Source organism: Temnothorax americanus, unplaced genomic scaffold, assembly GCF_048541705.1.
Source record: "Temnothorax americanus isolate GAGA-0224 unplaced genomic scaffold, ASM4854170v1 Scaffold64, whole genome shotgun sequence".
Classification (NCBI taxonomy): Eukaryota; Metazoa; Arthropoda; class Insecta; order Hymenoptera; family Formicidae; genus Temnothorax; species Temnothorax americanus.
In genome coordinates, this window is record NW_027509786.1 from 149,076 (window position 1) to 293,254 (window position 144,179).

The window sequence follows — 144,179 nt, forward strand, 5'->3', positions numbered from 1 at the left end:
ATATGTATACATATAAAGAACTAAAATATTTTTATGAAAGACAAATAATCCGATTGTCCTGATGTCGTTCAAGGAAAACTTTCTTCCTTTTTAATATGTCATCAAGAAAATTCTCCAAGTATGAGTGGATTCTTCTTCTTCTTCTTTTTTATAATATTGTCAAAGATTGATTTACCATATTAAATCAATCTTTGAAATTATTGAATTAACCATAAAACATTATATATCTAAGCCAATATCAATATCTATCGATGAGAAACACACGCGCAATTTGTCATATATTTTATTTTAGTTCTTTGCAATTTCAGGTTATTTAGATAAATTCCGCTATTGTCGAAAAATGATTATTGCACCAAAATAATCTTTATGTATATCTAATGCATTAAAAAGCAATATAGCATAAGCGACATGGATATTATATATTATAGATATTTACAGCATCGAAAGTTGACTTGATCAAAATATATCGATATCGAGCCTTACATTTCGAAGCCTTAATTCTTTCTCACTGTCTTCTCATTTTTTAAATTCAGTAGATTTTAATGCTTAGCTTGGCTGGCAAAGTGAACAGATGGACGCGTATTTGTGCGTCAGAGCAGCTAAGGAGAATCAAGTGAGTAAGATAGAGTGAGAGTTTGAAAGTAGGCCTTCGCTGCTCAGTCAGTTGTCGACTACGTGCCCGAACGATTGGTTGGCATAATGGTGAGTTTTCGAATATTGTTAACCGAATGACGCATTTTCTGTCACTGAAAAGATATAAAGTATTATTAAGCTCTGTACGCAAATACATGTTACATGTTGTTGCATGTGCTACCCGAATTGTTGTCCAACGTCACGTGCATCAATACATTATGTGCAAAAACTGTCCAAAGTGTTCAAAGTGATTTATGTTGTAGAATTATTTCAAGTTAAAGCGCAATTTTTCACGCACTAAAGTAAATGTCTTTTCTTGAAATTTAAATCTTCGATGATGCAGTTATTACTTTGCGACTTGTCGGTCTGTTAAACAGGATAATACGATTCAACAACATTTGAATACTTTGGAATATTATGCGGAAATAGATATTTTACAACAAAAAAAGGACCTACATTTCCGTAGATAATTGTTGCATCTCCTTCCGCCGATGCGATAAAATATCGCCAAGTAATATCACTCTAAAATTTCATTAGAAGTTTTATCTTCTTATGAAGAAGAAAGCTATATTGCGATAGCCGTTGGACTATTACCGCTATTATTCCAATACTTTAAACGTTATTTAGATAAATATTAAATTATTAGAATCAATAATACGCTAGCATAAATGTTTGAAATTACTTTTTATTCTCCGAAAAACCAAACACTACTAAGGCCCAGTTTCACAAGTCTCGATTAACTTTTAATCTTAGATTAACTCACTCTTCGTCTTTTTCTAAGGGGGACGTTAAAAGGAGACGAAGAGTGAGTTAATCTAAGATTAAAAATTAACCGACACTTGGTGAAACTGGACCTAAATAGTTTAATTGTCCAATAATTTCTTGATAAAAGAAATTACATAGATAAAATAAAACATATGCATTAACCATATCATTCTATTGTGTATGTTAACATCTATTTCTAAGTTTATTAATAAAGATTATGATCTTTTACAGCAAAAACCGGTAAACATTCTTTAACATCGCGCGACATCAGATTGTGAAAGTTAACTCTTTCCGACTATGTTTTTGCTATACACTCGTTAAGCATATTTTTCGTCTCCATATAATGATCACTATACTGTATTTCTCAAAAGCTATATATACAACCACGATGGTTGCATTTATTGTTTGTTGTGAGTGTGTATATATATGTGTTCTGATTCTTTAAATCTTTATAGTACTACATATTACATGAAATTATAAATAAAATTTTATTCTAATTTTTTACATAAATTACAAATAATCTAAAGTAAACTTTAGAAAAAAAAATTACGTTTCACGATGAACTAGAATGAGTAGTTTCATTATATCGTTATTACAATCCATATATTTCTACAGAAAAGACTGTTACATTTATAAATCTAGTATTTTAGAGAAAATCTGAAAAAAAAAACACATCGAGAAAAGATTTATGTTCTTACATCAATCACAAATTTCACTACTTCGCATATATCTGAAAGAATGAAGTGGATCGCGAGTATAATGTAGATGTTACGAAAGGATCAGGATTGTGAGAATTAACCAAGTTACTCTTTGACATCAATAATCTAGTCAAGGCTCCTTTTGCAACATTTGCTCATGAATATGAAAAACAACTTCGACATACATCTTGAACTTATTCTTCTTTACGTAATTGAGCAAGCAACGCTTATACATTATTGGAGTAAATGTTTTGCGCTTAAAATGAATAACATCTATAAAATAATTTCTTTGCGCATATTTAATTAATTTTTAGATCTGTAAGCATATTAAAAACACTCGCAAAATGATGTTATATTTATTGAAATTAAATAAAAATTATTTTTATAATTATGTTAACAACTCGTAAAATGTACATCAAGTTTCTAATAATTTGTTGTATATTTATAAAAAATTATGTATACTATGTTATGTTTATATCAAATATGATTTAGATATCTAAAAGTTAACGAAATTGTATACTTCTTAAAAATAATGATATATTTATCTTACTGATAAATGTAATTATAAAGATAACAATTTAAGCATATAAAATAAAAATATCAAATAAGTATCTAATTATGAAGATAATAGTACCAAAATATTTTGAAATAAATTTTTTAAATACATTTAATACGTATAGTGTATTTAATATCAATTAATTTGTAAGACAAAAGAATAAATGTACTTATATTAATAAATAGATATATAAACTTATTATTAAGAAATATGTGATTTAAAACGTTTAATTAATTTTAATTTAATTTTTTTTAACAAACTAAGTAATTTATTTACAAGCCAATATGTAGATACTTTTCTTGGTAATTAATCATACATATATATCTTCTGAGATTTTTTAATCTTTTTTTCTTATTAGAAAATTAACAACTTTTTCATTTATTTAATTTGTATAGCAGTTAAAATAAAAATTTAGTCTCTCTCTCTCTCTCTCTCTCTCTTGATGTTTTTTGTTTATAATTTGTATAATTATTGTACAATTGTTTTTATAGATTGTGCTATTCTGTATGCTGATCGTCATCGGCTTATGTCATTGCAATGATCTTCCGTCAAGGACTGAAGTCGAGAGCTCAATCAACCGAACGATCGAGGAAGTCGAAAAATTGATTCATCAAAACGCCACTTTGCCACATCTTACTAGAAAAGAGATTATTGATATTCTTTTTAACATTACGTCAAAAGATCTCGAGACATACAAAAACAAAACGACAATCGAGGAAGCAAGAAATATCTACCAAAAAGCTTTGATGGTAGTCCTGCCTTATAAGGCAGAAGACGCAAGAGAAAGCATGAAAGATTTATATACCAAACCGCCGATAGTTGAATTAATTGCGGATCCTACAATCAATCCAGAAAACTTGGAAAAGTGGAGAAACAAGAAACTACAGGCAAACGCACTTATAAAAGAAAGACAGCATGATAAACAATCTCTTGAAAATTTTATAGTGACATATGCTCCCCCCCCAGAGAAAAACTTGCCGGATGGAAACCCACTTGCGGAAACGCAATATAAGAATCATAAAGAAACGTATTCGGAAGCACATTCAAACATATCTGTGAAAGAGACATTAAAGTTTGATTCACCAATGAAATTTAGCTTCAACTTGGAAAATCTACAAAAAGAACCAATCTTTACCGAAGAACCAGCAACTACCACTAGGCGACCAGTGTTTCAAGAGTCTTCATTAACCAAAAACGAAGAAGTCTATATAGTATATAGTACGAGTGCAACAACTATCCCCCCTGAAACAGTAAAGATGAAGAAAAATGTTTCAATGCTTAATTTGGGACCAGAAATCACACACACGTCCCGTCCTTTAATATATAATGAAAATATTTTATCTGTTGGCGAATGGCGGTATAATCCGCCAACGACACAAAGTACCACAACGTTAACAAAACTTCCAGATATGTTGTTTAAAAGAATTCACGACAAGCAATCGCCTTTTTCGACTACTACCTCACTAGAAAATATAGCTCCGTCTGCGCCGATTAGCAAAATTAATTACATTCCAGAGATAATTACAACATCCGAAAAGATACCAATCGTTAATGCTGAACAACCAGTTTCTATTTACGTAACACCAATGCCCTTCTCCTTTTCTTCTTCTTCTTCTCCTTCTTCTTCTGAGAAATTAAAATATAATTCCACTTACATTCTAAACTCCGGAGGTTTTCGCAGAATCACAACGAGAGAGAGAGAAAGAGAGACAACAACAACAACAACAACAACAATGCGTTCGGAAGTAATGGAACTACTTGCCTCGATTGGACTTCGACCGGAAAATGCTACAAATGTGGAAGACATATTTAAAAAGAACAAAGAAAGTCTGAAGATGAAATCTGAAATTTCTAATAGTAGTGGTTTAGTCTATACAACTTCTGGTCTGTCAGCTGTTGTGCCTCATTCATCATCGATAACCGCTCAAAACACTTTCGAGAGTCCTGTCTCAGAGATCAAGAAAGGCATGAACAATTTAACACCTGACGTACAATTGTTCTTTCAACGATTTGGTTTGCAAACATCCAATCTAGTAACGACCACAATGTCCACGCTAAAGTCAACTATTAATACAAATTCATATACCAATTTCAAGCCTTTACCAACATCTAAGATAAAAAACGAGGATATGAAAGAATTTTTAGCAAAATTTGGGCTTGGAGTCAGCGATGGCAGACAGAAAAAGGCTATGTCGGCATCAACGGAACGGCCGTCGTTGATCGAGGCTGTTCCAGATAACATGAGGCAGATCCTGGAAAACATAGGCCTCATATCCCGCAAGACATCGAGAACGACACCAAAGATGGAGGATATAGAACCAACAAAGACGACCAAGATTCACATATTCAAGCCTCACGAGGTCTATGTCAAGGACGAAGGGCAAAGAATGAAAATTAATCAACTTTTAGACAAAATCAGATTGGTCCAGGAAGGAAAAGCAAACGCAAAGGACGTGCAAAAAATAGCCGATGATCTGCTTACTACCACAAAAACTCTAAAGGATGGACCGGATCCGTTGAGTCTAGAAGAGATAATTAGAATTTACAACGAAGAGAGAAATGTAAAAAATGAAGTAAAAAGACAACAAAATCCGGAAGAAATTGTTGAAATCACCACCAATGGCGATCGAGCTCTCGCGAATGCCACGACGATGACGAAGACGGCGACGACAACGCCGAGCGGTACTTATAAAAAAATTTATGATATCCATTTTGGGCACTTCGGAATTCTGGGTTGGACGGATTATTCAGGGTCTGGCGAGGATCAGACATGTTAACTAATATGGGAGAAAAGATTATGCAACCTCCCGATTAAATTGATTTATTCTAAAAGACGTCATTACTAAATACATTTTTATATACATTCACTTGGCATAATTTTCTCTGGCTATATCTTCTTTCGCTTTTACTATACCTACTTCTCGCTTTGTATTCCATAACTGTCTGCGAATCCAAATCTAGATTACAAGGATAAGCGTAAAAGAAATCAATAAGTATTAAAATGGCATATATTAATTAACTAATTATTTAGTATAATAATATATTATTGTTTTATGAATTAATCAGGAACACCGCGCCGTAGAAAATATAAGGTAAATTAGCAATTTTTGCAATTAAATTAATAATAAACCACATGCAATAGATAATCATGCAGGTTATATCATTGTTTGTATTCTAAATTAAACAAAGAATCGTGCATTAACAGCGAATCTGGAATAACTTGAATACTTGCAATTTCAATTACGCAATATTTAATTAATACATGTTGATAATTAAGTATATATTAATATATAAGATTTTAAGATGTATAATAAATTACATAAAAGAAGATTTTAAATCAATTATTACGGCTTCATTCGCGTCGAATAATATAATGGTAAATATTATTTACGTAATCCGAACAAAATAAAATTGCGAAATCTCAGCTTTTACATCTAAAACTGCAGACTAACACAACATGATAAATTTTGATATGTTTTGGCATGCAATTTATCTAAGCAATATTTCTCAAACAGGATTTTTGCACGCAGACTTTTCCTTACGCGCATACGTTACTGTCAACTAGATATACAACTTTCATCCTGCGTGCTTGTCTCCGAAACAGTGCGCGTTGCATGTGATGTTGCATGTGAATGCTGGGTGCATGTGCTCGCACGCGAACCGGTTCGTAGCTCGATGTCATCATCATTCCTACCAATCACGCGATGGATAAGCGAATGAAATGTATAATCTACTTTACTCTTCTTCTGAATGATAAAGATGGAATTCAAAGATGTTCTACGAATATATGGATACACTACATGGAAAAAAAAATGAAGTTGTTTCAATTAAACGTCAATGTCACGGGCTGCCACAAGCATTAAATAGTTTATTCAATTGGATATTATTTATATATTGGACCAAATATTTAAATTATTAAAACAATTATCTGACGTGTTTCTTGTTCATTGTGTGTGTGTGTGTGTGTGTGTGTGTGCGTGCGTGCGTGCGTGCGTGCGTGCGTGCGTGCGTGCGTGCGTGCGTGCGTGCGTGCGTGCGTGCGTGCGTGCGTGCGTGCGTGCGTGCGTGCGTGCGTGCGTGCGTGCGTGCGTGCGTGCGTGCGTGCGTGCGTGCGTGCGTGCGTGCGTGCGTGCGTGCGTGCGTGCGTGCGTGCGTGCGTGCGTGCGTGCGTGCGTGCGTGCGTGCGCGCGTGTATGAAATACCCTTTATATTAGCTCTTACTTCATTCTTTTTATCTTTGTCCAAATTTAATTTCTTGTATGTTTAACTTTTTTAAAATTATTTTAGTTTATATCTCAAGTTTGCATCAATAGTTGCGGAATTTATTGTCATTTTATAATATTTACCACTGTTTTTTTAATCACTGTGTGATCGTCGCATTTGTTACTAAAGTACATGAAAATTTTATTTACGAATATATATAACATAAATAATAAATAAAAATAAAATTGAACACCAATTCACTAAAGATCTTGTCGGCAGAATCTGTAGACGTTTCTTCAACAACGACAACGACTACAACCATGATCCCAGTAACTTCAGATTCCACGAAAGACGGTTCAAACTTCCGGGATTCGTTGACATCAGCTCCGGAGTCATCGACATCTGCAAGCACAAATCTAATGGCGCTGGAAGAATCCTTTGGTGGTACCACTCGTGCACCGGATCCTGTTCTACCAACTAAACGAAGAAACGGTCTATATTTTTTCGTAGACTGGAATACTTTTCTTGAGGTCGGCGATGAAGATAGCGAGAAAGTAAACCTCAGATTTCAGCCAAAAGTTGGCGATAGAACGAGATTTCTGCCAGTCAGCGTGCCGTAATTTACAAAAATATACCAATTTTAATACAAAATTATTTTTGAAAAAAGTCAATTTAATCCACATATTCTAATATATTTATCAATTTTACACATTAAAAATATTATACGTATGTGACATTATCTATATATACCTATATTGTATATACGAAAGACGTTTAATAAGTAATGCAACACATTACACATTTTTTTTCTCATTCAAGGTTTGTTTTGTTGCAGTTTTAACTACATCATATATTTTTCCCCAATTATTTGGCTACAAAAATCCATTTTTCGAGATAATTTCCATTTAATTCTATAATTTTATACGCCACCTAGATATGAGGGCCTGTATGTCTTTACGATACCACTCTGATGGGTGAGGAACGACAATTCAGCCTACAGCTTGGATTTTTTATCCTTTTGCCTCTTATCTCTTTGGTCCTCTAAAAGATGCAATCCACGAGAAGATATATGGCAATGACAAGGAAGTTATAGTTAAAGTAAAAAAGTGGCTGACAATGGCTGCGTTCGAACAGCGCGCTATTAGCATAATGCTATACCTATATATAACGTTTTTTTATTTCTTTATTTTACACTAAAATTATTATAATGTAAATAATTATATTAGCTGATATAATTTAATTTCTTCTCATAGCTTCATGTTTAATTCAATTTTCTAAAAAATAAATCGGTTAAAACCGAATGTAATTGTCAAATGCATGTTATAGTACGATTATTAGAAAATATGGCATCATTTGTAACATGCACGTAGTAATTTGTGTGTAACTTGACGGCATCGACCTGCGACATACATGAAAATATTTTTGCAGAGAAATTGGTAAATTGAAAAATGCAATTAATTTAATTATAATAATGTATAATAAAACAGTTGTTTATATATTTTAACTTTAATAAAAATATAATGAATAAGAAATATAATATATACGGCAAATACAATGTAAATAAACAAATCATGTAAATAAAAAAATAACACAAATGTAATTAAATATGAAATTTGAATAAATAGTTATAAAAAACATGATCTCCTTATATTAATTTCGCACAGAGGATATAACATGTTCAACATAACAAACATTTATTCTGTTTTTTAACAAAAATAAAAATAAAACATAAAAGTATAAGAGATAAATTATTACATCTTAATTAAAATAAACATAATTAATATTGACATATATTAACATAAATTATCTTATAATTAATATTAACATATTGTAATAAAAAAATTAATTACTATGTTTATATTTTACATTATTATATTATTATTAATTATTAATCTTGAACAATAAAAAGTGATGATATTATGTTAAATATAAACTTTGTATTTATACGTAGATATTATTTAGTTATAAAATAGATAACATAAAAATTAAGAAAATTGCTATATTTTATTAATAAATTTCTTAACAATATTATAAAAAAAGATGGCAAATAATATTGTTATTAATTTAAACACGAAATTTCAGTCTTCAGCCGTTAATTTGGAGAAATTTATAAGTTAGATGTTGGCGCACATCAATCAATGGCCCAATGTCAGCCTAACGAAAATCAAAATATTGTGAGTCGTACAATGTACAAATATTTACGCGACACACTGGTCATGAGAATTTCACGCGTCACGAGAATTTCAGTTCAGTCTCAGTCTATGTTCAGAATGTTACCGAGTAAAGATCTTGCTATATGTTTCCTTATTTTATGGATTTTCGTAAATAACGCAAAATGCCAGGATTTAAAAGAAATGTCTAAAACATTGGACGAAATGCTCGTCAATGGTAGATCATTTCGAAGACCCCGAGACTACGAAGATACATCAGTAATTTGGCAAAAGTATGAATTCGGTGCTGAAGCTGGAAATCGAGAAGGTAAGTTATTTTCAAATAAATAAATTAAATTAAACTTGAAAAAAATTTAATATTGATGAATGCAAAAGTTAAGCACAATTCCTTTCTAATTTCTCTAAATCTTGTATAATAAAAGAGAAAAATTCGATTTGAACATAATTAAATCAGAATTGATCAAAATGTAATCAATACAGTTACTTTACTAATTAACTTTAATTAACTTTATTATAGCGAAAAAATTCTAAATTTATTTTGTATGCGTTTTTGTGTTTTTGTGCGTATAACTCTCGTAATATATAAAACACTTTAGTACAAAGAAAAAATCACGTGTCCTATTTCGTTATTCGAGTAAATCTTTCGTATAGTAAATTTTTTATATTGGCTATATATATATATTTCTTGAATAATATGAAATAATTTAGAATAATCTGAGAGAGTGTTTCGATTTTCAGAAGTTGTTGTGACAAATATTTCATTGCATACACTTGCTGATATAACTGAAAAGATTGACATATCAATAAACAATTGGCAATTTTTGCAAACAGAAACAAGTTATTTTATTAATGCCGAAAATTCGACATTGCTTTTCTACAAGATTAATTTAGATGATTGGTCAATCGAACGTATTATAAGTATATCGACTGAGGGACACATATTACAGTTTAAAGTTCTCCATTTCAATGTCGAAGCAACGTTTAATGAAAATCACGCAAGCAATTTAATGGCAATTCTACTTGTTGAATCCCAGTACGGTTATTTTCTATATTGGTATAAAATTGTTGGCAATACATATGTGTTGTATTCAACATTGCCCGTACGGAAGCAAATTCAAGACATGGAATTCGTGCGAGAAGAAAATCAATATGAATTATTGCTACTCGACAATGACGATGCATATTTCAAAGGACAATCACTGATCGATGTTTATGGTTTCGATATTGATTATAATAATAATCGTATCGATATATGGTAATTCCTTTTACTCAATGCATGTTGCTTGCTTCACTCTTTGTAAAATATCATATTATATACATAAAATGCACACTTTATAATTTTTAATCAAATTTTGCAAGGTTTTTATACAAGATTTATTAACGAGTTCTTTCATAAAAAAGAAAGACATTAAGGAACAAAGAAAATTTACAACAGCAAGCACTAATTATATTATATATTAAATTATTAAATAACATTTGTCACGTGTTAATACCTTTTTAACTTTTATGCTTGCAGTTTTGATATCCCAAGTTTTCCAAGAAACCTTAGAAAAAGGTTCTAGCATTTCTGGTCTTTTTTTCCAAAAGAATTAAAAAACTCTTTTTTTTTATTACAATTTTCAAGATAACGTTGAGATAAATCTGCATTTCGATAGTAAGGCGATAAGACGATAATTTTTGGCACAAACATAAAACAAACAGAGATAAACAATTTATTTTACAGAAACAACCGAAATTTTATGGATAGTCACGATACCACTAAATACATATAGGGATGAAACTTTGTTACTAGTTCAATTTAAAAATTTAACCGTAACCGCTTTGGCTTGGCACGGATCAAAGTTTAAGGTCGTGCCTTTATCTAATCAGATTTTAAATAACTTTGATCTGTCAAAAATTATCGTTATTCCAAAAGTCGGATTCGTGCATACAAACACGCTTGTACGTATAGACGTGACCTTAAAAGAATCAGCGCATCCTATTCATCATGAGATGGAAAACGTGTTAAAAACACGAGTTTTGTTGGAAGTACGTTTGCACATTTCACTCACTTCTTGTGTATAACATTGCAAATGATAATATGTACATTATCTAATAAGATTTTAATATACGTTTAAATGTATAAAGTAAAACATTTCGTATATGTTTTGTATATTGTTTCATTTATACATATACATATATAAACAAAAAAAATTATATATATTATATATATATATATTATTATTATTATTATTATTATTAATATTATTATATGTAATGCATCAAAATAAATATACAAAATATAGGTATAGTAGAAGGTATAATATAAAATATAGTTTATGCATGTCTGAAAGTATTTTTATAAAATTTTACATTACAAAATGAGGTATAAATTTTCAGGAAGTTTTTCGAAAACAGGAAGCCATCTTTGATGAGACTGAAGCACAGTTTAATCAAAGTTACTTTGAGAATCCTATGACAACAGGATTTTGGAATCTTTCGAAAGTAAATGTATCGAACGCTACAATCAAAAGACATGTAAATTATGGCGCTGTCAAAGTCGGCTCGATCAATTTAGAAATGGAAGATATATCGATAAACGTGACATCAAATTTAAAGAAAATAGAAGAATTAGAAACGGAGCTCGATCAAATTTTACCAAACTTGAAGAACGTGACTAATACGACAAGAATTACCTTACCGTCAGATATCGAATTAACTGGAGATTTTTTGGTGAATGGTACTCTATATGTGAAAAATATAGCTGCCGCTTTTATTAATAATGCATCAACTTCAATCATAGCGAACAGTATTACAAATCGCGTCATTATCAACGGCCAGAAATCTTTTCCTTCAATCGACACCAATAATTCAACGATTCTCTCTTTAAATGGCATACCATTGGAAAAAATTGCGTTCGACTTTTTAATTAAAAATTACAGCGATGTAAACTTTTCGAAGTTAAAGCAATTAAAGATTGACGGACACTTGAATTTTTCCGAAATAAATAGTATTAAGTGGAAAGAGCTGATGCAAAGTATAATTTGGAAAGATGACTCGACAATTATTTCTGGAGAGACAATTGTGGAAGGGGTAAGGCAATATAATCACAGAAAATTATAGTACAGACCACCCAATAAATCTTAATAACAAAACACATTTTCTTTTATAAGAAAATAGAAAGTAATATTATAATATATTCATGATTGCGCAAAGTTTTCGAAAATATGGCCTTGTGCGCGAAATTAGGATGCCTCTAATGCAATAATAAAAAAGAGTTTGTATTTTCTACTTCTTTTTTCTTTTACGGAAAATTGCCAGTTGTATCATTTTTATTTGACGTTTTACTTTTATTTGACGTCTGTACTAAAAACTCATTATCTGCATAATGTTTTTTTGTTGATAAAAAATAATATTTTTTCAACAGCTTGTCGCCGAAGAAGCTAATGTTAAAAATCTTAATGGTTTGCAATATCCAGAGAATTATGTTCTATTAAGTGAGCAATTTTCTATCAACATTACGGGTAAGAAGTACTTTGGCAATCTGTCTACGGCACATTTGCTGGACATCGAGGCAATAAACAAAATAGATATTGACGATTTCATTATTCTCAGCAGACACGAAGTTATTAATAAAAAAATTACTTTTGAAAATCTGGAAATTGATGGAATCTTTCAGGTAAGATTTTTAAACGTACATATAAATATACATATTACAATTGGGTAAGCGTAAAAGATTGTTCCGTTACAATTTCAGATTGATGGAAATATAACGGGTATTAACATGAGCAACGTAGAGAACCTGCTTAACGAAACCGATAGTCTTGTATCAGATGTTATTTTTGAAAGTCTGACCGTTGTGGGAAATATTGTACTCAAAGATTCAATTAGTGCTAAAGTATGGTCGGATCTCGACGATTTCTTATTAAAAACTGAAAAAGATGCAGTAATTATTGGAAATAAAATATTCTGGAATGACGTCAACATAAAGTCTTACCCAATAATTAAATCTAGACGAATTAATGATCACTTTTTCTCGGAATTCGTAACAACATTAAGCACCAATCAACAGTTTCCTCGTAAGTATAATAATCAAAACTTATTAAAGCTTCTAAACATTATTCAATTGTAAATTGTCAAAATTAAATATTAAATGTTTTATCTATAATATATAATAAAGATATCTATTATGAAAGACAAACTAAAGAATCGATTTTTTAAGAACACTTTTTGTTTTCTTTTTGGCTGCGTTTATCTTGACGCTTTCAGCGCTGAAAGCATCGCTCTATCTTCGTTTGATGTTCGATGTGCAACGAAGATAGAATGGTGCTTACAGCGCTGAAAGCGTCAAGACGAACGCAGCCTTTGTATGTAATATCGAAATAGAATTAAAAAGTAAAAAAATATTATAATGTAATTGACAGCATATTTGAATCTTTTTGAAAATAATTTTGAAAAATAATTATACGTAATAATTATGAAATAGCCCTATTTTGCGTCATAACAATTTTATTTCAAGGATACCGATTTCAGATTTGACAAAGATATCAGCAAATGTCATGTTTGGTAATGTAACTCTTGGCACCATGAAAAAGTTAGAGGATTATGTAACGCACGAACAGGCTATCGCTTCTGGTTGCTTAAACAAAATACTATTGTTTATTAAATCATCTGTTATCGACAATTTGTCTTTTGATACCATAAAGCAAACTATTTCGCAAACTACTTTCTTCGACAAAATAAATAAAACTTTTCAACAAGTGTATTTCGAGAATTTGACAATCTCGACATTACTGACCGATGAGGTCTTGCCGAACACAATTAATGGAATCTACTACACTGATTTGGCTAAACGCGTGTTAACACTCTCTACGCGGCAGAATTTGACAGGCGCTTTAAAAGTTGACAATTTGGAAACTGACATTTTAGATGCAGAAATTATCAACGGAATACCATTAAATACATGGAATCTATTATTCACGCACGCGAAATCACTTTACGATCACGTTTTCGACGGAAAGTCATCAATAACATCTTTACGAGTGACAGGAATAATAACGGCATCTACGATTAATAACAATGACATTATTGACATTTACAAAGAAGATAATATGGCAACTGTTACTTTCAATAAAAACGTATCAATAAAAAATTTGAGAATAACTGGCTTCGTAAACAATTTAAACTTGTCTGAATTTATCGTTGATACAGTACAGAAAGCCGATAGAAATATTACATTTATAGATCGCAAAATATTCAAAAATATCACATGCGAATTTTTAGAAGCGCAATTTATAAATGGACATTTTGTAAACGATAGCTTGGATCCAAATGAAAAACAGACACTAAGAGGACCAATTGTTATAAATGGTATGTTGTCTATATGTATATGTATGTATGTATAACAAAGTTGTGAAATTCTTTTATGTATTTCCTCAATTCATCTTTTTACCTTTATATTATTATATTAATGACACTTGGAAATAAAATACAGTTATATTTTTTACGTGTGTGTGTGTGTGTGTGTGTGTGTGTGTGTGTGTGTGTGTGTGTGTGTGTGTGTGTGTGTGTGTGTGTGTGTGTGTGTGTGTGTGTGTGTGTGTGTGTGTGTGTGTGTGTGTGTGTGTGTGTGTGTGTGTGTGTGTGTGTGTGTGTGTGTGTGTGTGTGTATGTGTGTTCTTTATATTATTGATATCGTGATTTATTACATCATTAAAATAGTTAAATCTAATTGTAAGTTTATTATATACCAGCTGATTATAATTATCTATATTTTCTAATATTTTACCTATAATATTGTTTACTTATATGTTTCTCTTTCTAATATTTTTATATTTACTTTTTTATTTTTATTGTTAGTAATAGAAATTAATTTTTTTCTTTTTCTTTTAGGTTTGGTCACGGTTTTCAAAAATTTCAATACAACTGGCAAGATTGGAAATTCTGTATTCTTAAACGATTTTACAAATAGATTTAAGACACTTGAGGATAGCTCTTATGTTCTTCGCGGTAATTTTTACTTTCCTGAAACTGCCTCCGTAACAAAACTGAACGTAAGTGGATCAATTCAAGGATCAATGTTGGACAGTTTCCTCGAGACAACCATCTTTAAGAATGACGCAAATGTTACAATATCTGGATTGAAATTATTTAAAAATTCAGTCAAATTTAATGGTGCATTTAATGTTGATGGCAGCTTGAACGATTTAGATTTACATAGATTTCACGAAAATGTTGTTTGTATCGATAAACCTTTTTCAATTAATACTAAAGTCATGTTCCGAGAAGATGTTCATCTACAAAAAAGTCTCGTAGTAAAGACAAAATTACAAGCAATCACCATTATGGGAGTTGATATAAAAGATTTGCAGGAGAATGTTATCGACCTTAATAAGCCCAAATATTTTCCAGGTAATTATCTTTTATTCTTTACGGATAATGGAAGAAATGTATATGTATATAGGGAAACCCGGGACATAAAGCTAATGTTTAAACAAGTTTAAAACATATTAACAATAAATAAATAAACTTGATGTTGCACTAAAATATTCTTTGAAATATCCACTATAAGAAAAACACAAGATTTACTGTGAAAGAATAATTTAAGGGACAAAATTATTGTTTTATTGAAAGCGTGAGTTTTATTATGCATTTTATGCGAGGTATAATGGGATATCTCACAAAAGTTATTTATTAATGTTTAAAACTTCTTAAAAGTAATTTATTAGAACACGCAATTGTTTATTAATAACACTTTTCTTATTACAGTATACACATTTTTCTTATTAAAATATAAATAAAAATCAAAATTTGATATAATAATCTTTGGCATCAATTTTGCATAACATAGGTATTTACTGACAGCGTATGGAATAAAATAAAACATTTTAAAAACACGAGACATTATGCTCCGTTATAGCCCGAAATGTAATAAATTTACTTTGGATAATATAAATCATCACGGATAATCGATATTTACACAAATACTTTACTAAATTAACAAGAAAAGACTGAAGTTTAGTAACGTAAATGTACTTGTAGTAATGTAGTAATATATAAAACGTAGAATTTTATCATTGTTTACTTATGCAAATGTATATCAAAGAAACTGCAACTCATTGTCAGTCGCAGAGAGCACAGCAAACGCATTAAACAATTTGCATCTTTTAGCTAAAAATCACATGAAAACTTATAACAGCACGCGGTTAGAGACATCTTAGAATAATAATTTCCAAACACTTTCATTACATGGCAGCATCTCTGTAAAAAGGTATCGACCATATTCCGCATTATGCCCTGGGTTCCCCTAAAACAGGTTCTACATTGGTTGTGTCGTAGCATAAATCGTAAGAAATTTACCAATCACAGTTGATTATTCTTCTCAAATTCGACTGTAATTGGTCAATTTCTTACGAATTATGCTACGATACGACCAATGTATAACCGGGGTAAGATAGATAATAACGGGGCTTCTTAAGAATTCATAAGTAGTACACATAGAATATACATATTGACTATTTTTATAACAATTATACAATTTTGTCGCGTAATAAAGAATATTTTTTATTTCAGCACGATGGACATTCGACAATGTGACTTTCCAGACAAGCATAAAAATTATGCAGGTCAATGACTTACAAATGGATCTGTTGATTTTGTTAAATACGCAACAGTTTATCACGGCTGATAAACTTAATTGTACTAATATTATTGTTCGAAACATTCAGATATTAGGACGTATTAACACTTACTATATAAAAGATATCTATGCAGACACTTTTATGGTATAATAAAAGTAGAATTAAAATAAAACTTTTATTGTTTAGAGGATGCGTTCTTAGCTAATAAATAATGTTGATGATGGTGAAGATATTCCGATATATGTATTATAAAGTAACATAGATTATTTAGCTGTACTTCAGTCTTTTTTCTTCAACAATTATTATATTATATATATAATTACGATTTTCTGTTCTATTCTATTTATTCAAACGCATAATTCATGTCAAAATTATAATAGTGCACAATTAAAGTTTTAAAATTAATAGTATTTAATTTTGTAGGTATATGGTAATCAGAATATTACGGGGTGCATAAAAATACGAGGAAATGTTTATGCATATCATGACTTTAACGCTCATCTGATCAATAATTTTAACCCTACGAAAATTGTTTCTTTAACTGCAAACGATACTCTAACGGGTAAGAAATTAATAAAAGTATATACATTACCGCTCAAAAGTATTTGCCACCTTAAAGAAATTTGATTAGAAATAAGTTTATTCATTTTAATGAAAAAGTCAATAATTTGCTACATGTCTTTATTACATAATTAGTTACATGCTATTTAAACAATGTTAAACAATGAAAAAAAAATTAGAATTTTTCTATTTTTTTTAGGATAGCGAATACTTTTCGGGCGATAGTGTAAATGAGACAGAATGAGTTTTAAACAATATATTAAAAAATTTTCACGTGCCATATATTTAAGCATTTAGTATAATATATGTATACAATACATTGCATCTTTCTTAATTATATAATGCATATCGCCCGCGCGATTTTTCGCTCAAAACGAGAATACGCTATTATCCCTCATTCAAATAAGCACTCTATATATATATATATATATATATATATAACAATGACAATTAATTTAAATAATATACTCGCATAATTTTTGTTTAGGAAACTTTATGTTGAAAACTCCAGTTGTTCTCAATAAAAGTCTTAGAATTTTGGGTCTTCTGAACAGAATAAGTCCAATTAATTGGCAAGGAGTAGCAATAAAGACAACAAATGAAGCAAAACAAATTATATCTGGAAAGTGGAGAGTGTATGGAAATGTCCACTTTGAAGCACACGTCGATGGAAATGAGTTTTTGAATAAAGTTAATGTCACCGACATATCATTGACTTCAGCAAGAGAACATCCTGAAATAGATCACGTTATCGAGGAAGCATACGTAAGAAAATTGTAGTACTTAATAGTGTAATAGTTAATAAAATAAATATATATTGATTTTCTTGCAATTATAATAACACCTTCTTTACTTGTGAGTATGCTTTGTATAAAAAAAACCACTGCTCTCGCTTGCTCTTATGTTACAAATATAACTTTATTCTTTGCAGGAGGATTTAAATAACGTGTGTGCATTACACTTAGATATGCTCAAATGCAATGCTGTAAACCAGATATATAAATTCCATGCGTTTGATTATCTAAAAATCCAAGAATTCGAAGGAGATATTCATGATATCCGTAATGTCGAAGTAAATGATGTGGATTATATATTAGTAAATTATAACATTTGCCATACAACACTTCTAACGTATACTCAAACTGATTTTCAAGTGATCGATAAAGTGTCCAATTTTGGATTAATTGATCAATGGATGTTTTTTAAATCGAATCACGTTTTATATTTGCTTACCATCGCAAAACGCTCCTGCGGTAGAAGCCTTAACAATATATGGAAATTGGAAAATAATAGATTAATGGTATGTTGATTGTAATTCATAGGCACACACGTAAACGGAAAGTGATGCACGTTAAAATTTATATATTTATAAATAAAAAATTCAAAGTTTTGTTTTTCTCAATTAAACAAACATATAAAAAAACATTTATAACATAAGTAGTTTTCGCTTAAAACAAGTTCGGCTAATTTTGTTTCATTATTATCTTTTCTTTTACAGCATGTATTAGAACTTGGTAATGCCACAGACATGAATTTGTATCAAGATGAATTTGTAGCAATAATTCGAGAAAACTTTGAAGCAAAATCTGAAAATGTTACACAGCCGGATGTATTAAAAACTCTCATCTCGTCGAAAAATGAGGAATTAAATTTTGTTTCAAATAGCAATTTTATTGTGCTAGCCAACCAATCCTTAACTTATGAACTGCAAGAAAGATCTTTAAACGGCACTCGTATAAAAAATTGTCTCGGTTGTGGCAGCCTATTGACTTTCAAAGTAGGTATTTATGGAAAAGAAGAGTACATCCACTACGATGAAGAAATCAGCCAAGATTATATATATGTGAGTTGAAAATAATTTTTATTTATGTCTTATTACTTATTATTACGTGGCTATAGTTTTATAACTCGACACACAATTGCTATTTATTACAAAAGAATAACGTTACAAAAAAATACGTATTTCCTTTCCACGAAACATAAACTTGTGCTATTCTGTGTAGTGTGTTGTGATATAATCATGTCATAATATGTTAATCATTTTATTTTACCTAGCTATGCAAAAATGATATTTCACAAACAAGGATCTTGCAGACTATAAAAGCACGTCGACCAAAATCACTTTTAATTCTAAATTTTGGTGGATCTGTCGAAACATTGCTTGTTTTCGTAGAAAATAATGATATTATTCAGGTTTACGAATATACAGGTAAATTTATATTACAGAATTAACAGAAACCAAAAGAGATTAAAAAGAAAAGATATTTATTGTAATTATAAATAATATGTTACATTTTACAAAATTATTTTTAAGGTATCGAGGGTTTTGTGCATCGAAATATGATACAAATAAAAATTGATAAGTTATACAACTTTAAAGTAAGGAAATACAACAATTTAGAAAAAAGACACTGTTTGGCTGTAGTTCACAAAAATCGATTAACAATTTTAGAGGCAAAAATGTATGGCGAAAAATTAGATTTGAGAACATTAGATATGGATTCTTGTTATACGAAAAAAAATGCGTGCTAAATATATTAAAAATATAAGTATATATATATATATATATATATATATATATATATATATATATTCTACTGTATAACATATAAAAAATTTCTATTGTTAAGAATTGATAAAAATTGGCACATAGCATAGAGAAATGTAGTTTAATATATTAAACCATATTAAAAGGGGCTTCCCTAGTGTGACAGGGTTTAAAAATAAATGATTTTTAAAAGATAAACAACAAAGCTAATTAATGAACAACTTTTCCCACATATTTTACTAGATTTCAAGAGTGCATACAAATTTTTTCAAAATTTTATATTTGTTATTAAGCCCGTGCCAGCTATTTTTTTGGAGCGCCGCGAAAAAACGGTGATCACGATTGCAACCGTTGTAGTTATCTGAAACAAAAAAGCAAAAAGATTTTTAATCTACTTGAGTGTGGCTATTGTCTGAACTAGAATCATGAAAAAATATCGAAAATTTAAAAAATTATAGCGATTATAATTATTTTCGTCTTTTTTAGCAGACGTTTTTTAGCTATAATTTTTAAATTTTCAATTTTTTTTCATGATTCTAGTTTAGACGATAGCCACACTCAAGTAGATTAAGAATCTTTTTGCTTTTCTGTTTCAGATAACTACAACGGCTGCAATCGTAGCCACTGTTTTTTCGCGGCGCTCCAAAAAAATGGTTGGTACGGGCTTTAATGACAGATATAAAATTCTGAAAAAATTTGTATGCACTCTTGAAATATAGTAAAATATGTGGAAAAAGTTGTTCATTAATTGGCTTTGTCGTTTTCTTTTTAAAAATCATTCATTTTTAGGCCCTGTCACACTAGGGAAGCCCCTTAAATTGTTATGTTGATTAATGTATGAATTTTGGCTGTATATACATATATTTCTTCATATAAGTATGAAGAATTGTTGCATATTTGAATCGTTATATATTATTCTAAATTATTATAAATGTTTATAATTATATGAAAAGACCATTGTGCTAAACACACATTCCTACTGCTTACAATAAATAATTATTATACTTGTTAAAAAAATTTTTAATTTATTATGTAATTTGATTTAAATTATTAAAATAATAATTTCATTGAAAGCTGTATTATATTGTACATAAAGAGCGAACTTCTTTATGTTAATAATAAAAACATTAATTAAGTATGGCGCCTAGTGTCATCAATTTCCCATTAATTGCAACGTATTGATTTTTTGGTGCCTGCTAATCAGTTTTAATTACAATATATGTTATCCATACATTCCATTTTATAAATCTCAATAATGTCTATTTTCATCTATTTTCAATAAATGAAGTGATGAATATTCCAAATGCTTGTTAGTAGTAAAATTGTATACCCTTCTTTACATTTTTATTTATATCTCATATTTTGTTGATCTTGGACTTATTCCACTTCAACAAAAATAACGCGCGCGCAAACATTTCTTAATGCCTGATGACAATCAAACATATTGTATATCGCCAATAACAAATTTAAACAAATGTGGAATTATTTATTATATCATAAAGAATAATCAAAAGACATTATATTTAATAACACGATTGTTCTTGTTACACATAATTTATACTTAACAATTTATATACGATAAGATAAAAATTGTTTTATAAGTAATAGACTTTTTGCAAGAAACATTCTTAGCCCACAAATTGATTTCAATTTGATGACAAATTTGTTAACAAATAAAAGCTATACATATAATAATAGGTCCATAAATTAATCTACTGCATAATGCGCGGGTATACATACATATACCTGTATATACCCCCCTATATTTAAAGATATTCGGTAAAGAAAACTTTTTTATACAGCATTTATGTAAGGAATGTGACTCGCGACCTGCTGACCTAGAGACACTACGACTTGCTCCATGTATAATGTAGGCTTAGGTTAATGTGCTTCCTTTCTCGGATTCAAAATAGTGCCAATGGTATACGTTATAGGTATCGCACACACTGATATTCGCACAAAATTAATAACGTTAACAAAAAAGAAGGGGTATTCTAAAATTTACATTAAAAAGTACATTATATATATATATATATATATATATATATATATATATATATATAATATACGTATATACGTATTATAATATACGTATTTCGTCTGTTTGATTCGAGAAATCGAATCAGCAAGCTGCGAGCTACGAGCTATACTAGAGTCCCTGAAATACAGAGACACACACAGACATCAGATATCAGGCATCAGACTCTGCATTCTAGGGACTCTACGAGCTACGAGCTACGAGGCCTACGAGCACACGAGAGAGATTCCGTTCCGGCGCGGCGCGCGCCGTCGCGCGTCGCCTTGACGATGATGACGACGTCGACGTCGACGTCGACGTCGTTTTGACGTCGGCGCAGTGCGTCGTCGCGTAACCAGAGCCGCTGCGTCGCGTCGGGTCGACGATCTATCCGATGGCAAGCCAGTGTTCCGACTTTTCTCGGCTTTTGCATCGCGTGTGCCGCTTCTGTCCCGACGCCGACGCCGTCGCTGTCGCCGCCGTCGTCGTCGTCGTCGTCGCGTCATCATTCTCACGATCCCATCCGATCGTTAATATCAGTATTGCCTGATCGCGTAAGTCTTGCGTACAGCAGCAGAGTTTGTCGTGTCAAATTTATACGTTAACCAAACGTTGCTCCAAAACGCACCGTTCGGACCGTTCAGCTCGCTGACGACGCGCGACGTCGTCGGGCGACACCCAGAGATGCCCAATGTTGATCTTATGAACGCCATGGCATAAGAAGCCACAGGGACATGTGCCTTTTCGCTTCCTATTGATCGGCGCGTTTCAACCGGCGCGACCATATTTCGCGGGCTGCAAAAGATCTGGTAAGGGCTCTACGATCCCTATTCTTTCTCAGTTCTTTCCGAAACAGCAGTTTATTTCGCCGACAGGTATTGCCTACTGTGTGGAATTTAATATTTTATAAAAATAAATTAATGTCGACTTCTCTAAAGTGTACTATATGAGAACAAAATCTCTCTTTTATATTTACACACACACACACACACACACACACACACACACACACACACACACACACACACACACACACACACACACACACACACACACACACACACACACACACACACACACACACACACACACACACACACACACACACACACACACACACACACACACACACACACACACACACACACACACACACACACACACACACACACACACACACACACACACACACACACACACACACACACACACACACACACACACACACCCACACACACACACGCACGCATACATATATTTACATTACTATTATCTTTACTTTAGTAAGGTGCTTAATAAGGTATGTTTTATTCAGCGAGAAAATATTGATGATAATTATTGTTGTTTATTTAAAAATATGCATAAAATGCAATATATATTGGTATCATAATTTAGAAGTACTTACTCTAATTTTAATTATTAGTAGCAGCTCTTATTATAATATGCCTTATTTTTTATACTATAATAATGATGCTTGCTATTATTACAGCAATAATATTTACAATAAAATTTTATTTTAAAATTTTATTTATATATATAAATATATATTATTTATACACTAACTTAATGTGCAAGAAATATATATATATAATCTATTATATTATATATATATTATATATTATATATATACATATATATATATATATATATATATATATAAAATGTAGAAAATTACCAGGTATCTTAGCGAGTATTGATGCGCAGTATCAACATAGTAGGTATATGCCGGTAGCCACGCTGCATATGCATCTGCAAAAGAGATAAGGCCAGCAGGAGAGAAATACGCGCTTTTCCGTTTATTATAATTTTTACCGTCGTATTTCTACGAGATCACGCTGACACAGTCAAATACAAATATCAAATGCGGCAGTATTACGCATTTAACAATACTGTTGTGAGATATTCAACACATGCATATTACTTTTCACAAAAATAACGTAACATGCGTGAAACAATAAGCGCGGGCATCTATTACTTTCCTCGTGGACAGCTGCTGTTTCCAGAAATGATAACCTGAATACAAGGAGAAAATCATGTAGTAGTCTATGTACATAATACAGCTGCTACTATCATAGTTTGTAGTCGTAACGAGTTTAACGAATAGTCATTGTACGATATGTATTCGCAATCAAGAGCTTTATAATCTGTTGATTTACAAAAAAAATATACGTTACTATGTCATCAGCATACTAAATATTTAGAAACGATCTTTATACAGAATGCCGTATAAACTTTCCAGTGGTCCTGTCTGTCTAGTCTCTTATTCTCGCTTTTACGCGAACTATTTTTGGCATCGCGTATACCGATGCAGCGATACATCGCAAGGCTAAACTCACATTTTATCACGTTGTCTTACTCGATATAGATCTTATTCTTTTTTGTCATCGTATATATAAATGTATTTTGTCGCGAATATCTCTTTTAGAAACACATTCACACACAAAAGAGAGACAGTGAGAGAGAGGGAGTTTACAAACAGCAAATATTATTTCATTATGTACGTTGTATACCTACCTATATAATGTACATACAATAAATCCCAATTTTCTAGAAAACTGTATCCGGACAGTTAAAAGAATTATTCACCGACTGAACTATTTATTGTTTGCAGAGAAGATGATAAAGAATAGCATAGAGATTATAAGGAATAGATTGTCAGAAGTAAAAATTATTTATTTTCAACGTAGCTATAATATTTCCTTACAGATTATTATCATCATTACACATTAACAAAGACAATTATATATAATTATTAAAAATTCAACTATTTATTCCATCTTAGCCTAGATAAATTAAAATGAAAAATTCAAGATTTTTTTTTCTATATTTTTGGCGTGAATATAACGTATATATATAACATACGTAAAATATATAATACCTAATATATATAAAACCTCTTACCGCGAGAAGCTGTAAAAAATAAAAGAGAGACAAAGAATGATTTAAGCAGAGAACCTTAAATTAAGAAATATGATTGTTATGTAAATGTCCACGATAAAAAGAAAAGACAAATCTGTTTTTTCCATTTCTTGTTTCCGAAAAAAATCACATGATATAATTTCGGCCGTCCGCATAATCGTAATCCTCCTTAATCAGAATTTTTATCGCGATATAGGATAATGATGACTGAAAACGCAAGCTGACAAACATTATTTATAAGGCATAATCGCTTAAATATATTTTGATGACTGCGATAAGAATCCGAACTTTTTCTTAAACGATCCGCTAGCAGGAACAAGAATGAGTCAATAGCCATTGGAGCAATAAAGCACTGCCTTCTAATCAATGTCCGTTAATGAAATGGCACGATAAAATCGATAGCTCTGCATCTGCATTCACATCAACGAGAGCAAAGAGAGCCATGTGGGTTATCGACCACAGCTGTCAGCTCCCTGTACCCATACAGTGTACACCCTTAAAGCTCCCCTCACACGAGATCTCGCCGGTTGAGAACAATTGGTACAGTCACTGACAATCCCCATGAGGCATTTCTCTAGTGTAAATAACTGTACAATTTTTTCGCAAATAAATACATATACATGCACGTAGTGCCAGATAAATGATATTAATTATTTAAAAATGGGCTGATACAGAGATTAAGATTTACTGACAAGATATAAAATATATGGCAACAATGCTTTGATACAATAGTACACTGAGAAAGAAGATATTTAGATCCAAAAAAATATTTATTTAGATATATTGTGGCCAAAAGATTATTTACTTAATATAATACACATATTTTTTTTTTTTTTTTTTATTTAGAATTAAATATTTTATAGTTATACATTGTAATTTTTTAAATGATAAAATGTAATAAAAACTGTAAATATAATTGTTTAAAAAATTATAAAATATTTCGATGTTTATTATATATAGGTATTATACCAAATATAGAAAAACAATGGACGCACTTTTAGCATAGATCACAGTAATATTAATACATACTACATAGAAGTTGACTTTAGTATTCTATTGAAAGGTTAAGGTCGACGTTATTTAGGTTCGTGATTCATTCATAGTAGTATCGATTGCAGCCTATTCGCGTGACTGAAGTCTCGTATATGATTTCCTTACATAAACCCTGTGTGTACGAGCCCTAAGGACAAATCTTAACACAATGCTTTAAGTGTTTCATTTATAAATGAGTCAGAGAAGAGTGGTGTCTATCAAAAGATTTGTACAACACTCATGGCATGTGCAATAGAAACTTATAGGTCGTGGACGACATAAAAACGGCATATTAACGTCATTCCTTTAAAAAAAGAATGATATACATTTTAAAATAAATCAAGCATGTAATTTTAACCTTTTCTCGGTCATAATTATTACGAACACAACGAGACGAAAGAAAGTACCAAAGTGATCATGTATGACAGATTCGTGCATATCGGTTGATATATGGCTAAAACCATTTTTCAACGCATTATTACAGAAATGTTCAACTCTTATAAAAGCTTTTGTTTAGACTTTAAAACAAAACTTTTATTCAAGAGTTAATTATAAAGATATTTAAAGTATGATTTTAAATAATTGCAAAGTTATGTAATTAAGTGTTACTGACAGAAAGTTAATTCTAAATGTATATATTTTGTTGCAAGGTAGTAAGACGAATAATGTCAGTGGTAGGGTCCTTGGACAGATGTTTAGTCCACGGCGAAAGGGTCCAGTCCCCCTATGGAGAGTTATGCCGAGAACTACCCTCCACTGATGATTACGGCATATGAGTGCTGCATCGGCAGTACCCACGACAATAGTCCCACTATTGCTACCTCTAGCCCTTCTGAGCAGGACACGTGACATGTGCTCGCTTAGGAACAAACGCGCACACGCGCGCACGCACACACACACACACACACACACACACACACACACACACACGCACGCACGCACGCACGCGCGCGCGCGCTTAATGCACGTGCCATGTTTTAAGCAAAATTTGTCAGACTCCCTTAGGCTGTCTCAGTGTTCGGTTTATTACATGGACGCCTCAAGTGAATGAAAATTTATAGAAATATGTAAAAAATGAATACTGCACCAGTTGCCAAGCTGTGTTAAAATTCGTGTATGTAATTTTATTCATAAAGCATAATCTTGTGTCACCAGAAGTAATTCCACGTAATAAGTAAAATTAGTAATGAGTGTTATTAAAATAATAAATGTTATGTTTGTGACATGCAGATTCGGACTCACATATTCAAGTTATCGGAAATTGTTGAATTAAACACAATTTACTGCTTACGGACGGTACGTGTTAATTCAGTTGTAAAACAAATTGTGACTTTATTTTTGTGCAATGTTTGCATCCGTATAAAAATATACAAAGTATAACGAGATGGATACTCAAAGGTATAATTTGTTATTAAAGATATAGTAGTGCTATAATTATCTGATTATTTAAGAAGTTTATATATAAAGGTTTAAATATAAATATTCTGATAAGGTCAAAAATGTTAATAAACTGATAAAGAGCGCTTATGAAAAAATATGTATTGCTTAAAATTTTATGTTCAACAATATATTTCAAAGAGAATCCTATCAGTTTCGAACAGTTGTGATATGTCTCTTGTGAGAAATGCTCAACCTTTAAAGCTTGGACATTTCAAAAAAACAGACAATGCATAAATTTAATGATGCAATGTGGGTGCAACGCAATGCTAAGAGAGATTCTTTACATTGAGATATGAATAAAATGTTAAGAGAGAGAGAGAGAGAGAGAGAGAGAGAGAGAGAGAGAGAGAGAGAGAGACAGACAGACAGACAGACAGACAGACAGACAGACAGACAGACTACCATAGAGACTATAGTACTACCATAGAGACCGCAGAAGTGCAACATTTAATGCATATGTGCGAACAGTTTAAGTGTCATTTTCTAATGTATAAACGAATATACTTATTATCGTTATGTAATGGGCAATTGTGAAGCGGAAGTAGCCAATGGTTTCATTGTCGACGCGTGAAATCTGCGATACAGACATTGGATTTATTTTATTACTAAATATATTTATAACTGCCATATTATATCATATAGTTATTTATTAATATTATACTATTCCACTGTACATCTATATATCACTACAAAATCAAAGAAATAAGAAGTAAATTTTTATCTCTAAATTTTATACTTTATTTACTATATTTTAATTGGTACTTATCATTATTAAAATATCTCATACTATTAATTAGTAACCTACACACTATACGTGTAACAACTAATTAATTTAAGTTTATTAAAGGGCAAGACCACCTTTTGGGCGCCTGAAAATCATATAGGTATCTTTTGCAATTTTTGGGGAAAAAATTATAAAAGAAATCAAAAATTTGTTTTAAGAAACTTATTCTACATGTTTTGAAGAGTACACAAAAATTTAAAATTTTTTTCCATCAAAATGGCGACGCTGGAGCTGTCTCACATTCGGTGTTTTTTAGGCGAGCGTCCAATCGGCGTCCAAAATTCCTCCTAAACGGTTTGACCTGGAACAAAATAACAATAATTTTTGTTTTCTACATAAGATTTACTGGGAAAGTACATAGGATTATTTATAAATATTGATTTTAGTGGAAATGGTGCACATCTGAAAAAAAGTTCCGATTTTGACCGTGAAAATTTTGTTGAAAAATTATCTGTAGAATAAAAAGTTTATAACAGCGCAAAATCCGTATGTATTTCCCTAGATAATTATAAAAAAAAGATTCTCTGAAAGTTTCAAGCAAACCGGATAAAAATTGTAGAAGTAACGTTGCACGCCGATTGGACTCTCGCCTAAAAAACACCGAACGTGAGACGGCTCAAATATAAAAATTAAAAAAATTTTTTTTTAATTTTTGTGTACTCTTCAAAACATGTAGAATAAGTTCTAATTTCTTTAGATACTCATGTACTGCATTACATAATTGGCGATTATATAACTACCATATTTTCTAATCGCAAAACACGTACGTTCTTCCACGTCTGTAGGCTTTCCGCGTCAGGGAATATTTATTGCGGCGGAAACTTATTTCCGTAATATATACATATAATTATCAGCGCATCGTAATGCACTAACGATGATGTTGACACGCATGCACGTGCCGCACGATACAGGATTTACCATTGATAAAAGCCTTTTCGTCATCTACTCCAGATACAATACTGTAACGCTCGAAAAGTGATGCTCATGTAATACTATAAAAAATAGAAGAAGATGATACATCGCAAAACAATTAAAATAAAATGTGTGTATTGTTTTTTAACAATCAACAGATTTGAAAAGAAAAACAGCCGATATCGATTGCATTACAATAATTATTTATAATTGCAATGCATAGGTATGCAGACTTTAGTTTCTCAATGCTTTTCTTTTTCTTCTTTTAATGCAAACTCAGAATGTAAATTAAAGCAAACAACGTATAACCGGGTTTTCTCTGATTCTCTCTCCTTTTTCATCGCAATTTTAGCCGACCTCGATCTTAGAAAATCTGACGAATAACGGAGTAAGTCGCGAGCACATAAACAAATAACAGAAAATGAACGAAATAGTCACGATTCATGCAACAGATATCAAATGTTTGAATACATGCCAACAGTTTTGGGTCGTACTGTCAGAGCAAATGTAAAATTTACGCGAAAAGCAACAAAATTATTTGATTTTGCTTTATAATTGATAGCAGTATACATGGAAAAATCCAAATTATATATATATATATATACATATATATAGGTATACATATATGTATATGTAGACGTAACACAAATGGGTTTTTTTCGGACTGAAGTTAACTAGTCTATAAGTGCAATAATTAGATACGGTGATGCGAATGATTTAGTCGCGTATTTGATTCAAAAGAAGAATCCGCAAAATCTTTAGGTGTGGCACGAGTGCATTCATGCATGTTTCTCATCTTCTGAATCCATATATTAGGTTAGTAGGACCGACATTTTTATGGATTGTCGCGTCGTTTCGCCAACCCGAATGGGCAATTTTTCTGGCGTTTTTGTTGCATTCCGTTTGCGATTTGATTGTGGAAACTTGATGCATGAAAGCGTGCTGCTACTTGCGAGAACTCATAGTCTTTTTTTTTTTAAACCGCATCACCCGGTGGGAAGCGACGATAGGTCGCAATGGCGAATTAGAAAGGATGTTGATAAGCGAGTGGCCGCGAATTTGACGCGGTCATGCGAGTTGCGGTGTTATCCTTATTAGCGATAACACTGTCACGACTGATAACAAATCGTATCTTGCCCACGTACCACTCTAAGTCGCGAATGTGGAACTCGTTCATTGCACTTAGAAGCGCTTTTGGCATACTTGTACGGCACTAACAAAACTACACACAGTTATACGCATGCGTATGTAAATCCGAAAGAAATAAACTCTCGTCGATCGAATTGTGCAACAGATCTAGGTAATGGGAGAAGTGTTACGAGAGTTGTTATCGCTGGTTTACTTTTACAAAGAAATTGGAAATTTAATAGAAAATATGTAAATTGCATTTGCAATAAGTGCAATTTAATTCCCGCAAAAAGGTCAAAGTGATAAAAAGCAATTAATTTTATATATGTATATATATATATATATAAATATATATATATATATAAAGGGTGAGTTTTATTTCGTGTGCCATTTATCTCTGCTAATTATCTCAGAACTAGTTTATTGGAAAAATGTTTCAGATAAAAGTTGCAGGGTTTAAAGGAGACCAATAGACAATCTTATTAGATTTTGAGTCTGGGGCCTGTGTTGAGCCCAGTATAGGAACCCCGGTAGGACCCCATGTATACATCTCCTAGAAGCTTTCATGTTCATACACAAATATTTTAAAAAATTGGAGCACTATTGTAACAGTATCATCTTGAAACCAAATCAGATCAGAAAGTCCTGTACCGTTTTTTCCTCCGACAAACAATTATCGAGATATCTCGTAAGCTATAAATATTAAAAAAATTTAATTGTGTTTTTCTTGGATATCTCGAAAAGTGGGCAAATAAAAAAATGTTTCAGACAAAAGTTGTTCAAATTGATTAGTAAAAAAAGATGATACAATAAAAATGGGGATTTCTATTGAAAAAATTTAACTTAGACCTTACTGACAATGAGACCTAAAATTTAATAATCGTTTATTGGCTAGCCCTCTCTGAATTCTCCAATTTTTCCAATAAACCAATACTTGCTGAGATAATTAGCGGAAATAATTGACATACGAAATAAAACACACTCTGTATTATATGTATATAATATGTACTTAAATAATATGTACTTAAATAATTATATTATATATATTAAAAGCACAATAATATCAGATAAGAACTGTTTTACAAGATTGACAGAAAAAAAATTATGTAACATATATTAATTCCGTTAAGTCTCTGTCTCTTTATGTAGATATCTTGACAAACTTTGAAACAAATATATTGAAAATGGCGCAAAATATCCATGATAAATGTTCATTTACGTGCCAAGAAACCACAACTGGTCTTCATTAAACTTCTTTAAATGCTCGCGCACGCAATCATACGTCAAGTCTTCTTTCGCAACTACTGATTTAAAATGCGTCTCTCATATCGCAGCACCGTTAACGTTAACGTGTGTGCTGGCAGACCATCTACTAAATTTATTCTAAAACGCACCTCGGGTCAGTATGCCACGATTTGTGTTGAGCAGCAGGTGTAGCAGGTCGAGGCGTGCTGATTTCTGGGAATATCACTCGTGCCTCATTTGACAGATAGTTTTTTTTTTTCACTGAAATATTAATAATAAATAAATTATTAATTATCCAAAAAGGACTCTAAATGAAGGCACGTATACGATATTTATGTATTTTAAATATCATAATTTATAATTTAGAAATTTTATTGCCATTTTACACTTAAAAAGAAAAAAGTTTTTGTTAATATGTAAAGGCTTCACTTAATGCACAAATCTATCATAAAATTCATCGACAAAAATTATCAAAATATATGTAGGTATATTAAAGAAATACTCGCATTGAAAAAGAGTAAAAGCAGTCTCAACATTTTACATGTAATTCCTTTAGTAATCTAAATTATTTAAATTGCTTTTATTAGTAATAGCAATAGCTGTCAAGAGTGATGTGTTCAGTGATGTGTGATATAGAATACTGTCAATTATTAAATGTTCGATAAGCGTATTATTCAGTTTTATAGCTAGCAACCAACACTTTTTCCATAATGGCTACTAAATGGATAGCTCCCGTTTTTACAAGAGAATAAAAAAACTATATGTACTATACGTTTAACGATATGTTAACATACATACATACTATATGTTCAAACTTCAACAATTGCCCATGTATGTATCTTTGTTTAACACTAGCGTTTACTAAATATGATCACAAATATGACCACAATCGAAAAGAGCGATATATATCGAAAAGTATATCTATATTATAATTAATCTAAAGTATTATATAACAAAAAGACCCCTTGGAGGATGGCGACACATTTTGTTATAATTGTTAACTGTTAACTGTTGTAACCGAAATGAGAATGACAAGATAGTCCTAAATGAACTTACGTGTAACTGCAAACGCACTGTGCCTACACTGTCTACACTGAATATATGTATATATATTAGACGAGTCATCGTATAGCCGGATTCTATCTATACTATCTATAGCGAAGTATAGTAAACACACAATGACTACAACGGGACATAAAACATTAGCGACAATACATCAGAGAAACGACACTTGTGAATATCTAAACGATTTTCCTCAACGTTGTACGAATAGGAATGAGTTAAATCCTAGAAAGTTGCATAGTAAAATCTAAAGAAATACTATATAAAATCCTTAAGTCACACACGAGCGGGCCTTTGGTAGAAGATTCATGAAAAGATACATAAAAGGTTTGCGATTAATTTATTAATGTTATTTATTAATTTTTAATTATATAAATATATATAATTATTATACATTATTGCATTATTGCATTTTTGCATTTTTGTTAACAGCATTTCATTAAACGTTTAATACAATGTTTAATTTATCAATCAATGATCAAAAGTGGATTAATTGAAATTGACGGTACATCCGGAAATTGTTAGGTACATCCATCACAAAATAGTTTATGCCTATACTAATATATTCCGTCGATTTAAACGTCACAATGCCAGAGACTACATTTAACGTACGTGTAGTCGGCGTACCTACTAAACGTCGAAAGCGAGACGGAGAACATGAGAATACCATTGCGGCGGAAGGGAAAGGAAGATTATCACATAACGGGTCTTCTCTTCAGTAGGTCGATACGTGCAATAGTTGACACCGATTAGGATATGCCATGGAAAATGCACTTATACGTATATATGTCCATGGTATTTTCACTATTTTCCAATAATGCATGTCCGGTGTTACTTTTTAGTATAGATGATCTCCTATGTATATTATAGCGAGAAGATGACTCGAAGAGTGGAAAAAAGAAAGGGAATTTTAATGCACCTATTACAAGTGTTTATCACAACTACTTTAATCAAAACGTCACAAATCGTTCACAAACAGCTTCTTTGGCATTACAAGCGGCGTATTTTGTGCTTTTGCCTGTTTACTAACAGTTTATCGTTGTATATTAATGGCAATATCGATGCAAAGGTTAAACTCACAAATTATCAACAAGATCGTCGTGAACAGATAAACTTGCAATAGATTATTATCTGGCCGAATCTAACGGATGGGACTTAAAGACTCGTAAAATTCCATCCTAAAAATTCTTTTAAAAAATGGCCTTGCGTGTTTCCGCAGAAATGCGAAAAGTTTCTTCCTTGTTTTTACCAACAATTGTATAATATGTTAAAAAATGTTATAATTTATAAAACAGTTCTTATATCTTCGGGTTTCTGTAGTCAGGCTTATAAAATTGTAGAGCAATTGATTTTTTATTTTATATTATACGAAATTATATTTAAAAAATGATATATATAATATTAAAGCTTTAAACATCTTAAAGGACGTTCTCAATTATATGTATATTTACAAAATTCTTAATCTGATGTCGAATAAAAGTAAAAGTTTTATTTTCTAAAATATCCCCGCGCGCATAAAAATGACGCTGAATTTCTCATAAAGAACTCGATTTGTTGTATATATAATACATACAAGTTACTACGTTAGTTTGTTCTGTTAACTTACATATACTCATCAGCTGATATAATTCAATTCGATCACGCGGAGCCGCGGTTATTATAACAACCTTAAAGGTGCGATCCTTATACAATGAGGATTATTCTCAAGATAGACAGTCTGGTAAAAGACAGAGCATGGCAATAAAATCTCCTTCTCCTTCATCTTTTCTCAGTTATGCAGGAGAAAAGCATAAAAGTGCATGCACAGGAAAGGAAAAAATATTCTGACGGTCGTATGCTTTATTTTTTCTCCTGAAAAACCAGTCGTCGCGCATCGGCTACTAAGAGACGAGAGTGCATTCCGCTCGGCAAGACTGCCACCGCAGGGCGAGAAATGACGAACGTTTTCTATCGTGCGTCAGATCAACGACGCGGCGACGACACGACGGATCATGACGAGCAAGAAATAAGAAACACGATTTGGGGTCCGACAGGACGCGACGCGACGATCTAATTGTAATACACTCTTACGAGTTTACTCCACGTGAACAGTATAATGGCATATACATACGGCATACATACCAGCTCTGATACCAGCTCTGACACTTTTTTACCCTGTTTGTTCATTTTTAAGCACGTTAATCGACAATAATCGATTTACTTGGATATTCTGGTAATTATCAAACTTACACGCGGATGATAAACTGCACATATAAATTCTGTCTCACAACTCGTAATCTTTATTTTAATAATTAGATTCTCCATTTGTCTATTCAAATGCTATTATAAATTATAAAAATAATTTTATTAAAAATTTTATATAGTACAAATTTTTGATAATTTTTAAAAAATTTTATAAAATGGTTATTCCATTTTTTTGAAGAAACATTTTCAAAGAAAGCGCGCAGTGATACATAATAATAAATAAATAAAATCAACGTAAGAAATACAGAAGAGGTATATATAGAGAGTAAGCATTAAGTATAGGAAAGAACAGACGTTTTTGTTTTTCAAAATAAAAATATATATTTGTTGTAAAAATATTGTGTAAAAATGCTCGAATGAGACGATATTTTTGCGAGCAATTTTTTGTGACTTTTGATTCAGCTTTCCCTCGTATTAGCTCACCAGATAACAATTCATATTTATTATACTGATTGGGTGCAAATTCGATTTTTACGCGATATGAATTACAAATAATATTCCCGGATTTTATATCAGGTCAGTACCGACCGAAGTATTCGTGGCAAAGAGATCCTAGCGCGCAAGTAGGCCCCCCTTCTTTCCTCCAGAGCCCGGTCGGGGGGCCCCTATGTGCACCTGTGCAAGTTGAGAGATGTTGTGTTTTCACCTGGCAGTTCAACCTACAATCGCGAGCAAGAACGTTCCGCGAGCGAGATCATCCGCTGTCTTGATCGAAACGAACAGAAAAGTCGGGTCACAATATTCATAATCATCGAATTTTCATCGATCATCATTGTTCTTTTTATAATAAATTGTCGGACATTCCAATAATTATATAAGTGTGAAATACTTTGACGAGTGAAAGACTTTGCGTTTGCAACATTGTGATGTTAAACATTCGATTCTGTCCAAGAATCGAATTGAATTATCAGAAATGAATAAAGAGAAGATATGTAAATGAAAGACTTTCCTCAAAAGATTCCAAAAGATACTCCAATAGATCTTTTTGAAGGGCACAAGACGAAGACAGTGAATTGAATGAAAAAAAGACAAATCTTTTGTAACACACAAAAGCTAAAATTTGAATAATAGATTACAGAAAATGATTAATCAGTCGAAGATGAAAAGTAGAAGACAATGGTAGATTTTGTTACAAATTTTATTATTAACTTTTATTGGAATCCCTTTCGATAGCGAAAAAAACACAACCTTGAAATATATTTTTATAAAATAATCTAACAACAAAAACTAAAGAATACATATAAGCAAATATAGGTATAATGTGTAAAATGATTTGAAGTTATAAAAATCAAGTAATGTGATCAAAAAGGAAATTATTGTAATAATAATTCGTTCACAATTAATCCAACTTTATTGTTACAAAACTACCAATCTTAGTTAAAGACTACTATAAACTGAAATTATGAGAATCCATTTTGAAATATTATTAAACACGTAATGTTTTAGATATTGCTGAAAGTAATAAGAAAAAATATTTTAGTGCAAAATTTAACAAAGACTTCTTTCTAAATCATAAAAATTATATAACTAAATGATTAGTTAAACATTTTAAATGTCAAATTTTTTATAAATATATAAACATCAAATTGCGGACAAAATCACAATGAAAGAACTTGCAAGAACTTGACTCAACATCTTCAATTTGTTACTAGCTATTTTCTAAAGCAAAATTTAAAGCACAACATATATTGACTGCGAGTATTAAAGAAGAACTCAAGAACCATAAGTATCCCTTACTAATCCGCTTACAAGGACTATTCCAAGAGCAGAAAGAAGGCTTCGTGAAACAATGCCGCGTGTAACTTCCGCGATCTACAAGCGAAGCCTAATAGCAAAGCAATCGAATTTCATCTTTGCTATCTCAAAACAAGATGAAGTCTAAATTAGAATGTTCTAAATGTTAAATTTAAACTCTGCAGACGCAATATAATTCGATGATGAGATCGTCGACAAATTGTTGGTAATCTTCGCATACGAAGCAAGCAACTTTCGAACGGATATCCGACAGAAGACTTGGTTCTCGGTTCAGAAGAAAATAAACGTTTACTTTGAAGAAGAAATTGATGAAATTCAAAATGGACACCATGTTGGAGAAAATGGGAAAACTAAATCTGGTAACGTGTATAGCTTAAATAATGAACACACTATTATAAGAACTATTATAACATGCTGTTATAGAATATTATTGGCCTGAATAATAAATGCCGCTATCGTATGTTGCAAATCGCGGTTACAATTTCCCAATTACATTTGCAACAAAAGTAATAATCGTGCAATTGTCATGCAATTGAAAAAATAGACAAAGTACTGTATAATATTTATAATAATAAGAATAGCTTATGGACGATTTAACTACATTTTACTACATACCGACAAACTTTGCACGAATTCAAATTTTTATATACACTTACTTACATATCTTTATTGTATTTATTTTAAATAAATACGATTAAAATACCATTTTTCACATTATATTTGAATAAGAAATAGACAAACTAAATCCCAACAATTTAAATAAAAAACGCGAAAACCGTGCAACTTATCTTATTTTAAGAAAATTATGTTTTAGCAGAGTTTTAATTTAAGCCTAGAATTAACCGTAAATATATTCAATTTTGAAAAAAATTTGGAAATTGCGATAAATATATACAGTAACTTTAATTTTTCTCAATAATTTTGTTTTAAAAAGTCAACTGCATATGATAAGTAAAGAGTAATGAAAAAGCTAATAATAGAGTAATAAATTTGTAGTTAAATTTATTCTTTGTCCAATTTTAAAATTCGATGGCTATAATTTTAAATTAATTCATTAATGTATTATATAATGCGTGAAAATAATGCTATGTGACTGAAAGCATATAATGTATATTGGATTGCTAAAATCTTATTAACTTTCTAATACGTGATTATTCATTTATGATGAGCATATGATGAAATGTCCGTAACGCTTTTTTTGTAACCGTTCCGAAGAAAGTAATTACATTATGAGTCACTATTAAAAATGTATGGGTAAAAATTTATAATAATATGCGTGCACCGTCTTTAAATCAGAACGCATATCATTATTGCTTTTTCTCTTCTACACTTTTTCCATTTTCACAAATATTCAAAATATCTTAATCGACCGTTATTTAAAAATCTAATATAAATATTAATTATATAATTATTAACAAATTATAATAAATAAAATAATTTACAAAATAAATACAACATATATATATATATATATGTGTATTTGTTGTATATATGATGTGTATACATATATATATATGGTAACTTTTATATATATATATATATATATATATATATATATATATATATATATACATATATATATATATAAGTTACCGTTGACACGGTTGTGCTTATTTATACCGACCATAACAATTTATCAGACATCTATTCGCATATGGCTAAATTAGCGTAAACACAATTACTATGAATATTGCACATCAATACCGATCATACTATGTCGCTGGATTCAGCAGCAATGTCGATATCCATATTATGATCGAAAGATCTGCACGCTTTCTGCGCTTTTACTCATTTCACGGAAAGTACATCGAATAATTTATGCTGTTTTAGATATTTTCGAAAGTACAATATCACATGAATATAGAACATAATTGTTAATGATTATCCTATTTCATTTATGATTCCTCTTTTCCATGATTGAATAATACAACTTTCAAAGGACCAGTATTTAATAATCCACTTTGTTTACTTTGAAACATATTAAAATTTATAGTGTAATATAAATAGTGTAGAATAAATTAATTAAGAAATGTTGAAAACTAATTTAAAAGCTACGTCTCCACTGAAGCAACAACGAGCAACTTTTTGTTACTCATTGTTGCTAAATGTTTCGAAATAATTCGACATATGTCGCATATAGATAAATATAATGTATCTAATAGAAATAATAAAATAAAAATAATTATAGGTACTGCATGCAATTGTGTGATACACATAAACTGTGTTTTTTTCGCAAAAATACACAGCAAATCTAAGCGTTTTATTTAATACACTTCTGTAACTTTTTAAACGTTTAAAAACGTATTCAATATAAAAACACATAAAGCGTTTTCAAGCGTTACACACAAAATATAAAACACTAAAACCGAGTTAAAATAAAACACTTATTAATTGAAAAAGCTTTTAAAGTAACAAACACTTATAGAAAATACACTTTAAGGACGTTCTCCAGTCCTTATACTAGAGAAAATCGATTTTCTTGAAACTGTGAATATACGTTAATTTAGGTGTACTTTATGCGTGGTATAAATTTCAGTATCTCTTTCGGGATAAAAAATAAAGTTACTGAACCTCAAAAGTTTCAACTTTTACTAATGAAAAGGTTTTCCAGGCCAAACGGTAAGAGATACGAGGTTGGCTAAAAGGACCAAAGTTGCTCCTCTCGTCGAGTTCTATAAGGGAAAAATGCCAAAACTAACAAAAATTAAATTTTAAATTTTGTTTTGAAACTTTGAGGCTCAGATCTTTATTTTTTATTCCGGAAGAGGTACTGAAATTTATACCACGCATAAAGCACACCTAAATTAACGTAGGGGAGACCGGGGCTAAGCCGATAACGGGGCAAACTTGACACTAGGCTTGTTGCCAATTTAAATCTATCGTAGAAACTTGCCTTTTTTATTATAAATGCGTCTTTATATGCCAGTATTATCAACGGAATTTGGTAACATTCTAAGTTATAGTGTAATTTTTAACGCGACATAAGCGTTTTTGATAGTAAAAAGTAATTTTTCTGATCTCTCGAAAATGTCTACTCTTTCATCGAGCTTTTTCTTGCGAATCTACCGGTGAGTGATTTTGATAGGAAATTCGATGCTTTATACGAATCCGATAATAATTTTTGCATATTTTCAAAATTTTTATATTTTTGGAGTAACAAAAGTAAAAAACGACGATTGGGGCAAAGTCGACAGGGGCTAAGTCGACACGCTGTTTTATTGGTTCTCAATAATAAACGATGCTTGTAATGCAGCATATGGCCCATGACAAATGTGTGCGCACGTGTAATCGCGAATTTACTTGCATAAATTGTTTTTCAGACATGAGTTCAGATGAAAATAATTGAATGTTGAACAATTTTTGTTCTCATTATTTCCAATAATTGTTTTACTTAATTCTAAATTTTTGTACTTTCTAAATACACGATAAACAAATGTATATTTAGTTTCAAACAATAAAAAATAAGTTCCAGATCAAATTGTGTCGATCAGGCAAAGTGTCGAGTTTACCCCGTCATTTTTTAATTTGAAAATTTGTCTTCGCGTCACTTTTCCTTTCCTGGCGGCAAAACAAAGCGACGTACAGCAAAACTTCCTGAATCAATTTTGTACCTGAAGAAACACTCTTTAAATATATACCATTGAAAAAATTTGCCTAAAAATTTTAATTAAATATTAAAAATTGCCTTTGAAAAAATAGTGTCGGCTTAGCCCCGGTCTCTCCTATATTCACAGTTTCATGAAAATTCTAAGAAAATCGATTTTCTCTAGTATAAGGACCGGAGAACGTCCTTAAGCGTTTTATTCAACTTATATACGTCACTTTATTTTGAAAATTTGGTAACACGTTACAATTTTTATAAAGATTTAATTTATCCAAGAAAACACCGCTCCTGATTAATTAATGGAATAAGCCTTGTATTTCTAATTTTAAAATTAGAAAGATGGTGAGGAAATATAAAATTATTGACATTAACAATATTTTGTCGATTGTTTGAAAAAAAGCACTTTATGTGTTTTTATATTTTTTGAATACGTTTCTAAAGTGACTACAAAAAAGTGTATTAAATAAAATATACTTAGATTTGCAGTGTATCTACATAATAAATCGATATTGGATTAAGAATTATTTATAAGACACTACTTATAAAAAGATCTAAACCGATAAAAATTCAGATATACATTGATATTGTGCCTGCCTTTTGTACAGATATGATTACAATAAACTACTTATAAATATTTGACTGAGCCAGTGTGACCGAATTGATAAGAAATCTGTTTTGACGCTTTTCTTATCTTTCTGATTTAATATTACATAATGAATGTTTAAATTAATCAGCAATAAAATTGCTATATTTTTCAAAATGCCACAATTTTCACATGTTTACAATTGTCTTAGGCTGATGGCAGAGAACGAAATGTAGGCTCTTACGTATTATAAACGTAAAGCAAGGCAGAGAAAACTGTATACGTAACCACAGTACGTAACTACGTTCGTATCGTCACGTATCGACACGATAGCTTTTTCATGACTTTACGTTTACGTATTATAGTTACGTATACGGTTTTCTCTGCCTTGCTTCATGTCTATAACTGCGATAGACGTAAGAGCCATATAAGTATGAAGCATATATAGTACATGTAACGTGCACTATAGAAATTTCAAGAACACAGCTAGGAAGGCATTAATAACGTCTTCTGTACGTGATAGATCAACGTATCTCTCTTTTTTTAAGTAATTTCAAGAATCGTGAAGCTTTGGAAAGTATATTTTGTGATTTGTAAACCTGTGATTTGTTGAATGGTGTAATATTTTAGCTTCCGGCGAATACCACGGTCAAAAACTTGCACTGAAAGTATTATAATAACTTTTGTTATTGTTCCAAGATTAAAATATGAATATTTATTTAAAATGAAATACATTGTATTGAAAGAATTACTTTAGATTTTGGGATACTAATTTTTTACAGAACTTTTACTGATTTTTTTACCGCTTCTCTAAATAAATGCAAATACAGTAAAATAAATAGACTGAAAAGAAGAAAAAAAAATGAATGAATAAAATGAATAAATTAATAGTACTATCAAGTATCACATTTTCCAAAAAAGTTACTTTTACTCGATGAAAGATTGGCTGATTCCACCGAGGACATCATAATAATATGCATAGTCGCGCGATAACTGACGTTGTTCTGTTTCTTCTAGCGCGATAAGAATTTCAATGTGCGAGATAAGAGAGTTTCTAGCCTATGAAATTGTGGTTGACTCGAATTGTCGAGTGTTTACCTGCATGCGAGCGAAGCGGTTTCATCTCTAAAGTGTGCAAAAAGTGAAAATCGCAATTAATTGTGAAAACGACTACAATCAAAATCGTACCGGTGCTCCGAGCGCCTCTTTCACTCGATTATAGCTTACAAAAAAGTGATCCTACTGATATTGACATGTCCTCCAACGGTGAGGATCGAGATATCGTGTCTTGTTCGGAGCCTAGAACTGAAACGTGGCGTTTTTTTCACGTAGGTTATAATCAAATCACAAAGGAATTTTTATTGTTAGTCAAGCACTTTCGCTACGTTGACTTAGAATTGATTACTATTGTATAATATTGCATCGCTGCCAATTTGCTCATTGCACTGTGTTTGAGAAAAGAAGTTGAGAATAGAATTTCAAGTAAAAATTATGTAATTTTTTGTTACCAAGATATAATATAATTTCTTATTCTCATATATTTACACATATTTTTTATTCACGTAAATTTATATGTATTTGCAATGATGGCTGCATATGATAAAGATTAAACTCTATTTTACGTATGTATTTTGATATAGATATAGATATGTGTCTCTCTTTTTTTGTGCAAAACTTTATTATTAAAATTCAAAATTATAATGTTTTATTATATTTTTCTAATTATTTGATATAATAAAATATTGGTTTTTAATTCTAACAATTACTGTGTTTTAAGTCCGACAAATAATCGGCGCGCAGTTTGTTGGGAAAATTATATGTATATATATAGACATATATATGTATACCAGAAACTAATATAAGGCTGTCAAAGACCTAAGCTTGGATCGCATAGCTTTTGATTCTAATTGATTGTATATCGTTACGATCCTATATCTCTTATTATAAAATATTGAGTTTTCTAAAAAAAGCAATATTTTGCGTAATGATAATGCGAGACACAGTCTTGTATTCAAGTACAAAATTTTATTAATTAAGTTTTTCTCTTTATAATTTACTTTTCTTTTATATGTGTATATACAGGGTGTTTCAGAATTGCACGGCAGTATTTTAGGAAAATATTTTCTAGGTCAAAATAAACAAAAAAGTTTATATAAACATATGTCCCAAACTTATTTGTTGATAAGATATTAAAAAGTAAAGATTATGTTTAATATTAAAACATTTAACGTATGTTTTCGAAGTGGCCGCCGTTTTGTTGAATGCAGCGTTCAGCACAAAGTATCCTGCATGTTTCTCTAGCATGTCTCATAGCACGCAAGAAGATTTAAGAAATCGCATAATGAAAGCTGCACCAAATATCAGGAATAATCCTGATGACTTCACCCAACCCCATAGAAAATAATCTAACGCCATTAAACTATATTCTATGGGGTTGGATGAAATCTTTAGTTTATTGTAGACTTATTGGCACGCAAAAAGAATTCAACAAAACGGCGGCCACTTTGAAAACATACTTTAAATGTTTCACTGTTAAATGTAATCTTTACTGTTTAATATATATCTTACTAATAAATAAGTTTGGGTCATGTGTTTATGCATATAAACTTTTTTGTTCATTTTGACCTAGAAAATATTTCCCTAAAATAGTGCCGTGCAATTCTAAAACACCCTGTATACTTATACATTATAAGTGTCTAAATGCTTATATTAGAGTGTAACGGCTAGACGTAAAAGTTCCACTTCTTTGTAATGTAAAATAAAACGACGAGTATTACAAAATTGACATGCAATACAATGTTATTATTATGTTATTATTATGCCCGTAAAACTGTTTACTCCCATTTTTTGATGCTTCAATGTATAATATTATGCGGTGTATATAACATATTATGTTAGATTTTATAAAGAAAGAGGGGGGGTGCGCAAAATTTCTAATACAATACACTTCTAATTTTGTCTCTCTTTTAACTGCTTTCACCATGGTGGCATTAAATATTTTTTTATGAGATCTCAAGATAAAACACTGTTAATTATCGATGTTATAATACTATGCATTATAAAAAGTAATACATGAAATTTCTTATAATTTCTAGAGGATTCCAAACTGTCCTGTGAAAAGTTCACAGCCTCTGAAGGAATTTGTTGGTCACTGTCAAACTATGCCATCACGAGTGAAAAAATCGTTTTGTGGCTGCCTCCAGGTAAGATTTAAAAAAAGTTTATTGATTAAAAACGAATTCCAGTGCAAAGAACTGCGGCAATGGTGAGCCGCGGTTGTTGATCACGATGCTATCTGTTTCCCCGAAACTCTACATATAACTATTAAACATATATTTCAATTTAATAAATAAAGTTGCAAAAATGTATTTGCGATAATTTTATCTTTTTGTTAAAATTAATATACTGCTAATATATTACGTTAGGTACTTTTATATATCAACACATAGCATTACATTTTTAAATACTCTTTAAAATGTTTTCTTCCATTACATAATACAAACATCAATTTATTTGAACTGGTATTGCATTTACAACACACACAAGCAATATAGTTATTTATAAATACACGTGTTCCACACGCACAAAATAGAAAGCGAGAAAATTCTTGTTGATAACTCAACGCATAGAATTTAAGCAAGAAGACTACTATTTTGTATATTTTTCATATTTATTGATGTAATATTACTTGAATAAAATTTGTAATACATATCATGCATGACAAGATACTGAACTAATCGAGTTGCTCTTCACAGGATGACGAGCCACCGGAAATCACGTATTGCGTTGTGGAGCATACGGGTACGCTCACGTTACAAGCAATGACGCCGACCTTGCCAATGCCAGCTGAAGAAGAGTTGAATAAAATGTTTCTCGAGCTTGTCGACGAGCTCGATCTGACCCAAACCAATCGACAAGCAGTTTTGGCACTTCCAGCTAATAAAAAGTGGCAGATATATTGTTCCAGAAAAGGTAACGGTACATTGGACAACGGAGGCTTGCGCACCACTGACCTTAGCGGCGATCCCGAGGACTATATCAATAGATTAAAGACGATAGCGAATGTAAGTGAATGAAATTGCATAATGAAATCTATTATCTATGATTGCTAATGACAGAATTATTGACCGTTAATGATTCGACGTTCTTTTCCTTTTTTTTAAATAAAAAATAATTTTGACGTTTGCATTAAACATTATTATAGAAAAATATTATTAATAAAGTTTACTTATTGAAATTAAAAAGGCTGTATAAAAAAAGATGAGACAAACTAAAATTATGAGATAGATAAGACAGGCTCGTAAGAAAATTGGAAACTTGTAAAATAATTGCTTTATTATAGGATATATTGACGTTATAATTTTAAGAATGTTGTATTTTTATATCGTGCGTATAGATTTACGATAATAAGATTGCTTGGAATTTCTCGGAATTTTGCTGGAAGACAGAATTTATTGAACTGCGAAATATTGTCGTATTATTTTCGATTTTATCTCTGATACATGTGAGTATGTGCATATTGGATGTTGTATGCAGAATCCTTTCCCAGAAGAAGATGAGGAAATATCGAATCAAATGCGTCAAGCGGAAGCTCTAAAGACTGCCCTAAGAACGCAGCCGCACAGCTTCGTTCTCAGATTTATAGAACTAAATGGTTTAAACGCTTTATTACAAGTACTAGGAACTATGGATACAGAGGCAGCTAACAGTAATCTCCACACTAGCGTTATAGGATGTCTGAAGGCTTTAATGAATAATTCGGTGAGTTCCGTCAAGCGTTTAAAAGTGTTAAAAAATATTTATTAACAATATTTTGTCAAATAAGCAGTTTATTACCTAATTTTTCCATATTTTCGGGAGAAAATAAGAATGTGTGAATCACTGTTTAACGATGTATACCCCTAATTTCGCTAAGAGATCTTACACGTATCACTGTTTTTTCCTCATTATTTCAATTAATATCTCTTTCTTTCTAGAATGGTAGAGCGCACGTGCTGGCACATCCAACGGCAATTAACACGATATCACAGTCGCTCGCATCTGAGAATATAAAGACGAAAATCTCTGTACTAGAGATTCTCGGTGCAGTTTGTCTGGTGCCAGGCGGTCACCGCAAAGTTCTAGAGGCCATGTTGCACTTCCAGCAGTATCATTCCGAGAGAACGCGCTTCCAGTGTATAATTAATGATCTTGACAAAAACTTCGGCATCTATAAAGACAATTTATCTTTGAAAACGGCGATCATGTCGTTTATCAACGCCGTGTTAAACTACGGGCCTGGCCAGGTGACGCTGGAGTTTAGGCTACACCTAAGATATGAGCTACTAATGCTCGGCATCCAACCTATTATCGAGAAACTGAGAAAATACGAGAATGAGACGCTCGATAGGCATCTCGATTTTTTTGAGATGGTACGAAATGAAGACGAGAAGGAACTCGCCAGGAAGTTCGAAAAGGAACATGTGGACACTAAGAGTGCTAGCGCCATGTTCGATCTTTTGCGACGGAAACTCAGCCACACTGCTGCTTATCCTCATCTTCTTAGCTTACTTGAACATTGTCTTTTATTACCGCGTGAGTTTTTAGATTGAAAGATCTTATTTTCGTCAGAAACATGTCGTAATGCAAATTAATTTTATTTTTCTTTTTTTTTAGTGGATTATGGTTCGCATCCTCAACATTGGCTGTTGTTTGATCGAATCGTTCAGCAGATCGTTTTACAATCCGAAAGCAACGAAACGGGATTAGTAAGAAACCCCGATGTGGCCCCAATTGAAATAAATGTAAAAGAGATTGTTCACTTTCTCGCAAAAGAAGAGGAACTTGTGGCAGCAAAAAAGAAAGCCGAAGAGATGGAACGCGAAAATTTGGACATGTCTACGAGATTGGCTAAAAAGGAGCAAGAACTAGATTTGAGGTCTCAAGAAAAGGTATTATAAAAAAATTCAATATCCTATTTATCAATCACAACAAACTTCTCATAATAATCTCTCATAATATAGCAAAATTTGATTTATGAATTATAAAAGATATTCACTTACACACATACACGTATCCTATATGTTTTTATGCAGAAGAATTTTATTTTCTTAGTTTAATTTGTTTTCCGAAGCTACACGCATATTCGAAAAACGTTTGAAATTTATTATTAGGATCGATAAATGTGTCCCTTTTGATAATATCAAAATGAAAAAAACACATTATTCAGGTATCAACGTGCTTTTTCAAAATATATATTAAACGCATTTCAAATATAAGGCTAATCAGCGATATGAAAATCCTGAGAGTAATATTTCTTTTCTTTTTCTATAAATTCATTTAATTTTGAGTAAATTGTATTATTCTTATATTTTAGATACGATGCGAATCGTCATTTACTGCTTAGTGCGTTGTCTGTTTTTCTGCTGCAAATAGTCATAATTTGTGATTATCTATTTGTAGGAAGATATGGAAGCAAGTTTAGCAAGGATCAAAGAACGTCTTGAAAAAGAGATATCGATGCACATAGAGACAAAACAAAAAATTTCAGAATTGCAAGATAACCTCGAGACGTTATCGCGACAAATTAACAACGAGAAATCTGAAAGGAAACGTCTAGAGCAACTAGTGGCTTCAGGAAGTTTGCCAGACGACGCAAAAGCCACTTTAAAAATTGTGGAAGATGACGTACTCGAGAAGCTTGAGACTAAATCTACCCCGCCGCCACCACCACCTCCTCCATTAGCACCCCCGCCACCTCCTTGTTTAATGCCGACTGCTCCTCCACCCATGAAGGTTATTACTATATATTAAAAATTTTAAGTAATATATATATAAAACTATTATATGTAATAATAATATTAATATAACAGCGTGATGGTAATTTGATTAATATTTAGTAATATATTATAGTTGAAGAAACATTAGTAACATTTCCTAAAGTTACACGCAATCAGCTAGAATAATTTACTAATTAGTGACTTTCCACAGTAGGAAATAACTTAATTTACATAAATCGTTCATTAAATATCGTAGGTGGAGATAATAAAGAATGTTCCACAACCGAGTAATCCTTTAAAATCGTTCAACTGGTCCAAGATACCTGAGCAGAAATTGCAGGGCACAATATGGTCAGAGCTGGACGATACGAAGCTCTACAACGTAATGGATCTCGAGTCTATCGATAAGATCTTTTGCGCTTATCAAAAGAATGGCGTTCCCACGGAAGGTTCGATAGAGGACTTGAGAACATTAGGAAAGAATAAGAAGACGATGTCGGTAATCGATTCAAGAAGAGCGCAGAATTGCACTATACTATTGTCGAAATTGAAGATGTCCGATAATGAGATTACCAGAACGATATTGTCGATGGATCAACAGAATATTTTGCACATCGATATGGTGGAGCAGTTGCTAAAGTACATACCATCTTCGGAAGAGGCTGCCTCGTTAGATATCCATCAAAAGGAATTGCAAAACAGGGCTGACTGTTTCTTGTATCAAATATCAAAGTGCGTTCTATTTTAGACATTATCAGCTTCTTTTAGACTTTCCTTCTGAGATTATGATAATTGCTTTAATTAGCGATTAATTAGCTTTCAAGCGATTTAGAGAAATTCCAATTTCTCTTTATATAGGATTACAAAACAGACCAACGAAACATTGAACAAACGACATATCAATTCTTCTGTGTTCTTTAGGGTGCCGCATTATGAACAAAGATTGCGTTCTCTTCATTACAAAAAAAAATTCGCAGCTAGCATTGCGGAACTGACGCCAAGGATGCGAGCAGTTTTAGAAGCGAGCCGACAAGTGGCCAGATCAAGGAGACTCAGAAAACTTTTGGAATTAGTTTTAGCATTGGGAAATTACGTGAATCGTGGGAACGCGCGGGGTAACGCGTGCGGCTTTCGATTAGCTTCTTTGAATCGTCTAGTCGATACCAAGTCTTCTTGCTCCAAGGGTACGACTTTACTACATTATCTTGTGCAGATTCTCGAAGCCAGATTCAGAGAAGTCTTAGAAATCGAAGAGGATATGCCGCATGTTAAAACAGCTGCTAAAGTTAGTATGGCCGATTTGCAGAAGGAAGTGGCCAACTTAAAAAATGGACTGCAGGATGTTCAAAGAGAAATAGGTAATAACCAATTATACTATAGTGGACCTTTAAACAAACTTGCATAAAAAGTGGAATTAAATACAGCTGAAAAAGAAGAAAACTTAAAAGTTTCTGATTTTTTTTAAGTGATTATATTAACTACACACTTTGTTGATTCCTTTTTTTCTCTACTTTTTCTATGGGAATGATAATAATGATCATCTAAAAAAGTATTTAAGAATAAAGAATAGGTAAATTACTATTGCATTGTCTGTGCTATTCCCGTTCTATTCATTTTTTAGAATTTCATCGAGGTCAATCTCAGGTACTTCAGGGTGACATGTTTTTACCGGCGATGAGGGACTTCCAGGCGCAAGCCACATGTAGATTAGCAGAGGCGGAAGACTTATTCCAAGACATGAAAACTAGGGTAAAAATAAGTTATTTATGTTATAAGTGTAACTGTGTGACAAATATGTATAATTATGGTTTTGTCAAAACAGTTTGATCGAGCAGTGAGACTGTTCGGTGAAGATTCGGCTGGCGTTCAACCGGATGAATTCTTTGGCATTTTTGAAAACTTTTTACAAGCCCTAGCTGAAGCAAGACAAGATGTAGAAAACATGAGGAAAAAAATCGAAGAAGAAGAACGTAGAGCGAAACAAGAACAGGAAGTAAGCGATATATTATCATATGTCATATAAACACGTAATATGATAAGATATAAATAATGTAATGTACTATAATTTATTACAGCTCCGGAAAAGAACAATAGAGAGAAAAAATTCGCGGGAGGGTATATTAAACAGTATATCGCTAAGTAAGAAGAATGAAGCAAACAGTAACGGACAACAGAATGATAACAAAGGCGAATTCGACGACTTGATATCTGCTCTTCGAACTGGTGATGTGTTCGGCGAGGATATCGCTAAATTCAAAAGGTCAAAACGACGACCTGTTACACCTAGCGGTCAAGAATCACGCAGACATAGCACTCACAAGGAAGATTCTCGAGAACGTCATTAGAACCTTAAATTTGGATCCGTCGACAGATCAATAATTTTCCAGCACACAAATTTTTCACATAAAAAATAAACATTTGTTTATGAAAAATTTATCGCGTTTAAAAACATATTATAAATAATTTAATTACAAATACATTTTATGAAAGCTAATTATATAAGTAACATTCCATAAAAATATATTTATAGGCGTTTCGCAGAGGATTTGACATTACACACACGAAAGTCATATTAATTTAACAATGCATTTCTATATATCTGCATCTATCTATGAAACGTAAAATGTTTGTTTAAATCCAACTCAAAAACATTTATACTTATGTCAAATATAAATCTTTTAATGCTCAAAGAATGCTTTTCGTAAAAATTTTCTATGAGAAAATTTCCTCTGTTGAATCTTGTTAGATTTTCTTGCAGAAATTTATACTATTAATATATTATTAATATTAATATTCTTTGCAAAATTTTTTATATATAACCATATTTTATATATATTTTGTAAAAAAGGGTGCAAATTACAAACTTGCACATTGCTTCCTCATTATTACAGGAAGCTTATATTATTTAATGTATAAATTTAATGTATATGAGGAAGCTTTTATTTTATTTAATGCATAATTATTAGTATTTATTTTTTTGGCTTCCTCATAGAGGAAGCTTTGTGAGCAAAGCGTTCTACTTGCACACTTAAAAATTATAAAGAAGCCCGATATCTCAATATTTGCGGAAGTTAGAGCAAATTTACCGAAATTTTTATAACTCCAGAACTAATCAACCAAATCTTAACGAATTATATATGAAATAGGGGTAAAAAAGACTGAAAAATATAATAAAATTAGAAATAGATCGATATCTCCAAATTTGCGGAAATTAAAGCATAAACAAACATTTCTGCAAATTCAAAATTTTATTAAAAAAGAACCCCTTGATTATTAGCAATTTTTATTAATTCTATTATATTCTTCAGTTTTTTGTACCTCTATTTCATATATAATTTGTTAAGATTTGGTTGATTAGTTTTGGAGTTATAGAAATTTCGGTAAATTTGGCACATACACACACACACATACATACATACAGACATTTTTTTAAATTGCAATTTTTTGACATTTTAGACCATTCTGAACACATTCAGAAAAACAAAAAAAATTTTTTTTTACGAAAACGAAGTTTCCTCTATGAGGAAGCAATATGGTTATATAAAAAATTTGGTAATTGTTTAGATGGGGGGGACCACCTTGGATGACGTTGATATTTTAGTATGTTGTCAAGGTCACCCTCCTGAGTGACCTTCAGAAGGTTTTAGCCCGCGCTCGTTATTCGTTAAAAAGTTATTAACAAAAAATGTTTTGAAAATATAGCAACTATTTTGAGTATTGGAAGACATAAATGACTAATATATACATTGAAATAGTTCACGCATACACTTTCCACGCGAAACAAGGTGCCATATGGGTTCGTGGCGCGCTTTACACCTACTTTTGTACTGTTCAACGCGAGCCATTGACTTACGTAGGTTAGTTGACGCGCTTTAACACTCAGTAATGTTGAAGGCGAGCCACTGAATCACGCGAGTAAGCTTTAAGTACGCACTCGATACTGTTCGAGGCGAGCCATTGACCCACGTAGGTTAGTTGACGCGCTTTAAACACTTAAATACTTTATAGCGCGTCATTAACCTTTGTAAATTAGGGTAATTGTTTAGATAAGAAGGACCACAACTTCTATAAAGCAGGGCAACACACGTGTATGTGTGTGCCCTGCTTTAACGAAAATCACAACTTCTATAAAGCAGAACATACACACATGTATGTGTGCTCTGCTTTATAGAAGTTGTGATTTTTTTAAAAGCAGAACATACACACATGTGTGTGTGCTCTGCTTTATAGAAGTTGTGATTTTTTTTAAAGCAGGGCACACACACGTATATATTAGTTATTTATGCCTTCCAATACTCAAAATAGCTGCTATATTTTCAAAACATTTTTTGTTAATAACTTTTTAACGAATAACGAGCGCGGGCTAAAACCTTCAAAAGGTCACTCAGGAGAGTGACCTTTACAACATACTAAAATATCAAGGTCATCCAAGGTGATCCCCCCCATCTAAACAATTACCAAAAATTTTGTTAATATAATATATATATATAATTATATAAAAAATTTTTAGCAAACCAAAAGAAATTTTAGATTTCCATACACCTTCAATGAAATGTTGTACGAAAGGCTAACCACTTTGATGGAAACAAATTAATCGAATGTAAAGTTAATGTCAACATTTTTGCAGTAATTTTTTACGGCGAATTGAATATAATTCTCTAAATGTCAGATTTTATTAAAATTAATCAAGTACTATGCAATATATCGCAATTTAATACAAATAACTTAATATGTTTTTAGACAGAAAAAATTTAACATTTTTTAAAAGCATAGAAAAATATAGGAAATCGCATTATATTTTCTGCAAAATTTATAATATATTTCGATAAAATAACAGTCAAGAATACCCGCAAAACTGCAATTAAACGCAGTATGACATAAAACAGTTTTCAGATAATTGTTTGACATTTTTCTTATAACAAAATAGCATGAAATAATAAATTTTTAAAAATAAAATTAGATAAATAGAAATAGCTACGTAATCGAATAATGCGCATATTGTGTATGCGCAATCTATCTCGCGATCTTCTTATCTCAAGGAAATAATTATCTATTCTTTGCAAAAGGCATATCAAATTTCTCCTATATTTTTTAATTAAAAGTTACAAATTTTAATATAGGGATGTAAATTTTAACTTACGAATAGAACATTTGTAGATGAATGCGAAGTTAAATATGTATTCTTTTTATTCAAGTGAACATACACTTAAACATATAACTTCAACAATCACTCATGCACACGGAACGTTTTTAAGTAATAAAAAAGATAATAATAAATATATTTGCATGTAATATAAATTAAATATTATAGGCTCCATATATATAAAAGAATTTTGTATAGAACTGCTGATCAATTACGTTAATTAAAATTGACCGCAATTAAGCATAATTGACTTGACAACAGCAATTTCCATTAATTCGACATCAACTGAAGACAAGACACTTACAAAATTATATTGCGTATCAAAATCTGTGGTGTCAAAATCAAAATAATGTAGCATAAATCATTTTCGTCTATACAATATATATTTAAAAATATATTTATTATTTATAAAAATTAATGACGATTGTGATTACATCTCTGATTATGTATGATTAAATAATTTTATCTTGTGCAAATGTGATAAGAATTTCATAAAGACCTCATATAATACGCAAATCTAACTCGTAGAATATTCAAATATAAATATGAATGATATTGATCAGAAGAAATGATTCTTCAACCAATAAAATATATAATATCAGCAAAAAATAATAAACATTTAAAAGGCCTAGACAAGCAGTAACCGCCAGTTAACTGCTTCCGAAATACTAAAAGTCTGATTTCTTAATTGTAACGAAACAATACGAGTCAAATACAGTTTAGATAGTTAGAAAACTATGTTACACTAGCTTTGCGTCGTTAAAGCTATTTCCGATTGTAGAAGTAAAAAGTTATTAAAAATATGGTTAGAAAAGTTTACCGTATAGTAGTCGACGTTTTGTAAACTTTTGTACTTTTGTAAATATTTAGTATTGATGTTCTTGTTTCTCGGAACATAGCTACTTTGCAGGAATCAATGTCCAATTAATATATCGATATAACGTGTTGATATCACACACACATGTATATTAATATATATATATATATATATATATATATATATATATATATATATATGAAGAAATAAATCAAATAAATATAAGATCTTCATGATTTTGAGCAATCTTGTTTGTTCCACATTTCTTAAAACAAATAACGCACAAAAAGTACTAATATAATTAATTACTTTTAAAATCTTATATAGGGTGTATCATGACGATACAGAGCGGTACGGCGGGTTGCCCATTCGAGCAGGCGCGCATGGTTGTTCACAATTGCGTTGACTTCGGTGCATCACCTATAATCACTCGCATATCTTTTTTACAATAAAATAGACTTTGTAGCGCCCGAAGTTGCAATACAATTGTGACGGATTTGCGTAGCAGTAACGTTAAAACAGAAGTCGAGATGACAATACAGGTTATGAAATAAATTTTATTAAGAAAACGAAAGACATTTTCTCTCTTACGAAAAAAGCTCGTACCATAGTCCATCATAATCATTATATATTATAATTTTATTACTTAAATTATTTTTTGCACACAATGTTTATGTACAGGATAAAAGTCAGCAATTAGTATATGTGTGCAAATTTAAATTATAAGTCTGCGAATAAATTTCATTCAATGTAAGTTTAAATAATGGCAGAAATCACCATTAACAAATCTTATAATATTCATTTTGTTTAATTAATAAATAATTTATCATTAAATTGATAATCAATTTAATATATCAATAATAATGAGCATTATATAATTTTTTATATAAATGATGCTGCTGCATCTTAAAAATCTTAATCTTAAACTCATAAACAAGAGGTTTATTAGTATAAAATATGATACATTTTAAATATGATGCTAATAAATAGTTTATATAAGCAAATTATTATAATATTTAATGAATACTTTTTAGTAATAAATTCCTTGTAGATTTAAATAAGATTCAGTAGCATTATTTACATAAAGATGCTTATTAGCATCAGTATATTGAATTAATTATTAATGTTAACGATGAAATATTAATAATCTGAAATAAATGTTGTTAGACATAAGATCCGCTGATAATCGTTTTTATCGTTATAAATAACGATGGAAACTGTTATCAACGGATCTCGTACCTAATAACACTTATTTCGGATTATTAATATATAGATATATTAGGGAGAAGGAGAGAAGAATGATAGGCCTCTCCGGCAGTTCTCTCGCACCCCCGACACTCCACTAACCGAATTTTATTGTTGGGCGCCAGACACGTGAATTCGCGTCCGCGAAATCGCGAAAAACTAAAAAGAGAGACGCAAGGCAAAATAAGTCGGTGTGCGAGGAATCGGCTAGCTCGACCTAATAACAGAACGTGCCCTCAGAAAAGATTTCTAATAACGATTCAAAAAAATATTTTTGACATGTTTAATCTTATCTCTCACAACCTGAAGTAATATAAAAATAAAACAATATTGAGATTAAAAATCAATAATACTTATTCTCTTCTATTATAAAAAAAAAGATTGTTTTTTGAGTTTTTTTTTATTTTTTTTACCCCCCCCCCCCCTATGCCATATATAATTCTTTAAGATTTGGTTGATTAGTTTTTTAGTTATATAAAAAACACAGTGTAGTGTTAAATGAATATGAAATCGATGTTTTAACTTTGCGAAGCTGACCGAGTTTCGAGCGTTTATTTTATAAATGACTGTATAAGTTACTGATTTTATTTAACAGTAGTACTTCATGGATGACGAAGAAATCTATTATGATTTTACAAACGTCGGTTAACTTTAAAAAAAAAACCTTAGTTTACTCACTATTTATCTCTTTCTAAGGGGGACAGTTAGAACATCTCAAGTCTCAATAATTGAGACTTCAAAAAAATGATGTTTTAAAATAATAAAAAAGTGTGCAAGTAGAAACTTGCACATTGTTTCCTCATACTTTTTAAGTGTGCAAGTAGAAATTTGCACATTACTTTCTCATAGTTTTTATTCTATATTATTTGTTAGTTTAATACTCTACTATTATTATCTGCGTGACTGCTATGATTTCGAAGTATTTGTGCGTTTAGTTTTCTACCAGTATTATCTTGCTCATCAACGACGCTTTCCGCGCGTTTACTAAATTAACGTAATTCTCCGCTTATTTCTGGCGTCCGCGTTACTGCCATTCTTATTGTTCAAAACTTGACGCCCGTGTTATCAGCTATTTATTTGCTTTTTCTGATTAATGAAAGCCGAAATGGCCGCATTGTTTTCCGAAAGTTATTCTACAATAAATGTTCCTTTTCATTTGTTAGCTGACTGAGTTAATGATTTGCGTGTCACTCCGCCGAACATCGCGTTGCCCTTAATCAACCCCGCCACCCTCAGAAAAGATTTCTAGATACAACGCCATTACTCTTAAATCCATCATAAAATAGGATCGAAATAGGGCCAATTATATTTAGTATTGAAACAACAATATTTTAATCTTAAATAGAAAATTTCTTAAGGTTAGAATAAAATATTCTTGATACTATCCCTCTAACTTTCTCAGAAAGATGCAGATAGAACTTTGTGACAATCTTATAATATTCTTGATTCAATAATAGACAAATCTGAAAAAAAATCTTATCCTATTCTTGCAAAAAGAGAATTTGTAGATTGTTAGGAATCTATTATATTATTTTTTTAAGATCCTTTTTGTGATAGAATGAAATAAAAGTATTTATGAACAAAAACAGCTATTATTTTGTAACGTTTTATTATTTCGTTTTTATACAAAACGTATGATTTTCGATTATTTTTATGATTTATGATGTGTCGGGGGTGCGAGAGAACTGCCGGAGAGGCCTATCATCCTTCTCTCTTTCTCCCTAATATATCTATATATTAATAATCCGAAATAAGTGTTATTAGGTACGAGATCCGTTGATAACAGTTTCCATCGTTATTTATAACGATAAAAACGATTATCAGCGGATCTTATGTCTAACAACATTTATTTCAGATTATTAATATTTCATCGTTAACATTAATAATTAATTCAATATACTGATGCTAATAAGCATCTTTATGTAAATAATGCTACTGAATCTCATTTAAATCTACAAGGAATTTATTACTAAAAAGTATTCATTAAATATTATAATAATTTGCTTATATAAACTATTTATTATAGCATCATATTTAAAATGTATCATATTTTATACTAATAAACCTTTTGTTTATGAGTTTAAGATTAAGATTTTTAAGATGCAGCAGCATCATTTATATAAAAAATTATATAATGCTCATTATTATTGATATATTAAATTGATTATCAATTTAATGATAAATTATTTATTAATTAAACAAAATAAATATTATAAGATTTGTTAATGGTGATTTCTGCCATTATTTAAACTTTCATTGAATGAAATTTATTCGCCGACTTATAATTTAAATTTGCACACATATACTAATTGCTGACTTTTGTCCTGTGCATAAACATTGTGTGAAAAAAATAATTTAAGTAATAAAATTATAATATATAATGATTATGATGGACTATGGTACGAGCTTTTTTCGTAAGAGAGAAAATATCTTTCGTTTTCTTAATAAAATTTATTTCATAACCTGTATTGTCATCTCGACTTCTGTTTTAACGTTACTGCTACGCAAATCTGTCACAATTGTATTGCAACTTCGGGCGCTACAAAGTCAATTTTATTGTAAAAAAAGATATGCGAGTGATTATAGGTGCGATGCACCGAAGTCAACGCAATTGTGAACGACCATGCGCGCCTGCTCGAATGGGCAACCCGCCGTACCGCTCTGTATCGTCATGATACACCTGTACGTATAATCTATTTGTGTTTATCATAAGATAATTAAGGTAGGCGTCTCGCTACGTGCTAGTCATGTGACTGTTTGTAGGTTTTCACGTTCAGAAATATATTTCAGGCAATTTTTGCTAAGGGAAAAATAATTTTATGAATTATGGTGTAAAACTTCATACGTGCCAAAGTATGTTACTTTTTCCAAATTATGTGATTTTTCTCATTTGACTTCGTTTTGATCAGCTGATCATGCGAGTCGTCGAGAAAGGTTACAAGTGAGGTTACATCTCCTTTTCGATTGAATTTTGACAATTATTGAGAAAGGGTTTCAAAACGCATGACAGGGGTGTCAATTACTATCCAATTCGGCTAAGAAAGACGAGCCTCATAACCTGCAACTACAGTGATTAGCCAGCGGCTTGCCAAGTCTTCCCAACCTTACCTCGACCAAAAAATGTCTGCTCGATTACCGCATTTTCACTAAAATAAACTAAAAAATTAGCAGCGAAATCTCCGGTAAACTATATATTTTATGGTTGCATCGGATTCTTCGAAATCTAATGTACAAAAAGCAATGTTTTTTCTCACTTCATCTAATCGAAAAATGCGAAAATATGTGATTGAAACCGTGATAGAGCCTTCTTTTTCTGGCCGTCTGTATGAAGTAATGCAAAATTTGTGATTTTCGAGATCGATTTTCTAGAGTAAATAGTCGGTAAGGAGCCACAGAAAAAATCGACTGCAAAGCTGATCATATAATTTGATATAAAATCCAAAATCGAAAACTTTATCTAATACATGCCCTGACGAGACGACTACCTTAAGGTAAATGTGCCAATGCCGGGATGCTTATGTCTGGACACCCTTATCATTTTAGTTTGCAAATAAAATAAGTATAACGCGAATTAAAATCAAAGATAAAAATATAATACAAAAAAAATATTTTTATCTTTAATTCTTTGATTTTAATTCGCGTTATTACTTATAATTAAGGACTAAAATAATAAAAATGTACAGACATAGGTACATATATTCGTGTTCAGGCATTGGTACATTTACATTCACTGACGGAACCATCTTTATCGTATGTAAGGAATTGAAGAATTACTTTTATCTACATCTGGTAAATTATACATATATATAAATATACGTAAATTTTACATAGACACCACATATCTATGGACAGATAGAAGCCTTTATACCTTAGGAGTGTGGAATATTGAATTTCATATATTCAAAGAGTGAAAAATTAATATATTCATACCCTAGAAGTGCGAAAAATTAATATTTGCATACGAGTGTGAAAAATTAAAATTCATACTTTCAGAGTGCGAAAAATTAATATTATTTATACTTAAAAAATGTATAAAATTAAAATGTATACCTTAGATGTGTGAATATTGTGTGAATATATTAATTTTTTACTCTCTGAATCACAGATTAATAGACAGATAGCCAAAGGTCCGGGTGTCGACTATATGTGACATATATTTATATATACGTATGATTTACCAGATGTAGATAAAGGTAATTCTTCAATTCCTTACATGCGATAAAGATGGTTCCGTCAGTGAATGTAAATGTACCAATGCCTGAACACGAATATATGTACCTATGTCTGGACATTTTTATCATTTTAGTCCTTAATTATAAGTAATAACGCAAATTAAAATCAAAGAATTAAAGATAAAAATATTTTTTTGTATTATATTTTTATCTTTGATTTTAATTCGCGTTATACTTATTTTATTTACAAACTATATAATGATAAGGGTGTCCAGACATATAGATCTTAATTGCCCCGGCATTGGTACATTTACCTTAATTATCTTATGATAAACACAAATGGATTATACGTATATGTATATAAGATTTTAAAAGTAATTAATTATATATTAGTACTTTTTGTGCGTTATTTGTTTTAAGAAATGTGGAACAAACAAGATTGCCCAAAATCACGAAGATCTTACATTTATTTGATATATTTTTTCATATATTAATATACATGTGTGTGTGTGTGTGTGATATCAACACGTTATATCGATATATTAATTGGACATTGATTCCTGCAAAGTAGCTATGTTCCGAGGAACAAGAATATCAATACTGAATATTTACAAAAGTGCAAAAGTTTACAAAACGTCGATTACCATCATACGGCAAACTCTTTTAACCATATTTTTTAATAACTTTTTACTTCTATAATCTGAAATAGCTTTAACGACGCAAAGCTAGTGTATAACATAGTTTTCTAACTCTCTAAATTGTATTCGACTCGTATTGTTTCGTTACAATTAGGAAATCAGACTTTTAGTATTTCGGAAGCAGTTAACTGGCAGAACATTGAAATTCCTTACGTAAAAGTTTGAATGCCAACTTAAATCGTTTTTCTATTAATTTGCCATATGTTTTTGGTTAACTAAAATTTTATTTTATTATTGATATTTTTATTCTTTAATTTATAAAATTTATTATAGCAAAAATAATATATTATACGTATAGCCTATTGAATTAAATTCATTTTTTATATCAGATCTTAAATTAGCTTGAACGTTTTTGAAGAGGCACAGTTAAGTGATACTGACTGATACCAGTGAAATGTAAATTTTATGTATCGTCAAAATTATTAATGTATAATTTGTTTTCTCTACTAAAATTTTTTAATCAACAAGATAGATTTCTTTTAAAGTTACTTATCTTATTCACTGGATTATAAAAAATCAAACTTCTAACATAATAGAATAATGTTAAAAAAAATTTTTAGATTAGATATATATATAAATATTAAACGCATTGCACTAAACAATCCAATAACCTTTAAAAATAAAGAGATTAACATAAAAAATGTAGTTAATCTCTTTATTTTTAAAAGTTATTGCATTGTTTAATTTAGAAAATTAGAATTATGTTCTCAGGAAAAAAGCATTTTTATAATTATAATAATCTTTCTCTATATATTACTTTTTTTACGTACTTTAATAAAATTATTTTAGAATCAATTATTATACGTCAATCTCGTAATACGTAATAATATTTTGAAACAGAAACGACAGTTTTGCGAAATAATGTCGCAAAATGTAAGTGGGGCAATGAAAATAAAAACGTATTTGTTCAGAAATTTTATTTATTACGTATACTAGCCGACTACTATGCATGCGTTGGAGCATTCGGATACAGAGAATTCGCTGCAGATCCAAAGTCCATCGTTAAGTGTTTTCACAATAACAGCAGTGTCACTTCCATTATTACTCGTAAGTTGTTTTTTTCTTCTAGAGAATGTGTTGTTACTTCGTTTCCCATGATCGAGTCTTTTAAATTATAATATGTTACGTTATGTGTATAACTTGATAGATCTCAGCCAGACGAAACGCATCGCTCGAAAAAAATTTATGATTCGATGATTTGTGTCATATTTGCAAAAATTTAAATTTATATTTTAAATGTAATTAAATGTAATATTAAATATGTCAGTAAATAGTTTCTTAACAAATTGCCATATTGTAGAAGTTAAACAAATCTTTTTATTATATATAAATTTCTTTATTTTGTTCAGATCTGTGTGTTGATTTTCAAATAAACAAGCGACATTTTAAAATAAACAAACATACGTGGCACACATAACGATATAATTTTCCATCAAATCATACAATATATTCTCAGCAAACATTTTAAATAAGTAATTATTGCAATTAGAAGAAAACAAATTAAGATTATCGTACCACTTTAATTAACATTTTTATATGTTTTGCAGAAAATTAATAGTAAAATAGTAAACCAAGTATTTTGTTTTTTTATTATTTTTACCTAATAATTTTAAAAATTTTCAACTGTTTAAATTTGCGAAAAAATTTTTGTCCGGCTCAGTGTGTCTTGCAACCACGATTTAATTTTAGTCATTTTTTTGCGCATGTGTATATATATATTTTTTATTTATATATTTATGTACAAGAGGCGAACGTCCCGAAACGACGCACGATGCAACGCGGGGATAAGTTCATTCGCAGCAAAAATGGAAAGCATAAGAATTAGATGTGCAATATTCCTTCAGCTTTCATTTCATACAATCTTCGAAGGACATATATTGTAGTTTATAACAATCGCCCAACGAGACACCGATGTCGTCGTGGATGCCTTGCATAGACGTATCCGTTACTAAAGTATAATATATCTTATCGAACTAGAACTTATATCGATATATTGCACATTTGACAACAGTTACGTTTCTCCTTAAGTACTTGGATATAGGAAGTCTTCGCTAATAAATCTTTGACTTGCACCCCGCCCCCCCCTCTCTCTCTCTCTCACTTTCAATCTCAATATCATTCTCACTTTGTTTAACGCGTACACATCTACATGCATATACTATCTCTCTTTACCTCACATACACATGATTTTAACACAATCGAATCAACTTTCAATGGTTGCCTATTATTTTAAACTTGTAAATCTTGAGGGCATTTTTTATATGTGTACCGTAAAAGTCTTCGTTTTTCTTCGATGTGTAATCATATATTTTGTAATCTTGTAATGCATTCCACAATTTCTTTTTCTTTCTTTCATGCTTTTATTTTTTATGCTTTGCGTTGTTCAACATTCGTTGCAGGTTAATATTCTGAAGACAAAAAAATCTTCAAGTTTCTCACACTCTTCACACGATTTCTCTTTTTTCGCATATACACACATGCATACAGGTGCGCACGCATTTACACCTGCACGCACACGCATACGCTCACACACAAAACACATGCGTACAGACACACAATCGTGCTATTAAAAGCAATTATACTCTAATTAGGTAGTTCCGTTTGCTCTCGATTTGCCAGTCCATTAAATTAATCGACCGGACTGATTAATTAAGCCTTGTTCATCGTCGACTTTTTTCCGGAAAAATCTTTCTTTATAAGTATTCGTTCTTGCATTCGTCAACGACAGGATTCCCTGATCGATAATCTTTTATTGTTTATTGTTATACAGATCATCAGTAGGCTATTATTTCGTTGATGAGATTTAAGCTTAATAATTAATTTCATTGTTTATTCCGCGGTATTTTTCAACCTCATTTTGTTTCTTTTTTTGAAACACAACATGAGGACACCACTTTCGTCATTGTACGTCAAGTCGTTGCGGAGGATTAGGTAAATCCGTATCGATCTATAGGTCTGCTTGATTGCTGCGCGAGACATGCAAACTTGTATAAAGCAAATCAGGCGCTCCATTTGTCGGTTTATCACGCTTCGTTGTAATTATATAATTATATATATATATATGTATATATATATATATATATATATATATATATATATACATATATATATTATACGTATATATCTCGTGGGTATCTTCGAGCTTTACGATTAACACTGCATTGCAGTTAATTGCAGTCACAAAAATTTAGCGCAAAATTCTGCGCTTGAATGATGACGCGAGGAACGTAGAACATTAGAATCGTGACGGAATCGTGAACAATCCGAGATCTTTCACCACGAGAAATTTGTTCAATCGACGCCATTATTGTTGCAGTCTGGCTGCGAGATTAATCATAGAAGTAATCTCAGAAAGATTCTTATATATTTCGAAAGGACCGATCTTCGCCGAGATATTCATTAAAAAAATATCACTGATTTTGAAATCGGTGTTGCCGATTCATCTACGACAGTCCTCTAGGCAGGACGTGATTCCGCATCAACAGCAAAAATATCGGACACGGAACTATCAGAAAAAGAGTTCGTATTTTCGCGATTAAACAGAAGTATGTAGCGTGCTTGACTGCGGTGCCGACGGATACGATCCACTTGGAGGCGTCGATGTTGGTTGCAGACTCAATTGCAATTGATGCTGCTGCGCTTTCGCCCTCAAGCAGGCAATACTTTCGTTTCTGAGTTGTTCCGTATCCTGCACGACACCTGTAAACACGATAACACATATCATTGTATCCATGTCTATAGTACTTTTGCAAAGTGTGTCGAGAGAGATAGTCTTGAAATAGTTTTAAAATAGATAGATTTTGAAATTTTTAAGTTTTCATAGAATAGACACTTTTTGTAAATTTTCTTATTTTATTTTATTATATAATACATAAAATTATGTTTCTTTTTTATTACGTTTAAAAATTTTATTTATAATAAGAAAAAGTGTTAATAAAACTTTTTATTAGTAATAAATATTACAAACTCTAAAAAAGATATGTTCGCAGAAAGATATGTCAAAATTTTTATTTAAACTCCTTTTATGTAAACTGTGGTTTGTAAATTCTATTATTACCAACATATTGCAACGTAACTTTTATCTTAAAGTATTTTATTACATAAAATTTCTATATAAATCTGTCGCGTATTTGTTATTTAAGTAGACTAGGACTTACTAGTAGATGACGAAGGTCCCATACCATCTTGACTCTCCTGTCCACTCTCCGAACTGGTTGGTCCTCCTTGATGGTGATTATGATGGGGACTGCTTCCGCTTCCGTTTTGATCATTGCCGCTGTCCTCTCCGCCAGATTTGAGATGCTCTGCTGCCTCGAGCGATTTCCGATGCATCCCTACAGGTCCACAGTCAATCAGTTCTTGATTATATTCGAAATCTTGGTTAAAGCTGCTTGTCTTAGATGATTGAGCTGATAAAAACCAACAGAAAAAATATTCGGAATTTGTCCCGCCGCTTTAGCTTAAGTGATCTTATCGGAACAAAAAAGTAGAATGTTATCCGGTGTTTGATAATAATAGAGTTAAAGCTTTAATCAAATATGAAAATATAGTTCAGAATTATTTAATGTCTAGTTTTGTCTACAAAGATAATTAATAAATTAAAAAGTTCAAAAATAGAAATTTCTTATACGCGTAAACATTACGTTATTTCTATATTTTTACAGATATATTTTCTTAGACATTAAACAATCTATTTTCTTTGGTAGTACCAAGTTATCATTGTTAATGCAATCTTATTTGCATTAGATTTCAGTCTTATGCATGGATAAGAGAGAGAAAGAGAAAGAGAAAGAAAGAGAGAGAGAGAAAGAGGGAGAGAGAGAGAGAGAGAGAGAGAGAGAGAGAGAGAGAGAGAGAGAGAGACAGAGAGAGAAACTTGCTGGATGTAATTATAATAAGATAAATTGTTGAGTTTCCTTCACGATAATAAGATAATTTTAGACTCAAGTTTTAAAAAATGGTATATGTATACACATGTTGCATACTTAACTTGTCAAAGTTATTAATTTGAGATTTTTATTAAATATGTTTTTTCTTACCTAACAACCATGGTGCAACGGATTCGTTTTCCTTGGCACTTCTTAAAATCGTTTCCGGAAGTGGTAAGGAATGTCGGACCATCGCTCCATATAGACCATATTCTGCCATTATGGTACTTCTGCCCCAACATTTCTCTGTCTTGCGCCATTTTGCTCTCCGATTTTGAAACCAAACCTGAAAAAAAAGAAAATAATTTTTTATGTTATGTGCGACAAAGAACGTAAAAATTACGTTGTAAATGACAACAAATTTTATCATCAATATCTTAATTAAGAGTTTATATTTACAAGAACAATATATAAACAACAAAACGATTAAAATTTCTGATTAATTTTATATGTGTGTACGTGTGTGCACTACAGTTAAAAAATATTTATACATTAGTGTTCTAGCTTATACTATCACCCTTAGTTAGAATATTATAATTATTCTAGATGATCAGTTACTTCATCCAATTAGCACTTGCACGACACGCGCCACAATGCTGTTCTATAGTTAATTATCATGCCTAAACGACCTCGTCGAAAAATGCTATCCCAATTTTTTATGCTCTTTAGACTACTTGTTAGCAATCCCGCTTATTCGACCTCCTATGGTGAAGACGCGTGTCGCGTTCTCCAACACACTTGCATGTAATGGACTATCGTTTTCAAAGAATAATAAGTATTATTTTATTTGACAAATATATATATATATATGTATAATCTGTTAAACAAATGTATATTTGTCAAATAAAGTAATACTTATTATTCTTTGAAAACGATATATATATATATATATATATATGATGTGGTTCCACGTTCCACACAGGATGTTATTTAAAAAACTGGACACATCCATTCGCGCGTTTCGCAAGCGCATGTACGCCTAGCAGAAGCGGGTGACCGGAGGCTAGGGCGTGGACCAATTTACAGCAACAATGCCAAAGTCACCGACAGAATTGGTGCGTAATTTGAATGAATAGGAACGCGTCGCCCTGTCAATTTGACCTGCCACCCCAAAATTATCTTCCGCTTAGATTTCAACGAACACGTTTTTTACGATTTACACACAAATATATCGATGCAAACCAACGCGTTAGTCACTAAAAAATTTTATTTACCAGTACATACTTTTCTATATTAATTTGATAAGAAAAAATAAAATTCTTGTGTTACTGACATTGCGACATAAAACACTTTTTTTTTTTAATTTTGGATATCAATTTGTACTACATATATTCTGCGCAAACCTTTAACAAAAAAACATTTAGTATTATTTTTTTATAACAATAAATAAAAGAAATCAGATAAAATATATTAGCTACATCAAATTCGTAAACGAACAGATCATACAACTTTTCATCTCTTCATTGAAACATGATAACATTGGTACTGCCGCACTGAAAAGCAAGAGGGTGTTTAATAAGAGTTGGGAGATATTCAACACACACATGCATACACGCGCACAAAATTTGCCTTGATATTTGAACGTAAGCCAAGAAAGCTATGAAACATCAGCTAAAATGCTAGGTAATGAAAGAGAAAGAGGAAGAGAAAGAGAACAGAGAGAGAGAGAGAGAGAGAGAGAAAAGCCCAAAGATAGAGAATCAGGATTCAATATCTCATATTATCGGTCGATCTCAAATTAAAGTCACCGGTGGGAAGTAACAAGATCTCCAATTATCCTTAGGACAGAGAGTGTCACCCTATCTTATCATTTATATATATATATATATATATATATATATATATATATATATATACAATATATATCATGCTTTTGCGCGGATCTTAAAAAAAAGAAACGAACACAACACTGGACAATTTTTAACTTTCCATCTCTTCCGCCATCACTCTATTTTGTACGATACGATTAATAAGATTTTTCCGATTCCTTAAAACTCTTTCTTAAATCTAATAATCGCTATTGCAAAGTTGTTAAGAAATATGATACTAATGAGCACTATTGTTAGGTTACAGCAAAAGTTTATGAGGTAAAATTTGATAAAACATTTGACAGATTAATAAATAATTACTACAATAACAAATAATTTTACGTCTTATTTGTTAAATAAGAATAATCGTCTTCTGCTACTTCTCAAAAAATCTTTTCTATATCTAAAATATAAGTTTGTCTAACTCTAACAGATAATCGGTCTCTGTGTCCGTCCGCGAAAATCCTTTCAGCATGTTTTGCCCTTCTTACTTTTCCTAATATCTCCTCCATTATGCTTTCTGTTAGTCGGTACTCTCTCTTTATCTCCATTTCCATTCTCATCCTCTTGTTTTGGTCCAATAGTCAGTCGCCAGTCTGATCGATGATACACCAACAGGCAGTACTGCGCATGGCCGACTAAATACAAACTCGCTCCTTATTATACCGGGTGTGCCAATAAAGGGAGTATGGAAGAGGCGGAGGAGGAGGAGGAGGAGGAGGAGGAGAAGGAGGAGGAGGAGGAGGAGAAGAAGAGGAAGATGGAGGTGGTGGCAAGGCAGGAAAGGAGAAAGGAAAGGAGAATGCCGAGAGAGAGAGAGGAGAGAGAGAGAGAGAGAGGGAGAGAGAGAGAGCATTCTGTCGGAGTTCCTCGCTTCTTTGAACCAAGGCGATCATATAAAGGATCCTCTTCTACCGCGTCTTGTTGCTACCGCTGCTTCAGCAATGCAGCCCCATTGCACCCCTTTCTTATACCCCGCTACTACTCTAACTCAGCAGCGTCCTGTGATATATACCAGCAGATGCCAAAGGATAATCCGTATACCCGATTTCCAATCCCGATGCTGCAAAACGACACCTTCGCACAGCATCATCGATCCTTCTTTACGGACTTGGTCGACAATGTTTTTCAATGCGACTTTTCTCCTCTGTTCCCAGCGTCGGCATGTTTTGATGCATTTATTGTTACGTTTCTCGTAGATATCTTCGATATATATTGGATGTCGATTGCTTCCGGACGTTCATCTACATCTATCGTACGATTTATAATGAAAAACGGCATTTTTCTATGCCGTTTGCAAACTTTAAATTTAGATTACTTCTCTATATGCATGCTGTTTAAAAAGTCTCTAATGAGCGATACATACAAAAATAAAAAAAGAAATAACATAATCGCGCGAGAATGCAATAATTTAGTTTATAGTGCAATTATGTAATAAAACATAGATTAGTGAAATAAACTCATAATATAATAATAATTATGATACTGACATGCATATATAATATGCAATACTAATGATGAATACATACTGAAATAGTATGCATTCGATATTAACCTTTTCTTAAAAATAACGGCAATTTTTATCACTATTAAATAGAAGATTATCATCTTCATGTGTAGAATACATATAAAAGGAAACGACAGGTTTAAATAAAATCTAAAATAATACATAGTCTAAAAAAGAAAAGGATAGAATTGCACGTGCGTATATACAGGTACTAATAGAATGATAATGGCGATATGCAGTGAAATCTCATTACTTGTGGTAACGTGATATTATGCACAGGAAAGATGACTCCAATGTGGCTGTTGCGTAAGCGCAATATATCGGAGGATATAATGAAATACCTAAATAATTTACGGTTATATAATTTTCGTGTTATTATTAGCGCTGCGTTATCGAACTGTGCGCGAATGTGTAAATGGTCATTACATAGTTCCGCAAAATTACCACCGATTCCTGGTATATTGTAACATCAAATAGAAGGAATTTCTCCTCGCCACAATGAAATGGTACATTGCAAATAAATCATAAAAATCATAATTTATTAGGAAAAATCATTAAATCGCAAATTAAATATGACAACTTTACTTAGAGATGTTGAGTGGCAGAAATAATTTTTTTTTACCCTTGCCTATTGTTTCAGGTGCTACTTGGTTAGAGACACTACGGTTTATCAAATATTCTCTATGACAAATGACGCACGTTTTTATAAAATTTAAAAACACACATGGCAACTCTTTATTCATACATGAGACCCTAAGAAAGTGATGTGATTTTTTAATAGTTTCCTAGTTCTTGCAATACTTTTCTTTTATAAAACTTTTCGCAATGCGGGAAGAAACGTATTGGCCGTATTACATCAACTTTCTGATTGCGTTTATTACAAAGATACAATATTGATAAAGTAGATAATTTAATGATAATTAAATGCATCGTGATAGCTGCATAGAAAACTTGTTTAATATTTCAAAATTTTTTTCAACTTCTACATGTTAATATATACATACATATAGGGAAATATCCAATAAAATAAATGCAACGATGAAATACAACAAGAGATTGCAGAGAGACTGCAAATTCGCACGTGGATTCCCACAATTCCGACAATCCCCGTGATCGGGGGTTGTGCGTAAGCCAATTAATCTTGGCAAATAAGCAAGGGAGGAGGAATTATCCCTCGGAAACGCATGACTTATTTGCCGCATAATACGTGCGTAAGAGACTGGCCTAGTAGTTTGGTCCCTTCTTTGAGCATCGGCTGGTAATAAATAGTTAAGTCGCGAACGCGCGGGATCGTCGCGGGGACCCCATGCTGCGAAACGGCACGCGTCAGGACATCATTACGTGAGACACTTGCCAAGCCACCCAAGGGTGGCCCGAGAGGGGGATGTACGCGTTAGCCTCGGCGGGCGTCGATAAGCAGAAAATAATTCAGACGAACGGACCCATTAACAAGTGAACTCGGCCTCGATCGCACATTGAATTGAATAAAAATTGAAACCGCGACAAATTAATAGCGCCCGAGTCGCGCCGCGCGCCGGACCGACCACGGCGGAGTGTTGTTGCGGATTGCGGATTAAGATGTGTAGAATAATCACAATAAGGCCACCTTTACGATTAAAGTTGTTAAAGTTGAATTTCTTACATTTGAAATTGTATAACAATCACATAATTCCAAACTGCTTGCTATCTACACTTTCGACATTTTTACCTAATTGACACGTATTCTTCTCATTTTTCTCACACGATCTATCTTCTCGTTATTGAATTTCCTCTTTGGTACATATATTGGATTGGTTACACCAGCGTGCTTTCATATTCTCGATTTTCACCACGCAGACTCAGTTTCGATAGCATTTCATCGGCGGCGTGGGCGTGGCAAAACTTGGGTCCATGCTTCTAACTTAATTCGGTTAGGCGAGATTTATATCTGCTACTGGCAGTATTCCCTTGTTCAAAGTCCTCGTCGGCGCGCGTATCTCTCTCCCTCCGACTTATTCGCGACAATTCCCCACCGATTCACCGTGTTTTCCTCCGAGCACGAGCCGAGTTTATTAGAATTTATAAGCGGTCCTGCTGACAGTAGCGCAACGCCCAAACTACCGGATATTCCGCGATTCGCGTTCCCGATTTTCGCATTGGGAACCCTTATTTATTTGCCACCCGTTACGCCAACTTCGGCCAGGCTCAGTGGATACTCCGCGATGTGCATTATTGGTCAATTTTTGGGGTGAAACGCGCCCATCCGGAAATCATCGCTTTGTTTGTCGGTGGTTTTACGACCGCGGCAGCGAGTCTTCGTCCTAAAAATCACTAAAGAATTCATGCTGCTTCTGCGAGAATGAGTTGAAAGATTGTCATTGTTTGACTAAACAGTCGCGAAAACTATTAACTGCAAGTGATCTTAAACTAGGCATTATAGATTCTGTCGTACAACTGTGTGAATATTACATAGAAATTGATTACAGTTGTAAAATTATTAAATTATCAATTTCTCTTATTTTACCAAGTGAGATTTTTTGCAAAGAGAACTTTTTTGCAAATATTAGATTGGTCAATAAGTCCGTGCGGTGTTATTTATAAGTAACATTTATAAGTAAAAAACCGCACGGACTTATTGGCCAACCTAATATTTATTATATTTTCTAATTATCTTGTGTATATATATATATATATATATATATATATATATATATGAGTGAGTGTGTGTGTGTGGATGGGTGGGTACGTGGGTGGGTGTGGGTGTAGGTGTGTGGGTGTGTGGGTGTGGGTGTGTGTGTGTAGGTGTGTGGACTAATCAAATATATCTTACTACAATTTATTACAAACAGATATCCCTTTAGTCTTGTTGCGCTTAAAGAGAAATGATTGGCACGTTTAATGATCAATTGTGTGAAAAACGTGAAAAACTGTGCGATGCATTTATTTGAAATTTTTCATTTTCCACTTATGTCATAAACATGCAAAACGCGTGCGTTTACTCCCGTCGCTCCGGATTGTCAGCCAAGGGGTCGTCTATTAATGTAAATAATAAATGATCGCATTAGAAGGGCGGATGCCACTTGTCACCGTCGCGCTAAACACGTAAAAGTCGAAAGGGCACCCTTCACGAAGATCATTTAATCATTTCGACGACGAACGATAGAAAATTCATGAGCCCGACGTCACTGGCGGCCGCAACCCTATTACGGGGGTTGCTTGGTCCATGGTGCATTGGACGCGCGAGGGTGATGATGCCCTGGCTTTATGTATAATACGAGTGATAGTGCGCTGGTATAAGCATCTAGATATTTTGGCCACTTCGTCATGGGAATGCTTACGCGTTGAATCACGCGCACATTCACACGCGCATTCTCTAATTCGCTTTTAATTTGATTCTCCGACAAGCATTCGACTTCGCCGACATGGCATCGTAAAATCTCATTTACTTTTGCGTGAATGAGATACACAATAGTATTTAGATCTCTAATGTGGAGATCAAAATAGGAATGCTCAGTGTATAATGTGTATATAAATATATACACATAATATATATATATATATATATTTAACATAATGTCTACAAAAAATAATGTTATATGAATTATATGAATTATAATGAAATCTTTATTTTATTTGAAAATTGTCGTAAATATAAATATAGCCTGTATCGGACTCTATATGACAATTAAGTAAATTTAATAACAATAAAGCGTATATTTAATATTTTTATATAATTTTTGAAAATGTAAACTGAAACTGTATAAGGAGAGATTAACTTCTCTATTTTTGTGCTTTAAAAATAAAAGTCCATCATCTGGTAGCGCTTAAAAAAGATATGTATCATATATATTCAGATATATATCAGTTCGATGACAAAAAGTATGTAAAAGATATAAATGTAGTAATTGAGAGAAAGAGAGAGAGAGAGAGAGAGAGTGAGAGAGATGTTACAAATTATGAATTAAATATATTTAAACATTGAGAATTTTACTTATTACGATAAAATGTAAGATAAACAAAATATCTTTTAGGAAAAAATATATTTGTTTTTAAATATTAACAAATTATTAAATGTTCTCCAATTTATAAAACAAAAATTTCCAGATTTATGCACACCAATATTTTTATTGCTTAAAGTAAAATTATTATTATTATTATTATAAATCGGATTTGTTACGTAACAAATTTTATTACAGTTTACTGTAATAAAATTATTATATATAGTTTCATCAGTGTACAATTTTAAACTTTTCTAATTAAATAAAATTTTTATCATTATAAGTCCATGTCTTTTATAAAATAAGATATGCTAAACACACATTCACGCACCGATTAATATATTACATAAATTATGGAAGTTGTGAAATTGAAACATTATTTATCATTAATGTATGCTGAAAAATTATGTGACACTATTGTGCTGTAAGAGACACAAGTAGATCATCGTGTATATAGATTCGCATGAAAAAGCTAATTACTTATTGTTAAATAGAAAAAGAAAAAAAAACTGCGAGTAAAAAAAAACTTGGAGACAAATGATGTTTAAGCCAAAAAGTGCACAAATATATAAAGATTAGAAAAAGAAATATACACACCTTTTTCGATGTGTTATCTTTTCGAGTGCATCCACTGATCGTGCAACACAAAGATCTTTACGCGATAAAATCGGATTGTAGGAAAGGCGAGAAAAAGAATCTTTTCGTCAATTTTTAGACGTTAATTTTTAAGAGCTGTTTCTGTATACGTGTTTGTCACCGTGAGTGAAACTCATCTGAGGATACTATATTTTCAAGTATTTAATGCATTCGTTGCTCTGTCACCCTACGATATCATGCACGTCCATAGACACACACTCGCATGCATACACAGACATACGCACCGACCACGCATTCGTTGCAGACGTGCAAAAGATAAAATCAATAATCGGTCAGCGGCACCAAAAAATTCTCCCTGGATTGTTAAGCGTGAAAAAACGTGCGTCTTAATTTGCGAAATATTGAACATATATACGTCAGAGATTCGTTAGCTTTTTTAAGTTGTGTTTCTCAAATCTATATATGTATATAAAGACTATGTCCTGACTGACTGACTGACTGACTAAGCTAATTGTAAATAAAAGAAGACTAACCTTTTGTATTTAAGAAAAATTAAAGAAATTAAATAAAGATTTCCTAAGTATGACTCTTATGCATTATTGAGTATATAATACTTAAAATTTGTTTATAGGTATTGTCAGTTGACACATACACATATAGTTAATTGTATAACAGGTATTTTTTACATATTTGCGATGATTTTAATCAACAATCTTTGTTAAGAACAAAAAGATTTTTTTATATTTATAAGCTAGGAGAGACGTGCTTTTTTTTCTTTTTGACATATGTAGAAAGAATATTGATAACATTATGCATATGAACTGTACAATTTATAATTATAAGGAAATTGCTATTATCATTTAAAAGTTCTCATTCCAAAGCCCTAAAGAGAAAATAAAGAAACAAGACTCTTCATAATCGGTTTCTGCAAGTTCGAAATAGTCACGCCATATGATCATCGAGCCGTTATATACATATATCCAACTCGGAAGATTTTCATAATCCCTTAAGAACGGTCCGATGAGAAAATATTTATTTTACTCAGTCGGAAATAGCTAATTTGAGGTCTCAGTATTATTTACTCAGCGTTAGTCCCAGAGATGTTGACGTCTTCTCTAGATACTCAGGTTCGAGTCCTTATGAAATTCTTAACCCAGGATATCCACCTGTCACGGCTCGCATCCGTGGACAAAAAATTTTCTATCCAAAAATAGAGAGACTTTCAGTATTTGTCCGTTTGCAGTAAAATAATAAGTAATTTTAATCAATTATTTACAATTATAATAACTGCGTAAACAGTTTGGCAATAATGATTTCTTTTTTAGAGTAAAATTTTTGTATATAATTTTATGTGTTAATGATATCACAAAACGATATAAATAAAAATTTCTGCAAAATAATTATAAGGACAGATATGTAGTAAGATCTTCTTAATCTACAGATTATGTTTATTTGCTCCAAACACTGTACTTAATATTTTATTTCTTGACTAACATTTACGTCTATTTATTTCAATTTTTCTATGTTTGTAGTATATTATAAAATTATACCTTGCTATTTTTATTATTCATTTTTTGAATTTTTTATACTGTGTATCGCTATGTATTGAATCTATATTTCTAACACGTATAATCAATTTTTACATAGGTATTTATAAATTAATAGGTATTTCTAAGAAACACTTGATTGATATACAATTTATTTAATTTTTTTTTTAAAGAAAGTTCTTTGACGTTAATAAATTAGCAACCAGCGACTTTGTTCCCTTAAAAATTAATTATTCAACGAGGCTCATTATTGACAAAATTGTATCAATAAAGATGTAACAATTAGCTATCTAAAAAAGAAGTGCATACCGTTGATGAAATTAGACAATCAGTAAATACAACACTAATTATAAGTTTTTTCAATTATATATATGTTATATAATATATTTCACATTTTCTCTCTGTCCTGTGCAGAATAGCAAAATAATAAATAATTGAATTGATGACAGTTTTCCGTTATAAGCAAGAGATTGAATAAGATTGACTTAAACTTAATACTTTTTATTTTTTTAATTTTTTGTTAAGTGTCACAATCGTAACGAAATAACTGGAACGGAAGACTTCCGCACTAGTGAAATTGTCCCGTGCTCATTCAGTAATTTGACAGTAGGTCGATTTCTGAATGCGGCCAAGTGTTATTACTTAATGAAATTAATGCTTTCGGATACATTAACTTGATGTCTGGATAGAGATTAATTAGTTATGCTTATGAACTTTACAAATTGCTGGTCATCATCGCTGTTCTGAATATATAAAGATATAATTATATATATATATGGAAGCTGCTGTAATAAACATTCTTTACGTAATGTATATATAAAAAACGAAATAATTTTAATAGATATAGAAAATAAAAATATATAATTTATATGATATTGTAATAAGGTAAGAGAGGTCAGATAATAAGGTGAGAGTAAAATAAATGGCATTCTATACGCATTATAATGCGCGCACATTGTAATTTTAAACAATATATCTGCTATAATACTAAATTATGCCAACACTAAATTATGCGTTACTAAATATATGTAAAATAACATTTAAGTGAATAATGTAGTCAAAACGCTCGCCTCGTTTAAATTTATCGCATAACGGTTTAAAAATCATTTGATCAAATATCAACTGAACAGAAAGTATCGTTGGTGTCGTTGGAACATTCTGCAAAGCTCGTTTTACGTATGTTGAACATTGTTCTTATTAATCTAATTATAATGGAATTACTAGCTTTGTTATCATAATTTGTCAGTGTGTGATCGCTGTACCAAAACTACAATACCGAAGAAAAGCAATCGTAACCTTCTGTAGCGAGGTTAATCGAAATGTCTTCAACAGACTGCCATACTGGCTTTTTATATTTGCATGGGCTAAAATATTTTTATGTACTAAATATCATTCTGTAAAATATATAAAATATAAAACATATATATGTTTGTGTATTAGATATATCATTGCGATTGATGGTTCTTTTTGATAATTTTATAATTTCTTTGGTGCATTATGGTTACTGCATTACATCACTACGTGGGAAGATTAAATGTTTGGAATTTTTCTAACGTGCAATCAGTTTCCCTGGACATGACACAAGGGAGGCAACTCGTTATAGCAAACTCATGTTCGCAACTTGGCTGCGTCTGATTGGCGGGTAGAATCACGCACAAACGGACATAATTTCGGCGATCTGAGGGATATGGGAAGGTTTCTTATGGGGAGCGCGCGAAAATTGCACCCTGTATTCCCACCAGTCCTTTTGGCGCGATCGATATACGCAGCAAGGGTCCCATGTTGCGGAGTGATTTGAACTAAATTATAACAGAAATGAGTATTGAGTTATTATTATACGATTAGAGTAGGCACGAGCCAGGCATTGTGAGAAAACGAATCAGTTAATATATTTTGTGCCATGCTTCACATGTTTCGATGCTATTTTGTAGCTCTTTTTTCTTTAGTCGCTCAACAAAGTTGACCAAATTATACGTGAATAAAAAATAATTTTTATTTCGTACAAAAAATTTACCTGCTTATTCATAGGAATATCATATACATAGGTATAATCAACAAACTCGTTTGTACAATGATGGATAAATATCGTTTTGATCGCGAATTATATGTAGGATTGACTATGATGCTGATACAAATAGGCGCTAAAATTATATTTTCGTAAAGAGTGTAAGGACACGGTGATCTTTTTCCTTTGAATAATTTATTGCGCGTAACGAGATTGTAAGTTCGTGAAAGGAAAGGCGATGCATAGGATAGTGCCAGTGTTCCGGCGTAAGCGGCCCATTAGCGAGGAATTTTGACGTGATTCACACAATCGTCACGCGTCGTCCGCTGGACGAAGAAAGCAGAAGGATGGAAAGCCGCCTTCGAGTCAAGGAGAAAAAAAATTTATTTCAAGTAGCAGCGAGCAGCGAGCGATGCGCAAGTCATCCACAGAGCTCTTGAGGGTTCTCACCCGGGTTCCACGTGAGTTCCCTGACAAAAGTTTCTCTGATGGAATCCCCCTTCCTGACAACAAGGCCCCATTGTCAAGGCCCCGTTTGCGTTCGGGCGCCATTGAAGATTCGTTATAGAACGGCCTGCCAGGTATAAGGAGGCGCGAGACGCGAGGCGCGAGGCGCGAGTCGCTTCTCTGACAAGGCGTTCGACATTTCCTTCTCATTTTGCAGGATCACTCTGCCACGTCCTACGATATATTTCATATCTCGCCTTTTCATAATTAACAGTTCCGCCTAAAGCATTTTCTAGTCTCACACACACACATTTGATATTTTTCAAGTTACGTTTTTACGAATTAAGGATCGCGCGTTATTGTTAAAAATTCTTAAGTAATACTTAATAGGTATTGCTTGTTTTTGTTCATTTAATTATACAATAAGTTACGTTTATTTAATAAGTATAATTGTGTGTGTTTTAATTAGTAAAAATTAAATAAGTTTAATAATTGAACAAGTTTTTGGGGAGATTGATTTGTGTGAAGACTGATTTAGAAATATATATCGTTATATGAAGTATAATAAAACTTATATACATTAACACACATATTCTTTGTTAACGGCCGCGCCGTTTTTGCTCGATTGTCCATTCAGGCTGCGTGCGTGTGTATAATATCACTGACGGTGTACACCATAATATATATATAATAATTATATTTTATATATAAAATATACTGGAAGATCTCTCTGAAAGTTTAGTGTTAGTTACCAATTGCGCGATTAAAAATTGATAATTGCGTTATTTAAATTTTAATACATTTTTTTTTATGAGATTACTATATACTATAATGTCCGTATTATAAAATAAAGTAGCGTGTTGTGTAATATTTCAACACTATAACTTTAATTTTTCAATGTTTTCAAGCAATCTCACTCATATACGTATTGTAAAATGTTATGATGTGCATCTCTGCAATGCTAATATATTATAATATATACATAACAGTATTGCAATATTAAGTAATTGCAAGAAAAAAGAATAAACTGCAGTAAAGAGAATCGGTTATTGTTAGATGAAAATAAATTTTCAACTCTTTCTATGCATATATTAAATAAGTTAAAATAAAATACTTTGTGGAGCTTTTGTCATAATGGAGCTTACGTTAAAACTTAACGTCACGAGTGTCTAACGAGCGCATCATGTCTCTTGTGTTGAAAAAACTTGATGTAATCTACAAAATGGTGGCTCGGGCTGATACTTGCGAAGGCAACGCGAGAAACATCACTCGTAAAACGGTGGAAGCGGCTTGTTCGAATTCGATTTTATCGAAGGAAGATCTTTCTTTATAGTACACAGCTGTCGCCGAATGCATTCGTTGCTGTTGCAGCTATTGTATTATTTGTTTGTAGGAGTCGAAAAGGTCGGAAATAAGGCGGAATTCTGTTTCTCTCGTTATGCTGCTACAATTCTTGATGTATAATAACCGCATGTAAAGAACCAATATACTGTTATGGCAGTATAAATATGTAGCGAGCGCTACAAGTAATAATTATAATTGTTTAATTATTATTTAAAATTCCAAGCCTTATGCAATTCGATATCATTAGAAAATATCTATGTTTAGAAAAATGCTTACAAATATTCGTATATCTCTTAGCAATATTTGTATATCTCTGAAAGGATAATGTCCAATTTTCATAGTTAAATAATACATATTTAGTAATAATTAAATTCTATTTTACTCCTATGAATGAGTAATGTTCTGTTTTATATAAAAATTTGAGTTTATACTAAATATTTTAAATGTACTGCCCAACTAATAACTCATATATAATATAATATAAGTCATGATAAGCGTGAAAAAAGTATCACAATTTTTTAATAATTTTCTACAAGATTGAAGATTGTAAAAGTGCGCACATTTATTTCGGTTTCTTTAATAACTAATAGACTTGTGTTTCTTGACATATCCTCAAATATCCACTACATTGCGTGCATCATATATACGCTATGGAATGAGTAAATTTTCAGTATCGTTAACATTTAGAATGGCAGAGTAAAGAGAAGAAAATTTGCTGAAGGATACAATTCTCTGGAATGATATAACGAAGAATCGAGTAACGTCTGTATTGCTACAAGTAATACTCTTTCCCTTTTCCTTCTCTCATCTTCTTTTTTCACTTCTTCCTCCTTATCTTCCTCTATCTCAATAACTTTTTCGATCTTCTGCTACAATGTCTTACAATCCTTCGCCTGGACCGAGTCGCAGGAGTCACAGGAGTCGCAGTAGTCGCAGTCTGCTCGTAGAGGAGACGTGCTAAGAAAGGGTAATGGTGCGGAAACGGCTCAAATGACCCGCGAATTTTCAGCAGGCGGACGAGACTTCCCACTCGTGTTTGTGTTTAGTAGGCACCCACCGTCGTAAGTCGTTGAGAATTATGCTGGGATATTACCATTTACACGGAGAATTTATGATAATTCGCAAATCAGTTGTAGTTCTCCTCTCATTGGTATCGTGCGACATCCTCGGAATGGACGACTTGTACGATTTGTACGATTCTTTGACAATGTTATTGATCTCTTGACATTTCTTATTGACGTTGCCATTGTAATTCAAGTAACAATATCAAACATACACTGAGCAAAAAAATTTGTTAATCCTAAGAAATATTTAGTCCAATACGCGTTCAACTAAACATTTTAGTTAATTAACTAGACATTATAGTTAAATTAATTAATTCTTGATTAAAGAAACTAAATAAATTGTTGAAACAACCAATGTTTAGTTAACTAACTAAAATGTTTAGTTGAACGTATCAGGCTAAATATTTCCGCGGGGATGGATGGCATTCCACCTTCATTACTAAAATCATGTATCTTTATCGCGTCAAGATTTCTGTGGCTGATTTTTAATAAGTCACTGAGGGATGGTGCCTTTCCATCTCTTTGGAAGCAATGTCTCGTCTCTCCGATTTTTAAAGGTGGTGACAGTCAATCAGTCACTAACTATCGTCCTATATGTAAACAAAATATTATGCCGAAAATCTTTGAAGGCATTGTTGCGCGAAAACTTGGCTCCCTATGTAAAAACATTATTATAAAAGAACAACATATGGATTTGTACCGGGACGCTTGACAACGACAAATCTTGTTAATTACAACGATTTTTTAACTTCTGCTGTTGAGAGTGGATCCCAGGTTGACTCAGTTTATACCGATTTTAGAAAAGCCTTTGACTCAGTTAATCATACAATATTAATGTGTAAACTTCGATCTCTAGGGTTCGGAGGTTCTCTTTTGCGTTGGATATCCTGCTTCCTATCAAACAGGTCTCAAGTCATAAAGTTTAATAATAGCTTCTCCAGAAGTATAAATGTTTTGTCTGGAGTGCCGCAGGGCTCACGTCTTGACCCTCTTTTATTTGTTTTATTTATTAATGACATAGCTGCTTTTATTAAATTCTGCTTTTTCTTATTGTATGCTGATGATCTTAAATTATACCGTCGGATTAATGGACCTGCTGATGCGCTTTTATTAAAACATGACTTATTTAAACTTGAGGCCTGGTGTAGGAGAAACTGTCTTCGGCTTAACGTCTCTAAATGTTTTGTCATTCATTTTTCTCATAGACGTAACTCATATTTATATAACTATACTCTTGATGGTTTACCTCTCTCAGCAGTACGCGAAGCTCAAGATCTCGGGGTTTTGTTCAGTGCGGACTTATCATTTAATACACATATACAATCAATAGTTTTATCTGCTTATAGAACGCTTGGATTCATTCTCCGATGGGGTAAATTTTTTAAGAATATAACCACTTTAAAATTATTATACTGTACGTTAGTTCGCCCCAAGTTGGAGTACTGCTCCATAGTTTGGTCTCCGTATTTTAAATGCCATCAGTTATTGATTGAACGTGTGCAGCACAAATTCCTGCGTATGACTGCTTAGTGCTTATCGGCTAGGTAATCCCATGTCAATTACTTGCCATGACTACTGCACTATATTAGATAGATTTAAATCTGCTATCATTAGAAAGTAGGAGACTAACCTTTGATCTTACATTTATTTTTAAGCTTCTCAATCATTCTATTGATTGTCCGGATTTGTTGGAACGTATCCATTTTAACATCCCGACTAGAGAATTAAAACAGTACTTCATTTTCCACTTCGAGTATCACCGTACTTTGTATAGCGCAAATTCTTGTGTAAATAGGCTAATAATATCTGCAAGTAATTTCTCCAATAGGGTTGACTTTTTTGGTGGCTCTGTATCAACTTTTAAACAAAAACTTTCTTGTCTACTCTTGTAACTTGAATGTTCTCCATATTATGTTGTAAAATTTTAATTTTATCTTATTGTTCTTGTTTTTTCTTTTCTCTTTGTACGCTAAAGGGTTTATTACCCGTTAATAAAGTTTATTATTATTATAATTATTATTATTTCTTGAGATTAACAATTTTTTTTCTTAATGTAAAAGAGAAATTTACATTCCATTTTTTGAGGTAATTTTGCACAAAGAAAAAACATATTATTACGATATTTTATACGCATACATACATGTAATTAACACATACAAATCTTTACAATATTTCATTTAAGATGTCCAATGCAAATAAAAGCAATGTATTCCGATAGAAACATCAATTTATAAAATAACATCCCTTTCTTATTTATATAAAGTTATTTATTACACAAGATAAAGCAGGGGCACACTCTTTTATTCACATCTAAATATTTCTGTAGCATTTATTCATATTTGTTATGTAAATTTTAGTATTATGTACGTATGTACGTCTCTAATTGTAAGTTATACCCAAGAAATTTGATTAATTAACAATCTTTTGATAACCATGTAAGATTCGAAAATTTCAGAATTCAGATAATCAACGAAAACGTAACGCGGCATCGAAATAACTCGCTAATTCAGCCAAAGAGAGACAAGGACAAATTTGAAAATAAAGGGCAAAATGTGTGCGATACACAGGATGAGGAGGAATGAATGACGAAACGAGCGACAAAGAGAGAAAGACGCCACTCCCCGCGCAAAAATATCCCCGTTAACGATTATCAGCTCCTCTTTCCGTCTCGCGCCTCGTTATATTGTGTCCCCGTCGCGCGCGCAAATTTAGAAACAAAAGACGGGTGGAAAGCGCGTTCTGATTGGCCGTCCGGTCCCTGACTCCGCTCTCTGATTGGCCCGCGGGACCGCACCCATCCTGTAATGGCCGCTTTGTCGTTCCCCGGCACTCTGTGTGTACGCGCCTGCACGCTTCAAGCAGCCTCGACAACCCCGTACCGTCACGATTCCCCTCCCCGCCTCCCCGCCCTTCAGTCTCCCTCCTACTTGGCTCACCAGCCACCCCCGCCGCTCGCGGCAGCCGCCCTCGTACCTCGAATTATATCAAAATATAATCACTGGCTGCTGCGTACAGGTTGCGTGCATATGTATATATCTGTATGAAGAGAACGCTCATTCACATATATGTATATACAGAGGTGTCCGAGTCGTGGCCCGCGGGCCATTTTCTCCCACTACGAGCTTTCCCAGTTTCCCCTAGTCTACGATACGAATCGACAAGCGTGATAAGTTAGTGGTAGTGGAAGTGTACAAGCACAGGACAGGGTGAGGAATCTCTTAGTTGAATCCACTTAGGCACCTCTGACGTACGATATACACAAGCCGTGTTAATGTGTGTGTGTGTGTGTGTACACATACGCACGCACGCTCTCGGAGCATCATAGATGAAAATTACGATGTTGCGATGATACTTGAAGAGTCTCTCTCTCTCTCTCTCTCTCTCTCTCTCTCTCTCTCTCTCTCTCTCTCTCTCTCTCTCTCTCTCTCTCTCTGTTAAAACAATAAAAAAAAAGAATAGTAGACAGAATTTGAATTTTTAATGGTGAGCACATTTTATTGTGGATATATGTTTTGCTTTGTTTTGCTTCAATTGAACTGTGTATTAAGCCAAAACACAGACACACACACACATAATTTTTAGTATTTTTTTTCCATAAAATAATTATAATCGAACAATCATCACGTAAAGTATCTCACGAATAACTTAAAAATTGTTTATAACAAGTATATTATAACGCATTCCATTGTGTCTAAGTAAAAACAGAATTAGTTTGATAAACGCTGCTTTTAAAAACTCATTCTTAACTTTAATATAGACCTAACAGTAATGTATATAGAGAGTGGCGGCTCCTGTAATCCGGCTACTCGGAGAGAGCGTACTTATTGTTTACTAACGCTGAAAAAAGACGGTTTGCTTGACGGCCATATTTTGTGCTTTGCTTGCACATATCACGAACTTTGCCAGAACACTCGCAGTAGACATCCTCACTTATACAATGACCCGTACGTCATTCGCTTGTTGAAATTGTTCTCAAGAGTCTTGTACAATAGTCGATTTGAATGAAAGATATGGCGTGCGTTTCTCATACATCTGCATTAGACACACGTGTGTGTTGCTTCGTGGTGTATAAAAAGAAATTCGTCGATGTAAAATAGGAACGACTAGGAAAGAGATGAAGCACGAGAGGTATAACAAGAAAAAAAAGGGATGTAAAGAGGTGATACCGGGGAAAAAAGCGAGATAGAAAGAAAGAGAAAAAGAGAACCTCATCGTTTCGGGTTCGCCATGCGGAAACCGATATCAGCCTACTATGTACTTCCCGGATAGTTATGCAACAACTAACCGTCTGTCTGCACAGCTTTGGAAAATTCTCTCTTTTATCGCGGCTTTTGGTGTTGCCATACTCTACCCTGCTCTACCCTTGACGATAAATCGCCGATTGTTGCAAAGCCACTGCCAACTGCCAGGCTTGCAACCATCGGCATCGTATTGATAATCTTAATAGTTCGCAAAGGGAAAAAGTAGTTAAGAAGAATCTGTATAAATCTTATTATAGATAATCGTTTTCGGTATAGAACAGTGCACAGTGGCACGAATAGTTTCCTGTTTATTTCAGTTTTTGGAAAATTATTCATATACATAAATAGCCATGTATAAATGCTCCACACACATTTATTGCTATAAATAAAGACTCCATGCAACGGGAGTCTCAATTTCTAATAGTAGCGCGTTCTAATTTTGACTTAATAATATTAACTTACTTGCCTATGATTGTTTCAACGATAAAAATGCCCAGGTCAATGTCATCTCGCTATATGAAATTATGGCAATTTATACGCAGAAATAAATGTTCTAATTTTCGCTTACCTGTATCCTGTCTTCGGGTAGATCAGTTCTCAGGCTTAGCATTTCGCGGGCGTAGACGTCAGGATAATGGGCTTCCTTGAAAGCTGCCTCCAGCGCCTCCAGCTGCTGTGACGTGAAGATCGTCCTGGAGCAACAACCACATGAACCTAGTTATATGCCATTACAGACCTTCTACCTTAAATCTACCCTAGTCTCTCGCGAAAGACTGAAAGAAAATTCAAGTAACATGTTTGCGGCGTTTATATATAAATATCAAAGCCGAAAAAATATTTTTTTGCAACAAATGCGTTAGATTAAAATATACTACATACTTAAATCTGAGTCAAACTAGAAATTTATAAGCATTACCATTGCACGATTAATAAACGTCAAATCGTGCGAGATTATGTTCATAACTCAAACAGTTGTGAGCAAGAAATCAAAAAAGAAATTTATATATGCAAAGAGGGAGAGCAGGGACAGATGTGTTTTATTTCTATTTTTTTATTATTCTATTGTTTCATTATTTCAACGGCATTATTATATTATCTGAACATATAAAATAACAATATTAATATTTATATAAAAATGACAGAATACATTTAGTTTTGCGTTGGCAACGATAGAAATATTAATTTAATTTAATCGTCTCGATCTTATCTCTCGATAATACTCTCGAAGCTATACTCTCATTCTTCTTAACATGAACATTTCGCATCAGCATGTACCAGTCGCCAAGTTTATTTTCCTAAATGACCGCAAGTACCTATAACATATTCCGTCATTAGCTTACAATTAGTTGCAAACGGGCACGCGTTTTGTCGATGTAGATACACATACAATGTAGAAACGAGAGACGAGGCGGACGCGCGTCAGTAACCCAATGATTACTTCGTTTCTTCTTCTTTTTCATAAGCAAGATGTATAACTCTGTAACGCGCGATGGACAGTCGATGGTAGACGAGTGTCCAGCCAGAAGGCGCGTATGCGCGTGATACGACAGAAACTGGAGAAGCGAATTTGACGGCAAGATGTCCAATTAGTCTTGCGATTCGACAAATTGTAGGTTGCGCGGAGAACGAGCTGGCATCTGCCTTTGTGGGCCGAACGAAAGCTTCGAAATTGAAAGTCATTTCCCGGACGATCATCCGCTCGTTAAACGGACACGCGAAAATCACCGACAATTTTGCTTCAGTTTTGTGCTCGTTCAAAGACTGCCGTGTAATCCTTTCGAATTCTACGGGATTGATTTCGAATCTTTGAACAGTGATTGTGTCAAAATATCAAATTGCGTTGAAATAAGTGCTAATTTAAAATTTGTAATGTTAGAATATGTTTTTATGAATAATTATTTCATCTAATTTTATTCATTGCAATTAAAGGATAATAGCCCTTAGTAATAAAATATTGTTTTCTTGCTATAAATGTAATTATGCAGAATGTAATTCCACAAAGATTTTTTTCTGAATTTGAATCGTGTATCTTATGTTAGAATATAATTCCATTTTTTAAACGTAAAATAATATATAATATTCCAATTATAATATTTCTGCGGGTAGCAAGAGAATTTTTTCACTTTGTGTTTTTAAATTAAAGTTATATCCATAAGATTATGTGAAAGTATGATTACAGAGTATGTACATGATAAATCTTTTGTAACATCACCTTTTAATATAACATTATTAGTCTGTCTCTTAGTATTTATGACACACTACATAAATAATTAAAATTTTAATGTAGAAAAGAAGATATTGCTACGTTTCAAATACACTTATGTTACGTTTTGTATCGTTCAGTTCTGTAATCGCGCGTCGAGATTTTTATACAGTTAAAAATATAAAAGTTAAGCTCTCTCTGTTTGTTTAAACACCGTACATACAATTATCTCTCGCAAAATTTGTAATTGCATTCAGATGTTGATTGTATATAGGCAGTTGTTTTAAATAACATTTACCGAACAACATAATAATTGAGAGTGCGAAAGGTTTGTGTAATATTTCATTTTACGTTTTGAATTTCAATTGGATACCAAAGTTATTTTACATAGAATTATAGCCAAATATTCCATTACTGCATGCAGAACCAAAAAGTAAATTATAAACTTTCAATATGTAGTAATACAAAACAACAAAACTTTTAAACTTTTAAAGGAAGAAAATGTTTATTAATTACAAATTGCTATCGATGGACACATATATTTTCATAATTAAAGTATCGAATAGTTTTTATTTTGTGTGAAATAACGCGGCCCAAAAAGCAAGAAAGACATAGTTAAAGTTTCTGTCAGAGACTCACCTATGACGACGTTTCTTCTTCTTTTTTTTACTAAAACCTGAGAGTCCATCTACCGTGAAATCTTTCCCTGATTCTATGTTGTGTCCAACACCTGTAATAACAAAAGAACAAATATGAATCTATGATAATGTTTGTTATAATTATAATTGTTCCATGACTTCAAGAAGATAAAAGTATATTTATATGTGTATTTATTGTTACGTATCGCAACTTTATTCTTTAGCGAAAGATAAAAATCAAAACATAATTATGATGCCAAACACGCGTTAAATTAATGGAATTAATTGTTTGTTCGCTACAAAAATCAAAGATGTGTCGAAATTAATATTTTACTGAATTCGTAGCTCATTATTTGATAGCATTATCTGTAATTGATTATACAGCTCTGTATGTTGAAGCTGCACATACATCACGTATCAAATTACCTATTATACCAGACTTGGCAATGATTCGGACCTAGAATACCAATCTAGTATGTGTCTAAAAAGTGAGTTTTGCATTTCCGTGATCATGCTTCCTCATCAAATCATTCCTTTCTGCTTCATTTTGTTCTATTATGAAAATATCAAACAAGCTAACCCAATATTTTATTCTTAAATAAAGTTTATTTGTTTAACATTATTGCTTTCTTGTGTGTGAAACAAAAAAATTTGTTGTAAATAAATTTGAAGATTAAACGTTAAGAATAAAAACGTTAAAATTAAACGTTAAGAAATAATTTTAAACAGTTTGTTTAATTTTGCTTGTATAATTAATGTATAAATTGTATGAACTGACCTCTCAATTATTCGCTATGCGCACATTTTTATCGAAGAAATTGTACATCACATCAATAATATATCTACAAGCTATGAAATTTCTCTGAAACGATTATCGCCTCTACACAATAGCAATAATGGCAATTTTTCCCGTCCAACAAGTTGATACGCATAGAGCGCATAACATCCGTGCTGGAAGATCGTTTGAATGAAATCCGGCTGCAAATAAAACCGCTAGCCAAAAATAATTTAATTATTAATTGTAAATTAATGTCGAATTAACGAGCAAAAAACACCCTGGAGTGTTGCCTATGCGCAAACAATGGACTCTTCCCTAAAAGTAACTCTCGTTACTATCGTTCCCGCTGTCGCTGATACTGCCAGTGGCTAATTAACTAGTAATTAAGAGCTAAATTCCAATTATGCGTGCCCCTCAACTAATTGGAGTCGGAAACGTTCGCTAACGTCATCATTAGTACATAGGAAATTGGTCCATTTTCGACACATTTTCTGGCTTAGCTGACATTTCGACGCTGTTTTCACGCCAAGTATAGACATTTTTTTTAAATTATTGAATTAAATTAAATATTACTAAATTCTTGCGTAACATATATAGTTATTGTAACAATTTGCGTTTATATTATGATAATAAGTAATGCAAACTTATGTTTGCTCATATATATACAAAATTGTATTCCCATTGCAAGCAAATGTTATTGCGAAATATCTTAATGGCCGGGTGCTGAGTAAGACTGAAAGAGATCTATGCTTATTATTATAATGAACAAATGGTGATTTATTGGCTAAATTATCATAATTGAGAATATCTAATTAGCCCATGTGGTCGAGTACATTCAAATGTAGCAATTGGAGAAAAAATGGCGGAATGTGGCAAGGAAAGAAAAAATATATATTTCAAGCTCAAAGTACCACAACGTTTATAGTTCGCGCGATGCATTGTTTGCCGTTTTTAAAGAGGCCTCTTTAAACTCCCCCGGTTTTCCGCGTTGCCTTCTTGTTCCGGGTCCTGTTTTTAAGTATACGCTCGTTTACTTGAAGCCGTCGAATCAATCATCCTGCTTGCATCAGAAACGTAATATCGCGCTAAAGCAAGAATTTTCACGATTTACTTCGAAAAATTTTGTGTTTTCTTATGTTAAGAAATAAAAGTGAAAAGAAGAATGGCATTAAAGTTATTAATTAATTTACTGAAATTTGGCGTGAAAAAGATTCAATTTAGAAGAGATCTATAATTATTATATATCATTCTGAATTGTATTCGTTACCATATGGCTAGTGTTCGACGTGAAAGTGATCGATATCGTGCGTACAGGAAAACGTCCTAAATAGGTATGGTATGTCGCGTCACTTAAGTAGGAGTACGCAATCGAATCGATTAATCAAATCTAGTTGGCTATTACGCGAACATCTACGCGTATGCATTGATGTATGCATTAATACGCGGAACGTTAGCCAGATCATCTAATTCGCCCTGGACCTAATCCCGTAATACCCTCGATGTATCGCAACCTCCCTTCAGAATTTCTTCCCCAAAGGGTACAAGCTCTCGAAAAATAATTACTTGTTCAGTCTCTCAACGCAGTATTGGACATTAAAGCTCTTATCGTATTACGCCGACTTGTTAGGAAGGTATCATATTTAAGAATTTTTAATAATTAAAAATAATTTAGAGTTTTATTGATAATAATATCCATCTGTGACGTTTCGCTATTAGAATAAATTTTGAGATGTACTATGAAATAATACTATGAAATATAGTATTCTTAAAGATAGCATTTTAACACACACTGTCAATAATCTCGAAATTTTTAATGAAACGTTTTTAATTATTTTTGTGGTCATTTTAAAATAAAGAAAATATTTCTTTAATATATTTATACATTTTTTTTTTAATCATACATCCGCGCGCTAACTCGCCCGAGATTTTCAAATTACGGATATATTCATACATTAGATATTAGATATTAGATACAGCCATTAAAAGTCGACAATTCGAAGGTTGTCTCGCATGTTAAAAGAGAAGTAGCTTTCTAGCTAAATGTATTCATGCTACACACACTTTACACGCTCGGGGAAACCCTAAAATATATACATGGATGTGCGATCAGAGCAAACGGGGGATGTGCGTGTACGCGCGGAAAGACCCGCGGAGAGGGTTGCCACCAGTGGTGTGATGTGGTGGGTTACGCTCGTCCGCGTCTGATGGTGTGCGTTAGCGGCGGCTGCGGGATGGTTGCCATCGGGGGTGTACCTGTGTTCGTAGCAGGCCGGTTACCAGGCAACCGACAATAAGGAACGTGGATGGCCAATGGCGGCCCTCAAAATACCCCTTCGTCTAACACGGCTTGTTTCCCGTGCTAAAGAGCGAGACAGAAGCAGGTTTTCGCTTTAGTAGCTGTTAAAGCCTTAAGTTTCGCGTCGGACCGCTCATGTCGAAACCTAGTCTTAGAGCTCAACTTTTTGGCTTTCCGGATAATTGATATTCTAATTCAATGCTGTACGTATACGCACCATTGATAATTATTTTTCTTATCTAAAGGTGAAACAGTTGGAGATAAATGTGTGTGTGTGTGTGTTTTCAACGCTTTATCAGTAGAATTGAGAATCTACATAGATGCAGAAAGAAAAACAAATTTCTTATTTTTTTAGCATTTTTTTTCCAATTCTCGAATTTTGCATTTACCTATGCAAAATAAAAACATGGTTTTAATTCTGTCTACGAGACATTTTCATTCTACATAACTAAATGTGAAAGAGTAGCACAGAAAAATGCTTTGTCTCTCTAAGTACAAAGACTAAAAATACTAAAAAGGGAAGTATTAAGAATGGGAAAGTTTGAGTCATAATAGAAATATTAATATATTGAGATTTGAACTTATATAGTTACTATTACAATTACATGAATTATTAACTCCACAACAATGTAAATAAATTCTTTTTTAATAGAAATGTCCAAAGTTTTTGCCATGTTCGTACTAACTTTGTATTGAATAAACTAGTGACCAATCGTTTTAAATTTTAGATTGTTCTGCTAACTATTTCCTATATTTCAAAGTAACTTCAAATAGTCTTTTGATCGTGTGCAAGTACCGTTGTATGTCCACTATCGGCTTTAAATAATGGGATTGCAGTTTGCACGACCTAACGTATCGCGTTTTTGTCTGTCCCTAGCAGTAACTCGAAAGACCAGGCATTCCGTTTTACGCGCGGACGAAAATTGACGTTGTTCCAGAAAGAGAAAGAGAGAGAGAAAGAGAGAGAGAGAGAGAGAGAGAGAGAGAGAGAACGGAAAAAAGAGAACGAATTTACATCCAGCAAATGGAAACGCGTCAAGTGTTACGAGCGAAGAAGGGCGGCACGTCGTCGTGTCGTTACATAGTGGGCCGTGTGTATGATGGTCCCATGAGGGACTAAGGTAGCGTGGGTAGCGTGTAGCACACCCTTGGGACGTTTTCTGCTATCACTTGTGCATTAAACCTGGATACTAATCCCAAAATTTAATTTGGAAATCTTTTCAGGCCCACTCGCCACGCCGCTCGCGATGTGTACGCGTCGCAGAGACATTTTAGACTGTGAATTACCCGTTCTTTTGTACGTGGTAATTGAAAATTTGTTTCCGCTTTCTGCCTCCCTCCCTCTTTGCCGTCGTGGTATGAAGAAGGGATAAATAGCCTTTTGTTGATTTACGCGCAAATTGCCTCGTCGCAAGGTGAAATGACTCAACTCGAACACACATTCACATTTCCGTTTACTATTTTTAATCACAAATCAATTGTATCAATCACAAAATATGACATGACTAAATGCATGAGAGACAAATTAGCGATTTAATTAACAAATTTGTGGATAATTTTCTGTACAATTTTGTTCTAAAAGCAAATTACATTAGCGTTACGACAGCTTCTTTTTTTGTTATATATAATAAAGTATTATTTGCAAAACTTATTAAAGGCAGGACTGAATTGTTTGCAAGCAATGTAATTCTAACACGTTACTTGATAAGAACCGAAAGTGACGGTCGAAACGTCGTGAGATAAAGAATTTTTATATTGCCAGTCAGTGTCGATTATTACTACTCTTTTTTATTAAAGATAACTACTTCTTGCATTATTATTTTAAAATACTTACGTGCATATAATAAATATGAAGAAGCATTTTTAACATGTAAATTACTTTTTGATAGATAACCATTATTTACACACACACACACACACACACACACACACACACACACACAATTATAGATTTATATATATAAATTAAAGAAAACAAAAATTGAAAAAAGATAGCAGACAAAATTAATTTAATATGCAAATTTGCATAGTTTACTAATGTAAGAGAAAAAGCTGTTTACTTGCTTATAAATGTTATAAAAGTTATCGGTGCATCGTTTGCGATAAATTGCGTTGCTCTAATGGCCTTTGATTCAACGAAATCGCATTACTCGTCGATTTTGTACGCTGTCACTAACTTTAGTTGCACCTTACTATGTCAACCCCTTATTTCTATTTCTTATATAAAAAAACCATTTCAAATTAATTTTAACCTTTACACTTTTTCGACACATAAATTTACGCAGAGATTTTTTTATATACTCACATAATGTATTTTAATACATTTAAAATATCGAAGATTGGAAAATTGTCACATCTAGTACCACACTATCATAAAAGATTCTATTATCGAACGATAAGAAAATATCTTTAAGATATCTTCCATTTAACGCAGATATAATAGATTTGAATAAACAATTTCATAAAAATCAGGAATTGTGAATTGAAATCAATCTGTGACTCATAATTGCCGCATGAACTAACGTGGTGTATCGACACCAAAAGCGTCTAGGCGCCAATCGCTGAGGCGTTCCTTAAAAATGCATCGAACTGGGAATTATTCATAGAGTACATGAAACGTGTAACGCGGTCGTTTACATAGTCGGAAGGGGCGAATGGAGCGTATTCGAGCGTAGTCCAAGTCTAGATACATCCCGAGGGATGTTTCGGTGGATTAGGTACCCTCCATCCTGTCAGTTTTGTTGCACCATGCTACAGTGCGTAAAACACTTGTAACGGACCGACCAGTAGCTTTAGGGTAAACTGCTAATGCTCCCGCGATGTTTTTGGAGTCGGATTAATTTGGTTAATTCGATCGTCGAGTTCTCTGGAGAATCACGCTTGCGATTTCTTTCGCTTTTGATTAGTCCAGTGCCAAGTAGGTCTCAACAAAAACAAACTTACATATAATGATAGACGCTGTATATTCTATTGGAAAAAATAGAAAATGAATTGATTTTACATTTATCTTGAACATTTGTGAAAAGCTTTAGCTTCTATGTCAAAGATATATATTATTTTTATCTTTTACATACCCTAGAGAATAATTCTATTTCTTGGATTAGATTTTGTCATTAATGTAACGAATAGTGCATTATAATATATTATTAATTATAAATAAATTGAACAAATCAATATAAATTTATTTTTTGTGAGTTATCTCCTGCATTATTATTAATTCAGGTATATAAAACTGGAGTTTATGAATAAAAACAGTCAATATGAATACGATTAAACCGATTAATAATAAATTTCAGATATAAATGAATAGCTCGGACTTTTTTCAATTTTCAACATTTCGTTTTATTTCTTTTTTTCTTGACAGAAATTTCACACCTCCTGTGTTTTTACAAGTGTAATTCAGTCCATTCTCATTCTCGCGATGGTCACGTGCGAAATTTGAGCCTTTAAGAACAGTATGAATATTGTGATGTCCGTACATTCAAGTGCCAGGTAAGAACAAAGAGCGAAGTGTTGATTGCCCGAAAACACAGCATTTTTTTACGATGTTCTTAAATTTTGTTGTATGCCTGTGAATGCTATGAAAAAAAATACAAAAATGTCTTAATTACCCACCCATAATATAGCATTATTTTTGTGTGAAAATGAGAAAATAATTATATATATATATATATTACAAGAATAATATAAATACATAAAAATTTGTTAAAATTTTTAGTAAAAATGTCGAGAAAAATGTTAATAAAAATGTCGAGAAAAATGTTAATAAATGTTTTTTTAGCAACGGATAAATTATTATAAAAAGAATTACATATTTTAATTAACTTGACATTTCTTTATATTAACATCGAGTTTTTCTTAATCAAGAGAAAATGTGAGAGTATCTAAAAGAAATAGATAGCACGATCGGTCATAATCTTTTGTCTACGCTACACAATTTGATATTCTTTTTTATTTCGAGTCAAATAAGAAAAAGAAGAAAGAAATACTGATAGATTCGACGCATACTTTGAACAGGATATTCAAACAAAGAACACGAAATTTTTGGTGGATGGACTCCTGGAAAACGAGGGACGCCCGGACGCTGACGTCTTAGCAATCCCCGAAATAAATTCACTTCCAGCACGTGTGCGGTACAGCGGTACGTAGGGCGCCCCTTATGTAATGTACCAATAGAGCAAGAGAAAGAGATACCGAGAGAAAGAGAGAGAAAACGGAAAAGGGAATGAGAGACCAACGACAAGAGAGAGAGAGAGAGAGAGAGAGAGAGAGAGAGAGAGAGAGAGAGAGAGAGAGAGAGAGAGCAACGCGACTACCCCTTTCGACTGGGCAGTAGCGGCATAAGTCAGGAATTCCTGGCATGCAGTATATTGCGCGGGGATGGAGGCGCGGCGGTTATAAGCTATAGTCCCAGGCGTGGCATGGCATGCACAGCCATTTACTTCATTATGTCATTAAGCTTAATGGCCCTGGCCCTAACACGACTCTAGGCTATAGCCACTTCTACAGTCCGTCCCCATTAATTCCTCTCACTCTCCTCGTCTCCTTCCGCTACTACCACTGTCGCCACTGCCGCCGCCGCCGCCACCTCCTGTCCACCCACCACACGGTGCACTGTCGAAAGCCATCCTCGCATCACTCTCGCAATGAGCATTGACTTTACATCAATGACCAAAGAAATTGTTGACCGTTATCGTGGAAAGTTTAGTATCCTGACAGCTGGACTCGGCGATGTACGACGTAAACAAAGGAATAAATCGCAGTAATATGTGGTTCTAAGCAGGACATTGGACAAAAATACAGTATTATGATGAAATCAGTAAGTTCTCTAATTAATCCTTGCGTTATTCGTTACGTGACGATCGATAAATATAGTAGACCCTCATATAATACAGGTTCATATAACACGGTTTCGTATATATAACACTACGGAAAAATTTTAATATTTGTTTGTTTTTAAATAAAATATATATGTAAGGGGCATCATAAAAAATGTAAAATAAATATTAAAGATGTAATAGTAAAATATTTTTTATATATATATACATACGTATCATATATGTATATATATATATGTAAATATATTTTTTTCATTTAATAAAATGTTTCATTAATATGTACTTTAAGACGCATCGCGATGCATCATTAACGCTTACCATACTTCAAACACGTTATTGCAAGGAGTCTGTATTTTCAGACAGACCCACGATTGCCCCGTCGAAAGGGGCTGCGTGCTATGGAGCGTTTAGAGGAGTGCCAGAAGCATTCCCGTACTCCAATCCAATCATCTCGTTTCCTCTCGTATCGATTTCATCGTCCGCTAGAAATTTCCTCCGTGAAAAGAAACGCACAAGACAGCTGGAGAGGGGAGGACGACAAGCAACGGAACAGGGAATTACGCGAGACGCACGACGAGGAGAGAATAAAGCCCGGTTTCTATAAACGATTTTGAAATTGTGTGCGTCTCGGCACGACTAGAGAAGCCCGAGACGGGGATGGCGGGACAAAAAGGAGGCGGAAGCGCGGATAGCAGCGAAGTTAGGAAGGGACGGTGAAAATCGAAGTTGGAAGTCGGCGTAAGACATAGAGAGCGGAGCAGGGATGTGGCTCGTATTTTTCTTCTATAAAAAATTAAGTGCGTTCGACCATGAAGGAGCTCGTGCCTGATTACTAGCGCTTGAATACGGGATGAGTCTTGCCAACATTTTTGTCGTAAAACGGTTTCCGTTCTAAAGGCCTACGCTTTCCATATCCATACATGCTTTGCGTGCGATATAAAGTTGACTCAAGTGTCTATACTAGTCCATATAGAGAAATAAACATTCTTTAATTTTTTAAAGCATATATGTATACGAAATAACTGAATAATTTTTCTAAATTAGGCACATTGTAACGACTAATTTTTAACGATTAAAATGTTCATCACCCAATATTAATAATTATCTGCAGATTAATATACAAATAACTAAAATGGAATGGAGAAAATAAGAACAAGTATTTAGCAACAGATTGATTAACAGAAAATACAATACCATTTACAAACAATGCCATGATAATTGTATGTAAGTGATGGTAATATAAGGCTAATATAAGGCTAATATAAGACTAATATAAGAACAAAACGGACATAGAGAAAGAAAAATGAGCTATTCTCGGATATCTTTGGTCTATCGGTTTTATGAAGATGATATCGTGACATCGTGAAATCGTGAAATCGTGAAATATCAAATGAGGCGGAAGGGGTGTTTTGGTCAAGCAAGCGAGTTAAAGTCAGAGACTCTATATAGAGATGAAATCTTTCGAATCCGACTTCCTACTATGATTGTCAACTCTTACAAAGAGTGTTTTCTACCCTCTTTTTTTCTTGATCATCCTATGGCTGATTGTTATGGCGATAACGATTTCAGGTACGAATATGCTCTCGCTTGCAACCGCTTCTTTTTACTCAGCAAACTTTGTCGAGGGAGAGGATATCATAATAAAAGCACGAAAAAAGAAGAAACAAGAAAGAATAGAAGAGGAAGAGAGAGAGGTGTAACTAAAAATGATAGAGATGCATGATATATGCTGACGGAATCTACGCTTAGGAGGAAACAAAGATATTAATTAAGAATTAACACGCACGTTAATATTCCCTTAATTAGTAACAATCACTGCCGCCGGAGGTTTTTTCGTGTCTGCATGGAATTGTAACACAATTGGACATGGAAATTTGTTAAAAGTTGCAACAAGTTTTCTTTAATGGGTGACGTTGAGAGGGTTTACGTGCAATTGTTCTCATGTATGTTTTTACTTAATCTAAATAATAGCTTTTTTTTTTTATTTTGTCAGAAAAAAATAATAACATTTTGTATCGTTTGAGAAGAACGGGACTGATCGTTAAACTTAACACGTAATATACTTATATTCTTTATTGATTAAACAGATGATTTTTAGGAGATTTGCATTCAAAAAAATCAGAAATTTAAGAACTTCTGGGTTCTTTTATCGCTCGTGTTCTCTTGATACTTTTAGTGAACTTCTCGGCTGAGTCGTTGTAGGCAAGATCTGCGTACGCATTGCGTAGAGTATGTGAAATTGTGACGTCATCACCTGGAGGCCATTTTGGCTCAGCTGGTCGTGACAAAAGGCAACCTGAATAGCAGGACGCCATGTCCTGTCCCACGCCCGTCACACAATAAAGACAATATACGCGTGTTCAGTGCTACGCATATGTCGATGTCGCGGATTTGTATGTGTTTATTTACATTCTATATGCCTCTATGGGACATGTACAAATTACACATTTTCTTTCAACTCTCTCTCTCTTTCTCTCTCTCTCTCTCTCTCTCTCTCTCTCTCTCTCTCTCTCTCTCTCTCTCTCTCTCTCTCTCTCTCTCTCTCTCTCTCTCTCTCTCTCTCTCTTTCAAAGATATTTTATTTATAATTATATTTTGTAAGCTAATCTAATTTTACCATACACACACACACACACACACACACACACACACACACACACACACACACACACAAATACAATAATTAAAGAAAAAATATATTTGTATTTAATATCAGACCCAATGAACTGTTTCTGCTTTTAATTTTTATTTATAAACAATTAAAAGAAACCCTCTCTAAGATAATTCATATACATTTAAAAGATGAAAGAAGTGGAATGAAGAAAGGAGGTGCGAAGAGGCAAGTTCTCGCTTCAGAAAATATTTTGACATGTACGGTCGGTGGCGGTGGTTACATGTGGTGTGTCGGGTAAATTTTTTACGTGGGGGTTTTGGGTTACACTGTATGGGTTGGCGCTTTAAAGCGATACACGACTCGTATAAATATTGCGCGCCTGAAAATGCACCGTCAAGAGCACGTCCGGGCCATCCTCGACTCCTCGAGGCGGAATTGCGAAGAAAGGTAGACGGGCGAGGGTAGTGGGAAGAGAGAGGGTCCTTTTCCACCCCTGCTTGTACTCTATCCTCTATGCGGATACAGTGACTACATTGTGGGTTTAGGGTTCATTGTGCGTCCGGCACCATGGGTATTGTCGCGCTTTTTCGAGGACCGGAGATTCACACCTTTTCACAGGCGCGATTTTCCACGATGGGCGCGTTCTATTGAGCGAAAGAGGATGAGACGAAAAATCAGAGAACGAAAACGCGATGTAAATCTTCCTTGGACACCGTTGTTTTTGAAAAAAAATATATAGCGTCCTACATTTTGGATAATTTTATTTTGTTTATGATAATAATCGCAAAAATTATGATAATGTCACTCTTATCAATGTAGACGATGTAGTAAGATGTTATTGTCTATGTGTACGATGTTCTACATACTTGACGTCTGTGTATGATGACTGATGACTGATTTTATTTTATATATGATGCAAGATTTTTATCAAATTAATTAATAGTGTGCACAATCTTTTTTAATTAATTTTTTAATCATATTTGCTGCTTGTTCTTACTTTTGTTGTCTAGTAGTTTGTATTCATATTACAGCAAAATAAATCAATTCAATATTCTCGAGTTTGATATTGTCGAAATCGATATAAAATAAATTATTAAGTTACATTGTCTTCTGTTATTTCCTCAAGAATTCACACCGGTAATTAATTGCGCTAATTTCAACGAGATTTCTAAGGGATGTATTTTCTGCGCTTCATGAATTTGTAACGAAAGGAGTTACAAAGCTTAAAAGGTCTTTCTCTCTCTTTCCCCTCCTCCTCCCTCCCTTTTCCCTCTCTTTTTCTCTTTTTAAAGAGAGACAATTAGACTCTTCTTACTAATCTGGAGGGGAGTCAACGTGACGTTGAAGAATTTGGTCTGATCGTTAAGTTTCTTCCATAGTACCGATACTGGGGCACCCTTTACTAAAATTAGAGAACTTTCACATTCTTCTTATAAAGCGTCATGATAATCGGCATAAATTAAATATAACATTAAGAGATAATGTGTAACTTAGGTATAAAAATATATAAATAGTAAAATTAACGATTAGTTTTTATAATTATTACATTTATTGTTTTATAGAATTCTATATTACTTTATTAAATAATTTTTGAGACATTCTTTTCTCTCTCTTTCTCAGCTTATGCTTAAAAATTTATTAAAAAAGCTTTTATAATACTATTTTTATTTCTATTGCATTGCAAATTAAATTTCTTACAGATTAATGTATTGTAACATGTATAAAATTACTGATATTAAAGAGATATTATAAATAAAATCACCAATCTATAGGATATTATATATACATATATATAAAAGAACAAAATAGATTTCCGTAATATTACATTTTCTCTTACTTCAGTCTGTATTTGATGGTTTGCGAGCTATGTTTAGATCAGCATATGCAAGCGTAACTTTGTCTGGCGCCAAGAAACAAAATATGCAGCACAAGTTCAGAAATATAAAGTTACATCGAAAACAGCCGACAGTCAACACTTTCCTGAAACGTTACATATGTCTTTAGAACGCCGTATTGCGGTGCTTGGGATAGACTACTTTCAGAGTTTTCGTAAAGTCTGATATAATGCTGTTTAGTTAGTCAGGTCGAGCAGATAATAAAAGCAGATAGTAATCGAATTTCACAAGTATGCGCTTTTTATTACTTCAAGAGAAGAGAGACATGTGTTAAAATAATTGAGTTAAACAATCGTGATTACTGTTTTAGTCATATTCTGTATAAATGATTTTGAGATTTTGAAATTAATATTGTATATATATATATATATTATATATATATATATATATAGTTGGATTTTATACACACACACATATATATATATATATATATATATATATATATATATTAAATTTTTGACATTTTACGCTATTTTACGATTAAAATTTCTTCTATTAATGAGATGGTTAATTCTAACACTTTAGCTATTAAGTAATGATATTAACGGATACAATAAATATAAGCGTGCACTATCAAAATAATTATGAATTCATTGAATCATAAAATATTTCAATTTGTATATTCACTGTTCGCTCGGTTTTCGACATTTAATTATATTATTTGCAAAAGCTCTGTTATTTATCATAATTATTCCATCCGCGTGATATTCCATATCATTCACACATAACTGTTTTAATTAGGATAAATTGTCTGAATATCAACGTTAAATGGCAAGAAGTACATACAAACATTGTACAGTTGTCAAGCACTTTACCAGAATTTTTTTCTAAATTAAAAGGATATTTATATATTTATTTATACACGTAAAAAAGAGAGAGAAAAATATAGTTAGACGTTAGAGAATATTTGAACATTTTTTAAATAATATATAATATCTACAATCTTTTATAATTTAAATGTAATATTAATTAAAGTAAAATTCGGTTACAAATTGTTTTTCAAAGAGTTTTTAGGCTCTCAATATGTAAAAATATACAAATTGCGTTATAATTTGGTAAATGTAATAAGCATAACATACAAAGTAAATGATAAATATCTATGTAATATAATTCCTATAGAATTGAAAATATACATTACTATTTGATGTGAGAAATCGAGGGTAGCACAGTATCTTGACAAAGCATGCATCTCTGTTGATGTACGTCACATATTCATCTTTCGATAGAGGCTTAAGGGCTCTCTCTCTTTTTCTGTGTGTGTATGTGTTTTATATAAATTAATGTCTCAAAGCTGGTTAATTTATTCATAAACTAACTCAATTTGATTCCAAACTAAATTCTTTTAAGATTTCTAATTGTTAAACAACAGCTCAGTATGAAATTTAATGCATTACAATAAAAAAGTATTATTTTCCGTGTTTTTTTTATATAAATTATACATATATATAAAACAATGAATATATCGATAATAATATTAATCGGTTGTACGCATACATTAACGGCTTACTACTATTTAATATCATAACAAGGGCATTAATGTTACTGATTTAAGTGATTTTAACAAGTTTTTATGATTATTAACAGCGTGTTTGTAAATATTCTTAATAGAGGCTCAAAACTTTTGGCTGGGAATCTTTCCTGAATCTAACTACTAGAAATAAAAATCATACATGTATAATATGGATAAAGACAGAAAGTAACGGTTAAATATGATCAAAAATATCACGCAATAGTATAAATCATTATTATAAAATAAAAATAATACGCTAAATACGAGAATAAAAAATATAAATATCGAGCAAATAACACAAGAAGACGTGGCAACACCGCTCGATTTTAACTGTTGACTGCACATGACTGTCATATATATATATAGTATCTGTTGTATATTTAATATATAAGGGCAAGTGAATTTCAGATTCTGTATATAAACATCGGCTGAAAATGTCGGAAACCGGCAAAAAAAGGCAAAAATTATCTATATTAGTTACCGATGAAACAACGACGTTGCTACGTCTTTAGGCGTCTTCGGCGTCAAACGCCAAAATCTGCGAGAGTGCTGCAGTTTTTACTTTTTTTCTCAGAAACTAGTCAGTGAATCATCGTGAAATTTATAGAGAACCTGTGCCAATGTATCCTCTATACACCGTAATTTTTTCGAGATTTGCTTTCTATTTTTTCTTTACATTCTGAATGTATATGTTTGATAAACTGTCAATCTCCATAAGAACACATACAAAATTAAAAAATTAATATCTTTTAAACGAGTCAGACAATCAATCTGAAATTTAACACAGGTTTTTAGAACATATAAGTGCACAATCTCTGTAAATTTCAGCTTGATCCCTTTATTTTGACTGAACGGACATGCATCCTTAAAAGAAAATTTTATAAATTACATTACTATAGCTATACACAATTTTGAGGATCAATAATTATCAGACGAAGCAATCTTCACACTTCTTCACGAACGTACGATGTCTTCTTTTGGCGAGTCCGAGATGTTTTACGTCAGGCACGTAGAAGCTGCCCGCGACGGCGGACACCTAGTAACGAGGGGCTTTCTGTCGGAATTGGTTGTTTTAACAACTGTGCAGCACTTTGAGATGCGAGAGAGTTTTGCGTAAGACAGACAAAGACAAAAAGAGAGAAAAGAAATGTAGCAAGAAAGGAAGAGGAGAGAAATAGGGGCGGAAGCAGAACGTAGTGTGGAGGAGCTCCCAAATATAGTGGATGGGCGAGAAAATATGCGGTTCTTGCGAAAACGCGTTTTTGAGGTATGAGAGCTACGAGCTTAATAGTCCAATTTGACGGCATAAAGAAAAATACCGCAGAGAATCCTGCAAGTAAAAGAAGACTTGCGTTGCCGCCTCTGGCGGTAGCAGCGATGCTGCGCGAAAAAGACTGCTAGAAAATTGAAGATGTACGGAAACACGATGTAGAATGATGTAGAAGTGAAACTTAACCGTCCAGCGTTGTCACTGATTTTTCGCAAAAAAAATTGCGAAGTTTCTTTAGCACCGATTCGATATATATTGTATCGATTATTTGTATAGACGGAAAATTTTATAACTTACACAATTAGATGAGAATATCGGAAAAATTAAAAGTAAAATACTATAAAACAAAACTAAAAGGTTATGATTTCAAAAATAAGTGCAATCGTGGAAATTAAGTAATGTCTTTACCTTGATAAATTCGTTAAAAACTCTGATATATATATTTAATATTTAATTAGCTGATCCCGTAACTCTCTCTCTCCCTCCCTCTCTCTCTCTCTCTCTCTCTCTCTCTCTCTCTCTCTCTCTCTCTAACATCTGGCTCGTACAGATATATTGTATTTCACGTCAAAATATTTTGATATAAATTAGTGATGCTGAACACACCTCATCATTGAAACGCTAATCGGTAACGGGAGACTTTTTGCTCGAAATTTGAGTACGTTTCCACGCCCGCTGTCAAATCTTAAATCGGCTGCTTAAAGCTGCTACGCCCTTTGAAATATTGTTACCTTGTTAAGTTTATCGGTCTCGCTCCGCGTGTACTTGGCGCGAGACACTACCGTGTCTCTTGATACTTTCCATATAATAAAGCTAATTGTAAGTGATGTTATAGCTCTATTTACATTGCCTGAATTAAAGACAATATTTTTTTTATTGAGGTAAATTTATCACTAATCTGCTTTAGATGATCTTCAACAATCATTTCATTATTCATATCATTTAATACGATTTGATAAAGTTGTATAAGTTAAATATTAAAATTATTTGTGTACTTTATATATATATATATTCCTAGATAATGCTGGTGCTTAAATTAAAGAAGATTGATTGAAGAACATTACTTTAAAGATCTTTTTATTAAAATTATATATAATGATAAATAATATTGTACTGTTATAAATAATTATACTATTAAATATACACACAGGAGTTTCAGTAAGCAATATTACTTTTTAAGACGCAACCCAGACAGCACACAATATCCTATGGATGTCCATATTATGTCCAGAATGCCTATGGACGTTATATGAATATTTATAAGATATTGGTGCTATCGGGGAATAGCAATTACTGAAACCATTAATTTAAGAAGTATTATTGCAAATATTTCAAGTTAATGCATAATTTATAATATCTATAAAATTTGATATCAAAAGAAATAAGATATTAAAGAATTAACGATATATTTTACAAACATTCCCATAAATTGCCAGTAATAATTAATTGATCGACTATACGATTGTGACAATGGATGTTTGTAGCAAGTAATGCAGAAACTTATCCCCATTAGATGCAAAGCTCATCCTCAGTAATCATTTTCAACTTGTCGTCTCTTGTTTCGAGCGACATCGCTTTGCAGGCTAAGCGGGTCGCGCTTAATGGCTCGTAAAAATCGAAATCATCGCGCACATGAATACGCAAGCAGTTTTTTCAGTCTTCCAATGTGCACATGATGTCATCATATGGCGATAATGGTAATGACATCTGTAGAACTCATTGCTGTAGAATCACGAAAGTGACGATAGCTAGTATTATTTATTACTAATATTTGGATTGTATTTCTGCCTATTTCTCATTTATGATTAACTAACAAAATTGAAATTCTTTGCAATCTATGAAATAATGCTTTAGAAATCTAATTCTTATTTCGACACACTTGAGAACTATAAATTATAATTATTTGCTACTTAATATAATTAAGAAATTAATGCACGTGTGTTTCATTTGTATGGTTTGGTGGTTAGTTTTATTTGCAGTTTTTCGTAAACAAAATACGTAACTCGAAAACGTTACTTTTATTACACTTTTGTTGGATGGAACTAATATCGCATACACACATCCTACAAGCACGATTAATTTTTTACAGTGCTCACATTCGAGAAGTATCATTATAAATTCAACTCAACTACATGAACGCATTTAAGTTTTTAGTAGTAGAAACTTTCCGAAACTTTTCGAGAAAAGACTAATAAATTTGCCTACCAGAAAAATATGTAAAAGCACCCTAACCACAGGCATACCATGCATATATGTACATATGTACATATACATATTTGTATAATAGACCGAGCATTCCCATTGTAGAAATTCTGGCAAGATCTGAAGGACAGAAGATATGCTTGCTGAAATTGTTTCCTTGTTTCTCCAACTCTTTCCTTCTCCCCTGCACCAACGATAGTTAGAAAAGGTTAGAAAAGGAAAGCGTCTCAGAGCAAGCATATCTTCTGTCTTTCAGATCTTGTCAAAAGCTCTCCAATGGCAATGTTCAGTTTATGATCCTAACGCATATAAAAATTAAATTTTGAACAAATTATGACTTTCCACAGATATATATGTTTTCTCTTGACAAAATCAATTCTTTTTTGTTTTTAACTCATATTCTATTAGATTTTTATATAGATTATATAGGTTTTTTCATATTTCGGTTTTTAAATAAATATATTAACGTTAAAAAAATTTAGAAGTATTTAACATTACCCTTGATTTTTCGTTACTTACATGTACATATATATTTTACACAAATTACTTGCGTCATATATCTTATTGAGTAACTAAAGTCTTGTTTCAATTTACTGCAATATTTTTATGTTAGAAATATCACATTTTTATGAAAATCTTACCTGGACTCGTATTGGAGAATGACCCTTTCGATTGCGAAAATCCTAAAACAAAGAAAAAAATGTGTTAAATTATCAGTAAAAAATCTTAATTAATAATTAATTAATGAAAATAGTTCAATTCAATAATTACTAAATTTTATTATGGGCAAGTTAAAACGGGCAAGTAATATATGACTAATGAATGATATTTGTCTAAAAAAAAATAAATAGTTTAACGTTAAATTTACATTCCTTTGAGAATGTATCATTATTAAATGGATAATTATAGTACACACAGTTAACGCGAGCTTTGACTAACAAATGCGCGGAATAAATTTGATGATTATTTCATTTCTCCCTACTAAAATATTCTAAATCTCAATGCTCTTTATCCTTCTTTATACCTACAGAAACACACATTACGCTCAAATGCGTGCTATTCTTAATTACTTATAGAGCAAGAATTAAGTGTAACTCAATTAATTAAAATCTCAAGGAGGTCCTATCTCAAAGGAAAGGAGGTCCCTGATCTAGATCATCTCGTTCGAAAGATTCTTAAAAGAATCCGCTGTTCTACTCCCTGGCTATATCTATGACAAGACACAAAGTTAATCAATTTGAAATATAAATCAACAATAAATGCCCAGAATATTTATTAGCAGCTCAAGGATAAGAAAGAAGACTTTCTGAGTTATTTACGGTCGATTTCAAACATATTACTTTTAATAATTTTATTAAAAATAATTCGACACAGCTATAACGTAAGCTACATTTTTTTTTAATTGAAATTACGAAATTTAAATTATTGATCATACAATATTGTGCTAGTTTACACATTGCTTCATTGATTAACATATGTTAAACAAATTAACATATCCTATATAGTACTCTCTGTAAAATATAAATTCTTTTCTGCCTGACGTAAGGGAATATTCATTTTATATTTTTTAAAGAATCTTTGAAATTATATTCTTCTATTTGTTTACTATAAATGCTCGCGATTTAAATATTATAATTAATCTCTAACTATTAATTGCTCTTCTAAAATTCTATTATGTAATAAAGAAATAGGTATTTTTTTAATATTGCAAAAGCAATATTTAAAGCAAAAAACCACCACGTTAAGACGCTTTACAACGCAGCCATGTTCTGATAAAGTCATCCCACCGTGCGTGACGTAGAAGCTGGGGTGGCGAAAAACAGGGGTTGGAAAAGATTTGCCTTCTAAGAAAGTTGGGGCTTGTTGGCGGGTGCAAGATAGACTTGGCATTTCACGGAGGGAAGGTTGGCAATGATGGTGGCGGAATTGCACCCTCAAATGACTTTAACGAGCCGGCGTCTTAAAATAGGGATGCCAAGTTTGACCCGAGTTTGCACATTTGTTTGATAAATTAATCCAGAAAAGTACAGCTCGCCAACGGAAGGTTTAACAAGCTTCACTATACAATCTACGAAAAGTGGTACGTTTAATATTCTTTCAGAAAAATTTTATATATAACAATATTTGTATATAACGAAAAAAATGATTGCTCTATGTTTATTAAAATATTCTATTAAACATTATGAATTTTAGATATTATGTTTAGAGACGTAATTTTGATATAGGCGCAAAACACGTTTTAAATAATTCATTTTAATGATACAATAAGTCCGATAGAATAATCGAGAGGGAGATGAGAGAGAGAGAGAGAGAGAGAGAAAGAGAGAGAGAGAGAGAGAGACTTTTAATATTTTTTTTAATTTTGCATTATTTTCAATCAATACAAAATATACTGGATCTCCATATCAATATGAGCATGGTAAAGCCAATATATCAATAACATCAACTTTTTCATAATGTGCTATTATCTAACAGATCATTGTACAATAACGTTAATTGCACAAAAACTATCCAATTTTCGGCAAAAACATCGCCGGAAATTGAGCTCTCTTTCAGTGTAAATACCACATATCGTGTGCGAAACTGTTCACTTGAAATCTCAATAGATTGATACGACATTCTACGGTTTTTCCTATCCATTTTCCTTTCACGAGATCGGCGGCTGCCGAACGTGGTGAAACTTAAACCTCAATCGCGCACTCGGGTGGAAGGTTTCAGATTTTTTGAAAACCCCATAATGCGCATCGCCTCGTTGATGCGGTAGAGGGGGACAGACAGACCCCCATTGAGAAAAATCCGTTTCCTAGGCTCGTGTTACCCGGCGTATTTTGACAAGATCTTATTGTCGTCGCACGGCTAAGCCCTATTGACCCTATTATGGCCCTATTAGTATTATACTAGGATTTGCGGTTACTCCTTGAAAGGAGTCCTCTACGGGTCTCTTTTACGGTCGAAGGCGTGCACGCGGACTGCACGAAGGCTGCAGGACACGCCGCGCCGGCCCATTCAACACGCTGCTCAATGCTCGAGCGTATCTTCTCAATAACTTGACATGCGATTTCTCTCGAAAGAATCAAGTCTTCTCTGTTTTTACATTTATATTTGCTGCATAGTATATAGCTGCATATATTTCACTTGCTACTTATTGCTAGTGTTTGTGAAATTTCAATAATTGAAAAGAAAAGAGAAAGAATGAAAGAGCGTAATTGTTTGATTAAAAATTAGGTAATTAAATTATTGACCCAATTTAAGAAATTATATATCTGAAATAAACTTATAAAAATAAAGAAGCATAAAGATGTAAGTATTAAAAAATTAATATAATCTAATTTATATAAATATATAATAACAAGTAAAATAAAAAAGCAAGAAAACATTCCGTCAAATAATCAAATAAGAGAAAAAAATAGATAAGAAAAACGTATATATAAATCAAGAGACATGGTAGTATTTCGCGCCAAGCAAGACCGCGCATCGTGACTTTTTTACGCGATGCGACGAGTTGCGAGTGCTTGAGATTTTGAGATCTCGGTAACCAGTAATATACAAACACACGCGCGCGCGCGCGCGCGCGCGAGGGTCGGTACGAAAGTAATGCCTCTTAATTTTTTTCTTTCGAATCTGGAGCCATAAAAAATTTTGCGTGTGTGTATATATATATATATATATATATATATATATATATATACATAATGTAAAGTCAATTTAACTAATAAAAGAAAAATTTAATTAATAAAAAAGCCAACAAAAAAAAGAAATGTTATATAATAAAAATAATAAAAAAAAAAGATAGAGAAAACAGTTAGGAAATGGATAAGTATCTACAAAAGTGCGACGTACGACAGAGAGATTAGTACATAAGAAGAGAGAGAAAGAAAAAGGGGGAATGGAAAGGGAATGCACGAGTATATATATATATATATATATATATATATATATATAACGGAGGGATGAACGGATGAGAGAAAGGGTGGTATATGCGTGAACAAAGTAGGGATCAACAAGGAAAGAATTTTGTAGACAGGAGAGAAGAAGACAATTATATACGATAGAGCTACGAGAGCAAGAAAGTGAGGAGATTAGGAAAAAGGAACGTAGCAGAAGCGCGTTATGGCAAGACACAATGAAGGGGAGAGGGGCAACAACGACGCGCGTGTGTTCGAGGCGTGATTTCACGATGCCTGTGAAGTACTCTTTAGTGAAGACAATCGAGGTGTTGGGCTGGGGAAATCCGTACCAATTTGAGCGACTTACGCGCATTCGCTTAAAAGCTCAGCAACAACAACAACACACACACACACACACACACACATATATATATATATATATATATATATATATATATATATGTATATATATAAACTAGTAATAACATTCAGTATATATAACATTTCTGCCATAACATTAATAGCAGAAACATTTAGTTATAACGTTTCAAATATTTAATAATTTAATTTAATCAAAGAAAAACAAACCAATAATAAAAACTATATATAATAATACGTGCATTTTTTTCTCAATTTATGAGATGGAAAGTTCCAAATTTAGAATATCCAATATAATGTATTATATATAATTGTGATGAGCAAATTTTATAATAATGCATTTTATGCAAATACAATTACACATGTACAACGCAAGAGAGAAATTATCATTTACTTTGATTTTTTTTAAGCCTTTTCCCAATTTGTCCTGGTGCAACAACCCTCAAAGTTCAGCTTTCGTGGGGTGCTATACTTTCGCAGGGTGCGATAATGGACATAGTTTGTCGGTAATGTCCGAGACTAATTCCCGTGTTATTTCATTAACGTCCCGCAGGTCCCGAGGGGTGAAGCTTCTGCGCCAACGGGGTTGCCACTGTCGCGCCGACGCGCACCGCCATAGTTGTCCCCGGTCCCCGCCGGGTCTAGGGATTCGTATCGGGCACGTGTCAAAGGGTGAGAATTTACGAGGTGAGTGCCCCCTACGCGAAAAGGCCGATTGATAGCAAGCCGTATGCGCCGCGCCGCCTTGAAACAATGCCGACAAGTTTATGGGACGACGAACCATGGTTACCTAAACCCCGTTAGCGCGCATGTCTTTACTGGGAGTAGTAGATCGATATCGTTTGTAATGCCGAACCATTGCATTGATTCAAAATCGAATGTACGTTGTTCTTTAGCCATATAATATTAAACAATTATGTATATTTGATGGTTCTTTCAATTTTGATTTAATATTGTGATGCATTGATTTAAAAATTATCGCGCAAAATAAAAAAAGATTTTAAATGTGAAAATTATATAAATTTTATAATAATATACAATATATTATGTGTTAATTAAACTTACATCTAATTTACCGAGAGTCTCTAAAGAGCGTTTTGCAAAGATTACACTTTTTATCCAATACAAATGTTTATGTGATTAAGATATAAGAGAATATAATGTATTAAAAATGTAAATTTGTTCCCTACCATCTAAATGCGAAATTTAATATAAAATAGTGCACGAAGTAATACATAGTATACTGTTTTTATTTTATACTATATATTACTTATCGTATATTTCCGCTTTTAATATAATTGTTTATCTATAATGTCTTTTTCTTTCTCTTTCTCCTTCTCTTTCTCTTTTCTTTTTTTTTCATTATTATGTAACATTTTATTACTCTGTCTCAAATACAAGTTATTGTAAATAACTCATGAATAATTTAAATGAATAATCGAAATTAATATTTGACAAATATGCGCAAAATCATCATGAAGCAAATTTGAAACTTTGATGTTGTTTCGCATCAAAATATATTATGCCAAATGATTCGAGCAAAATTCGTGCAAAATTTCGCATCTCCGTAATCAACATAGTTGCCAGGCAGAAGCTATAGAGCGTGAAGTGGTGCTTTTGTCGGAGACCCGAATTGATTTGTTGAAGCGGATTATACGATTAGGTACTGCGGCGACGAGGGTCAAATGATTGACATCGCGACGAGAGTATAATGAGAGAAAATTATTTCTCTGCCTGATTCGGGAAAACTCATGGCAATCAATCGTCGAAGGGAGAATACGAATTAGATCGTTATGCCCGAGCAAAGATATACAAAGTGTCTTTCAATGGATTCTGTAGCGAGCCATCTTTCACCTATTACAAAAGTTTTGATTAATTTGGATATTTTTGATATTATTTATATGACATGTATTTGATACTGACTCTCTCTTGTAATTTTTATTTTATAACAATATCAAAGAGGATTATTATCTATCGTAAGGAATCGAGGAAGGTTTGGTCGAGCAAAATTCGATTTAAAATTAATCAAAGAATCCTGGATAGATAAAATATATGGATCGGTAAACAAATAAATTATGTACAAGCGACTAATTATGTACAAGTGTACGTCTCAAGCAATGTGTTTTATGAATGCATGAAAATCGTGCGACTGCTTAGCAACAATGAAAATATTATGACAAATAAATCTTAATATTTTTAGATTTTCTACTACTACTTAATATTTTAGCATTGATTTTAATATGTATGTTTTCTATACGTACACACGTACAGGATTTTAATTATTTTATTTTAATTATTATCAAAATTAAAATAATTAAAATATAACATATGATAAAAATATACGCCGCAAATTAAAATGTAATCATTAAAATGCGCAAAATGCATACGGAGTTTTTGCTTTCGTTATATGAGAATTGAGAAATAAAAAGAAATAAAACAACAAATTATAAACGTTACTGTTAAATTAATGTTAACATTATAGGTTCACGTACCTATGTTGTAAATTTTATTATTTTTATTTTATGGATAACACAGACACAAAATACAATTATGTCACATAAAACAAAAAAATTAATTTTGGTAAAATAAAACAAATTAAGCAATATCTCATATAATTAAATTTGAGAAAAGAAAATGATCAAAAAATTTAAGAAATTATATTTATATATGTATAATGTTAAAATCTCTAATCTTTCTTATTAGATTGTATAGTAAAAAATTCTCTTGATTACTTGATTTATCAGTGAAACGCGTAGAACTATCACCTCTCTTATATATATTTAAAAATAAAAATTTTTTAAACATTTTTGATAATAAAATTTGATTCATTATTTTCAGCGAATAACGAGGAAAATGCAATAAAATGAAGTTTTTTTCGTAGTTTGTTTGTAGTTTCAGTAAAAAATCGATGTTTTGTTTTCGATCATGTGTAAGGCGCAAACTGGCAACTGACAATTTTTTTTTTACCGGAGATTACCGACAGAATTATTTTGAGCGTATAACGTGAATTGCGACGCGTTTAAAAAAGGAGACGTCCGTGCTGGAAGACTAAATTTTCCTCCTTCTAACGGTGAGAGCGCCTCGGCAGTGTTATCCAATTATTCTAAGTTGTTAAGGCGAGTTAGGGCGCTTAAGGGACTAAATTAAGACATTCCGCGCGACAAATCTCCCAAGAATCTCAATTAACTTCTCTGGGGGCGCCAGCACTTTAATTAACTGTTTAATTTCGTTTAATTTGCATTCGCAATTGCATAAGCTGGGCTAGGCGCTGTGACTGCGTTGCGTTTTCCAGCGAAATAAAGCAATGAGAAAAAAAGCTCTCGGAATATATTTGAATTATATCAAAAATGAAAGGTACCCGTTACAGCGTGGATGCCATTTCTTTTCTTTCCCAAGCGTCACAGTCTTGAAATTCTTCTGGTCTTTATGCATTAATTGAATAAATTTCTTCTTTTTTTTACTTCTCATTAAAACTGTCTCTTATAAAATTTTGAATAATATTTTAAGAAGCATTATATATTTTTGTTAAGTTGTAATTATTTATAATTTGCCAGTCTTAAGTTAATACACAAAACTTTTCAAAATTTTTATACGTATTTTATTTTACACAAAATGTTTAAAAAGCAGATGAAAAACCAGGAAAAAGAACCCTTGCTAGAATAAATTTCTTTAATGTAGATATATATAAAAAACAAATTTTTTTGTAAAATTGAAGAATTAAATACTGTAATATTACATTATATTACTTATGTTACAAATTTATATCATCTACTTTACATATCTCGTATAGAGCAGAACAGTCGTGGACTTTGAATTTTTTTAAAACTGCAATGATAGCCATTTTGTCGATCAAGTATTGTATTACTTTTACGACAGATATTCCATTCTGTATCCGCGATTCTGTGTACTACAATAAGTATAAATAAACTAATTTGCATCGCGAGCCACTTACACGTGGCCGCGCAAAAGAATCACGCGTTTGCGTGTACAAATGTATGCAAACGTAATCAGCGTCGCGAGTCTCTTATAAGTTATAGGGCGCGCGATATTTTTCCCGGAAACAAAGCCCACTAACAAATTTGTATAACCTGCTAATTGTCAGAAACTTTTTACTTGGCATATTATCGCACATTATCGCATAATTTGATGCTCGAGTCTTATAATGTCAACGCAAACATTGAACAGCAAAAAGAAAGGCTCAAAAACATCTCCCTATATGAGTGGATAATCGCATCACGAGAAACATGTCGCAAATGTAGTGAAAAAGAGAAGCTAAAGTGTATTGTTTCAAAAATTTTGAGTTGCGCGCAATTGTTTGATTCGTGTCTTCAGCTTTCTAAGAGCCACGAGAGTCTTGTGCGATGGCTCTAAGCGTTGCGTCGCGTCTAAAAGCTGCTTTTTCGGATCGTTTGAAGTCGGCAATCAACTAAATTGCCTATCAACGCCTGAGTAGCCCGCTCACGTACGTCCCTTCCTCGCATTTTCTTCCTCTTTCCATCACACATATGCCTTTCTTTTTTTTCTTATTTGATGTATTGTCAGTATTGTCACTGTACAGTTAATTTTTCTAAACGAGAATTCTACGTTTTCCTTCTTTTCTTTTATTGTAACTCGTGACTGTCAATACTACATGACTATCATATGTTATTGTTGGTTTTATTAGTCTTGGGGGGGAAATATTTTAATTTTTTTAATTACAAAACATAAGTTGATCAATAATTATGAGTTTTAACTAATCAAAAGTCTAAACCAAAAAGAAAGAGAAAGCGCATATATTTTTTTTATTTTAATATAATTTTTATTTATAAGAATTATATAAAATTATGTATATGATATAGGATTATAAAAAATTTGTACACGTTTAAGTAACTTTAAATATTAACATTATTTTCTAATTTATTGTTAGTTTTTTTTCAGGATTTTTCCTGAATTATATAAAGAGAAAGGAAATTCTCTAATTAAATTAACATTGGTAAGCAGGTAGCTCTTTAATTAAGGAAATTAGCTTTTATATAAATATTGGAATTTCTTATTATGTGTGTGACTCTGAATTCTTTTTCAAAGTTTATGTACAATGTTTATTTATTTATTTTATGTAATCTCTCACCCATTTTACAGAGCACACACAAAGCAGTTTTACACAGTTAACAAGAATTTTAGATAAATTAATAAAAGTGCACGATAAAAGAGTGTAAATGTAGTGTATTTATAGATGCCGTTTTACAAATTTGATAGCTTGCATTTTGATCAAAGTTCGATATAATTGTTATTAAAAACAAATTAAACGATTAATTATATAACATAACGTAGTGAGATCTTATCCTGTGCTCTCGTCTTTAAGTCTACATAAGTTTTAAGACAAGGACGAACGAATGAAGCACACCGAATAAATGCTGTGAGAGGAGGTGCTAGAGTGACATTTGAATGGAACGGCAGAACCTTTGTGCTCTATCTGGAATCCGACACTCGAAAATCGTTCTCAAAATTCGTTCTGGGCCGCAAAATCTCCGACGCTTAAAAATAATGACATGATGCTTAATAATATTAGAGCAGTTTGGTGAAATCAATTATATACATCTTCTACTATATTGTATATAATAATATACAACTTTAGATAACAGGATAATTTTTGTAAAAATGCATATATGTATACATATGTGCATACATACCTACATACATATACAACATATACGCGTATATAGATATAATACATAACGTAATATATGCGTTGCATACATTTTAAAAGAGTAATCCTGTATATATACACATATTAAATTTACTGCATACATTTAAATTTATGTAATTATTAATAATAATAAATATAAATATTTAAATAAATTTTTATAATTTGTATACATCATTTTATAAAACTGTTTTTATTTATTCTATGTATATTTTTTAAATGTACTTGGAAATATGAGTTTTATATTGTCTTTAATATATTGTTACACAAACAAACAAAATTTATTTTACATATCTATATATGTAAATGATATAGTAATACATAATTTTTTATATAATTTATCATAGTTTTACGCGCGTTTTTATCTTTATTATTTAATATCTTTTTAATCAAATTAATAAATATATTAATAAATGAGTAAGATGTTTAATGTTTCCGTTATACACATATGTTTTAATGATTTTAATATTATAGTTAAAGTATCGATGTTATCGACGCAGGTTGAGAACAGTTCGGTAGACGGAACGGACAGCCAGCTTTGTCGACGCTCTTTGTGTTTTGGTGAGACATTGCAGACCTGCCTGACACTCAACTCATTATACCACTAATTATTCATAACGTTTGAGATTATTCTGAAGAAAATAATCAATTCCCACAGCCCATTTCTCTTTATCCCTTCCCGCTATAGACATTTCATTGAGGGTTTCGTTAATTGCATGCTATTGAATATCTTTACCAAAGCTACATTTAATTAAATGCGGAAAAGAGCAATATTATATGTAAAGAAAAGAAAAAAGTCTCTTTATGCGCGCGCTAATTATTTGTCGCGTGCTGCAAAGGAAATAGTTTCCAAGTTACAACAAATGATATAATTTGACTTTTGGGCTGCTAAATGCATTGGGAAATTTATGCTTAATTCAGTGGCAAACCAACATATCCGGGAAATAAAAGTTTCTGCTTTGATCGAGTGTCGGACACTCGAATGTACTCGATTAGCGCTTGTGTGCATTGAAAATGTAAGACAGCTATACAGCTGCCCGACCGAATATCGTTTTCCCAAAAATTCCCCCAGATTCTTGGCACGTACAATGTTAACGATGATGCGCGACAAAGGCGTGTGTCAATTTTCGGTAACTTGATCTTGAGTGGCTTTCTGTTAAGTGATAGCTATAAGTGGCAGTTAAGTGCTCGTTTCACGCTAGAACGACGATACGCCTATTAATTTACTTCGGTGTTTGTGATAAAATAAAGGGTCATAAGTTCAATCTTGTTTACAATTAGCAAGTGGTTCATGGAACCCATGTTGACGAATATATATCGTGTAAGGAATATTGGTAAGACTTAACAAGGATATTAAGTTTAAACTTTTCATAAAATAATTAGAAACTTTTGAGGATTATAAGACAAAAAAAACAAAGACTTTCAAGAAAAATAAGTAAAATAAATATTTTTTTTCTCCGCTTTTCAGCAGATATAAATTGACTTATTCAATACGCGGTTGCATACCTTATAAATTATAAATTATGTATAACAATAGGAGAAAAAATTACCGATATTTAGTGCATAGTATTCTATTTTATAGAATATTTTATCAAGTATTTTTCCACAGGCGAAACATGAAATTATAAGCTTTTTTAGATTCGAATGGTTGCTACTTAACAAAAGTTTAAATTCAAAATCATCGACTTACCATGAGGTGGGGTATGTTGAGTCGGGCTATGTTGATGATGATTTGTGGTAACAGCCGTACCAGGAAGTACATGCTGCGCGTGTGCCGCAGGATGCAGGTTGACGCCGGGCGGCGAAGCCGGAAGTTGGCTTGATTGATGTACCTGATGATGCGGTACATGGTGGGCTGGGTGGGGATGGGGTGGCGGTAGAAAAGCGGCTGCCACGGCCGCCTGCGCATTCAGATAGGCCATCCTTGAAGCCGTAAGATTGCCCAGATTCCCTAGATTTCCCAGATTCCCCAAATTGCCTAAATGATTTAGGCTGGGCATGTATTCCCATAATTTCGAGTGATGAGGCGCAGCCGGGGCATAGGAAACAGCCGAAACTCCGGCGGGTGGCGAGCCCTGCGGGGAGCCGCGATCGGTACCACTTCTGTTTCCGGTACCATCCAAACCTAACAGCTCCTGAATCGCGAAAGCCGATCGCTGCTGCTGCTGCGGCATCTTCGTGTCCTTTTAACCGGGGATCGCACAAACTCAGAGCGACATGCTCAATCGCGTATTCACAAGAACCAAGTGACCATTGATCTTTGATCCACAAGTTTGACAATGGGGCATGTAAAGGTGCTGCAGGCAAATATTGAGCCGCGTTTAGAGCCACCAGCTAATGTCAGAGGACATTCGGGGAACTTAACTATATAGTCGACTTATCTACCGTGTATTTTAATTGTTTAAATTACACGAAGCGCGCGACTAGGTCTTCCAGATTGATCGTTGTTCTGTTTCCTCGGAAGATTCTTCTTCCGACGTTTAGGAACTTAATCAAAAAGAATCGTTGCACATTTCTTGGATATTTAACTGGATTTCTCAAATTTAAACACAGAAACCAGCAAAAAACAATGCAAATTTTCTAATCTGGGTTACAAGACTAGTATCATTATTATTCTCAGGGTAATTTTTCCGTTTTCCAAAATTGCCGGTATTAACGAAGTAGCATTATCAAATCTGATAGGCCTTGACATCACTCTGCTTCCGGCGATTATTTCCATACGTGCATGCTTTTTTGGAATTTTATGTCTTTGTTGTGAGGCCGTTTAACATTAGATAGATTTACAATCACATTGTATGCAATTGCCACGAAGAAGCCCAAGCATCTCTAACAAGCTTTTAAATAGCTTTTTTTCTACATGTGTGTGTATATATGTCTATGAGAACTAAAATTCCATAATAAATATTTGCAACATATATTAGCGTGCTCAATGACGACAGAATATGATTCTATTTAACTTCGTTGTAAAAAATGAAGGATGTCGTTAGCAAACGATCTTTCTCATTCGACATTTGATAACCGTCGGCAAGATGGATGATACACTTCTGTCAAACGAAACGCCGAGTCCTACTTACTCTCGTTCAAATCGCACGATCTATACTTTTACTTGTTCCTCTATCCTTCACTTCGATGGAACAAACGTTTTCGTTGTGATCAGGTACAGATTGCTCTGTTTGTTGCTTGTTGCGACACTGTTCCGTTGCGCGTATACGCGCAAATCTTTTTTAATTCTAATGTAACTCGAAGCTGCGTCTCTCCTTTGGCATATAGAACAGTATGAACACTAAACAACACACGCTGAGAATATCGCGTCTCGTCGTTCACTCGTGAAAGCACATGCAAGCTTGAGCAAGTTGGTCTATTCTTTGCAGAATCGTTGCTTTCTTCGAGACAAGATTAATCTCAAGAACAATTCTAACGAAACTTGATTTCTCAGGCCCAACTAAAATAATACTAACGCACCAGAGCCTGATGACTATTGATTTTGGGAAAACGTATAAACAGAATGATCGGGAAGTGATCGATGTTGCTCCAAGACTTTCGACAGAATTCCTCCGGTAGAATTATCAGCCTCCTCGACAAAATACGTGTCTCGTATACATTTCTATTATTCTGGGCGCTTTTATTGCGCCTATCTAATACTATCCATACACGAAAATACAGTCCACCGTCGGCAGTTGATATAACAAACGATTAAATCAAGTTCTTAGGTCTTTTCGAGTCACAGAAGGATTTTTGAGTATCGCATTTTGTCGTTGTGCGTTGACGGAACACGCGCAATAAACTCGTTCTTCAGTTAACAGACCCGGCCGCGACTTCGTGAATGAGAAGAAGCGTGATGTGTGACGAAGACGGTATAGATAGGATGTCGGGAAATGGTCCCAGTAAGAGCAGCCCGTGTGTGTCCGCCGTCGTGGCGCAACCGTGTCGTCGTCGCGGCGTTGGACAACTGAGCCGTCGAATAACGCGGGGTTGCTTGACGGGTGCGCGACGGGTACGAAGAAGGGAAACCCCCGGAGGCGGCTGCACGAATACTACATGCACCCATACACATACCCTTTACGCGCAGAGGGTGGTGTTTGCCCCATCCGCGCGCACAACTCGTCAACTCGCGCCTGGCCCCTCTCTTCCTCTATGCCCACCGACTCGCTCCCCATCTCTCCCTCTTTTGCCCTCCGTTCTGCGACCCCTCGTAGACCCAGGCGACAAAGGCGCCTCCGCTACTTTATGCGTTGGCAGTGGCCGTCTCGTATCGCGGATTGGTCGGCTTTTTGAGACGGCCAGCCGAGTAGACATAGCCCTAGTTACCAACGAGAAGGTGGGGTCTAGCAATGTCGACGCCTCGACGTGGCTACGCCTACGGCGGAACGGTTCACCATGGAGAAAAGAGGGACTTTTCGTGCTCAATCATGGATACTTGGAAAGCACGAGCGATGCCAGGCAGCTGGGAATAAACGTGAACCTGGAACATGAACCTGGGACATGTATCAAATATATAAGCCTGTCTATATGATTGTCTGTGACTGTCTGATATTTTTCTTCAACCTTAATTACTTATTGTATATATTATTATTGTGCCAATATTTTTATGACAGCACGTCTACTTGAATATATTAATTTATTGATTTTTTTTCCTGTTAATATGTTATATGAAGCAGATCTGACTTCTTAAACTATGAGGATGACTTTGTAAGATCTGTAACAATAAGATACCAGTAAATAATACCTTTCCTCCATATTCTAATGACTAATTAGAAGCTCTGTGAGAATGAAAAATATAATATTGTTTACTTCATCCATTCTGACTTTTCATACACATGTACGTATAATGATGCGCGGAAAGAGACCCGTCAAATAATATTCTTAATACAGCGCGTCACTTTGGACAGATAAATAATTTATTAATTTGTTATTACAGCGCAGGTCTGATAATGGTTAGATTTATTAGATTATGAATTCATGATATAACAAAATTGTTTATTTAATTAATTGATAACATGAGCTGAAAATGATGTAGATCATATTGAATTCATTGTACTGCCATTATATCATAAGCTATCGGTATTTCCACAGGTAATTATAAATGTACATACGCTCTCTCGTTTCTATTGTTAAATAATTCATCAGTAATACTACAATTACGAATATCAAATGATTGTAATATATTTTATTTTAAAGGCACTTTTCATATATGCATAACATCAACTTCAGCATAACCATAAGCTCTATCCAACTTGTTCTGTAACTTTCTCGAATGCAGCTAAATTATTTCTTTTTATTTTAATAACAGATAGTTTTTAAATTGTTTCAGATAGGTTAACGACTTGTATTAATTATGAATTTTATGTCTAATATTTATTTGAATTTACAATACACGTGCAGTTATACATATTTACTTTTTGCTATTTATTATAATATTTACATAATATAATTTTAATTTTATACTATTATGTAATGTCTCAAAAATATACAACAATTTAATAATTACAAACAATTTATAATATCGTTTATTTTTTATTAAGTAGATTAGTAGATTAGTAGATGAAAGAACAGAGCAAATAATAATGCAATATTGCTACACCATGTAAGAATATATTGTACGCCAAGTATTAATAATAATGCTTTAATATTGCACAAAATATTTTTTAAATAAAATTAAATTATAGTAAATATTTATTTTGTATTTGGTACATATTTGCACTACGTATTAAAATTATATCTGCAAAAAATATATTTATATATTTATATAAATATTATTCAATTTATATTAATATTTTATTATCATATCAGCACATAAAAACGACTATGTCTGAGTATTTAGCATCGTTGATCTACATTACATTTTGCAAAGCAACAATTGCGGCGTTGTGAAACCGGCTTTCGTTCGTAGCTTTTATTAACACTGTGGGAGTGGTCTAGATACCGGCCAATCAGAATCCGCCACTTCCAACCCTCATTGGCCAGGACACAAATCGATTTATAACTCACTCCGATGGTGAGCGACCGTGGATATACGCCCTTAAAACCGTTCTGCTTAAGGTCGACTTTTCTCGCAAGCCTATCGTGACTTCCAACACCGCCAATTCAACTGTAGGTAGGTGGCGGTGAGCTTGGGGTAGCAACTACTGGCAAGAGGTGGTGGTAAATGGGAAGAGTGGAAATTTCTGATCCCCGACGACGTTCTCGATAACGTCGGAAAGTGTTTTTTCAAAAGTCTCTGACACGCTTAGTGGTCGATCTTTAATCAAAATTGAGCTATTAAAAAAAAAAAAAATTTTTTTTCATTTCTTCATCTAACTCTTTCTCTCTTTGTTTTCCTGTTGTGTTATGTCTTTTCCGTTTCTAATTTCTACTTTTTGTTTTTTACTCTTATTTTTTTATACGTACCGTATTATCTACATATATTTTTGTTTTATCTTATTTATCTTTTATGTTTTTCAAACTTGCCAGAATTTTCTCTACATAAATATAAAATGTTTTTATTATAAATTTTGTATCTTATCATGAGGCAAGTAATTAGAATCTATTGATAAATTATTTTTTGAAACAAAAGTCGTATTTACACAAATCTATTTACACAAATGTACATGAAACCTTAATATTTTATATACATAAATTGAATTTAGCGAATATATAGAGGATATATATGGCTCATTTTAATTTATCCACTCAAATATCTCAAAACTCGTAAGTTTTAGAATGAAACTTTTTAAACAAAAATTGCTTGGTTCTAAGGGAGAAAGAAGATAGGAATATATAAGTTAGACCTCAAGTGGCGTCGTTAAGGACATATCAAATGTCACATTGAACTTTTTAAATTGAAACCTCATCTATTTTTATTACATATTCTTGTAGCCCTTGTCAAGATGTCTTCAAAACACAACAATAAAACTCTTTTTTATTAAGAATTTCTTGAGACATTTTAAATTTTGTCATGATATTTTGTCATAATATAAAATATAAATTATCTCGTAAAGTATTCGCAATGACTTTACCTGGATACTTTTATACGTAAATTAATAAAAAGAATTGATTGTTATTAAAAAAAACGGAAAAGATTATTTTAAAAAATTTGATTACATTGTGTATAAGACACATTTAATTTTGAAAAATTGCAAATATGAAAATTAATATTATTATTCGACTTTTTTCCCTGATTGCCGATTTTCTCCCCTCCCCTAGATTTGATCTCTGACTTAACCTTAACGACGCCATCCAAGGTCTAACTAATATTCCTATCTTCTTTCCCCCTCAGAACCAAACAACTTTTGTCTAAAAAGTTTTCTCCTTAAACTTACGGGTTTTAAGATATTTGAGTGGGTAAATTAAAATGAGCCACCCTGTACATGTATATGTGTATATGTAAAAAATTAGAATAAATTTGTTATAACAGTAATAAGAGTATGTATTATAAATAAATAAAGTTATATAAAACATTTTTTTTAATAATACCATAAAAAAATGTTTATTTTTCCTCAAATTAACGCGCGCAAGATGACATAGTGGTATTAAGGTAGTTGTATCGCGACAGTATTAGTAAAAAATAATAGTCACACTGCAATACGATAATGTACGGAAAACTCTACTTATCTGTGTAAAACTTTTGACTGAGCTTGTACTGTTTTTACTGTTTTCACTCGCGTCAGTAATGTCAGTATACCATCGAGATTAACTCGCGACACTCGCGTTAGTATATGCTATCGAGGTTATTTTGAATAAATAGAAGAAATAGAAGCGAAAATATCTGTTGAACATTACAAAGAAAGATTAATGAAAAAAAAGTATTAAAGAAAAGACATAAAGCTTTAGCGGCAATGTCTGAACTACATATATATCTAATCTTCATATATATGCGCAGTGTTGCAAGATTTTTACAGGTTAGCTGTCGTATGCGTCCACCGCTATGAGAAATTGTATACTTTGTGTAACAATTGCTTCAAAACTATAAATAGATAAGGGTCTTGTACTTTTGCAAGAATATTTTTACAAGTCTCTTTTGTCATCTCTTTGTTTTTCATTAAAATCCTAATGATTAGTTTGATCGCTACAATTATAAACGTGATATAGGAAACCTACGATACATGTAAAAAATGCTAAGTTTGATTTCCATTATTTCAACTTTGGTATAGTCAAGCTTTTTCTACTTGCACGTGTGTGTAGAGCGTGTTTACATTAATATGCTGTTCAAATTTTAAAAGATTCTTATGAAAATGGGTTTTGTGACACAATTACCTTAAAACACTGTATTTAACGTGTAATAAAATGAACACAAAAAGCAATTGTAACGTAATATAATAGCACAAAGTTGAACGTGTAAATAATAGACAAGATGAGTTCTGCATGCCTCTTTAGAGCTCCAGAGAGATGTCTCGGACTCGCAGCTTTGTTTCGCTGAAAAATCTTTGACTTCTCCATTCCTTCTCTCTCAGTCTAAGAAAAGTACAAGAGTTAGACTCTCTTTTGCGACTCTCTTCCTTATTCGTTACTAGCATCAAGGGATTATTGTATACTTTGCGTTCGCTAAAGCACTACCTCGCAACAGGAGGATCTTTCATTGATATTTAGCTAATGCTTAAATGTACCTTCGGCATTTTAACACATAATACATAATTTGTTATATTGTCATGTATTTAAACCGGTATAATTTTGACAAGTTCGTATTACAATGATAACAGCATGCAAAAATGTGAATTTATTCTCTGAATTTATTCGTAATAATAGATGTGAGAGAGGTTAATGCGTCGTTATATTATTTAAAGTATATGCTATATTATCCGAGCTAATTTCATATACACACATGAACACTTGATATATTAACTTATATCATATAAATATATAATAAAAGGAAATGATAGAAGATACATTAGATAACGGAAGATGTGAAATAATCAATGTTCTATTAGCATCGTATTTCTATTAATTTTGTATTTTTTGTTGCACAATTTTAATTTTCAATGAAAGTTAAATTATTTGTAGGTTTATATATAAACATAAATTAACAATATCTAAACGTTAGTGTGTATTTTCTAAAATTTAAATGCTTTAAAAATATTACAATTAATTTTACATTTCTCGACAGCGTTTGACTCGAATTTCCTGACATATAAAGTAAATTATCCTGCTGTCGTAATTAGAAAAATTAACAGACCGTGAGCGGAAGTACCGCACGGAAGATGAAGCTATATCCTTGAAAAAATAAAAGGAGAGTACAGTTAGCTTAAAGCTACTACTGTTATCTAATTTATGAATTATAAGACACAATTATCTATAAAGCATTATTTTTAGCTAGCACAGTTAATATCAACGGTCAGATACTACGTTTACGCGAGCGTTACTTTTGTAGTAACTTACGATAATTCCTTCGCGTAAACGGGATTTTTCTTCGCGTAAACGGGATTTTGTAATAACTTATTACGATAATTTATTTCGCGTAAACGAGTGATATATCGTAAGTTACTACAGAAGTAACGCTCGCGTAAACGTAGTAAGAATTGAATTTAAGATGCAATTTCTTTATTAAAGACATTATTTTACCTTAATATGCAATACGCATATCATATAGATATGCTTCAAAAACTCCATAAATTACAGAAAATTTTATTAGTGTATTAATTTATTTATCTGCTAGACATACTAATATAAATAAACGAAACTCAATGCATACCAATAACGTAAAGATGTAAAGTAAGCAAAAAATTCTAATATTCATTTTTAATTTAATCTTTGTTTTTACAACCATAACTATTTGTTTTCAGAGCTATATATTATTATAACTTTATAAATAATCCGAGAATTTTAAATTTAAGTTGTATCAATAAGTTTTCCTTAAAAAAATCTGTATTTGTCCGTATTTGCTCTATCCAATGCAATTCTATACAAGAACCCTTGATCACTAAAATGAGAATTCGAGTGAATCGGTCGCCCGTGATCCCCCCTACTAAAGGAGGTTTAAACTTTAAAAGAGCACAACCTACTTCACTAAGAAGATATTTGCTGCTCTATACCGCACATACACAGTCTCGTGTTTCGTGTACTCGTAAAACATGCACAATAGGCCGAATTTATAAATTGACCTGTATGATCTGTTAAGACAGGTCCAAGGAACAAATTTATTGCTCAACTATGAGAAAACTGCGTTGTATTTTTGTATTTTCGTATTTTTTATTGCATAAGATTTTTTATACGATAAAAAAGACCTGCACACATACACACAACTATAAAAACTGTGTAAAAAATCTTTATATTTTTCTTTAGGGAAAATATAAAATACATATATATCTATATTAAACGATCGTTTTTAGTAATGTATCATCTCTTTCACGGTTCGTATATTCTTAATTCATACATATTCTTAAATTATGTAAAATATCATAAATTATTATTTTGTTTATGAACTGTGATAATTCTTAGATTTCAAGCTAACTTATCTTAAAAATGTTTAAAAAATGGAAATGTTACAAGTCAAAAAATGTCTTTATAATTTTTTATCAAAAGTCATAAACATATAAAGACATGTAGAAGTCAATTTTGTTTTCAAAAATACCTACTAATATCTCTCTCAGCACTCTTTTCTGTGCAAGGCAAAATACACTATTTGCGCATTTGCAAATTCTCGCGCGAGATACTTCGCAAGTGTAACATTTATATTCGCATTTTCGATAAAGTTTCTGCACGATCGCCATTTTAGCCAACTTACTCGATGTAGAATCTCATAAATTAATTTCGGAAATTAGATTTTACCAAAGAAGCTCGATGCCAATACCGATAAACTACATCTATCTCTTTCACACACGTACGTGAAATATATACTCAAATACAGAGCCACGAAAGATCTCTTTGGCTTGCCAATCCTCTTTTCGAGGACATTTTCGCCGAGTCTTGCAAAATTGTTAATCCCAAGCTTTTCCAATTACACAGAATCTCCCATACCCTCTACATCACCATACTCTTACCCTCTTCCCTCCTTTTCTCCTTGCCTCCTTTCCTCCTTTCCTCCTTCCTTTCTTCCTTGCTCCCCCTCCCTCCCTCCCTCCCTCTCTCTCTCTCTCTCTCTCTCTCTCTCTCTCTCTCTCTCTCTCGACTCTTTGTAAGCAAAAATATTCAATTCGGACGTTAAATTCAATTACAGCATTCCTGATTAATCCTAAGTATCCTCTACTGAAGGAAGGACGCCTGCCGTTTCTCCTTCCATAGATTCCTTCCTTCGGACGAGCCGGATCTCTTTCTGCTTAGCCCGTCCTCGAGTTGAATAACTGTTGCGAAGGATGTCCGATCATTAAAACTTGCTCGTCCTGTTTTCACCGCGATGGGATACCCGATTGTACGTTATTCACATTATTACGTCTTAAATAAAAGTAAGATACCTCGAGAATAAATAACACCGACAATTTTGACGATATCGATATTTCATAACAGTGTCTAATTAAGCTTGTCTCACACATATCGAAAAAGTTGGTGTTGCTATTGTGTGTGTGTGTGCGTGTGGCGCGCGCGCAAGCCGTTACACATACAATAAATAATAATGAAGTAAAAACATCGACTACACATTGTGAGAAATTAATCAGTTTTATATTATTTAAGTTAAAATTAAAATAAGTAAATGTATTTTTATCACATCAGTATATTAAAAAATTATGGTTCTCCTAAGTCATATGTTGTTCCTAAATCATATGTTGTAAATTATAATTGTATGTTATCTGTAAATAATGTATTATTCAAGATCTGATAGTTTTTAATAACATTTTTATAATTTTTGCATTTACGTCGTTAATTATATGAAATTAATTATAATTATTTGTGTTTTATTATGTGATTGATAATTAAGAGATGTGATCTTCTTTTTCTTTTCTTTTCTTTTGTTACTAAAACGGTTCATTAATGCTGGCCGCACTTCGCAGCTTTCCGACGCAATCGGACCACCCATATGCAGAGACCGTCCAAAGAACGACAAGATAATTCCTGCCTCTCAAAAAAGTCAGCCAGTCATCGCCTCTAACTGGTAGTCTTTCTCTTAATCTTCACCCCCATGAGGTCTCGAGTATCCACGACCACTCGAGGTTTTTACAATGGCCATAATGACGCAACTTTATATCTTTAGTCTAGTTTTTGAAAGATGAACTATGTATCCTATTGCATTGACTATGACTTATAATGAACTGTTTGGAAACGTAATTCCTTACCAGACTTTCGAAAGTGAATCGTGATAATATAATAGAAATTTTAAATTTTGAAACATTTTCCGCTTGACATTGTTTCTGAAATATAAAATATCTATACGTATGTTTTTTTTACAATTTTTTTCAATTTTTTCATGTTTCTTACATATTTCATAGTCGCAATTTTAAGTCTGAAATTGATTTTCTCTAGTATAAGGACCGGTGAACGTCCTTAAACCTAGAAACATAAAATTTGGGGGGGTGGAGTATATTCTTTCTATGACGTAAGTACCCGCTAATGAGGAATTTTTAGAAATTCGATCCCTAAAGGGGTGAAAAGGGGTAAAATGTGTGTTATCGCAGTAAAGTACGGTATCAAGCTAGCATACTTTATATAGCTCTGACAATCTGTTTGCTGTTAATTTTAAGTAATCTAAAAAGTCAAATTTTTTGTTTACAAATTATATAAGGCGTATGCTCTAGAGTATGAAATTATATAATTTACATGTATACGTTATACTAATACAAAAATTCTTTGACTTGCTTTTTTTTTAATTAAAAAAATATTTTATTTATTTTGAAAAAAGTATTTTTAGTTTTTAGAAGAAAATAATTGATTGTTATTTTAAATTATATTGCAAGTAAATCGACATTTAAACACTTAAATTTATAGTTATTTAAAGTCTAAACGGTCTCAACTGTAAAATAAAACCATGTTAAAAAATTTACACTTAGACAGTCGAAGAATTTTCAATAATTTTTTTCACAAGAGATTAGCTTCAAAAAGAACATAACAGATGGCAGCAGATATCTGGTCGGTAATTCTGGATGTGCTGCCTTCTGCGTGTTCAGGAATGAACTGAAATTCGATCAAAAACTTCTTATTCAGCTCTGCGTAATAACGCATGTCTCAAAACATGATTAATATTCATACTGCTCTATATCGTTTCTTAATATTATAATAATAATCTTCGGTAAAACGTATATTATATATACATATACATATATACATTTATTTTTAATTTTATACACAATATATGTATATGCGTACTTTAGTCGCGTAGAAAATTTTTGCGCAGACAATGTATAGCAATTTGCATCACTTTGTTGCTTGATATTTGAATATTTTCTCTTGCGATAAACGATCAGTTTGTCAGCGTTTGTTACATGCGGATTAACATCTCTGTGAAAACGTTTTTGTAAAATAAATGGAAAAAGCGTGATTCGTTAATTAATGTTCAACTGCGCGCCTCGATTGCTTCTGATGCACATCAGAATTATCATATTGTCGTAAATGATTTTGCATATTTTATTTTTTGCAAAGGTTTTGTCATGGAAATTTCCTTAAACTGGTGCAGTAAAATGTGCAATAAATGACAATTTACGTTTTGCATAATTAGATATTGTATTATAGAATTGCTCGCTACTGTACACTATATGCGCGTTTATTAAAAAGACTATTCATTTATTTTTAATTAAATGCTTTGTAACAGTAGTATATAAATTTTTCTTCTCAATTATATTAAATTTAGAGATAATTAGAGATTATTATTATAGAATATAGATAATTACCGCACATTTTTATATTTATACATGAATGATTGCCGCTTATAATACATTTCTTAAATTTTCGTAATTGTTTCAAATATTATTTTTAATCTAAAAAGAGAAGAGATTTAAACATTCAAAAATAAGATTCCTATAATAGAAAAATCAATATTTATCTCTTCTTTCATTGTAATTAACATTAAAGATAATATTATTAATTCCTAATTATTAATAAACTTTTTATTAATTAATATTAAATTAACATGAAATATATTTAAATTACCTTGCCATAATATATATATATATATATATATATATATATATATATATATATATATCTATGTATATCTTACTTGTACTTGAATACCAATATTCGTCTCTAATCCATAAAAATGTATTAATTGTTTCGTTTGGAAAGTTTTAGAAGCTTGTATATTTATCGTAGAGTTATCTACCAATATATCGTAGGCAAAGTCACGAAACTCCTTTAGAAAAGCACCTCTAACAATGAGACAGTAACACGAGCCATGAAGCTAAGGCGAATATCTTAAAGTTCATCAAAGTTCGAAGAGATCGCGGTCGCCCTTAATGGCGCACTGGATATGGCTTCAAAAGAAATTACGTGATACTTTTTTCACGAGCCGATCGCGAGAGAGAGAGAGAGAGAGAGAGAGAGAGAGAGAGAAATGTTGAAAAGGGAAGAGAGCACCCTCGTTAAATATTAAACTTTAAGACTGGCTTTCTCACGATGCTTCTGCGGCCTTTATGTACCAGACTTCTCTCTCGTTTCTTTCGTAACGACATCGCACGATCGTTGGAAACGAGACATTTGAGAAATTATGCCAATTCAATGCTCGCGCTTTCTTGAAAGGAAGATACGGACATTTCTTTAGTCAGATCGACCGTTTATTCTTGATTGTTTATTCGCTGATGTCGCTTTGTGTAATATCTTATATTTAATGCGCATATTGTACGCTCTACATATATTATATTATATTATATGTATATTTAATAAACATAAAGATATAGTTGAATAGCAATTCTTCTCGGATTAGTTTCAAGTAGAAAATTAAAAAGTTACACCATTTTTTAGACGAAACTAAACTACCGTAAAGATAAAGAATGCAGACTGTACAGTTATCTGTCTTCAGTCACTTTTTTAACTAAAGATCCGAAAGAGCAAAATTTTCTTGTTTCTCTTAATAGTAGAAAGCAGAATATATTTTGACATATTATATATAAGAGAATGGATTTATATCCGCATCTACATCATTTCTTGCCAGTATCAATTTTGATTCTCTTTAGCTTTAACCAAGCTTCAACCAAGAAATAAGAAATGTCTAATACTTTGATAATTTCACTATATGGAAAATGTAACTTTGATTATTTTTTGCATGCCCTTAAAACATCATCCGCATGTGCCGTTTATACTTTAGAGATGATATACGTTATAAAAAAGATCGGGTTTAACAAAAATCACCCCTTCGGGGCTTCCGTTACAATTTTCCAGAACACGATTCAGTTCTGCATCGGCACGAGCTGACCAAGCGAATGATCGTTCTCGCGCTGCAATTGGCCTGATTTATCGTTCGTGTCAGATCTTGGTCTAAGCACGTCCGGTATTGGCTGGGAATCGGCACGTCATTCGCTCATTATACGATCCAATTAAGGATACGGATTGCGATACGGCAACAATCACAGTCCTACTGTCCACGCGATTAGCTCTATTCGGAGACAACGCGTTCCTATGGGCGCCCCGGGCTGTGACCGGTCAAAGTCGTTCCTTGCTTGATTCCTCGACAGTCACGGTCCCGCAATTATTAAATCGATCTCCTCTCTTCGTGCGCATTTGCGGCGTTCTAATTTCCGGCTCGTCGCTGCGCCGCGCCGCGCCGCGCCGTGCCGTGTGCCGTTCCGCCGTGTCGCGAATCAAACCATGATATAATCCGACGATACGCTGTTTGCACGTTCTCAGTATAAATGCCATTATCATAACTAAAATATTGTAAAGAAGGATACTTTCGAGTCATACACATCTTTCGTGTCATTCACTTAAACTTTATTATTCGATAGAGTAACTTTCTAAATTTATTTTGAAGTTATATTTTATTTTAAATTTAAAATAAAGTTTATATCCACATTATAAAATAACATTATAAAGTGCTTTTAATTTTAATGATCGACTTTACTGTTTCTTCAGCGGTTTCCGACGCATCTCTTTTACATAGCGATACCGTTTTATATCTAGTTCAGATATCCGTGCGGAAATATCTAATGGGACTTGTCGCATTTTGGCCGCTCTCATTATCGTATCCCGCGCCTTTTCTTCGGCATTTTAATTGCAGCAATGGAGTTGTACGCCACCGCTAAGAAATAATTATGCTTTCTGCGATACACAACTACACTCGTATACATTTATGTACACACTAATGCTCATGTATATACATATAAACTCACACACGTCAATGCATGCCCACACGCACACTCATATACCTATGCACAATTACGTCGCGTTCAAACGATCCCCTTCAGGGATGGAGAACCTCCCAAAGAGTGTGCATTTCTTGTCCGCGTGACTCCATCTGGTACGATGGTATCACACGTGCCACGCCTCCCTAACAACAAAATTACAGCGGCCATGTTTGCCCAAGATCAAAGATCCAGGTGGGAATGTGTGAGGGGAAGGGGACTCAAATGAAGAAAGGTGCGAAAAAGACGCTTTTAGCTGCATTCGGAATACGCGCTTTTTCATATTTCATGCTGTAAGTATATGGACTTATCGCTGAAACTCACTTTTGTCACATCGAATCGTAACCGAAAGATGATAAAGGTAATAACGAAATACATATTATGTCACAAAATTTTTTAAATTATTATTATTACTTTATCCAATGTTGATTCGTATAAAAATATATACAGTTAACCGTATAAATACGATAAGGATAAATACACGTGTAGCAGCAGAATGTTTACAACCATTCAAATATATGATTTATTATGGTATATTGCAACATTTTAAGTATGCAAAATATTACGACATGTTACATATGTGTATTAAGATTATGTCAAATTATTTTATAATTGCTTAGTTTATAATTTATTTATTCCTTTTTTACTCTTTTTAATTTTTTAAACTTAAGCATTTAATAATATACCTGCCGAGACAAAAAATCTGACTGTTCTATTACCATACTTTATAGATCAATTAAACGAAATAAAGCATTTCGATAAAGAAAGCTCCACCACTATCATTTCCTAAAGCAGAAACACAATCGCTGATGATATTATATAAACTTAGTTAGTGTTGTTAAATATTTTCCTTTCGCATGTACATTAAGAAGAAAATTAGCAATTTAGTAATAAAATATATATTTAATATCAGCGTAAATTGGGGCATAATTTTCGAAATCTCTGGAGTTAGTACATATGTACAATATTCTAATATAAGTGCAATTAAAATAAAATTTTATTTTTTATTTTTATTATTGTCTTTCAAATTATTCTGATTTTAAAATCATTTTTTCCTTAAACCAAATAAAACTATGTATTTGCACTATTACTAAATTTGATATACAATTCCTCAAAATTTCCATGTACTAATTGTAAAATATAATAATTGTTATTTGATATTAACACGCGCGTTTATATTTTCGTAATGCATACTTTATAACGGCATTACAGAGAGTAAAAATCGAAGATAGGAAGGTCATGTCATCTCTACCTGACAGTTTCGAGCGCTCCCTAATAACTAATCAAATAGTCAGCCGTAATTGCATCTTCCTCGAACGACTTGCGTTTCCATCACGCATTACTACTTCCAACCTGATATGTCCATCATGTCAAAGATTGGATATAGAAAAACACACACACACACACAGAGGGAGGGAGAGAAAGAGAGAGAGAGAGAGAGAAATGATCGAATGGCGAACATTAATTCAGTTCCCGTACAAACAATTAAACTCGAAACGCTTAACACGTTTCTGTAAAACAATAACTTGTATAAGATTCGATTAATTTAAACATTGCTTTATGAATTTGGCTACATATCGAAGTCATAAGAGCATTTATTAAACGTGCAATGCTTTAAATAATTACTCGAAGATCAATATAGAACACTGTTGACAATAATTTTATAATTTTGTTAATAAATACATTATCTATTGTGTTTTATCAATAATTAATTAATTAATTAATAAGATTAAAAAATGTAAAAAATTATGTATATGCAGTATATTAAATCTATATGTATATAGAGAATACACAATAATATATCAATGCATAAATACGTATAATTGTTTGGTTTGATAAATAATATTTTAATTGACTAAACAATCATTCTCTTCTAAAATATATGTAAATTTGTCATATTTGTAGATTATGAAATATAAATATAAAAATATTAGATGAATCTTGAGCAGCGAAAATCTTGGCACTAGTGACAAGAATGATGTTTTGTGTTAGCGCCTATAGCAAGACCGGATTAGAACCTTGGACGATGTGTCGTGAGTCGAGTGCCTCGAGAGGCGAGAGAAGAGAATCTCTGTCGCTTTCGGCACTTTCTGACATTTTCTCTCCCCCCGATGTTGGCCTGCACCTTGCCAGAAGTTTTTCAGCGTAGCCCGAAGCTATCGAGGATGCAACAGGCTAACTCTACTAACAACCTGGAGAATCTTGTAGCACTTCTACTCTAGTAGCCTCGACGCGTGTAGTGTCATACATGGAGAAGCATGCTAGTTAGACTGGCGACGTTACTTTTGCTCTTACTTTTGCAGAAAAAAAATTGTCAGTAAAGATATAAAATCTGAGTTTGTATACGTTACAAACTTCAATTCAAAATGATTGTTTTAACGCAGCTTCCCGCCACTTCATAGTAATTTAAATGGAATATTATTTTCTTCGTAGTATTGAACAGAAACTGTATTACAATAGAAAGAAAACACAACACAATTTTCACTACAAAGAGAGAGATAGAGAAAGAGAGAGAGAGAGAGAGAGAGTATCCCGAATATATCATTTATTAAAATATTAGTTAGATATTTTAAAACCATGTATACATGTCTAATACACTACTCAAATAATTCAAGTTGAAATTCAATAATAATATGAGCTGCATATTATTATATTTATTCTTACATGCATCCGTCCGATGTTATGTATATTAGAATTGAATCGTAACATTTTTTTATCACACACACACACACACACACACACACACACACACACACACACACACACACACACACACACACACACACACAATTTGATCAATTTGAATATGATTTGCAGCGTAAAACTTCTCTACGTCGAGAAAGATATCTTTCGGCTGCGATCTCCGAAAACACTCGAGAATTATCCTTATACATATGTTCCCTTTTTGACGGGCCAGCAATTTTATCATATTCTGGTCAGAATAAGGACGGGAGACGTGTTTGTGTACTTCGTACTGTGTTGGTGCAGCGCAGAGATGACGGCCAAAATGTACAGCAATCGCGATGGAGGAATCGAGACAGCGACATTGGGCATACGAGCACACGACACTGGGTTCTCGATATGAATATTAATGTGCTGAAGCAGCTAAACGGAAGGAGACCGAGAGGGTTCTTTGCTACCCGCTATCTATTAATTCTCAACTTGTAATCTGCATCGCGTCGCGATGGTCGAAGCCACTCGATCGCTATGATGTTATACATATATATGTATATGTATATCGGTCGAAAAATCATATTGCGGTAACCATTAGGAAGAAAAAACGGAGTCCATCATGAAATCCAAGCCATAAAATCCATTACGTTATTATATTATGTCGTTTCCTCATCGAATGTTCGATTGCTCCAACTTTTGTTGCTTCGTTACACGCCGAAAGTTCCAGCTGGACAGATTCTCCGTTTCGGCTTTTGACGAATGCTGCTACCATTCTCGAGATGCAAGCCTATTCATTCTGCGAGTTACTGAAAAATAATGACTTCTAAAAAATATCTTTTATTATTATTATTCACAGTAGGTACAAATTTTATTAAATGTATTATATGCATATATACTGATTATAGATTCTCTTATTTAAAAATTTTTTTATATTTTAGAACTAAAATATGAGAATTATATAATTTTCTGGAGCAAATTAAAGTGCAAGCTATATTAATAAATAGTCTAAAACATAAATTTTGAATTTTGTTTGCATTATTGCTAATTGCAGATAATTAATAATTTGTTATTATTTAATCAAAGATTCGTCATTTAATTAATTTTGCTACACAGCCGTAACCATTGTAGAGTCATGTAAAACTCGATTATATAATTTCATCTAGCGTATCGATCTGTCACTTTAACATACCACTTGAAAAATGTTAAACTCTATCGCTATTATATTAACAATAGGTAGTAGAGTATGGAACTCTCGTTAATTTCTTCTGTGATTTTTCATTCTTGTTACATGTGAAAGTAAGTGCAAATTTCTAAACAATTACGAGCATCCCGCGAGAAATCATCTATGCGTTGTCTCCATCGTAGATAGAGTACTAATTTTGATAGCTTGCGTTAATAGCTAAAATAGCTTCGAAGAAGACATGACGGAGAACTGGCGCGAGAACGGATTTGGAGTTGGCACATTTGGTCTAAAAAACTGGACCTTTCGAGGGAGAGCGGGCGCAAGTAAAGTCTGAGTGCCGTAAAGACGCGCGATATCTGTGAGAAAGAACGCGCGTCTTGGAAAAATATTTTTCCCATTTTACCCACTCCCATTTTACGCGCGTCTTCCCGCCACCTTCTCCGCTGCCACTGCTGCCAGGCGTTTCCGCATCTATTATGTACGTTATACTCGAGGCAGGCGATTCCTCACAGTTACGTGCATTTTATGCATTTGTCCCGAATGTAGGCGGCTGCAACGAGGGGTTCGCGCGACGAAAGAACGAATGGTGGAAGGGGGCTACAGAAAACTAGGCAGAAGCGAGGGAGGAAGTCGGTTGGACGAAGAGTACACCCAAAGAGGGGTTAGGGGGTTAGGGGGAAACATCGTCGGCGGATGGATGGACCGGTGGCGAGGCTGCGAAGGGGAAATGCTATGCTATCAAGAGGCTACATATAAAATCATAAGGCACCGTCGGGGCCACGCCCACCACCCCGCTTATCCGCCAATCGGCGCCGAGTGCATTTAAATCGCAACCCCAGTTGCATTGTCGACTCACTCTTTTTTTTCACCGCGGGCGGAGTGTCACGGCCCTGAACACGTCTGTCCCGCAGGCTGTGCCAACATCAGGAATAGGAATATGAATATTCCCGGTTGGGGCTGTCGTTCGTGGTATTCCTCTCCTCCCACTTCTTTCCCTCATTCCCCCCGTCCATGCCCATGGTACTCTCCTCCCTGGGCACCAACCCCTTTCATGGGTGCACACGTGTGTCGTTCACGCGCGCACTTATTTACCTGTGTACGCGAATCGGCCATTTCCATTCTCGTTCCCTTCTTATGGTGAGCCGTATCTTTCGTGAAGGGGGGATAGCAAGAAAACGTAGGGAGACTCTCCTAGGAGCCCTCGATAGTTGAGAATTCTCAAGGATGGTACCATCTATGGAATCCGAAAAGGGTTGATAGTTTGCACCAGCGCGAAGGCCCCGAGGAATCCGACTAAAATGTGAAATAAGATAAGGTATATCTGTATATGTATGTAATATATATATATATATATATATATATATATACATATATATATATATATTACATATCCGCATACACGCGATATGTTTCTATTAAATTTTTTTCCGACTTATTTTTATTATGTATAATATATATTCACCTTTTTTTAAAAGTTGCACACGCACGCACGCGTGCGCGTACACACACACACACACACACACACACACACACACACACACACACACACACACACACACACACACACACACTTACACACACTATCGTAAATTAATATAAGGTTAGATCTACAAAAAATTATTGTATGTACATGCACGTTTATGAGTATATAAATATTTAAAATGTCAAAGATAACGAGCAGAATATAATATCTTATCGTTAATTAATTTTGTCATTATATCATTATTTTTTTAATTGCGTACTTACAGTTTGAGAAAAATACAAACATATAATTAAGTACAACTTTTCTTATGCAATTATAAAAATAATGTATGTTATAGGGAAAGGAGGAACAACACACACACAGATGTGTATAATTGTTTAAAATTTTTACTTTAATAAGAAAACTTATTATACGCAATCCTACTTATTTCTGCTTTTTTTATGAAAAATATTTTGCGCAAAGTTAGATAAATATACGAGAGACAACAAAATTCACAAACCGGACTTAAGATAATTTAGGAGAAAGGTATAGCTAGATATTTTAATCCGTTAACCACATAATCTTATTGCGATTGATCTAGCATCGACATCTCCAACATTGCACGCTGCAATGTGAATATTATTTCTGGCGTGGTTAAACTTTGCCGATGTTTCACCAGATAATCGACAAAGAAGATAAAAGAAATGATGAAACATTTTGTAAAATTGTCATAAGGGTGCGTTGAGAGTGCCGAGTTGCCGAGGGAGACTCTTACCTCTTCCTTGCTACCTATCTTTAAGCGCATTATCCTGAAACCCTCCGTCGATTCCCTCGGTTTCCCTTACGGCATCCATCATGCGTTTATTTGATTTCTTTTTCGTGCGGAAATGGTTGAGCAGCCATTTGCGCAAGATTTCCGGCCGACTGGAGACAGAAATGGAGTTACCCTTCTTCAAAAAAGGATGGGTGACCGAAGCGACCGAAGCGTCAAGACAAAATTGCCGTTTGCCAAAAATTGATAATAAATTTGATAAAGCCGGTTCAATGTGTCAATAATCAAATAAGATAAGATATCAAGATGTCTTGTGGATGTATATATGTATATCTACCTCACCTTTCGTTCCATTTATAAACATTGCTCATTATATTAACGATCTTCGAATTTATAGATTAAATTTCCCAATTATTCATCTTTAATTAAAAGTGTTTATCAATGTAAATTATATCTCTTTTGTATGCTCTGTTTTATTATTTAAAAAATTTGTAAATACTATTATCCATTGTTACACTCACACATTTATATTAGATTAACATTATCTTATTAATTTTAAGCAATTATAAACAAACATATTGCATACAATTATCTCAAACACATTAAATAATAAATTTATTAAAAATGAAACAAACGATATAATTAACTTTCAAAAATATTATATTTCTATTATAACTGATTTATATATATATATAAGTTTGACTTTTAAAAATATTTAGTAACAAATTTTAAATTTTTATAATTGATTCAAGTTGTTATAATCATAGTAAGTCTGATAAAATTACTATACAAAAAAATCGAGCAAAGAATATCGGCTGCTTTTAAATTTTACAAATATCTGAAATAATGTGGAACTTTCAGTATGTGGAAAACATAAAATTAATATATACAATATTCCGGTATTGTTGTGTCGATTTGTCGCCAAAGGCATTTTCATCAGCACGTTTATGGTCGCCATTTTACCACCCTTAATTTCTAGATCCAATCAAAATGACTCACGCGACTTCGTAAGGCAGTTCGACCACCCTCGGGACACAGTAGTTACGAGTGATGCAATTACGTTTAAACACTAACGAGCTAACTCGTGATAGAAAATGGCTGTATGCTCCGTTGCCTGCAAACAGTAAAGCCATTATGATTTCTTTTATTCCTCTTTTTATACAATCTTCTTTTATTGTTGCACAAAATGTAGGAGATTTGTGATAAATGTATAACTTTACAATATTTTAGTAAAAAATATCGAATTTTTGGCTAAAATATTGAAACTTTGATCGTTAACTTATACATGATTTTAAGATAGAATTATATAAATGTGTGTGTTATATAGATTAATTATATGTATAGGTAAATTTGTTAAAGAAAGTTTTTTTATTTAATCCACAAGATTTGACAATGATAATATTAATGCAATTATTTAAAATAATTATTTAATTGTAAAGATATATATATAGAAGTTGAAAAAGTTTAAATAGAAAAATAATCATTTAAACAAATATATACATATTGGAAAAATATCTTTTACTAATAAAGAAAGAGAATTTTTTTTTATAAAAACTTAAATAATAAATTGTAATACTTTACAGAATTGTGAGTAATAAAAATTACTGTAGATATATTTAATATTATATAAAAATGCGCAAGTAAAATATTCGAAAAATATGTCTGATTATAGAAAACTGCAGATACTTTCGTTGGTTGAAATAATAAACTAAGTAGTACATTAACTTTTAAAATAATGATTTAATTACGGATTGGATCAACATCAAACCACACTTAGTATTCTTAACAGAAATTTTACAGATTGAGTGGCTTTTTAATTGACTGCTCGATTTCTCATCGAGAAAGAATCCATTTGAGAAATTGCTCAAATTTTGATCAGCAATTTTCCGGAAGAGTCTATCTACGCGAATGAAAGCCGAAGAAACACGGTGACAAAGACGGAAATAAAATGAGAGCAGGAATGATATACAAGGTGTCTAATGGAAATTGAGGTACACATAAGCGCCTCAGAGAGTGTAAAAATATACTAAATAAATTTTAATATACATTGTAAATATTTCAAGGGAAAAAAGGATAGATTTGAATAAATAATTTTTTCTCCTTGCATTTGTTATGTCGTAATAACTAAGAGAACAATTCGCTGCTGAAAGATAAGAAGAAGAAGAGGAAAAAGAAGAAATATATTAATGGCGACAAAATGGCCCACAGCTTATACGTCAGTTTTACAAGTTTACACTGCAGAATATCTCAATGTAATTTAAATTGAAATTCAAATAGAAAAGTATTTTGAGTATAAGTTAAAATATTCTCTATAAAGTTTGCATGCGTAGGTATCGCTGGAACACCCAGTATTTTTGGCTTAGAACTGTCAAAGGCTACGGAAAAGTCGTTGCGTCCTCACCATTGTCGCGTATCCTCGTCTGTGGATACTAAGGGTGCTATCGTGGTAGCGTATATCCTGCGGCCGATGTCCTTTCGATTCCACACGAATTTTCCCCGTACCCCACCGCACGGAAGGGAGGGTTTTCATTGAATGCTTGTCAGGAGCAGAAGACATCTTTTGTAGCGGGCTAGTGGTCCGGAGAAAATTGTGTGTTGTACTCTTCGATATCTCGCGAATGAAGGCGCCCTTCGATCCTTTCTTCGTCCGAACTAAACTCTCGTGCTTTCTTGGTTTTCTTCCCGAGACATTTCTTTCTTTAAGTAATCTCGTTATTACTATTGCTGTCTTTAATACCGTGCAGAATATATATGTTTTACGTTTTACGTAAATCTTTGAGCATATAAAAATACATTTTTATAATATATAATAGGTTATAGGACTCACACAGCAATAACTAATTGTCAGAGCTTATTACTTTATTATCACATTTACTAAATTGTATATTAATAAGAGTAGACATTTGATTGTATGCAATAAAAATTATCTAGTGATGTTTACAAACATTTTCATAAACAATCTATATATATTATATATACAATTACATATTTATTTCTATTAAAGTCCAAATTGTTTCTAATATTTTGAATAATAAAATAGAGGATTATAATAAATTTAATTAGAGTATTTACAAATAAAGCTAATATTTATTTAAACGCGCGCGTAATAATTATAAAATTGCTGCAATGGCCATGCATTTTACGATCAGACTAAATTTTGATTTAAATATTTCTTTTATATTATTTAATTTTAATATTATATCATTTCTATACACTGTAAAGACAGTATTCTTCATCAATTGAATAGAGTTAATAAAATTAAATTAAATTAAATAAACAATTGACTTTATAACGGAACTTTCTTAAAGTTTCTATAATAAGACTTTCCATTCCAAAGAGAAAATGAAATAAGTCAATCGCTGTCAACGTTTCTCCTGCATCGTGCATTACCCACGCAATCGGTGCGCATAAATGTAAATGCGCGAAAAAGCATTATTACTGTCGATTTACTTTTTGAAAGTTGAATGTTTGGTTTAATATTGCCAAACGGGAAAGAGTGGAATGGGAGATATCTCTTGTGAAGGGTGAGAAATAAACATACGGCGGGTTAGAAGTGTTGAACGTGTCCGTTACGATAATAGCGGCGATTAGAACTGCAATGGCATATGGATGGCGCGATTTTAATGCAGCTCTCAGATTCATGAAGCCTCCATATGTACGTTGGTATATAGGGTTTGAGATAAAATTGTCAGTCCGGTACCTCCGTAAAGGCGATGAATTTTAATAATGGATTTATGCGCATATGTCGAGTGCGAGAGCGCGCCATTATTATTTTCGCAACGCGCGTTCGCCGGATAATGATGCTTACCTGAGGGTACCCACGATAAATTTTTTCATCGCGCGCGATTGCTTTATTCTATTGCTTTGTTCTTTTCTTTGTTTTTGTAAAAAATGTATAGCTTATATATAATTATTTGACTCAGAGAAGTAATGCATGGTCAGCCGCCATCTTCGTTGCGGTGTTCTTAATATATCTCTGAAGCTATGATTCAGTCTAACAAAGGGTACCCCACGTTAAGATAGGCAAAATGCCACTGTCAATGAAACGGAAAAATAACTTTGGATCTGCATAAACACACTAAAAAAAGAATTGTCTACGATTTTTCCGACCATCCATTCTCCCTCCTTTTCCTAATAGTAGCACTAAAAACCGCTTTTTTCAAAAATTATTTTTTTTTCCGGTTCCTTTATGTTAAAAATTTTGAAAAAATTTGAGAATATAGCTTATAAAAAGTACTTAACACACAATTTTTTTTTTTAGCTTTAGGCGCGTTGAATACCTAACCTCAAAAAATAAAATAAATATTTAAATCAATTTTTTTTTAATTTTTTTGATAGTTGCAGGTCTAATTACTCCAGAAAATTGTATATTTTAGTGTTCTACATGTATTAGAATTTTTTCAGATTTTTCGGAATGGTGGGCCGTACTCAAAAATGCAAAAAAACCCTACTTTTAGCCACTTTTGGGCCTTTTATGGTCCTCAAATGATTGATAGTGCTTTAACTGACTCTAAAATAAACATAATATATTAATTTTTGATATATGTTGTCAATATTTGATACATTCCTATACGTCTCATATGTTTTTGAGCATGAAATCAGTCATAACTCAACGAGAAAACCCTAATTTTTGTATAAAAGCAGTGCCTATTTTTCGTCGATTTCTGGATTTTTGGTTATTTTATCTAAGTTTTTTTGCATATGATTGGTAAATGTGAATATAAATATAATAAAAAATTGTACTTCTTATACATATATTTCAAATAAATCGTTCATTTATTCAAATACATACATTTTCATGAAAAAAATTAATTTTTATGATTCCATGATCGTCTCTTTAATCCTCCTTGTCACTATCTTCCTCAATTACTGGTGTTACTTCTTCGAAGTCGAACAATGATATTGTAAATAAGACAAATAAGACAAATCTTATTTACAATATCAACCTGATAGTGTGGGACTCAACGGTGTCAGACGCGTTATTGCTGTAACTGCGCTAATAGTAACAAAACTATAGGGTGTTGCTCGTATATAGCCGCCATAGTTTTTTACCTGTCTCAGTGTCTCATGCAAAATACTTGTCAAGGATTATTCGACCAGCTGAGATACTTACAACATTTACTACGCCGTTTACGCGAGCGTTACTTCTGTAGTAACTTACGATATATCACTCGTTTATGCGGAGTAAATTATCGTAAGTTACTACAAAATCCCGTTTACGCGAAGGAATTATCGTAAGTTACTACAGAAGTAACGCTCGGTTAAACGTAGTAATTGTTTGACTTCGAAGAAGTAACACCAGTAATTGAGGAAGATAGTGACGAGGAGGATTAAAGAGACGATCATGGAATCATAAAAATTAATTCTTTTTTCATAAAAAAGTATATATTTGAATAAATAAACAATTTCTTTGAAATATATGTATATAAAAGGTACAATTTTTTATTATATTTATATTCACATTTACCAATCATATGCAAAAAAAACTTAGATAAAATAACCAAAAATCCAGAAATCGACGAAAAATAGGCATTTTTATACAAAAATTAAGGTTTTTTCGTTGAGTTATGACTGATTTCATGCTCAAAAACATATGAGACGTATCGGAATGTATCAAATATTGACAACATATATCCAAAAGTAATATATTTTTATTTTAAAGTCAGTTAAGGCACTATCAATCATTTGAGGACCATAAAAGGCCCAAAAGTGGCTAAAAATAGGGTTTTTCGCATTTTTGAGTACGGCCCACCATTCCAAAAAATCTGAAAAAATTCCAATACATGTAGAACACTAAAATATACAATTTTCTGGAGTAATTAGACCTGCAACTATCAAAGAAATTAGAAAAAAATTGATTCAAATATTTATTTTATTTTTTTAGGTTAAGTATTCAACGCGCCTAAAACTAAAAAAAATTGTGTGCTAAGTACTTTTCATAAGCTATATTCTCAAATTTTTTCAAAATTTTTAACATGAAGGAACCAGAGAAAAAAAATAATTTTTGAAAAATGCGGTTTTTAGTGCTACTAGGAAAAGGAGAGGGGATGGATGGTCGGAAAAATCGTAGAAAATTCTTTTTTTAGTGCACTTATGCAGATCCAAAGTTATTTTTCGGTTTCATTGACAGTGGCATTTTGCCTATCTTAACGTGGGGTACCCTTAAACGAACCAACAATGGAAAACAAGGGCCAATAATCGAGCAAATAGTAGATGTCAAATTTAAAAGTTTATTTCAAACTCAATAATACACACTACGGACATTTCGAACTACACAGAGTCTTCTTCAGCCGACAAACGATGTGAATTAAATAAATGAATATAAGTTATTATACATAATAAATTAAAGAAAATATAATAAAATATTAGAACCGAGGATTCGTATCGATGGCAAATGACAAAGTCAATCAGAATCACATCAAACATGACAGCTGTAAACTATTAAATGTAAACGATATGTATATATGTAAATAACTATATGGGTGAAATCGAATATAAGATTAATTGGTAAATCAGAAGCCGAAGTTATATGCACGATTTAATCTTCGTTCTGATTGTGTAGTTCGAAATGTCCCGACGTACCTAGTATGTATTATTGAGTTTGAAATAAACTTTTAAATTTAGACATCTACTATATTTGCTCGATTATTGGCCCTTGTTTTCCATTGTTGGTTTGAGACACACAAGCGGTGAGATCCTTTTATTTATAGGACTAAACGAATGTGTTGGTTGCAAAGATTTAAAAAAAATTACGATTAATCGTCGATCTATGATCGAGTAAATAAAATGCTTAATTATTATTTATCACACAACATTATTCTTCAAGTTGATTTACAGGCAGCGACACTGAATTCTGTTTTAGTTTAGTTTTAAGTTTCTTTCTCTAAGAAGACAGAAAAATAATAACACTCTTGTTTTTCTAAATAAAATGTATGTTTTTCCTTAAATATTTTCTTAAAGTGATTCTTGCTATCATTCTGTAACATAAGAATATTAAAATAAAATCATCAAAAAGTAATATTAACATTTAGTTCGCCATTCCTTCTTTTGTCTTGCCTTTTAACGGTAAATCATTTTCTACTTTCCATAACTCAAACCAAAATGCAATACCTCGCTATTTCGTCATTATGATTTCAATTTGGATCTGTAAGTCATTTATAACTTTATAACCCTCGTCGTTTCGTCGTATTTTTAAATTTAAAGAGTTTACGTTACCCATACTCGAAAGAGGACCCCTTGGAAAACATTTTTTCACTAATGGCTCCAGTCTGGCAACCCTTCGGTCGAGACTCTTTCACTCTAGGCGCAGCCCTAACTTAACCACCCCCTTTACGCTCCCTTTAGGCGCACGTATAATTGAACACGGGTGGTATGTGAAGCAATCCCTCCCCCCTTTCGTACGTATGTCAAAGACGAGAGCCTGTAATTCGGTGAACGTTCGCCTTCGGAAAGAAAAAAGATGGAGGACAGTGGAACGCCTACAAGAAACCATGATTTGCCCACCAATGCTGCATTATCATTGCTCAAATCTCATGTCCTGATCTCACATATCCTGAGTAACAATCCTAAGGGTTGCTCGATATATGTGTATGTATATATGTACATTAATCCGAGTAGAGTGCTATATGTAACATTATTGAAACTAAACATTATAAATATCCTTTCTCTGCATTAAACAGTTTTACACCACTTTTTATGCAACGTAAAATTGTTTCTTAAGTTATTCGTAAAGGAACCTTTTCATTTAACGATATACTTGTTAAAATAATATACATAAAACTAAATGTACTTTTGTGCTCTCAAACAATTATTATTCTTCTCAAAATCCGATATACATATGTAAAGGGATGTTTCGTACTAGAGACCCTATAATAAAAGTCTGGCCATACGATAGCAACTTTTGATTGGTTCGCCATTTCTTGTCAAAAGCAAGAAAAACAGAAAGAAAAAGAGATATAAGAGAAAGAGAAAGCGATAGTGCATGTATATCCTTCTCTCTCGTGCAGGATTTTGACAAAATCGCCTTATGGCTCTTATTGGGTCTCTATTTCATACAATACTTAATACATTGCGGCATTAGATTCTGCTCTATACAAAAATTATATTGAATTATATTACACATCGTGTAATATATGTATATGAAAAAAGAGGATTTTGGTGCATTAAGTTTGGAAGTAGTTTCAGAATAATTAAAATAATACCAAGATTATAGTAATAATAAAAAAAAGTTGATTCCATATTCAAAAAATGTATATCTATTGATAAAACTGAAAATTCCAGAACAAAAGTAAGAAATCGCTTTCGACTTCATGCAACGGTTTCGGCTTCATGCAAATGGTTCGCGTCGCGGCACCCTCGGCGTCGCCGAAGTCACCGTTCACCGCGGACGAAGAATTCCCTCGTAAGTCGGCTCGTTAGCTCGTTATTTAGAAGCGATTTACGCGCACCCGCCCAGCCTCGTACATAGTTTCGGATTCTTGAGTAATCGCGACCCTCGCCATTTGACATTTAAATCCGATAATCACGTTTTCCAAACGGTGCGCAGGGTGGCCTCGCCTTCGCAAGACGAGGCATACAGTGAACCAAAAGCCGCCATAGTAATCGACATTCTCTCTTCCATGTTGATTCCTGTAGAAACGCCAGAGACTCTCTATGCGAAAGACTTTTTTGTGTATCATCGCGAAAAATCATACTTAAAATATTAAATTATGTTATAAACGGTATATTATTTTAAAAATTGATACAATAAAACGTTGCATTTTTATTTATTTTGAAAATTTTCTTAGAGATGTTAAGTTTACTCTACAATATACACACACATGTAAATTTACTGTATAATTAAGAATTAATAATTAGAACAATAATTAGAAATTAATTTTAAATGCATCAGAACTAAATTAATTCCTTTTTTAGCTCTTAAAATCTACAATTTACACTATTTATTTTTT

At 32.5% G+C, this 144,179-nt stretch overlaps 5 protein-coding genes and 1 long non-coding RNA gene across 28 annotated transcripts in view; 4 read left to right on the forward strand and 2 right to left on the reverse strand.

The window, feature by feature from the left end:
* The window catches only part of LOC143905626 (octopamine receptor beta-2R), a 64,866-nt gene extending 56,929 nt beyond the window's left edge, over positions 1 to 7,937 (forward strand). For 9 of the 17 annotated variants that reach the window (XM_077421149.1, XM_077421148.1, XM_077421146.1 and 6 more), the window contains 2 exons: positions 3,144 to 5,334; positions 7,135 to 7,937. In XM_077421149.1, coding sequence (XP_077277275.1) covers positions 3,159 to 5,334; positions 7,135 to 7,475 — 2,517 coding nt within the window. In that variant the 5' untranslated portion in view covers positions 3,144 to 3,158 and the 3' untranslated portion in view covers positions 7,476 to 7,937. Of the gene's footprint in view, positions 703 to 3,143; positions 5,745 to 7,134 lie in introns of those variants that run through there. The other 8 variants (XM_077421157.1, XM_077421156.1, XM_077421158.1 and 5 more) reach the window with 6 other exon arrangements.
* A 1,147-nt stretch (positions 7,938 to 9,084) lies between these two features.
* On the forward strand, positions 9,085 to 10,646 carry LOC143905585 (uncharacterized). The gene is made up of 3 exons (XM_077421085.1): positions 9,085 to 9,333; positions 9,765 to 10,281; positions 10,543 to 10,646. The coding sequence occupies exons 1-3, from the start codon at positions 9,117 to 9,119 to the stop codon at positions 10,586 to 10,588; spliced, it is 780 nt and encodes a 259-aa protein (XP_077277211.1). The 5' UTR covers positions 9,085 to 9,116; the 3' UTR covers positions 10,589 to 10,646.
* On the forward strand, positions 10,632 to 21,182 carry Fs(1)n (female sterile (1) Nasrat; the record flags this gene model as incomplete). The annotated part of the gene is made up of 14 exons (XM_077421082.1): positions 10,632 to 10,680; positions 10,750 to 11,054; positions 11,406 to 12,098; positions 12,433 to 12,684; positions 12,763 to 13,084; positions 13,539 to 14,375; positions 14,898 to 15,416; positions 16,578 to 16,789; positions 17,069 to 17,207; positions 17,694 to 17,971; positions 18,138 to 18,506; positions 18,705 to 19,049; positions 19,262 to 19,415; positions 19,521 to 21,182. Coding segments are annotated over 14 exons (4,692 nt in total), but the record flags the coding sequence as incomplete, so codon positions are not given.
* A 913-nt stretch (positions 21,183 to 22,095) lies between these two features.
* On the forward strand, positions 22,096 to 52,937 carry Daam (disheveled-associated activator of morphogenesis-like protein). Of its 5 annotated transcripts, none has more exons than XM_077421077.1 (13): positions 22,096 to 22,580; positions 26,373 to 27,120; positions 43,575 to 43,682; positions 44,235 to 44,543; positions 45,016 to 45,240; positions 45,456 to 46,053; positions 46,135 to 46,409; positions 46,921 to 47,253; positions 47,494 to 47,969; positions 48,159 to 48,595; positions 48,859 to 48,986; positions 49,060 to 49,230; positions 49,313 to 52,937. In XM_077421077.1, exons 3-13 carry the CDS (start codon positions 43,641 to 43,643, stop codon positions 49,580 to 49,582), a joined length of 3,264 nt encoding a protein of 1,087 aa, XP_077277203.1. In that variant the 5' UTR covers positions 22,096 to 22,580; positions 26,373 to 27,120; positions 43,575 to 43,640; the 3' UTR covers positions 49,583 to 52,937. The 5 variants fall into 5 exon arrangements, with proteins under 5 accessions (XP_077277203.1, XP_077277204.1, XP_077277200.1 ...); XM_077421078.1 differs by having other exon boundaries at positions 26,377 to 27,120; XM_077421074.1 differs by lacking the exon at positions 26,373 to 27,120 and adding an exon at positions 36,457 to 36,651.
* LOC143905575 (uncharacterized) lies at positions 27,628 to 41,392 on the reverse strand. Of its 3 annotated transcripts, none has more exons than XR_013259236.1 (3): positions 41,079 to 41,392; positions 31,381 to 31,492; positions 27,628 to 28,247 (listed from the first exon to the last, which is right to left on the reverse strand). It is a non-coding gene; the product is annotated as an uncharacterized LOC143905575 (long non-coding RNA). The 3 variants fall into 3 exon arrangements; XR_013259237.1 differs by lacking the exon at positions 41,079 to 41,392 and adding an exon at positions 32,288 to 35,654; XR_013259238.1 differs by lacking the exons at positions 27,628 to 28,247; positions 41,079 to 41,392 and adding an exon at positions 28,596 to 28,938 and having other exon boundaries at positions 31,381 to 35,654.
* An 8,081-nt stretch (positions 52,938 to 61,018) lies between the features above and the next one.
* LOC143905577 (uncharacterized) lies at positions 61,019 to 116,997 on the reverse strand. Its single transcript, XM_077421080.1, has 7 exons — positions 114,660 to 116,997; positions 103,663 to 103,704; positions 85,620 to 85,710; positions 83,346 to 83,469; positions 64,352 to 64,526; positions 63,470 to 63,721; positions 61,019 to 63,011 (listed from the first exon to the last, which is right to left on the reverse strand). Exons 1-7 carry the CDS (start codon positions 115,141 to 115,143, stop codon positions 62,848 to 62,850), a joined length of 1,332 nt encoding a protein of 443 aa, XP_077277206.1. The 5' UTR covers positions 115,144 to 116,997; the 3' UTR covers positions 61,019 to 62,847.
* Positions 116,998 to 144,179: the final 27,182 nt, after the last annotated feature.

What these genes read in the sequence shown, in the direction of transcription:
- Daam (XM_077421073.1), top strand. Translation starts at nt 41,733, where the DNA reads ATGTCCTCCAACGGTGAGGATCGAGATATCGTGTCTTGTTCGGAGCCT. An exon ending in GATTAAAGACGATAGCGAAT is followed by an intron (nt 44,544 to 45,015) that starts GTAAGTGAATGA and finishes TGTTGTATGCAG; the next exon opens with AATCCTTTCCCAGAAGAAGA. An exon ending in TTCTTGTATCAAATATCAAA is followed by an intron (nt 47,970 to 48,158) that starts GTGCGTTCTATT and finishes TGTGTTCTTTAG; the next exon opens with GGTGCCGCATTATGAACAAA.
- LOC143905577 (XM_077421080.1), bottom strand. Translation starts at nt 115,143, where the DNA reads ATGCCGCAGCAGCAGCAGCGATCGGCTTTCGCGATTCAGGAGCTGTTA. An exon ending in ATTCTCCAATACGAGTCCAG is followed by an intron (nt 85,711 to 103,662) that starts GTAAGATTTTCA and finishes TTGTTATTACAG; the next exon opens with GTGTTGGACACAACATAGAA. An exon ending in AAGAAGAAACGTCGTCATAG is followed by an intron (nt 83,470 to 85,619) that starts GTGAGTCTCTGA and finishes TTGTTGCTCCAG; the next exon opens with GACGATCTTCACGTCACAGC.
- LOC143905585 (XM_077421085.1), top strand. Translation starts at nt 9,117, where the DNA reads ATGTTCAGAATGTTACCGAGTAAAGATCTTGCTATATGTTTCCTTATT. An exon ending in TGAAGCTGGAAATCGAGAAG is followed by an intron (nt 9,334 to 9,764) that starts GTAAGTTATTTT and finishes TTCGATTTTCAG; the next exon opens with AAGTTGTTGTGACAAATATT. An exon ending in AATAATCGTATCGATATATG is followed by an intron (nt 10,282 to 10,542) that starts GTAATTCCTTTT and finishes TTATGCTTGCAG; the next exon opens with TTTTGATATCCCAAGTTTTC.